The sequence below is a fragment of the Triplophysa rosa genome, linkage group LG2, assembly GCF_024868665.1.
Source record: "Triplophysa rosa linkage group LG2, Trosa_1v2, whole genome shotgun sequence".
Taxonomy (NCBI): domain Eukaryota; kingdom Metazoa; phylum Chordata; class Actinopteri; order Cypriniformes; family Nemacheilidae; genus Triplophysa; species Triplophysa rosa.
This window is the reverse complement of record NC_079891.1, coordinates 54,343-198,521: the sequence shown is the minus strand read 5'-3', so window position 1 is coordinate 198,521 and position 144,179 is coordinate 54,343. Positions and strand designations below refer to the sequence as shown.

At 40.6% G+C, this 144,179-nt stretch overlaps 4 protein-coding genes across 5 annotated transcripts in view; 2 read left to right on the top strand and 2 right to left on the bottom strand.

The window, feature by feature from the left end:
* Positions 1 to 36,641, bottom strand: part of LOC130547484 (nck-associated protein 1-like) — a 37,984-nt gene extending 1,343 nt beyond the window's left edge. Inside the window, exons 1-12 of the mRNA XM_057323451.1 lie at positions 36,463 to 36,641; positions 27,129 to 27,239; positions 26,910 to 27,002; positions 22,219 to 22,275; positions 21,990 to 22,132; positions 14,130 to 14,220; positions 13,776 to 13,913; positions 13,063 to 13,111; positions 3,435 to 3,591; positions 1,261 to 1,317; positions 1,067 to 1,163; positions 797 to 906 (exon numbers count right to left, since the gene is read on the bottom strand). Of these exons, the coding sequence (XP_057179434.1) occupies positions 797 to 906; positions 1,067 to 1,163; positions 1,261 to 1,317; positions 3,435 to 3,591; positions 13,063 to 13,111; positions 13,776 to 13,913; positions 14,130 to 14,220; positions 21,990 to 22,132; positions 22,219 to 22,275; positions 26,910 to 27,002; positions 27,129 to 27,239; positions 36,463 to 36,552 (1,193 nt within the window). The 5' untranslated portion in view covers positions 36,553 to 36,641. The remainder of the gene's footprint in view (positions 1 to 796; positions 907 to 1,066; positions 1,164 to 1,260; positions 1,318 to 3,434; positions 3,592 to 13,062; positions 13,112 to 13,775; positions 13,914 to 14,129; positions 14,221 to 21,989; positions 22,133 to 22,218; positions 22,276 to 26,909; positions 27,003 to 27,128; positions 27,240 to 36,462) is intronic.
* A 2,122-nt stretch (positions 36,642 to 38,763) lies between these two features.
* Positions 38,764 to 91,135, bottom strand: si:ch1073-456m8.1 (uncharacterized). 2 transcript variants are annotated; one of them, XM_057352280.1, is made up of 6 exons: positions 90,883 to 91,135; positions 71,412 to 71,492; positions 67,262 to 67,297; positions 57,805 to 57,966; positions 57,453 to 57,536; positions 38,764 to 40,831 (listed from the first exon to the last, which is right to left on the bottom strand). In XM_057352280.1, the coding sequence occupies exons 1-6, from the start codon at positions 90,979 to 90,981 to the stop codon at positions 40,277 to 40,279; spliced, it is 1,017 nt and encodes a 338-aa protein (XP_057208263.1). In that variant the 5' UTR covers positions 90,982 to 91,135; the 3' UTR covers positions 38,764 to 40,276. The 2 variants fall into 2 exon arrangements, with proteins under 2 accessions (XP_057208263.1, XP_057208272.1); XM_057352289.1 differs by lacking the exon at positions 67,262 to 67,297.
* On the top strand, positions 82,955 to 84,220 carry LOC130565516 (E3 SUMO-protein ligase ZBED1-like). Its single transcript, XM_057352300.1, has 2 exons — positions 82,955 to 83,029; positions 83,448 to 84,220. The coding sequence occupies exons 1-2, from the start codon at positions 82,957 to 82,959 to the stop codon at positions 84,074 to 84,076; spliced, it is 702 nt and encodes a 233-aa protein (XP_057208283.1). The 5' UTR covers positions 82,955 to 82,956; the 3' UTR covers positions 84,077 to 84,220.
* Positions 91,136 to 93,949: 2,814 nt separating the features above from the next.
* On the top strand, positions 93,950 to 118,271 carry mettl1 (methyltransferase 1, tRNA methylguanosine). The gene is made up of 6 exons (XM_057326620.1): positions 93,950 to 94,118; positions 94,198 to 94,325; positions 102,982 to 103,166; positions 107,589 to 107,702; positions 114,659 to 114,760; positions 117,744 to 118,271. The coding sequence occupies exons 1-6, from the start codon at positions 94,036 to 94,038 to the stop codon at positions 117,864 to 117,866; spliced, it is 735 nt and encodes a 244-aa protein (XP_057182603.1). The 5' UTR covers positions 93,950 to 94,035; the 3' UTR covers positions 117,867 to 118,271.
* The last annotated feature ends 25,908 nt before the right edge of the window (positions 118,272 to 144,179 follow it).

Sequence of the window (144,179 nt, the reverse complement as noted above, 5' to 3'; positions counted from 1 at the left end):
GTTTAAGTATAAAATTAACCCCCTGGTTTAATGTTTTTTTTTTTCTATCAGTCTTTTCAATTTTATGTTGTTTTTCTTGTTTTTGGTTTTCTTGTACAGCTGCTTTGATGGAATGCAAATTGTAAAAGCACTATAAAAAGTAAAATTGAATTGAATTAATGCGCTCCTCTGTTAAAATAATAACAATGATCCACACCGTCTGATCAACATGACTGCTAAGCCATCATCTTGGATCCCCCCACTTTGTTGTATTCTTATTACATGTTCAGGAAATGTATGCAGCAATTCTGTAAAAAAAACTTTGGGTCCAATAAAAGTACAAAATTTGCTTGCCCTCTTTTTATTATGATTAAGACATGTAATGCTTAAAGTTACAAAATTGAATTGCTGTTTCAAATCACTTGGTAGTGTATCGTATTGAACTGCCGTGAACTTTAAAAAAAAATCTGAATCAAAATCAAATTGAATCATTCTGATTTTGCAAGAAACATCTTTGAATCTAAATGAAAAGCTATTATTTAAATCAATTTAGCAAATACTAAAGATTCACGCCTCTAGTTTTCACATATTATAAAGACTAATACAGGGTTCCTCAAATCTTACCCTGGAGCCCTGCAGTGTTTAGCTCCAACCTGAGCAATCGATCAATCAAAGTCTGCAGGATCACTATAGAAAATCCCATGTGAGTGAGTTTGATCGGGGTTTGAGCTACACTCTGCAGGGCACTGGCCCTCCAGGACCGGGTTTGAGGAACCCTGGACTAATACATGACTTTTCTCCATAAGTGATAACTTACGAGTCTGCATAATCCTCAGGCGTCTTGGTCTTGGTGATATTCTCAGCGTGACGCACAAGCCAGAGTACTTCATCACGGGAGAACGACAGAGCCATGAACACAAATAAAGCCTTCAGGAGACACAACACTATTTAATTCATCACAGTTGTAAATTTACAATGAATGACATTTGGATTAATTTGCAAATATTTTCTACTCTCCTACTCCTAAATTTCTTGAAACTCCTAAATGGCAAAGAAAAAAAACGAAGTTGAGTAGAATGCTAGAAACCTTGGGACCAAGCAGTGCTGGTTCATCCTCCAAAACCTTTGTAAGTTCTTTCAAGGCATTTCTCAGGAAGTTTCTTTTCTCTCTTCGAAATGCCCCACTGAAACAACACAATGAGAGGGTGTGCTTTATGATCCAGCAGGGAGAGCATTGTGTAGGTCTTGAAAGCTTGTAACCCTCACAATCAAGGTGCTTACCAGTTAGCAATAACAATCTCTTTGCATTCTTTGATGTCTGCAACCCGCTTGTTGTATCTAAGAATATGAAAGTTGAACTGTTTACAATAATTGAGATGTTGTAACATATATAAATGAGATGAGAAGGCTGGGTCTATATGCGAATAAAACTTTTAATGATTTCAAATGTAGACATGATCCCTGAAGATGTAGACTACTCAAGGGGAAACGGGGAACACCTGGACACAATTAGAGCGAGGACACTACATTAACAGAACTACAAATGCTGTGTCTCGATCAGTTCCCGAGGAATCAGTATATCATGTACACAGGTTTGGGCACCGGTAAGCAAGGGCGTGTTTACCATTTTGGGGGCCCTAAGCAAAATCAAGACCTGAGGCCCCCCACACATTGCCTAACATTTTTGTTTGAATTGCACAGCAGTATGGAGTACATGGAATTAATGAGACATACAAATATAAACTGGACTTATTTTACGTTGAACCACATAACAGCGCAAAATTCTCTACAGTTTGTTATAAGAATAAACCTTCTTGGTTTTGGGATGAAAAAGTGTCCTTTGTTTTATTCAGAGTAATACAGAATGCTTTTAGCTACAGTATAAGAAAGTAAAAGGTGCAAGATTCTTCTTTTCATAGCATTGTTTTGCTATATTTGTAAAATGAGTATTAGATTTCTTTTCTTTTGCTTTCTTTCGTTTTTGAGCACCGCTTTGATACGTGCGCTTCATTGTGTATATCTGAGTGTCTAAATCAAGCGTCAAATGATTTTACCGCTCGTAGCCACTAGGGCCCCCCCCCAAGCTTGCGGGGCCCTACACATTTGCGTGGTGGTTAACAAGGCTACTGCTGGTAAGGACCCCGGCTCACTTCACATTGGGAGACCGTTCACTCATTTTCCTGTGACATGACTGCTTAAGCGCATTGTGATACTTCACAGCTGGTATTAATAAACAACCGGCAAAACCCACATCTCTCTGACTTTATTTTTTATATACTGGTTGAAGTACATATGAGAAACACTTTCATTATTATGTTACATATCAGTGCACAAATTTGGTCGATTATTAAATGTAACTGTTAAGTAGATTGTGTTGCCTGCCTGTCTAGCAACGTTTGTTTATACATAACATAAAATGGTAACACTTTAGATTACGGCCCGCAATGTACCGCATAATTAAACAGAATTTACAGCATAACTAATCGTAACAATAATGTACATCTACAGTACATATCTGTAGGCAAAGTTTGGGGAATAAAGAAGTCAGGAAATTCAAAAAAATGTTTATTCTGTAAGTATTTTAAAACTGAAATGATGTGTTCAGTTTTTGCGCAAGCAAAACAGCACGAATGAAGCACGCAGACTGTCTGTCAACTGTAAATTTGACTTTTGACTTTTTTATTTGATTGATTTTAGGATTGTTGGTCACAAATAATTTCTTTCAATTATGAGTTATTTTGATGAGTTTTAATGTGTAAAATGTGTCTTTTGAGACTATAATCAAGTTGTTCAAGAGCGGTTTGATTTGGTGTCACGGTCCCACATTCTTGTTTCTGAATTTCTAGTCGTGTGGCGGGATCGGGGCAGAGCCCTTAGGTTTTATGTGAGAAAACCATAAGTTGTTTGTTTTTACTTCTCATGTGTTTTCTCGTGTCTTGTCATTGGCCCCGCCCCTCTCGTCTCATGTATTGATTTCCTCCTGTGTCTAATGTTCCTCACCTGCCCTGTGTAATTATCCCTCGTTTGTCTTGCCTATTTAATGCCTCATGTTTCATTGTCCTGTGTTCGGTCATTGTGTATGGTGTGTGTTGTATGTGTTGATGTAACCTGGCTTTCCCATGTTCGTGTTCCGGTTTGTATTTTCCCGTCAAGTCTTCATAAGTGTTTGAGTTTAGTTTATGTCAAGTGTTGTTTTAGTTCAGTTTAGTGTCAGTTAGTCTTGTTTATATTCCTGTCTTGTTTTTCCCCCATTGTGGGTTTTTGTTTTGTTTTTATAGTTGTGAAATAAAGTCTTTTGTTATCCTCGCACTAAAAATAGAAGATATGAAAACATAGTTCTACACAGATACACAAAACAAACATATAATATATATACACACATTATAATATTATTTATATATACATATACATATACACATGCAGCATGCTGTAAGTGTGTGATGTGCACGTGTCACCCTTTGAAAGTATCAAAGAAGTCCTCAGAGAGCTTATGTATGTTCAGAACCTCGTCTCTGATCACTGTGATGTACAGGCCATTACGAAGAGCCATCTTCCATAAACTCTGAGAGCCAGGGTTTGTATTTAAACTACTGTGACATAGCAGGAATCCCACTGACGATCGTAAGACAAAAAAAAAACATTACAGACACAGAAATTTCAGCTGTATAAATAACAACAGCAAATATGGAAAATTACTAGGGCTGTCAAACGAATAATCGTGATTAATCACATCCAGAATTAAAGTTTTTGTTTACATAATATATGTCTGTGTATTGTACATTCTCATACATGTAATTCTGTCAGTTCCACTGAAGAGTCCATATGACTGACAGGGAAAGAAACCAATCACGTTTTGTGCCACATCATGTTTAGAGGCATGGAAATGTCTCCGCAGTATCAGACCGGTGGACATTCATGAGCGTGTCAAAAGTTAACAGCAACAACAATGATTATAAGTTTATGCCTTTTAGCTCGCCTACTTTTAAGTATTTAGCGTTTAGTCGATTGTGATGAATTCTCATTGCAACCGTTATAAACACTTCTTAAATCAGACGACTTCGTGTTGTTTCCTGGCAGACTGTTAAAGAACGTGACACGCACGTCTCCCGGAAATCCTGTAAAATTCAGCCGATCAGATGACGATTTTGAATGTGCTGAAGTGTTTCCAAGAAAAGTGTGCCTTTTTTATCCAGATGTTTAGCCAACGGTCTATGAGGCTGAGGCTAGTACACCCTGCAACAATAGCACTAGAGTAGCATGAGCAAATTGTTAATGAGACGAATGGGTGAAACTAGCAGTTTCGGTTAGGGGAAGCATACAACAAATAGCACCGGAGGCCATCTTTGCAACACGCCTCTGGGCAGTTAGGACAGTTATTACGTAATTCAAACATGAGTGAATGGGGAATACTGATATTTCTACAATCGGCGGCTAAAATCCCAATTAAATGACGTATTTAAAAACAACCTTTAAAAATAACGTAAACTGTACCAAAAGGTTTGCTATGATAAAATGGCATGTAAAAACACTCTTTTTCATGTTGCTTTAAACACTACACATGCGCACAGCTTCATTTCAATGGCAGTGACTTGGTAATATTAATATCTTTGCTAGTAGTAAGCAGGCAGGGTAAGCATACACCCTGTCTGTAAAACGTACTGAAAAGATAGCCAGAGCACTGAAGACAGTACAGTGCAACGAATCTTAGAGAACGATCTGCATGCTGTTATCTCTATTGTTTGTGCGCGGTGTGGATCCAAGCGTCCTCCTCATCCTCAGCGAGTATACTACGATCCATCGAGCAACCTTGGTAAGTTGGAATTGCACTTCAAATCCGGTGAGTTATGGCTTCTATTCCTATTATTGTTACTTGCACCTCATGTCATATGTTTAGCTTAGCCTTCTCTGTCAGCTGCGAGGGCTTTATATGCGATAAATGCAGGGAAATAGTTAGGCTGACAGAGAAGATCTTAGAATTAGAGTCTCGCATCCAATCTTTATCTGAGGATAGTAAGAGTTTAACGACGATAGAAAACACTTTGGATGCGAGCAACATTAGCGCACACAGCTCGGTTCCGGTTGAAAATCCTCCGCAGCTGGGAAACTTCGTGACTGTGAGACGGCGTAGTCGCAGGACAAAACATCACTCGACCGTTCCGATTACAGTCTCGAACAGGTTTGCCCCGCTCAGTGACGCACCGACTGAGAAACCTGCTGAAAGTGCCCTAGTTATCGGTGATTCTATTGTTCGGAACGTTAACATAGAGGCACCAGCCACCATAGTCCAATGTTTACCGGGAGCCAGAGCGCCTGACATCAAGTCAAATTTAAATGTGCTGGCTAAGGCTAATCGTAAATTCAGTAAGATTGTCATTCACGTCGGCACAAATGATGTTCGACTCCGTCAATCGGAGATCACAAAAGATAACATTAAAGAGGTGTGTGAGCTCGCAAGCATGATGTCAGACACTGTAATATTCTCTGGCCCCCTCAATGCTTATCGTGGTGATGAGATTTATAGCAGATTATCATCACTAAATGGCTGGTTGTCTGAGTGGTGCCTGCAGAATGATATAGTTTTTATAAATAACTGGAAGAGTTTTGAGGGCAGACCTGACCTGTTGAAACGAGATGGTCTCCATCCCTCCTGGGCTGGGACTTCCATCCTGTCTAGAAATATGGCAAAAAGTCTTAATGCTAATGCTAAAACTTGACTCGCTGGGGCCCAGGTCAGGGAGCAGACAGTATGGCTTAACCAACTGTCTGCTTGCCGTCTCACGTCGCAGAATACACAAAATGTACAACATGTAGTAATCCGTTCTCCCAAACATCACAAAATAGAGACTGTGTCTGTCCCCCGGATTAGCAAACATAAAATAATGCGTAAACCTCTTGAAAGTAATTTAATAAACGTTAAACAAACTAAACATGAACAAAATACAGATAATCAACTGTTACGACTCGGATTGCTAAATATTAGATCTCTCTCTAATAAAGCACTTTTTGTTAACGATATGATAACAGATCATAAAATAGACATGCTCTGTTTGACAGAAACATGGCTAAAACCAGATGATTATATTGCTTTAAATGAATCTGTCCCCCAAGATTATTATTATAAACACGAGCCTCGTCTAAAAGGCAGAGGGGGAGGTGTCGCAGCACTTTACAATAACTCTCTTAGCATTTCCCAGAAGTCGAACTCTAAATATAATTCTTTTGAAGTCATGGTTCTTCATGTTTCAACACCTAATACTAAAGATAAAACACTTTTTAAATTGATTCTAGCTATTGTATATAGGCCTCCAGGGCACCACACAGATTTTATTAAAGAATTTGGTGGGTTCTTATCAGAACTAGTACTGGCCGCAGATAGACTCCTTGTCGTTGGTGACTTTAACATCCACGTAGATAACGTTACAGATGCCTTAGGAATGGCTTTCAAAGACACTCTTAACTCCATGGGCATTAGTCAACATGTGTCAGGACCCACTCACCTTCGTAATCATACTTTAGATTTAATACTGTCTTACGGTATAAATGTGGACGACGTTAAAATCCTTCAGCAGAGTGAAGACATTTCGGATCATTATCTGGTATTATGTTTGCTTCACTGGCCTACGGCTGCAAATAAAACTCATTGTTACAAATATGGTAGAACAATAACTTCAACTACCAAAGATGCGTTTCTCGATAATCTGCCCGAATTGTCTCAAATCATGAGAAATAACGTTGAAGATCTTGACATTACCACTGAAAATTTTAATTCCACCTTCTCGGTAACGCTAGACAAAGTTGCTCCACTACGTTTAAAGAAGATTAAAAATGGCAGCCCCACACCGTGGTATAATGAACACACTCAGGCTCTAAAGAAAGCGGCCCGAAAAATGGAGCGCAACTTTAAGAAAACTAAATTAGAGGTATTTCGTACAGCATGGAAGGATAGTATTCGAAAATACAGGAAAGCCCTAATAACTTCTAGATCCGCCTACTTTTCATCACTAATAGAAGAAAACCAGCACAACCCTAGGTTTTTATTTAACACGGTGGCTAAATTAACAAAAAATAAATCGTCAGTGACTTCTGATCCTGTATATCAGCATAGCAGTGATGAATTTATGAACTACTTCACATATAAAATCCAAGATATTAGAGAAAAAATTATAACAATGCAATCAGAAGTGAAACCCGCTGAACAAACTAACTACAGCGCCCTTAAGGAGAAAATGCAATTATTTTATACCGTAGATCAAGATGAGCTGTCTAAAATTATTAGATCATCTAAATCAACAACATGCATACTAGACCCTATACCTACAAATCTACTGAAAGAGATGCTCCCAGAAATTATAGATCCTCTTCTTGGTATTATTAACTCATCTCTGACATTAGGACATGTGCCTAAAGCATATAAGGTGGCTGTTATAAGGCCCCTTGTCAAAAAACCCCAACTCGACCCTAGAGAACTAAGGAACTACAGGCCTATATCGAATCTACCTTTCATATCTAAAGTTCTGGAAAAAGTAGTTTCAACTCAATTATGCTCCTTCCTCCAAAGGAATGACATCAATGAAGAATTCCAGTCTGGATTTAGAGCATGTCACAGTACAGAGACTGCTTTGATCAGAGTTACAAATGATCTGCTATTGGCGTCTGACCGAGGTTGTATCTCGTTATTGGTGCTGCTAGACCTTAGTGCTGCATTCGATACCATTGACCACAGCACACTCCTACATAGACTCGAAAATTATGTCGGCATTAAGGGAATAGCTTTGAAATGGTTTAAATCTTATTTATCCGACCGTTTTCAATTTGTAGCAATAAACAATGAGGTGTCACGCAAATCGCAAGTCCAGTACGGTGTACCACAGGGCTCAGTCTTAGGGCCTCTGCTCTTCGCATTATACATGCTACCTCTAGGAGATATAATAAAGCGACACGGAGTTAGCTTTCACTGTTATGCTGATGATACTCAACTTTATATTTCCTCGAAGCCTCATGAAACACAGCAGTTCCATCGAATAATGGAATGCATAGTCGATATAAAAAACTGGATGAGTAACAACTTTTTATTACTGAACTCGGACAAAACGGAAGTGTTACTTATTGGACCGAAAACTGCTATAAGTAACAACCAAGAATACTGTTTAACTATTGACGGATGTTCCATAAAACCCTCGTCGTCAGCAAAGAATCTTGGCGTTCTATTCGATAGTAATCTGTCATTTGAGAGCCACGTCGCCAACACCTGTAAAATTGCGTTTTTCCATCTTAAGAATATATCTAAACTACGTCATATGCTGTCAATCTCAGATGCAGAGAAGTTAATTCATGCATTCATGACATCAAGACTAGATTACTGTAATGCACTGTTAGGTGGTTGCCCTGCAGGCTTATTACAAAAACTCCAATTGGTCCAAAACGCGGCAGCTCGAGTTCTTACACGTACAAAAAAGTATGAACATATTAGCCCGGTTCTGTCAACCTTGCACTGGTTACCTATAAAGCATCGCGTTAACTTTAAAATCTTGCTTATTACCTATAAAGCCTTACATGGTTTAGCTCCTCAGTACTTGAATGAACTCCTTTTGTATTACAGTCCTTCACGTGCATTACGCTCTCAGGCGTCCTGTCAGTTGGTAATACCTAGAATTTCAAAATCAAGTGCAGGTGGTAGATCCTTTTCCTATCTAGCGCCTAAACTTTGGAATAGTCTTCCCTGCACTGTCCGGGAGGCAGACACACTCTGTCAGTTTAAATCTAGACTAAAGACGCATCTTTTTAATCTTGCATACACTACTCTTCCATAATATAAATCTTCAGAGGGTTTAGGCTGCATTAGTTAGATCAACCGGAACCAAAAACACAACTGATGTACTTGTTGCATCAAAGAGTACAGAACAGTACTCTACTCTCAGCCAGTCTTGTCTCATTGTTCCAAGGTTACCACAGCGAGCAGGATGCAGTTCATGGCCTGACCTGATGGTAGAGCGGAGAATGGGAAGTGGGGACCTGACAAGAGCTGAGATGATAGAGCTGGATAAAGAAGGACGCGGTCTCTTGACATGTCTTCACCACAAAATTTCAAATGCTATTAGATTATTAATGATAATCTTAAACTATAATTTATTTTATTATTAAGTTTATTTATTTTATTTAGCCTTGTTGTGCAAGTTCTCTGGAGCTTGTGCAGAGGCAGCAGCTTTTGCCAGAGGGGAACTGGAATCCCCTGGTTGGGCCTGGGTTCTCCTGAGGTTTTTTTTCTCGATTAGAGTTTTGGGTTCCTCGCCACCGTTTGCATACTGTTTTTGCACTATCTGCCTGACCGGGGGGGCTGCTTTAGAATCTTAAAGTTTTACTTAATTAATATTGCATATAGGAATTTATTATCTGTTATATTTGACCTGTGCTTCTCTCTCCTTTATCCTAAATGTGTGCTCTCACTGAGCGTGTGTGTGTGTGCGTACTTGTCTGTGTACGTACGTGTGTGTGTGTGTGTGTGTGTGTGTGTGTGTGTGTGTGTGTGTGTTTGTGTGTGTGTGTGTGTGTGTGTGTGTGTGTGTGTGTGTGTCTGTGTGTTGGTGTGTGTGCGTGTTGTGTGTGTGGAGTGTTTTGTGTGTGGGTGTGTCTGTCTTCTGTGTTTTCAACCTTTTCTTGTTTTTGCAGGTACAACTTTGATTGTTTTGCTTGTAGTCAATGTGTCTCATGTACAGCTGCTTTGTAACAATGAAAATTGTAAAAGCGCTATATAAATAAAGTTGAGTTGAGTAAAGTTGAGTTGAGAGCGCTCTACCTTAAGTGCAGTCTTAACTGAAAAGATGCAGGAAAATCATGATAAAATGCTGAAATACATCTTCCTTTAGTTTCAGGCTGCCTATTGCTTCTGGTTGCAATAATAATAATAAACACAAATTTAGCCACCTACCCCTCCATCAGCTCTCACTATCATCATCATACAATTGAAGGAGTTATCTACTATGCTTGCAGCAGGATCACATGATTTACCTGATACACACATTTGAATCTGTATTGCTCACCACATTCATAAACTCAGCAGAGAACTTCCCTCTGTGTTACACCTCATATATTGAATGTATATGGCGTGGGAAAGTTATGTTATTTAATTTAGGTGGGAACAACACGCAATACCCTTACAAAAATTACTTGTGGTATTTCTGTGGAAACAAAAAAAATTACCACACAACATCTGATTATGACAGGATTACCACAGCACCTTCTGTTGTACAGTATCAAGAATTTACTATAAGATGCAGTTAACTATGTCATTACCGTTTCCATGGTAACTAATTGGCATGCTTTTGTGTTTGAAGTGCCTGTCACAGTCTGGCCTGCAACTATTTTATATATAAGATAACGCGATAGAAATTATTATTGAGAATATTATATTATTTTATAAATTATTATTATATTATATTATAAATATTATTTCCGGTGCATAGGAACTTTTGCGGCACTTTGCGACAGGTTACACACACGCAAGGCAGTGGACAGCCATTTCGTTTTACGACAAACAACATGGCTTCAAGCAAGAAAGCACATTTTTGGTCCGAACGGGAAACAAGAAAGATGCCAACAATTCTAGTATATAAATGAAACACCAAACACTGTATGTGGTACCATGGCGAAGACCAACTGTTTGTTGATACATGAAATTATGGAGGGAACGGCGAACAGCGTCGCTTAGGGATGTAATGACGGATGCCATTAATCCAACTATGTAGTGTAACATGTAAAACCAGAACATGAAAGGTATATTCTTAAAGTAACTCATGTAAACACCTTAATCGTAATATTAGCTTATAAGGCAAGTAATTAGATTACTGACATTTCATTTACTCATCAATCGGACTATGCTGAGATGTATATTAGAAGGATACAGATCGTGCATTAAGCTTTGTGGTACTTATATTAAATATCAGCTCCGAAATTCGCATCAAGTCATGTGTTTGCAAAGCAATTTTCACAATACATAACGTTATCTGTGTACTGTTTTAAATGTCTAAAAGTGTTAAACAGTGTTATTATCAGAGGAATCACATACAATTACACAGTTCTTGTCTTTGGAACTCATTGGATTTGGTGATGCATGGCTTTGACTTTTTATAACACCGTATTAAAATGACAATACATTTTGAGACAACTATTTGATTATCAATTTTGTTTTTTTATGTTCTAGATCTTGCCCTGAATACATGATTCCTGAAAAAGTCAGTTCTCAACAGATGAGATAAAGGGTCAAGCCTGTTGTGAGACTTTAATTTTGTGTTTATATTTTTCATTTTAACTCATTTCACTGTGTCAACCCTATAGTTTGTAGGGAATAATGAGTTATACCGTAATGGTTTTTTACATTGTAAATATATTTGTGTAATATTGTGTGTCTTATTTGAATGCTGTTTTTATTAAAGCTCCTGCATATTTCAATGCATAAATGTACCCTACTTGTTAACTTCATATTTTAAGCTTAACCTGACTTGTATGCTTAGTAATACCACAAAGTATCACAAAAATATTGCACAATGTACAACAGAAATTCCTGTGGTAAATTCTGCAGGAATATGACAGTAATACCAAAAGAATATTACAGGAATATTACATACTGTACAACAGAAATCTTGTGGTAAAGCGTCCCAAAAAAACAGAATACCACACAAGCTTTGTGTGGTACTTTTGATGTTTTATCTCTTGGAATACCACAGGATATTTTTGTAAGGGTGTATACTAAATACATAAAACTCTTTGTTCACTCTTGGAAATGGCGTTATAATATGCATTCTCCGGTGAGCTTAGTACGGTCAGCTCACTGCCGCTTGCTTAACAGAACAGACGCCGAGAGAAAAGCACCCATGCTGGCAAGCGAGATCAAACACTCGCGCACAGCAAGTTAGTAGTGATAGAGGAGGTAAAGCTAAAGATTATCCAACAACTATCCATATGATTTGCAATAGCGCGTTGCACATCCGAACAACTAGTGAGCATATTGAGCGAAGTAGTTCATAAATGAGGCCTTAAAACCCATACTGCTTACACCTGGATGAGCGGCAATAGCATGTTGCATATACGTCCAAACGACTTGCGAGCTGCATAGACCAATGAATCGTGGATGGCGATGACAAGTATTGAGTGTGGCACAATAAGGAGCAGAGAAGGCAACTTAAATAGGATGCAGTCAAGTATGTGATGTATGATGATTGGTTAACGTTGATTAGCTGCACCTGAAGTGATCGGCTGATGCAAGCTAGACTCACGTGACCTGCCAGAACTGACGCTATGCTTGATATACAGCTGAGGAAAAAATTAAGAGACCATTTCAGGGACCGTATTTCTGCTTTTAAAATTTACTATTTATAGGTATGCGTTTAGGTAAAATGATCATGTTTCTTTAATTCTGTGTACTAACACGATTTCTCACAAATTTCAAATAAAAATATTGTTTCCATTTGCATTTATTTGCAGAAAATGAAAACTGAAACAGGTCACATAACAGAAAAGATGCTGTGTATTTTTTCAGACCTCAAATACTGCAAAGAAAACAAGTTCAGATTCACTTTTAAGCAACAACAGTACAATATTTCTACATGGATGTTGGATGACTTTGTCACTCCTGCAGTTTGATTTTATTGAAATTCAACAAACACCGGACTAGACCACAATACATCTAGAAATACTGATTTGAAATGAAAAGTTGGAATGGTCTCTTAATATTATTCTGCGGCTGTATATATACAGTACACGTCTATATATTTAGGAAATATTTACATTTACTGTATTTATTATATTTACCAATCATTTAAATTATATATTTTTTCTTCTTAAATATATATGTGAATGTTTATGTACATATGTATGTGAATATGTTTATAAATACAAAATTATTATGCACACTACACAGACATATATTATGTAAACCCAAACAAAAAGTTATTGAAGCTTGCCAAAGTGTTGTCCACGTCAGAAACAAATGCTATTTCATCGATGCATTTGTTTATTCTAAGCAGACAAGACTTTTCTGCCGTGGAAAGACAAAACAGTATACGTCCAGGGTCAATCACAGATACTCACTGAGGATCCAGCGTTCCATCACCTCCATGGATAAATACTCACACGCCATCTGTAAACAATGAAAGCCATTTTTTTTGCCCAGAGAGCCAGTGATACTGAATTAATTTTCACAGATGACAAAATATGTACGGTATCATTTCAAACAACATTCAAGTCATATTGTTTCACCTTGTCTTTATCACACAAATGATCATAGAGCAGTTGCAGGTTTCAACACATTGCTGTCTTCGTGGGAGTTATTAAAAAGTTTTACATTTCCGCAAGTTCACAAATTGTGTAACGAAGGTCTTATTAATCGGTTTAAGATAAAAACAGAAGCGGTGATCATGAAACTTTAAAAGGACATGGCCAATTTTCATTCAGAGCAACTGCTTATGATATCATTTCAGTGAATGACAATGTTTATGTTTAATTTACGTATGTCTCTCGTCGCTTTGAGCAGCTGGAAGTAATAAAGCATGCTTCTATGTTTATTATATGCATTTCACTACAGTAGTAGGCCTACTTGCACAATAACTTTCTTATTGCCGAGAGACCTCTACTTGGTAGCTTGTTTGTGTTGATATATAATTTGAGCCCAGTTGAATAAAAAATTTGGTATTTTGGGCTTCCATTTGAATGCGTGCCCCAGTCTCATCAATAAAGTAAAAGAATCTAAGATGAGCAGTTTATTTCGAGATTGCCCTCTGTTCAGAAGCGGAGGCGGTACGTACGGTTTCACAGCATACAGGGTTGAGCATGGCTGCAGGAGAAGCCAGCAGTGACAAAAGCTGAGCACTACGGCACTGTTCAGCGGACAGATTCCTCCGCGGATACACCAGATGCAGTGACAGAAGAGCCTCTGTCACGGACTGATCAGCAAACAGAAATAATTATGGGTGTGCTCCAGGTCTTTATTGAATTACCTATTTTAGAACTTGTGTATGTGGATGCAACAAATGAAAGGATAAGGAATAATAATTTTGTTACCAATGTTAACAAATAGCTGCAGTTTGACTTAAATCACATTCTGGGACACACCCAGATAATGCCCACATTCACAAACACATCTGTAACACAAATCTCACCTTGGTGTGGGGACCAAACTCCTCTGAAAGTTTTCTCCAGGGATGATCGTACTCTAAGAACATCTGTCCGAGTCGAGGGTATGCAGGGTCACTGCATAGATCAGAATCAGAATCAAGAAGAGCTTTATTGCCAAGTGTGCTTGCACACACAAGGAATTTTCTTTGGTGTTGGAAGCTTCTAGTACAGACATTCAACACAATGAAAATACAAATATAATAAGATTTACAGTCTAAAAGATTCTAAAATATGCATATATAAAATAAAGACTATTTTACAGAAAATGGGGGATAATAACATATAAGAGACATTGTACAGGGTAGTATATAGTAGAATATACATATTAACAGATTGTATGTACACTTGTGCAAATGGATAATGTAGTAAGTAGAGGTAGTGTTATATACATATACAACCTCACTAGCTGCTGCCTGTTCGACAGGAAGTTAATAATCCACTGACAGGTAGAGGTTGGCACAGAGAGCTGGGTAAGCTTGGGCAGTAGGAGGTCTGGGATTATGGTGTTGAAGGCCGAGCTGAAGTCTACAAACAGGATCCTGACGTAAGTCCCTGGTCTGTCTAGGTGTTGTAGGATGTAATGCAGTCCCATGTTTACTGCATCGTCCACAGACCTGTTTGCTCGGTAAGCAAACTGGAGGTGATCAAGAAGTGGTCTGGTGATGTCCTTCAGGTGGGCCAGTACAAGTCTCTCAAATGACTTCATGACCACAGATGATAAAGCAACAGGCCTGTAGTCATTAAATCCAGAGATTTTGGGTCTCTTCTGTACATGGATGATCGTGGAACGTTTGAAGCATGAAGGGACTTCACACTGCTTTAAAGATCTGTTAAAAATATGAGTGAAGATGGGCGACAGCTGCTCTGCACAGACTTTCAGGCAGGAGGGTGAGACATTGTCTGGGCCTGGTGCTTTTCTGATCTTTTGTTTGCGGAAAAGCTGGCACACATCCTCTTCACAGATCTTAAGTGCAGGTTGAGTGTCAAGAGGAGGTGTTAATGGTATATCAGAGATAGGGTCAGGGCGGGTGTGAAGGGTGAGACTCTGCATTTCAAAACGACAATAGAAGTCGTTCAGGTCGTCAGCCAGTCGTTGATTACCCATAGACTGAGGGGATGATGGCTTGTAGTTGGTAATGTCTTTCAGGCCTTTCCACACTGATGCAGGGTCGTTGGCTGAAAACTGGTTCTTCAGCTTTTCAGAGTAGCTTCTCTTAGCTGCTCTTATCTCCTTTGTCAGTGTGTTTTTGGCCTGATTATACAAGACTTTGTCCCCACTTCTGTAAGCATCTTCTTTGGCCTGACGAAGCTGTCTCAGTTTCATTGTAAACCATGGTTTGTCATTGTTGTATTTAAGCGAGTCCTGGTGGGAATACACATGTCCTCACAGAAGCTGATGTAGGATGTCACTGTGTCAGTTAACTCATCCAGATCAGTGGCTGCAGCTTCAAAGACACTCCAATCCGTGCAGTCGAAACAGGCTTGTAAGGCCCGCTCTGTTTCGCTGCTCCATCTCTTTGCTGTTCTTGCTACAGGCTTGGCAGATTTAAGCTTCTGTCTGTAGGTCGGAAGAAGATGAACCAGGCAATGATCAGAGAGACCCAGAGCTGCTCTGGGAACAGAGTGGTATGCATCCCGTATTGTGGTGTAACAGTGATACAGAATGTTGCTGTCTCTGGTGGGGCATGTGATATGCTGCCTGTATTTTGGCAGCTCACGGGAGAGGTTTGCTCTGTTAAAGTCCCCAATAATAATAATAAGAGAATCCGGGTGTTGCTGCTCCGTGTCAGTGATGTAATCCGCCAGCTGTTGCAGCGCCGCGCTCGCACAAGCATGTGGAGGAATGTAAACATTCACGAGAATAAACGAGGAAAACTCGCGTGAGTCAGGGTTCTGGTAGAGGAGAGCACACCACGGAGGTAGATAAGAAAAAGGAGTTTATTTCAAAAACAGGAATATCCAAAAACAGGTAAGTATTTCAAAAACAGGATATCCAAAAACAGGTAAGTATTTCAAAAACAGGAATATCCAAAAACAGGTAAGTATTTCAAAAACAGGAATATCCAAAAACAGGTAAGTATTTCAAAAACAGGATATCCAAAAACAGGTAAGTATTTCAAAAACAGGAATATCCAAAAACAGGTAAGTATTTCAAAAACAGGAATATCCAAAAACAGGTAAGTATTTCAAAAACAGGATATCCAAAAACAGGTAAGTATTTCAAAAACAGGAATATCCAAAAACAGGTAAGTATTTCAAAAACAGGAATATCCAAAAACAGGTAAGTATTTCAAAAACAGGATATCCAAAAACAGGTAAGTATTTCAAAAACAGGATATCCAAAAACAGGTAAGTATTCAAAAACAGGAATATCCAAAAACAGGTAAGTATTTCAAAAACAGGTAAGTATACTTATCGGGGTAAAGAATTGCAGTGAAGACAACAAGACTGAACAGGGAAGAACAAAAAGGTGCAAACTTAAATAGAATCCTGATGATGTGATGCAGGTGTGGACTAATCAAAAATGGTGGATGTGCTGTGCATGCTGGGAAACTGAGTTCAGAACTCCGGGGAGAGGGAACGGGTGAAGCGAGCTGGCGGTGACGACATGGGGGGCGTGGCCGGTGGTGCTGAAACCGTTACAGTACCCCCTCCTCCATGGTCCGCTCCAGCGGACCTACCAGGGTGACGGGGTCGACCTCGAAGTCGAGGACCCGGACGTTCAGGATGGGTTTGGTGGAACTCTCGTAGGAGTGCTTGGTCTACAATGTCAATCCGTGGTACCCAGGATTGTTCTTCAGGTCCGTAGCCCTCCCAGTTGATTAGGTACTCGAGGTGACCTCCCCGTCTCCTGGAGTCCATGATCTCCTCTACCCTGAAGATCTGTTGGGCGGCGTCCAGAGGTGGTGGAGGAGGAGGCAGATCTGTTGTTACAGCAGGGTCTGTAGAGGAAACAGAAACAGGAGTAATAAAGGGTTTGAGAAGGGAAACGTGAAAGGAGGGGGAGATTCGGTAGTGTTTGGGCAGCTGGAGGCGGAAGGTGACGGGATTTATCTGTCGAGTGATGAGGAATGGTCCGATGTATTTGGGACTCAGCTTCCGGCAGGGTTGTCGCAGGCGTAAGTCCCTTGTGGACAACCAGACCCGTTGCCCTGGAGCATACTGGGGGTTTGGGGATCTTCGGGCGTCCGCATGGAGCTTCTGCCTGCGGATAGCCTGCTGGAGGTGGTGGTGAGCTGAGTCCCAGACCCTCTCGCTCTCCCGAAACCAGTGATCGACAGCTGGCACCGATGAGGGTTCTCCAGACCAGGGGAACAGGGGAGGTTGATATCCTAGGATACACTGAAACGGGGTGAGACTGGTTGAGGTCTGTCGAATGGAGTTTTGGGCGTACTCCGCCCAGGGTAGGAAACGGTGCCAGCTGTGTTGGTGAGTATGGCAGTATGATCTCAGGTACCTCCCGATGTCCTGTATCTTCCGCTCAGCCTGGCCGTTCGCCTGAGGGTGATATCCGGAGGTCAAGCTCACCGAGATGTTCAGTATTCCGAAGAAGGCCTTCCAGACCCGGGAGATGAATTGGGGACCCCTGTCTGACACAACGTCTTCAGGAAGCCCGTAATTGCGAAACACATGGGTAAACAGGGCCTCAGCCGTCTCTAGTGCAGTGGGGAGCTGAGTGAGGGGAATCAACTTGCATGCTTTGGAGAACCTATCCACTGCCACCAGGATACATGTGAATGTGTCAGACAGGGGCAGGTCAGTGATAAAGTCCACTGCGAGGTGAGACCACGGTCGTTGGGGTATGGGCAATGGGAGTAGTTTTCCCTCCGGCAGGCGACGTGGTGTCTTTGCAATGGCACAGACTGAACATCCTTTGACGAATCGGGCGAAGTCCTGAGTAATCCCAGGCCACCAGTATCGGGCGGAGATGAGCGAGAGGGTGCGCTGTCTGCCTGGGTGTCCTGATCCTGGAACAGAATGAGCAGAGTCCACGAGGGTAGTGCGGAGCTCGGATGGCACAAAGATCCTACCCTCGGGACCTCCCTGCGGAGTAGGGTGTTGGAGTTCAGCGATGTCCCGGTCGAGGGCCCACTGGATGGGGCAGACGAACAGGGCTGGAGGAAGCACTGGTTCATGTTCGGTTAAATCTGGGGTGACGTAGTGTTGTCTGGAGATAGCATCAGCTTTGCCATTTTTCGAGCCAGGTCGGTAAGTCACTTTGAAGTCGAACCGGGAGAAGAAGAGTGCCCAACGGGCCTGACGAGAATTCAGCCTCCGGGCCTCTTTGAGGTACTCCAGGTTACGGTGATCGGTGATCACGGTGAAGGGATAGTTCGCGCCCTCCAGCCAGTGTCGCCATTCTTCCAGAGCCAGTTTGATGGTTAGGAGCTCTTTATTCCCGATGTCTTAGTTTAACTCCGCCGGGGATAGCTTGCGGGAGAAGTAGGCACACGGATGGAGTCTAGGAGGCTTCCCCTGCCGCTGAGAGAGCACCGCTCCTACCCCGGTCGAAGAGGCATCCACTTCCATGAGAAAAGGCAGGTCTGGGTCGGGTAGAAGTAGGGTAGGAGCAGTACAGAAGGCTTGCTTCATCTGGTCAAATGCTTTGAGTGCTTCGGGATTCCAGGACTGGGATCTCGAGCCTTTTCCAGTCATGGCGGTGAGGGGTGCTGCAATAGAGCTGAATCCAGCGATGAAGCGCCGGTAGAAATTAGCAAATCCTAAAAACCGCTGCATCTCCCTCACCGTATGGGGTTGTGACCAGTTCTGGACCGCCTCCACCTTCCCCTGATCCATGGTAACTTGGTTGAAAGAGATGATATAACCCAGAAATTGTATGGTGGATTGGTGAAACTGGCATTTCTCGAGTTTCAGGTATAGTTTATGTTGGCGTAGGCGTTGGAGGACGATGGAGACATGGGTAACGTGAGCGGGTCGAGAGCGGGAGTAAATAAGTATATCGTCGAGGTAAATTATAACAAATTTCCCCAGCAGGTCCCGGAAGATCTCATTCATAAAGCTCTGGAACACTGCTGGGGCGTTCACCAAGCCGAAGGGCATGACCTTATATTCGTAATGACCGTTGGGAGTCACAAAGGCCGTTTTCCATTCGTCACCTGGGCGAATCCGAATCAGGTTGTAGGCGCTTCTTAGATCCAGCTTGGTGAACAATGTGGCATGGCGTAACTGTTCCAGGGCGGCAGGTATCAGGGGAAGAGGATAGGCGAAGCGCTTGGTGTGACGATTGAGAACCCGATAGTCTATGCAGGGACGAAGACCTCCTCCATCCTTTTTCCCTACGAAGAAGAAGCTTGACGCGGCAGGGGAGACAGACGGTCGGATGAAACCTTGTTGTAATGCCTCCTCGATATACTCCTCCATGGCCTTCTGCTCCGGGATGGACAAGGAATAGATCTTTCCTTTGGGCATTGTAGCCCCCAGGCAGCAGCTCAATGGCGCAGTCCCATGGCCGGTGAGGAGGCAGCTCCGTAGCCCTCAGCTTGGAGAAGACGTCCTGGAACGACCGATAATCTATGGGAACCTCCCCGGAGTTGAGGACCTCAGGACTCTCGACGGTAGTGGCTAGGATGGGTAGTACCGGTTTTAGGAAAGTTTCCTCCTTGATCGGGACCCTGGTGTTGGCGGGGCGACCCGCCCATCCGGATATGATGCCAGTGCGCCAGTCCACGATAGGTTGACGTTCCATCAGCCAGGGTCGTCCCAGAACGATATCGGAGGTGGACCCCTCCAGTACCAGAAGGAGATCTTCTCCGTATGCCTGGGAGAGATGTGAAGGGTGATGGGTGGGGAATGGTGTGTGATCCGACCTCGGCCCAGCGGTTTTCCTAGGATGTCTTGCACAAACATGGTCCTCCCGTTCCTTAGGAGCGGGAAGCCCAACTGAGTAAGAAGATTCAGAGAAATGAAGTTCCCGGCGGCTCCAGAGTCAATCAGGGCGTGGACTGGAACAGAGAAGTTAGGTGCAATAATGACCACTTGGGTAAGAGCAAGGTGAGGTAAGGAGGCCGGTGTATGAATAGAACGGACGGGGCAGACGGCTAGGCGATGACCTGACCCTCCACAGTACAGACAAAGGTTAAGGTTCCGCCTCCGTGTACGTTCCTCAGGACATAGTTGAAAACGATCCACATCCATGGGTTCTGGGTCTGAAGGAGTTCGGGAAGCAGAGGTCGTAACCCGTGGAGGAAATGTACCGGGTGATGACGGCGAACAGGCTGACAGACGTTGGGCGATACTAATGGATCGTTGTATGAGAGCCTCCAGACCGACCGAGTCATCGTAGATGGCCATGTGTAATCGGATCGAGTTCTGTAGCCCTTGGCGGTAGACCGAGACAAGCGCCGGCTCATTCCATCCACTGGTCGCCGCAAGGGTGCTGAATTGGAGGGCATAATCTGCCACTGAAAGGCGTCCTTGTCGAAGCCTCAGCAGTAGATCGTGCACCGAAAGGTAATCCATTGCTTGGCCAAAGACCCCTTTAAAGTGCTCAAGAAAAGACTTCAGATTAGTGGTAAATGGTCCTCCGGCCTGCCAAATCCCGTATGCCCAGTTCAGGGCCTTACCGCTCAGGAGGGAGATGATGAAGGCTACCTTGTATTTGTCCGTGGAGAATTGACCGGGGTGCAACTGTATGTAGAGCTCACATTGGAGACAGAACCCGCTACACTCCTCCACGGAGCCAGTATATCGGTTGTGTAGGGCCATGGGACTAGACGCCGATGGTGGGTTAGACGGAAGGAGTGCAGGTGCGGGTTGGTTCCGGAGTAGGGTGACCAGTTCAGAGAGGGGATCAGAGGGAGCTGGAGGTGAAGGACCGGGAGAAGTCTGTGGTGTGGTCATGGTGTGCGGTTCAGTCTACTGTCAGGGTTCTGGTAGACGGAGAGCACACCACAGAGGTAGATAAGAAAAAGGAGTTTATTTCAAAAACAGGAATATCCAAAAACAGGTAAGTATTTCAAAAACAGGTAAGTATACTTATCGGGGTAAAGAATTGCAGTGAAGACAACAAGACTGAACAGGGAAGAACAAAAAGGTGCAAACTTAAATAGAATCCTGATGATGTGATGCAGGTGTGGACTAATCAAACAGCGTGGTGAATAAAAAGGTTTGCAGTTGATAGAGAACGCTTCTAAGTACGAAAAGCACATCTTCTTCAGTGTTGTTATATCTCTGCACCAACCTTCGTTTATATAAAAACATAATCCACAACCACGTGTCTTCCCTGTTGACTCGGCAATGCGATTCGCTCTGAACAGCTGAAAACCTGGCAGATGTAACGCGCTGTCCGGTATGGTGTCATTGAGCCATGTTTCTGTGAAACACAGCGCAGCGGAGTTGGAAAAATCTTTGTTTGTCCTGGTGAGTAAGAGTATTTCGTCCGTTTTGTTGGTAAGGGAGCTGACATTCGCCAGGTGTATACTCGGCAGCGGGGTCCTAAATCCGCATCGTCGGAGTCTGACGAGCGCACCCACTCGCTTTCCCCGCTTGCGTCTTTTAGAGCATTTGTATAGAGCTGCCGCTCGTCCGAGTAAAATGTCCAGTAAGACGTCTGAATTTTCAAAATTAGGAAAAAGATTGACAGAAGGGCAATGCTTAATGTTAAGCAATTCGTCCCTGGTAAAAGTGATTAAAGAAGAGTAGCTTAAAACAGGAAAAACAAACAAAAAAAGACATAAGTACTAGAGCACTCCAAACCGAGGCAGCCATCCGCGGCACCATCTTGGATATATGGCACCGATACACACACACTCAACTTTAACCTTCTTAAATGAAACATATTTCACCACAATCTCAAATTTTCTGACAAAACGTGGCCACGTTACCTGTTTCCATTGGACATCTCGTATGCACAGTTGTACATTCCCACAAGGGCTTTTTTGTCATCAATGCGGGACAACATGAATATGACCGATGCGTAGGTGATGATAAGATCCAGGTAGTTCTTGGTGAGGTCAAAATTGACAGTCTGAAATGATTTGTGAAGAATGATTTAAGTGTGTAAAATGTCTCTGCACATTTTCTTTCCTATCTTGTTTTTAATCATTTACTTACTATGTTGAAAAAGCACTGGCAGGCATCTATTGTGTTGAGCAATTCATAAACGTGATCCTAGGCAAAAACAGAAACACACAGAGAATAAATATGAAGTACACATTAGCTTGTTCGGTCAGATGTTCAGCAAATGATGGCCATAACTCCAGCCTGCGATAATTATGGCTTGCACCACTTCAATAGAGACTGATCTGACCTGAACCTCCGCCTCATCACCACACGTCACACAACAATGATGGATAGATAATGATACAGTACCTGTCAAAAGGAAACACTTGACAAAAATGTTTCTAAAAATCTTTTAATCTCAAGGTGTATGCTTAAATGTTTGAAAACAAAAATTGTGCCAACTGGGGCTGTCAAGCAATAAAAGTTTTAATCTAATTATTTACATCATGTGCCGATTAATTAATCTCATTAATGTTAATAACACATCGAATCTGGCTGAGAATTGACCCCCAAAAGATCATTTAAAGCCATTATTACAAAGTAACGCTGTCTGTTGCTCAAAGACAAGCAACAGTTACCCTGAGGCTTTATAGGTGTCACAGTTCTGTTATGTTTCGGTTTAGTTATATGTTCCCACGAAAAATAAAAAACCTGTTTTGTTCTACTCCTTCGTCAAATGCTTTTTGTATGTTGCATACATGTGACAGAATACCGGACAGAGACAAGAATTTTTTTGCTGTGTTTTTCCTTTGTTGGTTTTGTTTCGTTCCTCTCCCGGGATGGATCTGCCAGCAGTCCAGCTCCTCTGCCTGGAGCAGAGAGACCGTCCGCTGGAAATCCACATGCAGGACTTTTTACATCTGGTGTGCCTTACACATTTCACCGACTGTTCGCTCTGTTTTTACTACACCAGCCTGAGCGAGCAGTCGAAGGCATGCCTGCCAGCAGACGTTCCCCGAGAGGACTTTGCTGCATTCGTGGAGTGGGTGCTGGTGAATAACGACTCAACATTCACCATCTGCCCTGCCGAGGACATCGCCAGCCCCACTCCCGAACCAGAGACTAGCCAACCATCACCCTGTTGCACGGAGCGGAACCATCACTGCAGACAGAGAGCCTGAGCCTGCCGCGACACGAGAGCCAGCACGTAAACCAGCGACTGAGCTGATCATCGTCTTGGAGCCCAAGCCTCAGCAGACGTCTGACCAGGTGTGTGAGCCGGCAACACTGTGCGTTTCCATGGGAGTCCTCATGGAGATCGAGGGCTTAGAGGGATGCCCTGCCCAGGGATGCCCTTAGAGGGAAGCCCTGTGGGCAGTGTGGCCTGCCCACACTGCCGCCACTGAGGGTGAGCTGCAGCCGGCCTCTCAGATCTCCTTCATCTCCGTTGGTCCCGCCCAGCTCTCCTTCATCTCCACTGGTCCCACCTAGCACCTCATCTCCAGCCTCAGAGAAGGTCCCGTCCAGCCTCCTCTGTCTCTGCCAGCCACTGCATCAGCCCTGGGTCCGCTGGCACCTGAAGACACCTCAGCTCACCCACAGCATGCCAATGACGGTGGTTGGAAAAGCTTCAGGATCTCCAGCTGCCAGCTACCTATGGGTTGGATAATCCCGTGTCTCCGCCTCAAGCCTCCGAGATCCGGACTCCATCTCGGCCCTTCGACCCATCGGCTCCACCTTGGCCCGTATCCCTCCAGCTTCACCAGGCTCCCTTGACAAATAATTTGAACTGTGGTCATTCGGAGTCCCCGGGCCTGTTCCGGGGTCTTTGTATGATAGGCTCCTATGAACATAATGGGATATAGTGCAGGTGTCAGAGGCTCCTGTACGGCCCACGGAAGCCCCCAGGCCAACTAAACTTAACAGAAAGTTGCGTGATGTGGCCCTCAATGACATCCCAAGAGGGCTAAGTCGAGATACAAGAATATATATATATATTTTTTCATACATCTCTCTTCATCGCATAGATCTCTATGGGGCCATGTGCCTGCAAAGGCCTCGTGCAGCAGTTGCTTTCCATAGGGATATCGGTCTCGGGAAGCATCTAGAGCCGCAGAACTCGAGATCCCGATTCGGGTGCCCCCGGCGGTCAACCGTGTTGAATTTCGAGTCTCTGTGACCTTTTGACCCCTGTTTTCTAGAGTGTACATTCGCCACCTATTTGTAGGCTGCCGGTGTCTTTTTGGGCAAACTGAGTAGTCAATGAGGTCCGAGGGTCATGGAACTCTAGAACCCGACCCAGGGGCCCATGACGAGACATATACGTCAATTTTGGGTTGATCGGACCTTTCTGTACCAGTGTCCAACACTAGCTTATGAAAATGAATGGGATAGGTTATGTAGGGTTGTAAAAAAATAACATGAATGTATGGCTGTGTCACAACCCCTACTTTCTTCTCAAAAGGCACCATTTTCCCTTCTAAAGATCACAGGGTTGCTGATAATGTGATCAACCACTATTGCCCGAAGTACAGTGGGGGTTAAAGGTGGTCTGTTGATTGGTCAGTTTGAATGTGTCATGTTAGGTTTAGTCACATGGTCAAGGAAAGGACTGGTGCTAAAGAGGTTTGAAGTTTGGTAGCACATGCCAGACAGTTGTAGCACAAGTATAAAACGTCTGTTGTGATCATTAAAAAATATGTGCAAAAAAAGTTAACGTACAGCCCTGAAATACAAGTGGCATAAAGTCATAATCCTGTTTTCCTCGTATGTGTTGATTTCTAGCCGTCTGTTCTGTGTTGAGCAAGTGGTTTGAATCCTGACAGCCTTGCTCTAGTCTTGGATCTTGAGCTCAGTGTCAGGAACTAAAACTCACGCTCTGTGTCTGTTGTGCTTTATGTGGTGTTTTTAATATGCTTTATGATTAAACTTGTGCAAATTCATCACTCAAAAACCATTGCTGAGTATTTTCTCCATAAAACTGCAGTTTTCCGGTGTTCGGGTCTGTGGGACCTGTTTTCATTTTTATCAAAAGAAAAATGATACAATTAATTATTTTTTCAAATTCAAACTAATTGGCCTGAACATATATCAGGACAAATTTTCAATGACCGCACACTGAACACCCCCCTACACATTTATTTTACACACAGGATGTTCTGGTCCACTAGACCCAGGGCTTATAAAATAGTGGAAACTGTAGGTCTGGGCCTCCTTTTAGTATGTTTGTTTGTGTTTTTGTGTGCGTGTGTGTGTGTGTGTGTGTGTGTGTGTGTGTGTGTGTGTGTGTGTGTGTGTGTGTGTGTGTGTGTGAGAGAGAGAGAGTGTGTGTGAGTGTGAGTTTTCTGTTTCTGCCCCTGCGTGGAGCACTTCAGTTCATAAATGTGATCTAACAAAGGTACAGGGCAAATATTAACCATATATGCTGTTTACACACAGGATGTTCTGGTCCACTAGACCCAGGGCTTATAAAATAGTGGAAACTGTAGGTCTGGGCCTCCTTTTAGTATGTTTGTTTGTGTTTGTGTGTGTGTGTGTGTGTGTGTGTGTGTGTGTGTGTGTGTGTGTGTGTGTGTGTGTGTGTGTGTGTGTGTGAGAGAGAGAGAGAGAGTGTGTGTAAGTGTGAGTTTTCTGTTTCTGCCCCTGCGTGGAGCACTTCAGTTCATAAATGTGATCTAACAAAGGTACAGGGCAAATATTAACCATATATGCTGTTGTAACGTCTGCTCTATCTTCGTCAACCACGCCCCTCGCACCAGAGCCACCTCCCCGCTACACTCGATCACAATCACCGGACTTTTAAACCCAGGACTACATTTCCCATCATGCACTGCACCCCTCTGACATCGTTGATCACCCCGCACCTGTTGCTCATTACACTCCACCTGAACCCCATCCCATGGACTCTATTTTAACCCAGTGTTTAGTCATGTTCAGTGTCCAGTCTTGTTGTATGTTTCTCTTTAAATTACTTGTGGGCCCTTTTGGTTTCTATACTCCGTGGATGTATTTTGGATTATTTTCAATGGATATTCCAATTCTACCTGAGCACTTGTCAGCCTTACCTGGACTCATTAATAAAACTACTTGCTCAATCCTTATTCCAGTGTGGTATCGTTCCTCCTCTTCTCTGACGAGGGTGTTACATTTAGACTGCTTGTAATTGGGATGAAGTAAACATCTTTTAATTATTTTGACAAAGTGTTTGATTGTCTTGATTTAAAAATCTGCAGCGGGTCCACTAGACCCACAATCACTGGCTGAGTAACAAAAATATGAGCACCACGCAAGGGTTAAAAACCTCCCGCGTTTTCTATGTCACAAGTATCGAACCAATTACTTCAACACATTTGGCCGATCAGACAGTCTGGGCCGTAGATGTGTATGGATAACAGTCACAGCACTGCTCCTGTAGCCGTTTATGCAATGCGAGCACACACTTGAGAACTATTTAGCAAATTACTGCCATGGATGTGCATGAAACAGAACCCAAATGCAGACAGCTCTTTACAAAAATACACTATTTACAAGGGACAAAACACAACTCAAAATCCCTCGAGGGGGAAAAACAGGAACAATATACATGAAAAAATAAACCTGGACTAAAACTTAATTTAGGAGACAGACGAGGGGTAACAGGACAAGATGATGAGGAAGACAAACATTTTTTTTGAAAGAGAGAGAGAGAGATTTCAACTAAAAAAAGGATGCAGTGCTGATTGAATTGGATCACACAGTAATGTTGCAGCACACAAGATTGAGTCACAGGCACGTGTTTTAATAATTGTAGTGTGTTTTCTCACCCTGAACTCCATGACATCTATGAAAGACTCATAGTAACTCTGAAGGCCCTCCAATACGGCTGACTTCTGTTTCTGAATGCTGCTTATATGTTGCTAAAGAAACATTTGGCAAAGGAATGAGACATTTTATTCAGCATTTAAACATCAAAGCTTCACTTTATGACAGCTACTGGAAGTCTGCAACGAACAATGAATCGTTTTTTATCTATGAATACTCACATTGGCTCCTCTGATGTCTATATTGGGGAACTTTCTGTTGATGTATTTGACTGCAGACTCCATGGTCTTGTCAGTAAGGTGGGAGGGTCTTCGCTTCGGTTCCGTACAAATCTGTAACAAATTAAAAGATATTGACTCAACAATCTTACACACTGTCCAGCAAACATGAGATGTCTGCCAGATGAGGTCCATATTGTGTGTAAATAATAATTCAATTGAAATGTTGTCAATGTAAGTGAGTGTGCGCAGTAGCATCATCCATGATTTATAGCCTCATCATTGCTTGCAATACATGTGCTATTCTTGACTGAAAAGTGTTAGACTGTATTTACACTACGCTTGCCACCAGAGCTGATCTATGGAGGACCAGAAGAGTCACGGGAAAATTGAAGCATTTCATTGTTTAATAGCTAGTTGTACAATAAAAATAGTCCTTAATACATTTGTTTACTCATTCATTAATTAACTGAAAAATAAATAGACTACATTACAAAGTAATTAGGGCCCGAGCACGAAAGTGGGGAAGAATTTTTTTGTTTGTTTTTTCAAGGTTTCAGGGCAATTTAGGGGCCTTAACATGCTCGAAAACTCTTGAAAATTGGCACAAGCGTCAGAGTCGTCTGCCATTAGGACCGGCACACGGTGTGGAATGGGGGCTCTGCAAAAAAATCTTTGTGCATAGATCACGCACACATACAAAACTTGGTACGTAAATAGTTCTCATCAACCCGAACAACTTTCGCGCAGACACCCATATATGGAGCGATTTTAGTCTCATTAATTATTCACGCGTAAATCAAGATACACACATGCGTAAACAGTTTCACATGAACAAAACCTAATTTACGTGCACAAAGTATACATATACATTTACAAAAAGCAATTCACGTGCGTAAAACAAAACTATTTTCTCATAAAGTACGTTTCGCAAACATACGACTGTGCACAAATATTTCGAAAGTTTAAAATGTACACGTTTATCGTGTTATGTGAATGTGCAAATCGTCACTCACATGTGAATTGGCTTGGATGTGTGTGTGTGTGTTTTGAGACTCTCCTGGCAGCGCAACCCCTCCCACGTGGGTTGTCTTACTCTTTAGCCAATCAGATTCAACCTTACCATTCAACCAATCATAAACGCGGAGAGCACAGGACTCAAGGAAAGCGGCTCTGCACACTTTTTGCGCAGCTACAAATCTATGCGCCCATACAAAACAATGTTTCCAAGAACTAGTTATTTATTGTCCTTGTTCATTTAAAACATACATTGTATGGACATACAAACATGAACACATCTCATCTATCAGGCACAGTTTGTTACCCAGACGGATTTTAGCAGTTCAGTGGAAGTGACTGCTGGTTGTGTAGTTTTTAAGTGGTCATGTTCACTCACTATTTCATACTTTTCTCCTACAAAATAAATTAATAAAAACAGATTTATTGCGTGGCTGTATTATGTTTTAATACAGCATCACAGCTCAGAGAGTAGATTAGCGAAGCTGTACAAACGAGCCTTTAGTGCTAACATTAGAGCTCCTTGAGTTCTGTGCTCTCCACGATTATGATTGGTTGAATGGTAAGGTTGAATCTGATTGGCTAAAGAGTACGACAACCCACATGGGAGGGGTTGCACTGCCAGGAGAGTCTCAAAAAACACAATGTTAGTTTTACCCACAGTTACCAAACTTGGTACATACAGTAGATTGATATTGTCACAATCACCAGCCGGAGTACCCTTATGCTCCACAGGAGTGCATTCTCCTCATCACCCGGACTGCCATTTCACACTACATTTCCATTGTTGGACTCATTATGTTGATCACGATCACCTGTGTCTTGTTAACCTGTTTCACTCTGTTTTTATACCCTGTTGTCACATTCAGACTGTGTCTCGTTTCCGAAGGCTGCGTCCTCCGGAGGTCTCATTTGAAGCCTGCTACGTCATCGAGGCTGTCACTCCGTAGGCACCCTTCTAATGCGACCTACTTTCACGAGAATTCGGAGGACACATGAGGTGTACCCTTATTTGCTGGAGATAACCCACAATTCTTTGCGTCGGCAAACGTCTGTTTAATAAACGTGTGTTGAATAAATGGCAGCAGCTGCACATTCAATCAAATATGTGGTGTTTAAATGTGAACAGTTTACAATTTGTGTCACGTTTTTTTTTATTTTAGCAGGCATATGTAGTAAATAGGTTTACAAGTGTTTAGTGATTTTTAAACGTTTTAAAACAGTATGGTTTTTAAAACAGTATGGTTTTTACATTTGTTTAACTCTTTTGGCATTGTTTAGGGTAGAAAGTAACCAACTTTTTACCTCTTAAAATCATGTAGAAATCATTTAAATTAATTTGATAGGTGTGCCAGTGCAACGTGTTGTCATAGCAATGTGGTACTTCCTGTTTCCTTTTCTGCCAGTATGTCCTACGAAGGACGTCTCGTTTAATTCTAAGTTGAGAATCCTCCGTATACCGCATCCTTTAGAGGATAATACCTCTGGAGGACACAAGGACGCAGCCTTACGAAACGAGACACAGCTTCAGTCATGTGTTACCTCTGCATTTCTGAGCATTTCCCTGTTGGATTATTTGTGTTTTTTATTGGACTGTACCTATATGCCTGTTTGCTGCCTGCCCTGACCCTTGCCTGTACTGTTTTGGATTATTAAAGCTGCGTGTAGATCCTCAACCCTTTCGTGTCTCGGAGCAGTTCGTAAAAGATATCACCAAACCAAACAACTTTAAAAATTACAGTCATTAGCTCTGCCCAACAGGAAGTCGACCATTTTGGATTTAAGGTGGATTTTTTGACAATTGCATGTGGTGAACTTTTAAATACTCCTCCTAGGGGATTTATCAGATTGTCACCAAATTTAGTGAACATGAAGTCAAGACATTAAGGATACTAAATTGCGAACAGATTAGTTGCTGGATGAGTAGCAACTTTTTATTGTTGAACTCGGTCAAAACAGAAGTTTTACTTATTGGACCGAAAACCGCCATACGTAACAATCAAGAATACTGCTTAACTATTGATGGATGCTCAACAAGACCCTTGTTGTCAGCTAGGAATCTGGGTATTTTATACGATAGTAATCTGTCATTTGAAATAGGGTTGGACCGATAGCGAGGCCATCATCCATCGCCGATGGCTGACTGACATGACGATGTTGAGCTGGTATCGTGATTCCAACAAATGTTTCACTTTCGTCACGTGACGCTCGCTGCTCTGTGCTGCGATCACATTGTAAACAAATACAAACAAGGCTAAGGGGCATATAAGCTCGCACTGTACAGATCATACTAGCCTGACTTTATAACTGTGGACTTCGCGCTGTATAAAGAGGATGCAGTTTGCGCAGACCCGCCTGATTTAAAGGGATACCTCACCCAAAAATGAAAATTCTGTCATCATTTACTCACCTTCTAGTTGTTCCAAATCTGTATAAATGTCTTTGTTCTGATGAACATAGAGAAAGATACTTGGAAGAATGCTTTTAACATTTTCTCTCTCGAAAATATCTCGAAACTAGACTGGACTATTGTAACTCTTTGTATGTCGACGTTCCTCAAAGCACTCTATCTCGGCTTCAGAAGGTTCAAAATGCGGCAGCCAGATTGTTGACAGGAACAAAATTATATTATGCAGCTGCTGCTGACCAACTTTATGGAGATGCAGATTTCATTTTCCAACAGGACTTTGCACCTGCACACAGTGCCAAAGCTACCAGTAACTGGTTTAAGGACCATGGTATCCCTGTTCTTAATTGGCCAGCAAACTCGCCTGACCTTAACCCCATAGAAAATCTATGGGGTATTGTGAAGAGGAAGATGCGATATGCCAGACCCAACAATGCAGAAGAGCTGAAGGCCACTATCAGAGCAACCTGGGCTCTCATAACACCTGAGCAGTGCCACAGACTGATCGACTCCATGCCACGCCGCATTGCTGCAGTAATTCAGGCAAAAGGAGCCCCAACTAAGTATTGAGTGCTGTACATGCTCATACTTTTCATGTTCATACTTTTCAGTTGGCCAAGATTTCTAAAAATCCTTTCTTTGTATTGGTCTTAAGTAATATTCTAATTTTCTGAGATACTGAATTTGGGATTTTCATTAGTTGTCGGTTATAATCATCAAATTAAAAGAAATAAACATTTCAAATATATCAGTCTGTGTGTAATGAGTGAATATAATATACAAGTTTCACTTTTTGAATGGAATTAGTGAAATAAATCAACTTTTTGATGATATTCTAATTATATGACCAGCACCTGTATATCATATATCTAAATTATATTACTCCTGTTCAAATTCAGAGTTGATTTTAAGATCCTTATTTTTGTATACAAGGCATTGTAAAAGTAAGACCTGGAATATATCTGTGATCTTATCCAGCCATATACAACCTCGTTGTCTTAACGACAAAGGTCGCAGTCTACCCCTTTCTATCAGGGCCTCTCCATCGCTCTGTGTTTTTAAATCAAATTTAACGACTCATTTTTACACTCTTGCATTTGAGTGATGCTGTGTACGATACTTTTGATGTACCTGTATGTTTTGTGTATATGTACCTATTTTGACTTTATATTTTATTTTTTATTTTTTCAATTTTGATCTCTGTTGCTTTTTATCTAACCTTTTATTGTAAAGCACTTTGGATCAATGATGGCTGTCTTAAAGTTGTGCTCTACAAATAAATTGACTTGACTTGACTTGATTTTACCCCCCGTTGACTACCATAGTAGGGAAAAATACAATGGTAGTCAAAAGTGCCCCAGAACTGTTTGCTTTCCAACATTCTCCAAAATGTCTTCTTTTGTGTTCAACAGAACAAAACAATTATAAAGTAGTTTTTCCTACTATGGTAGTCAATGGGGGGGGGGGAATCGGTCCCATTTTCACAACTCTTTGCATTCATTTAAGATTTTATTTAACACTTTAAAGCCTGTGCTTATGAAAATGCTAGACAAAACGGACTTTCTGGCATAATCTTGTGTGGTTTTGTTCATTCAAGCACGAATGAGAACTTGATAGCCGTGACAATATACACCAGACTGGACCGCTGCCCCGTTGCATTTTGTCGCGTCCCACAGCTAGAAGCTGTCCATCTACAATGAACACGTCAAAGCAACTGTTTCACATCACGCTTAAGTGGTTTAAAAGCCTTACATGAATAAGAGCGTGATTACTGTATATAGTGTAACGCTAGACAAAGGATGACAAAATAAACGGATGCTGCGTTAAATGTTTTTAACTCGTTAATCTGAAAAAAAAGTATTGCATGCGTTAATGTTGACATCCCTATTTTAAATGTAACATTTTGCGTGAATTATTACTACCCCATATAGGAATTATAGTCTGCATAATATGTTACCTGTGTGTGCTTTCCTGTGGTGTCTACCAAATGCATTAATGTTGCTCTTCTTTTATAGTGTGTGTGTGTGTGTGTGTGTGTGTCTGTGTGTGTCCTTGTTTTTATATCCCGGTGGGGAACTAAACCTGAATGCACACCAACACATGGGGACTCGTGTCACCGTGGGGGCCAAAATTGAGGTTTACAAATCGTACTGAACAATATATTTTTTAATAAAAATGCAAAAAGTTTTCTATGATCTTTAGGTTTAGGGGATAAGATATACAGTTTGTACAGTATAAAATCATTACGCCTATGGACTGTCCCCACGGAGATAATAAGCCAGACATTTTTTTGATATCTCCAACTGTGTTGCTGTGGCGAGGCAATAAATGAATGGTGAAATCTGCAAAACAGGAAGTGTCTCATATCTACTGCATACATCGAGTGATTTCGATCAAACTTCAGCTGTATATTAAGTCATCATGCCTGATCACATTGATGTGGGTATAGTGTCTCCTGGTCATAGCGCCACCAACTGGCAACATGAAATGTGTCACTCACAAAAGTAAGTTAAAATTGAGTGTTTAGCCCCTCAAAATTTTGATTATTTTCGGAGAAGAAGAAACCGAGCAGAAACAATAAGGTTCTACACCTCGGTGTTTGGGCCCTAACAAGGGTTCAGTGCAGGAGAGATTGACAGCGTGATGCAATCATTTCTCTGACACAGGAGCTGACTGGCCATCTGGAGCAGCGGAAGTTACTAACACCTTATTAAAACCTGTATTTGTAGTTCAATTTTTAAATGCACTGTTTATTTCTATTTTTAAATTGCATTTTCAAATACATTTTGAAAGTCTAACATTTATTTAGAAATTTCAATTTAGCAAAATGTTGTACTTATGTTTTTTGCTGTCTTTTTAATTTTAACTATTTATTGATGTATTAAAATTTCATTTATAAGTTATTTTCATAATCACACTTTTTATTGCCCATTGAAATAATAAATGACTTAGTTTTAAAAACAAATGTATTAATGACTATTTTTATTGTGCAGTTGGTTATTAAACAATGAAATGCTTTATCACTTTTCACGTGACCCTTCTGGGCCTCCATACTGATCGTTCAAATAATAGAGAATGTACTTTTATTGACTAAAACACAGCTACAAATCTTTTATCTTTGTTGGATGACTGGACTGTTAAGTGTATTAACTTTATCTGTAGGCTACAGCACAACAAAGTAGGATATAGCAATAAAAACAACAATAAACACAATTAAAACGAAACAAAACATACCCGTTTTAGCCACATGAACCCCAAAATCAAGAAAAACAAAGTGGACAGGCAAATTTCGTGAATCCAATCACGGCTTCACATCTGAAATGCCCCTGTTGTGAGTTGGCACCACGTAGAGGACAGAACAAAACTTTGTTGGAGCTGTAATGTGCCGCAGACGTGTGCAGTGTAAACAAGCGGTTCATCGAGCTTAAATGTATAGTTCACCTTTCCAGGGCGAGTAAATGATGACAGAATTTTTATTTTGAAGGTGAACCGCTCCTTTAATGAACACACCCACTAATGGACACAATGGACTTTTGTGTATGACTACATGGTACTTTTTTACATTTTTCATTCTTTTCTTTATCCAGCTGCTGAAATAAAATGGGCCAAAGATGCAACCAAGGAGATGATCAAACTTTGGAGCCTATTAAGCATGCATCAGTGAAAAAGGGACACAACGAATGACATGCTGGAGGATTGTTGTGTGATATTTGTTCATTGTTATCCACAGTAGCCTATTTTTAGCTTTTGTTGTCATCATTTTGAAACAAAGAGTTGCTGGTTAAGCCCACCCATGTGTCTACACTCTAAACAACGTTAGGTTATTCTGGTAACCCTATAGTTGGGTTAGAGATATTGGGTCGTTTTGTTGGGTTATTTCTGACGTTCATTGGGTCATTTCTGTAACAACCAGCTGGGTTCAAATTGAGCTCCGTGAGCGGTTATTTTAAAGTTCAACAGTGGGCCGGCGTCACTGCTGACAGACGAGAGCTAAGTTAATATTAATAATACTTTTAATTCAATAAAAAGTGTGCATATATATACTGTACATGTTTGTGTGCCGTGTTTTTTTTCATAGCAAAACAATGTTTTTATAATCTGCATGACTGTCGACGCCGACACTTGCTTTTTATAACTATCCTATTTCAAACGTAGATAAAAATAATTGTTTGGACGCCCCCTCGCTTTGTTTTTCTTTGTACGAAACATTTAGGTAAGTCATAAACGTTTGTGGCACCGGAATTCAAATGACGAGTGTGTTCATTTTATTTTGTTACATTTATTACCTTTATCATACCTTTAAAGCAAATAGCAGAAAATACATTATTTTGGCGTTCATTGACCACAAAACAGGAGGGGGCTTGCCTCAGACGCAGTTTCGTTTTCTAGACTTGCAGCAATAGCCGTGACAAGCTTTCAATATATTTATCTATCTTTTAGAGATTATATGCGAAGGAAATCTTCAGAAGTGGGAGCCTGAAGCCTTAACTGACAAATTTGCAGGTAAGAAATTAATGTCTGAAACTTCCTGTTAGTACAGTCGTGTGAAAAAGGACCAACAGTGTTTCATTTTTTATATTTAAACAAATACGTAATGAAACGTGTACATAATAATACATGAATATAATCTATCATATGACACATGAAATGAACACTGTGTACTCATGTTTACAATTAAAGTCAATAGGAAACGTGTGACCCCTACAGGTCATCAGGCTAAAATGTAAAGAATTTGTGGTATCAACATGTGCTTGTACTTTTTTCCACATGACTGTACATCATTTTGACAATACCGTTTTAATGATAAATAATTATTGTAATAATAAAAATAATAGTGTGTATGTGTGTATATTTACAAAAGAGAATATCTGTTTATAGGTTGGAACAAACATCATTCAGTATCAGGAGCAATGGAAGACTTTCATGTTCTGCAGCTTGGGGCATAAAACCGGTTCCTCTTAAGCCTTCGTTATTGTGGGAAGAATGATGCTGGAGGAAGACCGTCTTTTACAAGCAGTTGATACGTGTTGTATATTTACATTTTAGAGTATGCCAAGCCTGGTGGTGCTGTAACTTTTTATAATTGTATAAGCTAGACTAGCCTCTGTTTTGTTTATTTATTTGATTCTTGTAAATTGATACTTATCTGCTAGAAACATTATGATCAAAGGAAGTACATTAATAAAACAACTGCAACCAATCTTATTGTATTGGAAATAAAGAATTATAAAGGTATTTCTATGTTGTGCATTGTTTGTTTATACTGCAATCAAATAATAATAAATAGGATGGCCAAAAATAATAAACAACAAATATAACAATAATAAGAAAACAATAAATAACATGTTGGCAAAAATAACCCAACAAATTAGTTATTTCATAACCCAACTGATTGGGTAAAACTTGCACGCAACATATTGGTTGTAAATAACCCAACAAGGGGTCGGTGCTATAGTAACCCATCTATGGGTTATATTTAACCCAACTGTTTTTAGTGAGTATGAATGACCATTCTGAAATGTAGCTAGTGTAAATGTTAGATGTAAAGTTCAGCAACACAGTACTTATTCCACTCCAAATGGCAAAACTGCTTTACCGTTGTGTCAATATTTAGAAGTGATTTTGTGTGTCTGTTTGATCCTGCAACATAATGTTGTGAAGCATATCTTTTAAATTAAAGAGGAAATAAAGAGTTGTGGTTGGCTGCTTCGGTTCATTTCCTGTATGCACTTCCTCTTTCTCTTCACAGTTGAGACAAAAACTCCTTTAAACAATCCAAGCAATAAAATAACTTTTAAAACAAACACAGCATTCTACAATTTTCTATGATGTAAAACACATACACATTTCAGTCTTGCCTAAAGTGTATTCATGATCTTATGAATGCTGCAACAAAAGACGTTTTCCTCTCACCTTCTTGATATGGTTCATCCTGACTAGAACTCCTTGACCCCTGTCATTGAGTATAACAAGTTTCTCAGCCAGTTTCAACTGGTAGGCCATGATTCTTGTTGAAATGTTCTCAGCCCCAGTGAAAGGTTTTATTCCTCTGGTCTTCAGAGATCAAGGAGAAGTGAAATGAACATTGACACACATTCCGTAGAGAGGGTGGAGTCTGTCACCAGAAGAGTTTCCGCTCTTCACACTTAAGCATCCCGTAGTGAAAAAATAGTCTAAGCACACTTTATTGTTGGGTACTTCAGTAGAACTGGATATTTTCTTGCCGCACTATAAATTGGTCTACTATGTTAGATTGGAACGACTAACTTTGCTCTATATGCACTTTAGCTGTCCAAACTTAAACAAGTAAATTAAATACATCTTTATTTGGTGCTAAAGTGGAACTATTCCAAGTATACTTTAGTACACTTTAAAGATACAATCTTTAAATATATATTTACATTTTGTAATACAGAACTGACTCCATTTAAACTTCAAATGCGTTTTGGTGACATTACAACTACACCGGGTGTAGACTGATTTCACATAGCCACCATGTTTAAATCGAAAGTGAGAGTCTGGATGGGAAAACAGAAAGCAAGGATAAACAACAACGCTTTGGACCACCAACCTGATGCTTCTTATGTTATTTATGATCTAAGATGTCAAATGTTGACATCCCAAATTGTTGCACTTTTTGTGGTAATGATAAGGAAATGTTAACACATTTATTTTTTATTTAATCTAAAGTTAATGCACACCCCGAGGTGGTAATGCAGCCACGACGTGAAACGGAGCATTAACTTTCGAATAATTGAATGGACCGGAGTCAATTATTCCGCGTATACCGCGGTTACCACGCCCGCAGGACATTGTTCAAATGTTTCATTTCAATGTTTGTCATGTTATCGTCTTTATAATGCTGCTGATGGTAGGACTACTTTCTTGCGCATCTCATTTCCGTCAGAGTGAATGGACTCAGAAGCTTGAGCCACGTGGTGTGTAGAGAGAGAGCGAGAGATCACGCGCACACCCGCGTGTTTGCAGTAATGTGACAGAAAAGCCAGTGATAATACATTATTTATTCCTCGTATTGTTTCTATCTTCAGCAGTAAAAAAAAATCATGCAAACTTTTGAAAGAGTAGGTCTATCAAAATATATTTGTCAGTTATAAGCAGCATGAAGAGGAAAACGGTCATTCATCAGTGTTTATTAATGCATTTTGTTTTTCTATTTAGTCATTGTATTTATTCGATTTCAGTATGTATTTCTTGTTTTTGACATGTTTTGTTTATTGAAACGAAACTGTACACGTTTCCATTAACAGTCAAGTTTGACATTATAAACGTCAGATCAAGAGCTGCTGTGTGAGGTGATGGCCTGGAACACCTTCATAGGTGAAAGTTAATGCATACCCATAGAATGTTTGTCAACCAATCAGATTGAAGCATTCAACAGCTCCGTGGTATAAAAAATAAATAACAGACCACAGGACAGACAATACCCACATCACACACTTGTTTTTTTTTATTTTGAAACCGGGTAAATTTTACAGCATTAAAAAATAAAATACCTCAGACAAAGTTACACACCTTTCAAAGTCAAATAGGCTATTTAGAGCTACGCATATAAGAAGATCAAATGACCAAACATGTATAGAAGCATTTATAAAAGTTTGACAACTAAAAGCCTTTTCATGTCTGTCTACAACCGTGTTCCTCAAACAGTGGGCCGTAGCGGTATTTCAGGGGGAATGTTGTGTAGGCTAAAGCAATATTTGTGATGATGTGTAAGATTGAACGGACTATGTAGCTTTGTTACACACTTTGATGTCATTTGCAAATAGTATGCAGTGTTATGGATGACAACTCCTACAGTATATACATTTATTGAATCCAGAATATAATCTTTTATATTTTTCAATTGCTGTGGGAACTATAGTATTCTGTAGTGTTAACAATAGTAAGTTGATCTGAACTGTAGTACGCTTTTGGCTAGTTTACTACACAGCGTACAATGTACACTAGTATTGTTTGTGTGGGGTTGTGCTTAATTCACTCGAAACCCTTTAAAAACGGGCTGTAAAACCTGAGACTTTACTTTCTTTTACCAGAAAAGAATATGGGGCCTTGAAGCTTTAGACACTTCTTCGGGGAGCCTTTCCTATCACAGACACACGTGTTATTGTCACATGATATAGGGGCATGTATATTCAGTGATATAAAAACACATTATAAAACACCATACAGCACAATAAAGTATTCAGTCCCATTCACGGACAACACAAAATGATTTTTTTATTCAATGTAATTGTGAAACTTCAATGTAATATAGAGGTTAGAGAGGGTATGCACGTGTCATCACCGCACACGACACGTCACGTCACGTGAAGTCAAGGGAGTCGCAGCCAATGAGTGGTAGAAAGACCGAATGTCGCAGTGTTTATCTTTATCTGTACTCCATTTAGAACGGGAAAAGGTTGTTGTGCGATTGATTGTACAAACAGATTGAGCACAAAACCAAAGGGAAGAAAAAAAGCAAATGAATCGCTGCAATTTGCTGAAACCAAACGAATAGTGAAACGTGGATGTTTGCTTGCCATTTCATATCAGAATCAGCTCAAGTAAGTTGTTTTTGTTGAGCCATACCATAATAGCGTTACCTACCTACTTTCAACAGCTTTATATGTTGTGTAAATGTAAATGTATTTGTTTTAACATTCTAAGCAGATGGATTCCATACAAACTGAAAGATGACCAAATTGTCAGCACAGTAAACATTTAGAAGAGTGATGTAAATCTTGTAAGGTTTGTTAAACCACCAAACGTGTTTGCTCGAGTAGAAAAAGTTACTTAACTTTTAGGCTTTGCTTTGTGTATTTCCCCAAGCATTGAAATCAGATACAAAATAAATATCAGGAAACGCAATTCTGCGCAATATTTCAGTGTACAAATACACCTGGTTCCTATGTAAGTGTCAAGTCTAACTGCTAAACACACAAAAAATTGTGTGTTTTAGTCACGGTTTCTTTGTTTATCCTATTGAAAGCAGCCATTTTGCTAAATGTTTTGCCACTCAAGGGGGCGTTCCGGCGTGTTCACGTGGGAAAGTAACGTCAATGCATAGCCTCTTTACAAGCAGGAAACTGAATGAAACTAAACTGTCCACATGGCAGAAAAAAAGACATCAGATAGAAAGCATTGCTGTGTTGACAAGTGCTGAGTACTGCTGGCAAGAACAAAACCAGTTCTTCTCCATCTTTTTCAACATGCTTTTACCAAGCAACAAAAGAGAGCAAACTCATTAAATAAGCAGACTTGATGTAAGCTGAACAAGATAGGGACAGTATTTGCCCTTCTTGGCAGTTTATGTAATAGTTCCCATTGACATGCTCCTAATATCGCTTTTGATTTATTTGGTGCAATCAGAGAAAAAGTGTGGTCAACTAGAAGTCATTTCCTTTTCCATACAGACCCACTTGTCTGTAAACCACATCCTTGTGAAAACTTGATTGCCTTGACAGCTCATTTATCATATCACAATAATAAGGATAAACATACATCCAATAAAAAGTAACTACCGCTAGAAATTAGTAGCAGAAAAAGTGCAGATCCCGTATTTTGCTGACTGATGAATTGTTAGATTGTGCTAAGGCTTTTTCAGCCGTGGTGACTTGAATTTTAGCTCCAGTGTTATACTTCAACAGTCTGAATACAACTAGGTTTTTAGAACTATGTTGTATTGGCAGCATTTTTATAAAGGACTAAATGGTAGACAAAAAAGCTCTTAAGAGAGAGCACAAGAATCCGCATTTCTAGAGCTATCAGACTCATTGCCACCCATATAATTGTCACCTTCCAGTAGAACTCCATCGGGGGTGGAAGGTGTCGGTGAGAACTCTGATGGAGCGTCCTCATATCCACTACTTTCATCATTGTCATCTCTATCATGAGCTTCACACTTCTGATTAAAATGTACCGTTGGGTCGATCACTTTTTCCAGCTGTAAGGTCGAGCTTCTATTCAGATTTAGAGGAGAGCTTTCAGTGTCTGAGATCAGTGATGCTTCCTGGTCCACTGATGTTCCGTCTGGAGCATCCTGAAGCCAGATGGGTCCAGCATGTCTGGCCTGAAACAGCTCAGTATGTCCACTCTTGAAGCCCAAAGCTGCTTTCGAGGAAGTTTCTGTAGCGGCTGGACAATACGCAACAGTGCTCATCCCCTCACTGGATATATCTCCATCTACAGATGTTCCTGAGAAGACAGCAGATATATCGACGACTCCTTGTGTTTGGTCTCCCACCAGGTCATTGACTGGAAAGACAGAAACGGAATTTCTTTCCTGCAGAGGACACAAAAACAAACATGTCTTTATTCAACCCTTAACCCTTTATTCCTCATCTGAGGGTCATCAACAGGGGCAGAGCAAGTGTTCTTTTCAAAAGCCCCAAATCTTTGTTCACTGTTAAAAAACATTATTTTCAGGTAATAGTCTGTATTTTTACAGAATTTTATCTTTTTTTCATTATATGATGAAATACCTGTTGTTTTAAATATACTTGCTCGTCGTTTATAAATCTCTAAATGTTTTGATCCCTACTTATCTCTGTGAGTTACTGACTGAGTATCGACCTACCAGATCCCATCGGTCTTCCAACCAGGATCTAGTTTACCCCTAAGTGGAGGCTTAAGTTCAGGGGTGATCGTGCTTTTTGTATTGCTGCCCCCAGACTTGCCCCATGCCTTGCCACTATCCATTAGACAAGCTTGTTCTCTGAAGAACGCCTACAGAAGAAGGCCAGAAACATTGCTGCAGATCCCACCCACCCGGGCCATGGACTGTTTGACCCCCTGCCCTCAGGGCGGAAGTATAGGACTATAAAAGCACATACAAACAGACTGAGAAACAGCTTCTTTCCAAGAGCTGTGTCCTCTACCCTTTGCATTTACAACCTCAAGCTAATGACATAACCTGTACTTTATTTTTGTTGTAAATGTTGGTTGTAAATTATTGTTGGTCGATGTAAGCTGTTGTAGTTTGTAACTAAGACTCACTAGACAGAATTTCGTTGTACTATGTACAATGACAATAAAGTAAATTGATTGATTGATTGATATGTTTAAGTGTGGCTGATGGGATATTTGTATGATTTTATATTTTTCTTGTTTGTGCTTTTACTGGAAAGCACATTGGTCAACAAGTTGTAGTTAATTGTGCTATATAAATAAAATGGTTATTGTCATTGTCATTTAAAGTTCCACTATTACATTTATTTTGGTAATACATAAATTTTCTGTTATTACATTTTTTTCTGTATTTTTTACAGAGTAATAAGTAATTTTACATAAAATCTTTTTCTGTAAAAGTAAAAAAAAATCAAGTAAGCCAAAGGGTCACATTACAATTTAAGATCATATCACGCAGACTGCATATTTCCACCTACGTAATATTAACCGTCTTCGTTCTTCTCTCTCAACCAACAATACAGCAGTTCTTGTTCACGCACTAGTCACCTCACGTACAGACTATTGTAATGGCCTTCCACTGGTGTTCCCTCCAAATTTCTATATAAGCTCCAGTTGGTTCAGAATTCCTCAGCTCGTGTTCTTTCTAGAACACCTTCTACTGTGCACATTCCTCCAGTTCTCCAGCAATGCACTGGCTTCCAGTAAAGTATCGAGTCGATTATAAGATTCTGTTACTTACAAGGCACTCCATAATCTTGCACCCCAATAACTTACTGAACTTCTTCACGTATACACCCCTTCACGTGCTCTCAGATCTTCAATTACTCTTGTGGTACCTCGGATTCGACTTACTACCATGGGTGCGAGATCTTTTGCTATGCTGCCCCCCGCCTATGGAACTTCATTCCCTTACACTGCGTTCCAAATTATTATGCAATTGATATCTTTCTCTGGTTTTCCTAATTTGTCGATGCAAATGACAGTCAGTATAATTTTCAAGTAATCAACAGTTAGGGTACATTTGGAATTTTATTGAACAAACCTCCCACTGACAACAGTATTTATTTAAAAAATGAAAAACTCAAAATGCACTGTTCCAAATTATTATGCACAACAGAGTTTGAAAACATTTCATAGGTTGTAAAAAACTGAAAATGGTCATTTGTTGAATTTGCAGCATTAGGAGGTCATATTTACTGAAATCAAAAGCTATTTCAATCAAAAACATCCTAACAGGGCAAGTTACATGTTAACATAGGACCCCTTCTTTGATATCACCTTCACAATTCTTGCATCCATTGAACTTGTGAGTTTTTGGATAGTTTCTGATTGAATTTCTTTGCAGGATGTCAGAATAGCCTCCCAGAGCTGCTGTTTTGATGCTAACTGCCTCCCACCATCATAGATCTTTCGCTTGAGGATGCTCCAAAGGTTCTCAATAGGGTTGAGGTCAGGGGAGGATGGTGGCCACACCATGAGTTTCTCTCCTTTTATGCCCATAGCAGCCAATGACACAGAGGTATTCTTTGCAGCATGAGATGGTGCATTGTCATGCATGAAGATGATTTTGCTACGGAAGGCATGGTTCTTCTTTTTGTACCATGGAAGAAAGTGCTCAGTCAGAAACTCTACATACCTTGCAGAGTTCATTTTCACACCTTCAGGAACCCTAAAGGGGCCCACCAGCTGTCTCCCCATGATTCCAGCCCAAAACATGACTCCGCCACCTCCATGCTGACGTCGCAGCCTTGTTGGGACATGGTGGCCATCCACCAACCATCCACTACTCCATCCATCTGGACCATCCAGGGTTGCACGGCACTCATCAGTAAACAAGACTGTTTGAAAATTAGTCTTCATGTATGTGTGGGCCCACTGCAACCGTTTCTGCTTGTGAGCATTGGTTAGGGGTGGCCGAATAGTAGGTTTATGCACAACTGCAAGCATCTGGAGGATCCTACACCTTGAGGTTTTCGGGACTCCCGAGGCACCAGCAGCTTCAAATACCTGTTTGCTGCTTTGCAATGGCATTTTTGCAGCTGCTCTCTTAATCCGATGAATTTGTCTGGAAGAAACCTTCCTCATTCTGCCTTTATCTGCACGAAACGTTCTGTGCTCTGAATCAGCCACAAATCTCTTCACAGTACGATGATCTCGCTTAAGTTTTCGTGAAATATCTAATGTTTTCATACCTTGTCCAAGACATTGCACTATTTGACGCTTTTCGGCAGCAGACAGATCCTTTTTCTTTCCCATATTGCTTGAAACCTGTGGCCTGCTTAATAATGTGGAACGTCCTTCTTAAGTAGTTTTCCTTTAATTGGGCTCACCTGGCAAACTACTTATCACAGGTGTCTGAGATTGATTTCAGTGATCCAAAGAGCACTGAGACACAATACCATCCATAAGTTTAATTGAACAATATAAAATTAAATGTTTACGACACTTAAATCCAATTTGCATAATAATTTGGAACGCAGTGTAGATATCCGAAGCAGCGATTGCTAGCAGACTTTTAAAACATGTCTTAAGACATATCTTTTTACTCAGGCTTTTTTTATAATATGCTCTACTGAGTCTTTACTGCATTTTATCTGTATATGCTGAGTGTTTGTTGTGTTTTTTGTCTTACGCAGTGCTTTGTACTTTTATTTTATTCTTTGCCTGTTTGTGAGGTGACCTTGGGTGTTGTGATAAGCGCCATTAAATAAAATTCATCATTATTATTATTATTATTAAGCATTTTTGGGGGTTAAAGTAAGGTTTTTAGGGTCAAACAATAGTATTTGTACATACTAGTGTTGTCAAAAGTCCCGGTACTTCGGGTCCAAGTCGTTACCTAAAAATAAAAAAGTTGGCGGTACCTAATTTTCATAAGACCCTGTACCACCGCCGTCCCGGGTCAACCGGGTACTGATGCTCTGTCTGACAGGTTGTCAGTCGGAAACTTTTTATAGACTCAATAAGACGTGATGAGCGGATAAGCGCGGCTCCGATCCACAAGAGATGCGCACAGAAATACTTCAGATTAAAGTCATATCACGAAGAAAAACAGAGTTTCAGAGGAAGCATCCGGATTTAAGTTAACAAGTTCAAGCGGTAAGTTTCAAATTCTGTTCGCATTTGCATTATGAATGTTGTAGCATATGTTAAGTTAAAGGTTATCGCGTCCTGGCCTCGCTTCCTCCTCCCACGGCTCTCGTCACGCCTCCCTCTTCACAGTTACGTTTAAATAAATGTCCCTGTTTGCGAGTTAATTTGTTAGCTCCAATACTAATCCAGTCAAGTGTCCTTATTAACCATTTAATGCTTTTATAACTGTAATGGGGTCAAATAAATGGGAGGACAGGATGGGGTTTACAGTACCTATTTTATTTAGGCCTATCTGAAATCTATGGATATAAATGGATAGATTAACTCGTTTAAATTTGGCTTTTTAAACCTAATAAATAAAAATCTATCTGTTGCATTTATTATTTTAATATACAGTTACCTTAATGTAAGTAATCTTGTGTAAATGCAGTATAAAAACTGAGGTTTGTTCTAATATTGCATATGCATGTTTGTTCAGTCAGTTGCCTTACTGAAGTTTATTCTATTTGTCTTATACAGCAGCAGACTGAGGAGGATCAGCATGAAAGACCCCAGTGAGCACACAACAGTTTCAGCAACAATTAACTTGTATACTTCATGTATACAAAATGGCATTGCTTTCTATACATTTATATTAACAATGAGCTTTATTAATAAAATTGTGTTTCAATTAGCATGTACTGGTGTTTTGCTTGGTACCGATATTGGTACCGAGAACCGTGGAATTTAACTGGTATTGGTACCGACTACTGAAATTTTGGTACTGTGACAACACTACTGTAGAGTAAGAAGTTCTTTGAGATAGGTGGGGGCATATCCATGAATGCACTGATACGTGAGGAGGGAAACCTTGTACTCAATCCGGGCGGTAACAGGAAGCCAATGCAGAGACAGAAGAACTGGCGTGATATGTTCACATTTACGCACTCTCATTAGGATCCAAGCGGCACTATTCTGTATATACTGAATTTTCTGGATGCCTCTGCTAGGAATCCCAATGAGAAGTGAGTTACAATAGTCCAATCTGGAGCTGACAAAAGCGTGGACGAGCTTCTCAGCATCATGCAGAGTAAGTGTAGAGCAGAGTCTGGCTATATTGCTAAAGAAACCAAAAACCATAAAACTGACAAAGCGGTAGAAATTTCCATATGCTTGTCATCTCTAAATGAACATGTTAATGTTTCTATGCATTTAAAATGTCTTAACTGTTTCCCTGGAGTGAGTTTTTAACCACAATTTCTCAGTTCCTTTTTAAAACAAGATACATTTGCAGATGTACAAACATACTGTAGGCTAAAATATCTAATCATAAAATTTCATTTATATTCGTAGTAGGCTACCGAACATTGATTTTATTTATCGTTTACTTACATGTGCTTTGGAAGGATTAACTGTTTTTACCATGGTAAGTCGCAGTAACGACCTTGCTTCATTGATATGTAGAGATTATTTTGCGTTTATGAATTGTACATTATTATGCTTGTGTCTGTGACTTAAAATAAATACATCAGTGCTTACGACATTGTTTGAGTAGCCGTTTTGTGAATATTATACCCGCATCCACCGCGCCCGTCTCTGTTTACCGTTAATTCTGATATATGAATCCATATATTATCACTTCTAAAGTTCGGTGTTAGCAGTTTCTAAACATTTATTTAATTATTGTTTGCCTGCAGACGGTCTGGTGGGTCTTGGTAGTTTTGTCATGGTTTTACCATGGTAAAACCGCATCGGATGTGCTTGTGCTTCATTGGCACGAGACATTACTCTGCCTTTATAAACTGTACATTTTTTTTTGTGCCGTTTGTAAAATAAAATATACACAACATGTGCTTTAAAACACTTTAGTGGGTATTTAGGTGAACACTTGTGCAGTGTGCGCATGTCAGCAGATTATATCGGATTTGAAGCTTGTCATGTAAACTCACGTATTAATCAGATCACTTAATTTACCTTTCATGTAAACACTACATTCAGATTGCACAATCTGATTAAATTCATTCCGATGTGTCCATGTAAACGCAGCTAGTGATGTTAACCCAGCAAACACAGTACGTTCTGACAATATCGCCAGTTCGTCTTCATTTGGTCACCGTGACATTACTTTGTGACCACGTTCTGAGGACGTCTTGGCAAGTTAATTAATTATAGTTAATTAATAGTTAATTAATCAAGCACGTCAAGCATTAATTCCATGGAGAACGTTGTAGCAACGTGGTATACTGGTCTTCAGATGACCTTGACGCTGGTCATTTGATTAATGAATCTGGTCATTTCTATTTATTATGTTATTATATGGAAAATATATGATCAGAGTAAAATCTGTCGAGATGAATGCTACAAATCTGACTTCTCACAGCTATTAAACTGGAGTTTAATTAGATACCACAATTAAAACTGCACAATAACTAAAAACGCAATTATGAGCAGCAGGCTGTGTGTGTTTTTTGTTAACGTTACTGTAACCTTTGCTGCTCAGCTTTCAGATCATTGTCTCTGTGGAACATATGCTGTAATGTGTGAATGTAGTACAAAGTATTATTATTATTATTTCAGATTGTGTGGAAAGACTGGAGATCCACAGCAGGTGAGCATGGCAATCCAGGTGTGTAAAGAGTAAACCTTTTCAAAATCTGAAATCAGCATGGACACGTCTTCTGATGACATAATTGCACTGGAAGTGGCAAAAAAACATTTTCATTTTAAATATTGTATATCCATTTTATCATTGTGATGCAACTGAGCAAGGTTTGGTTTTGCAACAGTAAGGCCTCCATTGTTTCAGATTCCACCCATCTATTGTTAAATGTAGTTTTCTCTTCTACATAATACAACAAATTACTTCATAATGTAATAGCCCAGTATATTAAACCCTGTGCCCAAAAAAGGCAATCAATAGAAGCCTGAACTTTTCTAGTTCCCTGCTCCAGCTATCTGGTAATGCCAGGAAAGCCTCTCCTAAAGTACTGCATGGATATACTGTATTTTTTCAAATGATAAATATTGGTTCGCACTAGTGTTGTCACGATACTGGAATTTCTAACTTCGATTCAATACCTAAAAAAATATCGATATTCGATACCATTTTCGATACCACGGGGAATAAACTGCCATAGCAAAAAGGCCCTAATAAGCAATAGCAATATAGGCCTTTTTAAATTTTATTTGAAGTTAAATTGAACAAGACTATATAATGAGGTATATATTTTTATATTATTTATTAATTGTTAATCTAATGTTAATTTTACGAATACATTTACTATTTAAAATCAAAGTTGTATTTGTCAGTATTAATGGACCAGACCCTGTTGAAAAAACCAGCCTATGCTGGTTTTGTATGTTTTGCTGCTGGTTTGCTGGTTTGTGCTGGTTTAAACTGTTCGTGTGCTGGTTTAAGATGGTCATATGCTGATTTAAGATGGTTCTTAGCTGGTTTAAGATCAAACCAGCATCGATCAAAACATACCTTACCCAGCATATACTGGATTTTTCAACAGGGGAGCTTACATAAATAGTTGTATTTTTTAACTAACATTTAAAAGAGATTAATAAATACTTGAACAAATGTATTGCTCATTCATTGTTCGTTAATGTTAGTTAATAGCCTACATTTTTATTTGGCTAAATTGGCTTTTATTCACATAGGCCCATACTGTAATCATTGATCAGCGCACATATAGACAGAAACACAAACTTTAAATGCAAGAACTGTTGCAGAGACTCCGCACTGGACATCTTTCTAAAATTAACAACAAGCGAATGAGACGAGTGGATGAAATCATTGAACAGCGCACACACATAGAGCGCTATGGTAAACACTGGAGTGTAAACATGTATCACACGCGAGAACTGTTGGGGAGACTTTACTCGCACCAGCATTATTTCAAACATCAAATTAACCGGAGCGAACGAGACGAGTGGATGAAATCATTGATGAGCGCACATAAAGACAGAAACGCGTGCATTAAACATGAGAACTGTTGCGGAGACTCTGTACTAACATAAACAACATACGTATAACCAGGGCGAATAAAACGAGTGGATAAAATTATTGATCAGCGCACATACATGGATCGCTATGGTAAACACGGGAAGCGTAACGAGCGTGCACCACGCCAGATGTGTTACTGAGACTGGCCATCTTTTCTAACATAAACACGATTTAACTGCCACAAACGAGTCAAGTCTGTGAGAGGAGGCAGGGCTCTGTTGTTATGCGTTCACGTGCAGTGTGTGTTAACTCACTGTCGGAAAAGAGAAAGAGAGCGGGAACAAGCAGCTGATATCGATACGTGGGACATGGGTATTGGAACCGTTTCAGATTTTTCAGTATCGATATTTTTGACAACACTAGTTCGCACGACACAATGCTTGCAGACAGGGAAATTATACTGGTGTCAATATGTAATCAGTCTTTTATTTATTTATTATTATTTTGTACTTTGCCAATGCAAAATGGCCACCACACCAAAAATCCTGCCCACCACGACTACAGTGACGCACTTTGACTTTTCCATTAATTCCTTATTTGTCCGGCCATTGTTGCCAAATTTGCAACTCTTTCACTAGGAAATTAGATAATTCCCACTTCAAATAATTTATGGAACGGTGCTCTTTTAATGTTAAAATATACTTGTAATGTTTCAATGCTACTAAATCATTTGTAACAATAATGTTACTAAATAATTTTAACCTTGGCAAAATCCAGACGTTACTTCCACATTTGTGCTTCCGATGTGTCTTGAACGCAGTATAAAACTACGTGATGATGTCACGAATATGTTAATTAGCGTTTGACGTCATCAAGTGCCACAGTTTCGTGAAATCGTAGCGGAAACACTGCCTAGTAAAAACTTCATCAGACAAATTTTCTCCCACAGAACAACATCCAGTCTAGTGAGCAGAGCAGCTTCTAAATCATCTGCACTCATTTTGCTGAATCTGTCTTTTGACAATTATCCACCAAATTGTTCTGTCAAGCCACATACAGTGAGGAAAATAATTATTTGATCCCCTGCTGATTTTGTAAGTTTTCCTGCTTACAAAGAAATGAAGGGTCTATAATTTTTATGGTAGGTTTATTTTAACTGATAGAGACAAAATGTTATATAAAGGTTATAAATTGATTTGCATTTCAGTCAGTGAAATAAGTATTTGATCCCCTAGCAACTAGCAAGAATTCTGAGATTCTTGATTGGTTATGTGCCTATATGGACCACAGATTAGTCCTGTCACTTTAAGAAGTACTCCTAAATCTGCTTGTTATGTATATAAAAGATGCCTGCCAACCGAATCTGTATCTTCCATTTCAACCTCTCCACCACCATGCTCAAGACCAAATAGGTTTTAAAAGATGTCAGCGACAAGATTGGAGACCTGCACAAACCCTCAGTAGGCTACAGACAGAAGCTTGGTGAGGACTCAACTGTTGGTGCCATTATTTGGAAATAGAAGAAATACAAAATAACTATCAATTGCCCTTGTTCTGGAGCTCCCTGCAAGATTTCTCCAATGGAGTAAAGATGATCATGAGAAAGGTTAAAGGTCAGCCCAGAACTACACGGAAGAAGCGTGTTCGTGATTTTAAGACAGTTGGGACCACAGTTAGCAAGCAAACCATTGGTAACACGCTATGCCACAATAGATTGAAATCCTGAAGCACCCGCAAGGTCCTCCTGCACAAGAAGGCCCGCCTGGCTCATCTGAAGTTTGACAATGAACATCAACATGATTCAGAAAAGGCTTTGGAGAAAGTGCTGTGAGACCAAATTGACTCCTGTGTTTGGGGGGAGAGAAATGCTGACTATGACCCCAAGAACACCATCCCTACAGAGAAGCACAGTGTTGGAAACATTATGCTTTAGGGCTTTTTATCTCTGCTACGGGTACAGGATGACTTCACCGCATTGAGGGTCTGAGGGACGGGCCAGTGTACCATAAAATCTTGGACGAGAACCTCCTCCCCTTAACTAGATCACTGAAGATGGGTCGTGGATGTGCCTTTAACATGACAAAGATCCAACACATATTGCCAAGACAACCAAAGAGTAGCTTAAGGAGAAGCACATTAAATGTCCTAGCCAGTCTCTAGACCCTAGTCCTATAGAACATCTGTGAAGGAGGTGAAAACGACAGCCAAGAACCCTTAAAGATTGACAGAGGAGTGGACTAAATGTATCCTGACACATGTGCAAACCTGGCGACCAACTATCAGAAATGTCTGAGCTCTGTGCTTGCCAACAAGAGTTTCTCCACCAAGTACAAAGTTATGTTTTGCTCAGGGATCAAATACTTATTTCACTGACTGAAATGCAAATCAATTTATAACCTTTATATAACATTTCCCCCCCTGATTTTATTAAATATTCTGTCTCTATCAGTTAAAATAAACCCACCATAAAAATGATAGACCCTCAATTTCTCTGTAAGAAGGCAAACTTACAAAATCAGCAGGGGATCAAATCATTATTTCACTCACTGTATCTCAGGAACTGCACTCCAGTGGTTCAAGTTCTCCCTCACAGGTAGGTCCTTTAGAGTGTTGTGGAGGGGTCCAGGTGGCAACATCTAGCTACTGGGAGGTGGTTCAGTGCTTGGACACTTCTCCTCTCTATGTACATATCACTGCTATCCTGATGACATGTGTCTTTACCTCTCATTCCAGCCGGATGCTCTGATGGTTGCTGCACACATCTCATCCTGCTGGATGATGACTGACCTTCAACTCAACCTTGCCAAGACAGAACTGCTAATGTTTTCATCCAAACCCAACCTTGGTGCTATAATTGACACACATACATTTCACAGACCACGTTGCATTGCCCAATCCTGCAGATTTGCAGATTTTTTTGCGTTCTCTGTATTTTCTATGCGGCGGAGGTCCGGACCACACTTAAAAAAAAAAGATTTAATCAATTGAGCCCAGTCGAATATGTATATAATAAGTTAACATCTAATGTTTTATTGGGCCATTTATTTTATATTCTGATAGTCACAGTATGTATAAAACAGAAAGGCCTTGTAACTGAGCAAATGTGTTGTAGGGTAATGGTAGGGGAAACACTGCATTTTCTTACATTTTCAGAAATTGTACGCATTTAACTATGCTCGTTTCTGTACTGTCCAACAAACATTTTAAAGTATGAAAATCTAAATGTACATTTACAGATTTTTGTAATATGCACTACATTTTGAAACAATAATTCTTGGTTATTGAAGCTAATAATATCTGCATTTTAACAGAAATTGAAGAGTAGGAGGTAGTTTCATAAAATAAGTACCTTTTAATTTACAAAGATTAGTAGAAGAATTTGAGTTTTTTTTCTGTAAAAAGGATCAATCCTGTAAATATACAAACATTTGGTTTTGAATTTGTGCACTTATTGCATTTTTTATTAATTATTTCTTAGTTACTGTACATGGAAACACTATACTTTAAAAGCAAATTACTGCCGACGGACAGAGCAGTTTTATAAAATAATTCATTAAAACCCTACATTTATAAGTTTTTCCATGGTTTAAAAAAATGAATCAACAGTACTATACGTAAGGGATTATCCATGACTAGCTGTGCATTAAGTAAGGGATAATGTACAAGCAGCTGGTTGTTATGGCAGAAATAATCCCCGACAGTGTGAATGTGAAGCAGAGGGTCTTGTGTCACACTGAAGGGGCTTATTTCGCTTTAACAGCTGGCTGCTTCCACATTATCCCGCTTATTACACGGCTACTTGCCACATGAGAAAAAAACGGGACATAAAATGTGAATTTGAAATATTTTATTAGGTGGCTAATTCCAGCGTTATGGATGTGACAATTGCAGTCAAAACTTGAAGTTTAAATTCCCAGAAAATTAATTTGTTACCAATATATTGAACCATCTGTTTATATTTTTCTACAGCCCTAACAATAGAGTGCAGACATCAGAAAAAAATCAGTATATGCAAGAGTTTTCTGTTTAAAAAAAAGGAAAAAATAATGCGTTATGGACGTGACAAAAAAAGACACACGTTTTTGGGACAGCAAGCTTTGTTGAAATTCTGTGAATTAAAATGCACAAACCAAAAGCAATAACACGCAACAAATGGAGAAGGGATGGCTCTTTATATAACATGAAATATTGATTTTGTTTTAATAAATGTGTTTGCATTCAAGGAAAAATAAGAAATAAGGAAAAAACAATGTTACGCCCGTGACATATCTCCATTACTGTCGTGACAGCTCTGAAACCGGCACTTACCCGACTATGGAAAATCATGAACAAATGCTTTACAACCACAATCAGAGACTTCAAATGGATATCGGATGTTGTCCTCCGAGATATCAGTAGATTCGGCTGCAAAATTCATCAACTTCATACAAAACAGCCACACTTCAAATTATATGGTTTCACATATTATTAATGTGTAACCAGCGTCTGCGTTCAAGGAGACCGTGACGGAGTGGCGGCGTTTGCGTGGATAATCTCGCGTTCATTGTACTTTCAAAGATCTGCTATAGAGGCGCGCGAATATGCTCGCCTTTTTAAAGATGCGCATGCGGCGCGTTTAGAGCGCGAATATGCTCGCTTTCTGTGTAGGCCCTACTTTTAAAGATGCGCATGCGGCGCGTTTAGAGCGTGAATATCCTCGCTTTCTGTGTACTTTTAAAGATGCGCATGTGGCGTGTTTAGAGCGTGAATATGCTCGCTTTCTGTGTACTTTTAAAGATGCGCATGTGGCGTGTTTGGAGTGCGGATATTGCGTTCAGTGACTGAGCACTGAGACGCGACATTAAGCGGGTTTCCATCACTCTGGTTTTATTCGCATTTTGAAGTTTCGCATCAGAAACGAGTGATGGAAATGGCAAATTTCGAATTAAAAACCCTTAATTCGCAAAAAAGTTTTTACGCTCGCTTGAGGTGGTTTTTCTTTTTTGCTAAAAAGGGTTAATGCGAATAATGGGAGATGGAAACGCATTTTCCGAATAAATTCCTCCAAAAAGTCACGTAATTGCACTAAGAGACGGCGTAACCTGACTAACTAGAGTAGCCTAATGATCTTGTTACACAGCATCAGAAATGTTGTTACGGTCATTCTTAAATGCCTGAGCAAAGTCGTCAAAGTATTTCTGTAATTGCCTCTTAGAACTATCACGACTGTGTTTCCCAAACAGCAGGCATCCACAAAAGCACCGCATTTAATGTGTTTCGTAATCGTCTGCTTGCGCAAGTATTATGAAAATTATTATATTCAGTGACTTCTCTTACTTTTCTTACTGATATTTAGTGGCAGTTTATTAGGAAGTGACGGTTGACTAGTTGGATGGAAACGGTGCTTATTCGCAAATGTTTTATGCATGCGATATTCCAATTTTGCGCATTAACTAAATTCGCAATTTTGGATGGAAACCCGGCTAGTGTCTCTCAGGACACGGGCAAGAAAGCGAGGGAAAATGCATCAACTAGAGAGGCTTGCCTTTTAAGGTAGGACGTAAACAATCAGATGAACGCTATTCGAATGCTGCAAGCACAATAACAGTGTGGCGATCTGTATATCCCTATGATATCGACGTTCTCATAATTTGTTATTAATTGTGTTAGTAACTTATAAAATGTTATAGGACAAAATAATTTGTAGGCTACAAATATTATGATATTTAAAACAGATCACAACATGTCATCTGCGTCTGTGATACATGATTCACTATTACGTGCTTAAAACTGTCACGCCCGTAACGAATTATTATGGTTGTTCAGAGCAAATAAGTGAGATGAATTGTTGTTTAAAATCATCAACATACATATTTGGCTTTGTATATTAAGTTTCAAGTTATTTGTATTTGTAATTATTATATGACATAAACTTAAACTTTAAAACGTTATGGACGTGACACAGCAGTGAGGCTTTGTGACATCCTAATTATAGCCATTATAAATTCACAAGGCAGTAATAGTAAGACAGAGTGAGTGTATTAATTTTTCAGACATGCCTTCATCTTTCTGCAAAATGCCTTTTTTAAACATAAAGTACAAAAAGGGGAGCCTTTGATCCCTCTTCAGAAAGCATGAAAAATGGTTGGTGGAAAATGTAATTTTGGCATTGTTGTATACCTGATGTGGGTGGGAAATCAAGGCAATTTTCTTAAAATGTTTATTGACGTACATTAATACAATATAAAGCAGGCCTAAATGGACAAATTAAAAATGATTTTGTTCTTTTAGTAGAAACTTTATTTTTTCATGGTAAGGTTGACATTTTCATGGAATTGCTCAGGTCATTTTTACCGAATGCAGACCTTCCGCGAGGAAAAGCCATTTAGTTTCGGTTTTAAAGAAACGACGTTCAAACGTCACGAACAGGCAAAAACTGGTTTAATCATTTGTAAATATAATGTCATATATGTTATTAAAAGACATATTTATCATTACTTTTTGTGTAATATTAAACTGCCCCTCTCAAAATGATTTGCAGTATCCGGGTTACAGGGTGTTATTAGTTTTGAGCGGTTGTTATTTGAAAAGAACAACCCTTAGAATGTCGCAACTGGCCAATCAGAATCAAGCATTCAAATGAGCCGTGTAATAAACGGTTTTATACCATAGTCTGTTTGAATACTCATTCCGATTGGCTGGAAGGTGTGCATTAAAACCGTTTAATGCATGGGTAGTTCCAGTCAGCTTGATCAAAGTTTGAAATGAACTAAGGAAAATAACTGTCATTTTCACCTGTCTGATGAAAAATTACACTTCGCGACGGGTGGTTCTTGGCCTTCACGTTGCACATAAAAATACTTTAATGAATGGCTAGCCGTGGATTATCCCTTTCTTAGAGCACTTTTCCACCATCGTGCCGAATTGTTCTTGTTGCTTGTTGAGATCAGAATCGTGAATCGCATCGCATCGTGAGCTGAGTGAATCGTTACATCCTTATTCAGAACAGTTTGTTATCGTGCCGTGTCGAACCAGGCTCACGTGGAAACATAACTGTAACCGTTTCAGACTTAGAACCGTTCGGCGCGATGGTGGAAAAGCGCTCTTAGGGTGCGTTTACACTTGGCATTAACATGCAATCTCGGTGATCCGAACAAGCAGATCGGATCTTCAGACAATCAGGACACAGCGCGTTTACACTTGTCAACAAGTGGCTTCCACATCTGGATAACTGATCGGATCTCTATAGTTTCCCGCCCATTATTTTAATAAGCCTGCAATTTAAAAATAGCCCCGGTGCGAGGAGATTTCACACAACACGTATAACGGGGAGGATGAGCATGTTACAGATTTGATACACAGCCATGTTGAACTCGAGGCAGCGGTGGGAAGTAAACCTCGGTTAAAACAATTAATGATCTTATATGTGAAAGTATAAGCAGAGGACGTTTGTAAAATGACACAAGCTTTTGTACTTGAGCTGTGCCGGTTTCACTCGTGCGCGCACACACACACAGACTCTAACGGTGTTTTTAAACACATCATTTGTTTATTCATGTCACAGACACATAAAATAATCACATAAGTAGGCCGAAGTTCCTATGATCAAAAGCGACCACTTACATCGTTCTCGTCTATTTGGGTTGGTTCGGCTTAAAGTGACAGCGCGTCGTTTCTTTGGTCTGCGCCCTAAATAGCGTGTTTACTGACATCAGCTATTAGCAACACTATACAATCTTGTTTCTGTGTGTAAATGATATACGGTGTATTCAGAGCTCCGTTTCAAGCTGCCCGTATGCCGCTTAATCTGTTTTCCGGGGACGGTACTTTCGAGTCAGATCCGTGGGCGTGGCTTGTTGGTTTTGACTAAATCTTTGGTGTTTCAAGTCTTACGAAACCTTTACCCTAACCCTAACCTTACTCTAACCATCTAAACTACCTATGATTGTTAAAATTGATGAAAAAACACGTTAGGGTGATGACGTCAGACTCGAAACACCAAGGATTTAGTGAGAGCCGTACGAGACACAAGCGGCAGAAGCCCCCGGGGAACCGGAGAGTTGATTACGCCGTATAGGCTACAGTAAATACACACACGTATGTTAGAAACAATCTGGTATAGTGTTGCCATTTGTGTCTGTGACATGAAAATAAACAAATGATGCGTTTTAAGATGGCGCTGTGTGTGCGCGAGTCAACGCCATTCATGGCAGTCACAAATACAGTGATGATACAGCTGAAGTGGTCAAGTAAAACATTTCTGTGTGATTTGATATAAATCCTCTGTAGGTTAAAGTATCCATGATAATTTCGTGGGAAAATGAACAACTATGCAACGTTCGGGAGCAAGAGTAAACTTTCCGCTGCATTTGTCAGCTGCTCCGCAGTCTGACAGGTTTCGGACAGACGAGAGAATAATGATAGCGGGCGGGGTTTTCTGTGAAATTGTACCGGTAAATGTAGATAAACTGTCTGGATTGCGTTTACATTACACTGAGATCCGATCACAATGCGTCCTCGACTACCTCTGGATCAGGACATGCTGATCGGATGACATTCCGATCAGAAGCGCGTTTACACTTGTCTTTTCAATGTGTATGTGGACAACATCCAGATACAGGTCGCATGTTAATGCCAAGTGTAAACGCACCCTTAGTGTACACCTTCCAGCCAACAAGAATGGAGCATTCAAACAGACCATGGTATAATTTCATTTAAACCATTTTGACTGTAAACTGCATTCTGTATTTTTACAGTTAGTGTATGTAATTTTGTGAAATAGTTATTTTCTGTAATTTAACAGAATCCATCTGGAAACTCTGCTGCCAGACTTTTTACTTTTTTTTACAGTGTACGCTAGGTGACAGCATATGCAGCTTACAGTTGGTACTATGCCACACCAGTAAAACAAAAAAAGCACAAAGAGAGGTCAACTCGTAGACATAAGAAATACTGCTGTTCATTCGGTTCATGTCTAAAAGTCCTCTCTCACCTCTTTTAACACTTCCATCTCCTGCATTAATGAGGCCACCATGTCTTCCAGCTTCCTCCGAGCATCCCGCTCGCGCTCCAATTCCTGCACACAATGAAAAGCACAGTCAATGCACAAGAGGTCAAGTAAAAATGGTTCAATCTATCGTAGATGTTCATTCCATATAATTGGAACACTACTAAATAAGTTATTGAACAATTTAAATGCACTCAAAAACTAACTAAAAAGCTGACTGTCTCCATGAAGCCTCTAGAAGTCTGAAATGCACACAATATGTGCCATATGCATTTGTTAGCAGAATTGCTCAAATGCTGATAACGCAGAGAAAGTGATGTCATTACAAACATAATACCATCGTGACTGCACGAGCCTCTCTCTGGGCTTCAGAAAGCATCTCCTCTGCGCCCTCGAGAGCATCCTGAAGACAGTCCACCTGAAACAAACGAGCCTCCTGCTGAAGCTCAAGAGCTCGCATCTCCTGTAAACAGAGCTCATAGTCTGCTCGCTGCTCCACCTGAACACAAAAACACACAACCTCAGTTCTTCACCAGCACTGTAAAAACCTTTCGTGGCATCGACACAAACTCCATTTCATCTGCAAGATCAACATAGTTTACTGCTACATGCTGTATGGTCTTCTCAATATTGTGTGTAAAACATGGGGGTTACGACATCAGACCAAAGCGTAGTTCTTCTAGTTCAAGCATAGCAGCTAACAAGTTTACTGCCTATGGATTACCAGTGATATGTTTTATTGACATATTAAAATGATCATTATAGACAGCTCCAGGTCTATTATAGGCTGCGTTAAAGGGGTCATATGGCGCGAACACGTGTTTTTCTGTGTGTTTGGTGTGTTATAAGTTGCCCATGCATGTATTAGACATGTAAAATTGCAAAAATGAAAGTGTTGGAACAAAAGATGCACTCTAACTAAAAGTGAATGCTCACCCAGACCTGCCTGAAACGCCTCATGTAACCACACCCCCACAAATCTACGTCAGTTCCTGGTATGATTTGACAAGGACCGCCCAAATGCATAGCGCAAGTAAGGTGGGCGTACCTGTCAGTACAATTGAAGAGGAACCTGATGTTCCAAATATGGTAAGAGACGTTACATTTCCGTCACACGCTTGCAGTATTCCACCAATCACTATGCACTGGTTAACTGGCCAATCATAGCACACCTCGCTTTTCAGAGCCATGAGGTTTGTTAAAAATCCGCGTGTTTCAGAGAGGGGGGCAAAGAGGAGATACAAATGCACGGTGTGTGGAAAATACAGCGTTTTTGAACCTTAAATCTTGTATACACATTGCATTACATCTTAAACAAACAAGAATGTTCGTTTTAGCCATGTCATATGACCCCTTTAAACTTCAACATCTCATGCACACATGCTTTTGTTTTGACACTGACAAAGATTTTTTTGTTCACCTAAGACTATTTACATTCAATTCCTTTGACACTTTCCTTGCATCTCACGATCAAACCGTGTGTTTTTCAAGGCATACTAAATTGCTTGTTGCAGAATGAATACTTCCCTGATAGCACACATACGTCCAGCATTACATCTGCAAAACATCGTTTTTTGAAAGTTTGCTCATCTGCATTACATCTCCGAGACGTCTGCTGTCAGATGTCATATAGATATCTAGTAGATGTCTGTAAGATGTTTAAGATTTAGAATGGATGGAAAACTACTCTTTCTAAGATGTTTAGTAGGGATGCTCCGATAACACTTTTTCCTTTCTAGATCCCATTCCGATACCTGAATTCTGAGTATCGCTCGATACTGATCCCGATCTGGTACTAGCACTGTTTTTTTCTGATCAATGTAGAATTACATATCATTTATTGCCAGATGTTGATAGTACTTAAGTATTTTTACTTATACATTTTCAAATATCTGCACTTTATTAGTGTTTTTACTCTAGAAAAAATTTACTTCACTACATTATAAACCATATATCATACTTTTTAATTCGCTACATTTCATAAATTAATTTTAATGCTCGAGTACATTCAAATCTACATATTTTTACTTTTAAATGTAGAAAGGTAGTGGATTTTAATGTCCGTAAGTACTGTATTAAAGGTAAAAAAAACATAAACATGAATTTAGGAAATGTACTGGAGTAAAAGTAGACCTACATTTTTTTCATTTATCCTTTATTTTCACAGGAACGTCCCATTGAGATCAAAATAAATTTCTTCTGCCAGGGAGGCCTGGCTAAGATATGTGCTTGATAATGTAGTGAGGTCATTTTTTCCAAGATAAAAACAGGTCTGTACTAAAAACAATTACAGATACTTGAAAAATGTACTTGAGTAAAAGTAAAACTACTATCCATTTCTGTTTATTGCACAAAACTATCACCATATAAAAGTCTCAAGTGCAGAGAGGCACAAAAGTGCTCACGCACATCCTGGACACAGAATAATGCGCTTGTGGCAAGGGAGGCGTGGTTCAGCGAAGTCTGCAGCGGGAGAGAGAGTGAGGAGACGAGCGGTGAGTGAGTGGCGCTCGCACAAATAATGAACACCTGTGCCTTGTTCCAGTAACTGGCGTGGAGAGGCTTAAAAGCAGCAAGGCAGAGACAGTCGGGGAGAGAGACCGGAGCTGACGGCTGGTTACGAGGGACTCTGGGCGAGTGAGCTGAGAACTTGGAGCGAGAGGCTCTGGCCAAGAAAGACTGTTCATCCACGGAAGTGGGAGTGTTTTGATTTATGCGCGTACAGCGCTTGTGTAAATTATTAGTAATAAAAGTTCATAGTCGTCAGCTCTACCCTGATTCCAGCCTCTTCCTTCCTGTTCCCATGAAATCTTGTTACACTGGTGCCGAAACCCGGGATGGAAGGAAGTAGGAGCGCCGCGACCGGGGGTTCTGGTCCGTCCGGTTCGCCGTTTGCAGAGGTGATTTCGTCACTCGCGGTCCTCCATCAGGAACAACATAGAGCGTTGCTGCAGCTCCGGGAGGACCAGGATGTACATTTCCAGGCGGTCCTCCTGGCTCAGCAAGAGGACCGCGAGTCGTTCCGGAGCTGGGTGCACCGGGAGGTTCGGACGGGGCCTCGCGCCGAACTGGTCCTCCAGAAAATGGGCCCACCCACAGGATGATCCCGAGGCCTTCCTCGGACTCTTTGAGTGGGTAGTGGTCACGAGGGGTTGGCCGGAGGATCAGTGGGCCCTACACCTCATACCGCTTCTTTCTGGAGAGGCCTAGGTGGCGGCGCAGCAGTTACCCCCGGAGAATCTCCTGGTGTACGCTGAGCTGAAGAAGGCCATCTTGCACCTGCTAGCTCAGCAGCTCTGGGACTCCTGCCGCAAATGGCTGATGGCCGGAGGAAGCGACGTCGCGAGCATCGTGGATAAGGTGGTACTGGAGCAGTTCACGACATGTCTGCCCCGGAGAACAGTGGCCTGGGTCCAGTGCCACCGTCCGACGTCGCTGGACTCGGCCATCCAGCTGGCGGAAGACCACCTGGTTGCGTGCCCTGGAATCGGGGAAATTTTACCAGCGGTCTCTCTCCCCACGCCCGCAGCCTGACCGATACCAGCACCACGGTCTCGCCCACCGATCCCGCCGAGGGGAGGACCCCGGGGACGCGGAGCCTACGGGACCGGACCGACCGATGGAGGGGGAAGCTTGGCCGGTAGGTCCGCCGGGCTGGAGTCGACCAGCCACCCCTACGCCATGCCCTACAACCCGCCTGCCTCGCCCTCCCCACGCCAGTTAGCGGGTCCACTCCCTGCCATCGGGGTGTCGGGAAAGCCTGGGCCGGCTTGTTGACGCTGCGGGGACCCGGACCATTTCCTAGATCGATGCCCGGTGATGGATGTGGGTACCATGATCCAGGTCCCCGACGAGCTGCCCCTGGTCCGGCTGGCCTGTACCAAATATCCCTGAGTATTGGGGGGGTACATACCAGGCTTTGGTGAATTCAGGTTGCAACCAAACCTCCATCCACCAAAGCCTGGTTCGTCTCGGGGCATGGGGTAAAAGCCGTGAGGTTAAGGTGCGGTGTGTTCACGGGGATGTGGTGAAATACCCTTTGTTGAGGCTGCCCATTAAATTTATGGGGAAAAAGCATAGTGTAGAGGTGGCGGTTAATCCTCACCTCAGGCATCCGCTAATTTTGGGGACGAATTGGCCGCTTTTTCCTAAATTACTGAGGTTATTGTGTGCGGATGCCTCTTGGCAAACGAAGCACGGTAGGGGAGGCTGTGTGCATGTGGGTAGTGGGGTGCCGGGTCCGTCGGAGCCGAACTCCGGGGAGGCGCGCGAGATTGAGAGGTTGGTACTCTCAGATCGCGATGACTTTCCCCTCGAGCATGCTCAGGATGCGACGCTGAAAAGGGCATTTGAGCAGGTTGCATCCATCGACGGACAGCCGGTTCAGCCCACACGTGCCCTCTCCTACCCGTATTTTGCTATAAGAAAGAATCGGTTATATCGAGTGACCCAAGACACTCAGACAAAGGAAGATATAACCCAGTTGTTGATTCCGAAAAGCCGTCGGGAAATGCTTTTCCAGGCGGCTCATAGTAACCCAATGGCATGTCACTTAGGGCAGGGTAATACACTGAGTCACCTCATGGCCCGATTCTTTTGGCCGGGCATTCATGACAACGTGTGCAGGTGGTGCGCGTCTTGCCGCGAATGTCAGTTGGTAAACCCACCGGCCACCCCAAAAGCGCCTTTGCGCCCTCTTCCGTTAATGCAGGTCCCCTTCGAGAGAATTTGTATGGACCTCATCGGGCCATTAGAGCAATCTGCACAGGGATATCGCTTTGCATTGGTCCTGGTGGTCTATGCAACGCGATATCCCGAAGCAGTGCCACTCCGCAGCATTTCTGCGAATAGTGTTGCGGACGCCCTGTTACGGATCATCTCCCGGGTGGGGATCCCTGCGAGATCCTTACCGATCAAGGCACGGCGTTCATGTCATGTACGTTACGCGAACTGTACGAATTACTGGACATTAAATCGATTCGCACCAGCGTCTTCCACCCACAGACCGACGGACTAGTGGAACGATTTAATCGCACGTTGAAAACCATGATTCGTAAGTTCGTCCACGAGGACGCCAAGAATTGGGATAAATGGTTAGAGCCCCTCTTATTATTCGCAGTACGAGAGGTCCCCCAAGCCTCCACAGGGTTTTCCCCCTTTGAGCTCCTCTATGGGCGTCAGCCCCGTGGGGTGCTGGACGTCCTGAAGGAGAACTGGGAGGACGGGCGTTCCTCAAGTAAGAATGAAATTCAATATGTCCTGGACCTGAGAGCAAAACTCCAGACACTGGGGCGACTGTCGCTGGAGAATTTTCTACAGGCCCAGGACAAACAAAGCCGTCTGTATAATCTGGATTCTAACTGAGAAAATTCACTCCGGGAGAGAAGGTGCTTGTATTGCTCCCGACATCTAACTCTAAATTACTTGCGAAGTGGCAAGGACCCTTTGAGGTCACACGGCAAGTCGGGGTCCTAGACTATGAGGTTATTCGGACGGATAGGGAGGGCACACGTCAGATTTACCACCTCAACCTCCTTAAAAAATGGAGCGAGGACGAGGCAGTGATGCTGGCGATGGTGGTATCCGCAGAGGAGGATCTCGGGCCAGAAGCGAATGTTATACCGCATTCCATTGCTCTGGCCCCGGGGGGAGACCACCTCTCACCCTCGCAGCTCACTGACCTGGCCCGCCTACAGGCGGAGTTTGCCGATGTGTTTTCTCCCTGTCCAGGCCGAACGAATCTCATACGGCACCATGTCGAAACCGAACCGGGGGTAGTGGTGCGTAGTAGAGCCTACCGTTTACCTGAACACAAAAAAAGGTTGTTCAGGCAGAATTAGAGGCCATGTTAGATTTGGGGGTAATAGAAGAGTCCAACAGTGACTGGGCGAGCCCGATAGTTTTGGTTCCCAAAACAGACGGCTCGGTTAGGTTCTGCGTGGACTACCGCAGCAATTGCGGCCTGCCCGAGGCCTAAGACCAAAAATGAGGTGAGACAGTTCCTGGGGTTGGCGGGATATTATAGACGGTTTGTGCCTAAATATTCGGAGCTCACCAACCCGCTGACTGATCTCACTAAAAAGGAAGTACCAGATACGGTCCAGTGGACGGAGCGGTGCCAGCAGGCCTTCACCAAATTGAAGGCTGCCCTGTGTGGCGGGACACTCTTACATTCCCCTAACTTTTCTCTCCCTTTTATCCTGCAGACCGACGCGTCGGACAGAGGGCTGGGCGCAGTACTGTCCCAGCTGGTGGAGGGTGAGGAACGGCCGGTGCTGTACCTGAGCCGCAAGCTCTCGAAGAGGGAAGCTAGGTACAGCACCATAGAGAAGGAGTGTTTGACCATCCGGTGGGCTGTTCTCACCCTCAGATACTACCTGCTGGGGTGGGAATTCACCCTCTGTTCGGACCACACTCCCCTCCAATGGCTCCACCGCATGAAAGACACCAATGCCTGGATCACCCTTTGGTATCTTGCTTTACAGCCTTTTAAATTCAAGGTGGTCCACAGGCCGGGTGCACAGATGGCTGTGGCCGACTTCCTCTACCGGCAAGGGGGGGGAGGACTGCAGGCCGGATGGCTCCCCGGCCTGAGTCGGGCGGTGGGGGTATGTGGCAAGGGGGGCGTGGTTCAGCGAAGTCTGCAGCAGGAGAGAGAGTGAGGAGACTAGCGGTGAGTGAGTGGCACTCGCACAAATAATGAATACCTGTGCCTTGTTCCAGTAACTGGCGTGGAGAGGCTTAAAAGCAGCAAGGCAGAGACAGTCGGGGAGAGAGACCGGAGCTGACGGCTGGTTACGAGGGACTCTGGGCGAGTGAGCTGAGAACTTGGAGTGAGAGGCTCTGGCCAAGAAAGACTGTTCATCCATGGAAGTGGGAGTGTTTTGATTTATGCGCGTACAGCGCTTGTGTAAATTATTAGTAATAAAAGTTCATAGTCGTCAGCTCTACCCTGATTCCAGCCTCTTCCTTCCTGTTTCCTTGAAATCTTGTTACAGCGCTTAATGCATGCGCTTCTATGTTCTTTACAGTTATGCGCATCACAGACACAGAGTGATGCGCTGAAAGCACCTTCTCTTTCTGAACTTGCGGAGATCTTTGCTCCCCATGTTCATAACATTAAGAACACAAAGACCACCGCACCAGCGGAGGTCAGAGTTTCCATTAACTTAATTATGCTAACTTTTAATTGGTTTGTTTCTCACATATAGCTATCGAATGAAATAAGAAAGACTTGGAATATAGTGCATGAAAACTTTTAAGGTGGTTTCATAATAGTTAGTCCCTTTTGAAGCTTTATAACATCTGCGGCTAACGTAAAGGATCGGAATTGGTTTGGTCCCGTCAGTTCGATACCGATCCAGCAAAAAGGTTTGTATCGACCCTGATCCAAAATATCGGATTGTCCCTAATGTTTAGCAGATGTTTTTACACAGCAGGGCCCGTATTCATGAAAAATCGTAGTGCAAAGAGTTGCTCCTAGTGACAAAATTCTAAGAAATGTGGGCATTTCCCCTTAAAATTACAGAAAATATCCTAGTAAAGAAAAAAGTAATTCATAAAGCATCTTAACCCTTAAAAGAGCTCTTAAGGTCCAAAATTTAAAAAGTAGCGAGGAGGACTTTAAAGAGACTTAAGAGTTTCTTTAGCAGCAGAGAAAATGGACGAAACACGAAAAGTGAGAAGAAATGTGTTGCAATGCATGACAATTTCCATATTACTTTTAAGGTTTATCAGGTTTTTTTATTGTTTTTGTGTGTGTTCAACTTTGGTTTATCTTGGTTTTCTTGTATATCTGCTTTGAGGCAATGCAAATTGTAAATGCGCTATAACATTAAATGACATTGAATTGAATGACAGTGAGTTAATAAGACACCAACAGATCCTATTAGAGACACGCTAACATCTCCAAGACAGTGCAGAAATGCCATAGCGGCAGAAATAGAAGAAATCACTACATCAACATATTTAGCAACTGGAGAAATGCAGCTCTGCAGCAGAGATGATTTGGTTCTGTCACACCTTCTATGGGGATCACACAAACAATTACAGAACTTACAGAAATGTATTGTGTCACTCTTCATTTTCTATCAAATACGTTGACATTAACAGCACGATAAATAAAAAATAAAGACTATATGTGTGTGTGCGTGAGTACGGTAAAACAGAAATAAATTACATGTGCTATTTCAAACTAATGACCCTATACTTAAAAGCGCTCTTTCTCCTTGGCCAACCAACCAATCACAGTCTTCAAAAGACATATCAACGGAGTCAGCCCCGCCTCCTAACTAAGATAAAATTATTTTCCTTGCTCGGAGTTGTTCTCAGATTGGTCCTGAATCACTTTTAAGCTAAGACTCCTACGTAGAAGTTTTTAAGCTAAATTAAGAGCTTTCTTAGGACGTTTTCACACATAAGGGTTTGTTTCGGAACCTGGTGCGTTTTCTCTCTTGATTCGGTTCGTTTAGGCATATGTGAACACGGCAATCGCGCTAGGATCCGCCCCCAAACAATCGCTCTGAGACCGCCTGAACAAGGTGGTCTCGGCCCGATTGCAAAAGAACTCTGGAGTGGTTCGCTAGACGTGTGAAAGCCATCTGACCCAACGGACCAACGAACCAGACTGTATCACAATGTATGATGGGTAATTACGTAAAGTTGTTACGCAAAAGAGATTGTTTTGCTAATGGCTCCCTGTAACAATGTTCAAAGTAAGGAAGGAGGCAGGAACCGGCGAACGTTAAACCAAACTTTTAATAAAATAAACAAACAACAAAACGAAGGTAAACACAAACATAATAAAACATAACATAAAATCCAGGCCTGGTTCTCTCTCGTCCTTCACTGCTGTCGCTCCTCCTTTTATGCTCCCCGAGCTCCGCCATGAGAGATGCGAGACCAGTGTCACACGCAGTTCCCTCACGACCCTCGGCCCGCTCTGCCTGTCGCACTCCCAAAATGAACCGTGGGCTCACTTGGAGCAGGGAAGAAGTGAAGTGTTTGATTGAAATTTGGTCAGAAGAAACACATTGCCGAACAGCTCTCCAGAACTCACAAAAACACAGAAATGTATTAAGTGTTTAGCAAGCGCTTAAAACAAATGGGATTTAATTGGTCGGTTGAACACTGCCGCGCGAAGGCAAAGAAACTCCGTAACAGCAGTAACCAAACAAGCCACAAAAAATGCCACGTAGCTGCTGTCTGTCCATCCTGACGGATGACACCTTTGAGCGGAAACCCAGAAAATAAACAGATGCACTCTGACCAATCGAAGGAGAGTTTACTCGCACGTGACTTTTATTAACAAAGTTTGGTCCGTTTGGAAATATTCACTTGTGAATGCGAACCGAACTAAAATAAATTGCAATATTGTAGCGATTTAACCCCCGGTTTCGGAACAAAGCAATCGATCCACATGTGTGAAAATGCCCTTAGAGGATTCTTAGAAGCTTTAAGAATACGGGCCCAGATGTTTTCCAGAGCTTTAGCAGACATCTTACAGATGTACCTGTGCTATCTGGGTTATTTAACTGATTCATAATGACAAGAAATCAGGAGTCAGTATCAGCTCCAAAAATCCTGACTGGATTAATTCTAGCGATGAGATCGAGTGGTTTCTGTGTATCCCATCAGATGATTCACCAGCCACACCTCTCCATGACATGATTCATGAAAATCCTCATCGGCTCCACACCTAGACCACGAACACTTTAAAGGCTTTCAACTCATTCCTTGTAACAGTGTATGGTGTAAATATGGTAAATGAATAAATAATCTGATAAAAAACGTACCATTTCTACTTTTTCAATAAGAAGATCCTCTTCACCCTAAAAATAGAGTGTTCAATAAATAGTCATTAAAAATAAAAACACATCTTAAACTTTTTTTTTTTTTACTTCTGCAAATGAGACATATCACTTGTGCAGTAATGTATAGGGATGTAACGATTCACTCAGCTCACGATGCAATGCGATTCACGATTCTGATCTCACAATGCGATTTATTCACGATTTACTCACGATCTATTTTTACAAACTTCCCTTGCATTATTTCTTAAATGCTTCACTTTTCTTTGTATAGTAAAATTATGTTTTATTTCATATAACAAAAACTAAACTGCAATTTTAAAACAAATTAATAATAGAAAAGGTCTCTTTAATATAAACAAACTAATACTGTCTTTCAGACATGTTCACAAGTCTCGGAGGTCCAAGTACAATTCAAGTCTCAAGTCATTGAGGTCGAGTCTATGTCAAGTCTCAAGTCTTTAAAGTGGAGTCCAAGTCAAGTCTTAAGTCTCTGAGGTGGAGTCCAAGTCACATCTCAAGTCTCTGTTCTATTTTTAGCAATAGTTTTCTCAGTTATTGTAATTCACAGTGTATGAAGTGAAATCAGTTTTGAATTATTAATTAACTCTACAGAATGTCTTGGGTATTCAAACCAGTGCTTCGAACCAGTGCTGATGCTGGTGTGATATCCTGTGTTTTCTTCTTTTGACTAAGTCTTTGCGCCACATTTACCGGTGCAAAATCAAAATACATTTTATGCACAAGAATGATGTACTAATATGAACCATTTTGCTGTAATCTAGGCTAAATTAAGTAATGTAATGAATTGCATGATGTGTAATTAAATGTTCCAAACAAAAATGTAACTGTTGTTACATCATTTACTTGACCTTAGAATGAAATTAAACCAGGTCATTACCTTTATTATTCAGAAAAGCTCAGTAACTACTGGATATGCATTGTTGCAACACAGAGAATATTAGACCATGAACACATGTACTAGTTCATTCAATCTCATTTGACTTAAATGACTCGTTCAGTACAGTGTATTCATTAAGTACATTCAACCAATGAAACTCTCTGACAGGGCTCACACTGAAGCGCTATTGGCTTATGGCATCATGCCTCTTTGAAGAACAGAGCTGCACTCTTTGCTTGAGACTGAATGAGAAATATGTTTCAAAAAGACATATTACAGAAACTGTCTTACATTTCATCAATCATTTTTCAATCAATTCATACTTGCTTTGATATTTAGCATGTCATTCAATCTTTTAATATACAATACGACTTACTTCATCACTTCTTTTGGCTTAACTGTTACTTTATGTTGTATTTCACGTTATGCAGCAGCTGGCATTAGCGGATAAGTTAACATTGGCATATAAAATGTTCATGCTTGCCTTTGTAATGAGTTTCAGGGTGACTCGCCTGCAGTCGCGCTTCAAGTTTGTGGTGCTTTACTGGCGATTGTGAAGGAAAATAAGACGCTGTTAACCGCGTGGAGACGCAGAATACACGCGTCAGTGCTTCCTCTTCACCCAGAGACTTCTCTCTACCGCTTATATGAGATAAGCAGCACATGCACGCAAGCTGATGTCCGCCAAGAATATTTTTGTCTCGTTTTTATAAATTAACGAAAATGTCCGTTTTTTTTATACTGTTTTCGGTATCACGCATTCATTTTTATTTTGTTATCGTCTCGTTTTCGTCAGTGAAAACTTAACAGTGCTTATTACCTATAAAGCCCTGCATGGTTTAGCTCCTCAGTACTTGAATGAACTCCTTTTGTATTACAGTCCTTCACGTGCATTACGCTCTCAGGCGTCCTGTCAGTTGGTAATACCTAGAATTTCAAAATCAAGTGCAGGTGGTAGATCCTTTTCCTATCTAGCGCCTAAACTTTGGAATAGTCTTCCCTGCACTGTCCGGGAGGCAGACACACTCTGTCAGTTTAAATCTAGACTAAAGACGCATCTTTTTAATCTTGCATACACTACTCTTCCATAATATAAATCTTCAGAGGGTTTAGGCTGCATTAGTTAGATCAACCGGAACCAAAAACACAACTGATGTACTTGTTGCATCAAAGAGTACAGAACAGTACTCTACTCTCAGCCAGTCTTGTCTCATTGTTCCAAGGTTACCACAGCGAGCAGGATGCAGTTCATGGCCTGACCTGATGGTAGAGCGGAGAATGGGAAGTGGGGACCTGACAAGAGCTGAGATGATAGAGCTGGATAAAGAAGGACGCGGTCTCTTGACATGTCTTCACCACAAAATTTCAAATGCTATTAGATTATTAATGATAATCTTAAACTATAATTTATTTTATTATTAAGTTTATTTATTTTATTTAGCCTTGTTGTGCAAGTTCTCTGGAGCTTGTGCAGAGGCAGCAGCTTTTGCCAGAGGGGAACTGGAATCCCCTGGTTGGGCCTGGGTTCTCCTGAGGTTTTTTTTCTCGATTAGAGTTTTGGGTTCCTCGCCACCGTTTGCATACTGTTTTTGCACTATCTGCCTGACCGGGGGGGCTGCTTTAGAATTTTAAAGTTTTACTTAATTAATATTGCATATAGGAATTTATAGTCTGTTATATTTGACCTGTGCTTCTCTCTCCTTTATCCTAAATGTGTGCTCTCACTGAGCGTGTGTGTGTGTGCGTACTTGTCTGTGTACGTACGGTGTGTGTGTGTGTGTGTGTTGTGTGTGTGTGCGTGCGCATCCGTGTGTGTGTGTGTGTCTCTATGTCTATGTGTGTTAGTACGTGTGCATATTGTGTGTGTGGAGTGTTTTGTATGTGGGTATGTCTGTCTTCTGTGTTTTCAACCTTTTCTTGTTTTTGCAGGTACAACTTTAATTATTTTGCTTATAGTCAATATGTCTCATGTACAGCTGCTTTGTAACAATGAAAATTGTAAAAGCGCTTTATAAATAAAGTTGAGTTGAAGTTGAGTTGAGTGAAAACATGTCGTTAACGAATATTTTCGTTATAGTTTTCGTCAACGAAATTAATACTGATGTAAACTATTTAAAGTTAATCATCCATTATAATATCTGCTGCACTTAAATGGTCTGGACAGAAGCTACTAAAGTAAGACTTGGCTACATTTTGTCGTTTATATAACTATACGATGAACACGCGTCCTCCAGATGCGTCGCGCGTGTACATAATAATGCTGACTTTGTGTGTTTAGAGATGAATCGTTGTGACATTTGCTGCAGAACATAATGGATTGGGAATTAATAGACAAATGTGTTATATGATGCTGTCATGTGGGGAAGTAAAGGAAGAATGTGAATGAAATGTTCTACCAAAATGACTTGCGTTTTTTACGAGTCTCATGAGTCACGAGTCCAAGTCAAGTCTCGAGTCAGCTGTCCACGAGTCCAAGTCAAGTCGCAAGTCTCTGTTTATGCGACTTAAGTCGCGGACTCGAGTTTCCATCTCTGCTGTCTGTGCTTTTCTTGGATTTTTTTGCATTTAAGAAATATCAGCATGCCCACGTTTAGGTTTGCAGTGAAAATAGCGGCCCCTGCTGTTCAAAAAATTATTGCGATTCAGTTCACACTTCAACCGATTTGAATTCTCATCTAGGGATGTAACGATTCACTCAGCTCACGATGCGATGCGATTCACGATTCTGATCTCACGATGCGATTTATTCACGATTTACTCACGATTTATTTTTAAAAAATGAGTTGAAACAAATTAGAAATGAACAACTTCCCTTGCATTATTTCTTAAATGCTTACGTTTCTTTGCATAATAAAATAATGTTTTATTTCAAATAACAAAAGTAAACTGCGATTTTATAACAAATTAATAATAGAAAAAGTCTCTTTAATATAAACAAACTAATACTGTCTGTGCTTTTCTTGGATTTTTTTGCATTTAAGAAATATCAGCATCCACGTTTAGGTTTGCAGTGAAAATAGCGGCCCTTGCTGTTCAAAGAATGTATTGCGATTCAGTTCAAGCCTCAACCGAATTGAATCGTCACTCATTATAACCGATTTTCAACCGGCTCACGGTGAATCGTTACATCCCTAATTGTCACACATTATAATCGATTTTCAACCGGCTCACGATGAATCGTTACATCCCTAGTAATGTACTTCTGTAACTCAAATAAAGCATCAGCATACTTACAAGGCTTTCTTTTCTTTGTCCTCGTTTTAATGATCCACATCTGCTGTCATTGCGTGACAGGTACCTGTTTGTTTCTTCTGCCTGCATGACAACAATCAAAAATGATATTATTTATCACAAATATAAAACAATAAAGCAATCTTAGGCTGTATTGAAAGAACCACTTGAGGGCTGAGGACTGTTCACACCATTGACAAAAGTAAAAGATTAACAACTATATATATTTAAAACAATTCAGAATTTAAGAGAATAGCAAAATACAGACAACTAGTATAACAACAAAGATACAGAGGAACAACATCATTGGTTTTACTTTCAGAATGTTGTTTTTTCTAAATCATTCCTGTTTGGCTCTTATGCTGGGTTCACAACAAACACAAATTAAGCGATTTCCTTTGAGCGAGTAAATTACATACAAAGACACTCCCCATTGTGTGTCATTATCGTGTCACTCAAGAATATAATGAACTAATCATGAGCGCAATATGTAGAGCGAGGAACGCGATGCTTCGTGTTTGGTGTGAACGCACATTTACACTTTCACGTTGACCTGAATGCATAGAAACTGATACTGAGAATCAGCTCTGTCAACAGTGGCATGCTCTCACAACTCCTCTTGTCTTTGAAGAATTTTGTATAGTCAAAATTTTGTTTACTTTGTGTGTTTCTTTTATTTCTTTAAAGCGGCCATTTCCCGTGACGCCAATTTTCAACCTTTAGTTAGTGTGTAATGTTGCTGTTAGACAGTGTTGTAATGTAACGAAGTACAAATACTTCGTTACTGTACTTAAGTAGAATTTTCACATATCTGTACTTTACTTCGTTATTTATACTTCACTTTTACTCCACTACATTTCCTAAATAAAATGTGTACTTTTACTCCTATACATTTCTCCTAACCATCTTCGTTACTCGTTACTACAAATTAAAGAATTTTCAGAAGAAATTTGAGTTGGTGACGTAATGCCTGTTTGTTGTCATGTCAACCGCCAAGCACGAAGAAGAAGAAGTTCTGCTTGTCTGGGCATGTCACATTATTGATGCCATCATGTAAGCACCTGCTGCAGGCTCTGCTGCTAATGTTACCACTCCGGTAGCAGATGACGAGCATCTCGACTTGACGAACTTGGTGAACTCCGTGGTGGTGACGAAGATAACGTTACACACCCGTGGCCGTAATTGCAAGAAATATTTTCGTACATTGGAGTGAAAAATTCTTCCTACCGGATTAAGTGCGGGTTTCCATCACTCTGGTTTTATTCGCATTTTGAAGTTTCGCATCAGAAATGAGTGATGGAAACACCAAATTAATTAGCACTTAATTCGCAAAAGTTTTTACGCTCGCTTGAGGTGGTTTTTCATTTTTGCGAAAAAGGGTTAATGCGAATAATGGGAGATGGAAACGCATTTGCTGAATAAATTCCTCCAAAAAGTCACGTAACTGCACTATGAGATGGCTGGTGTAACCTGACTAACCAGAGTAATGATCTTGTGACACAGCATCAGAAATGTTGTGATGGTCATTCTTAAACGCCTGAGCAAAGTCGTCAAGTATTTCTGTAATTGCCTCTTAGAACTGTCACGACTGTTTCCCGAACAGCAGGCATCCACAAAAGCCCCGCATTTATTGAGTTTCCTAATCGTCTGCTTGCGCAAGTATTATTATATATGAAAACTATTATATTCAGTGGCTTCTCTTACTTTTCTTACTGATATTTAGTGCCAGTAGGTTGACTAGTTGGATGAAAACGGTGCTTATTCGCAAATGTTTTATGCGATATTCCAATTTTGCGCATAAGCTAAATTCGCAACTTTGGATGGAAACCTGGTATGCCTACCGAGAGTCACTGAAATATTGGCATTAAAAAACTCCCCGTCACAAAATATTTAACAACACCAATGATTTTCCCTCCGAATTAATTCAACACATAATACTGAAATGGTTAATAACGGTTTCTGGTATAGCCTAAGTGGCGGCCGAATATTTCCTAGGTAAATTAGTGTTACACCGGTGGAGGGATTTTTTTAGACCACATTAGGCTAATTAATGGCAGGTTACAGAGGAGCCTTCAGGATTACTCACATCTTCAAAAGCACCGTGCATTTTGTTGAACTTGAGATTTGCTTTGATTTAATTACCTCAAAATTCTAACCGTTCACTTTTTTTAAAATACCTTTACTTTTACTTTTACTTTTAGTACTTAAGTACATTTTATATCAGACAATTACTTTTGATACTTAAGTATACTAAATGTCAGGTACTTTAAGACTTTTACTCAAGTAATATTTTAAAGGGTGACTTTAACTTCTACCAAAGTCATTTTTGTAAGAACTTTCAAGTACTTTAACAAGACTGCTGTTAGAGCATAAATAATACTGCAAAATGATAAAGCTCAAAGTTCAGTGCCAAGCGAGAATTGTCTTTAACAGAATTCGCTTTTCAAGGACTACAGGAACGGCTGGAATCGGACTACAGCCCTCTACTTCCGGGTACATGATGTCACATTCGAGTGCTTTTAATAACCTCCGCCCAAAGGAAACCCATAAAAGGGGCGAGGCTTCCTTAGAGAAGAGGAAGAGCCGCTGGAGTAGTGTTTGGTTATCAGAGATTGTAAACATTTGACTGAGCTACGCGCTAAACTACTTTCACTTTCATCACAGTCCTACAGCTGGTAATAAGAATTCAGCTACACACATTCTAAGATAACAACTAGGGATGTAACGATTCACCGTGAGCCGGTTGAAAATCGGTTATAATGAGTGACGATTCAATTCGGTTGAGGCTTGAACTGAATCGCAATACATTCTTTGAACAGCAGGGGCCGCTATTTTCACTGCAAACCTAAACGTGGATGCTGATATTTCTTAAATGCAAAAAAATCCAAGAAAAGCACAGACAGTATTAGTTTGTTTATATTAAAGAGACTTTTTCTATTATTAATTTGTTATAAAATCGCAGTTTACTTTTGTTATTTGAAATAAAACATTATTTTATTATGCAAAGAAACGTAAAGCATTTAAGAAATAATGCAAGGGAAGTTGTTCATTTCTAATTTGTTTCAACTCATTTTTTAAAAATAAATCGTGAATAAATCGCATCGTGAGATCAGAATCGTGAATCGCATCGCATCGTGAGCTGAGTGAATCGTTACATCCCTATAACCAACGGTTAAATAACAGCTTCCATGACTTTAACATCGACTGTGAAAGCTGTTCTTTGTAATACACTGATATTGTGTGTGTGTGTCTCTAAAACACTTCTAAGAAACGTGCTTTGAAGTCCTGCTTGCAAATGTCTCTTGGTCAATCTGCTTGTTTTATTATCCAACTTAGGTCCAATATAAAAAGGCAAAACTAACGCTTCTAACTGCTAGACACTGCAAACTTCGATGTCACTCTCCATATTTATTGTGTTTTGACAGCGCGGCTAGTTGCACAAGATGGCGCCGGTGAGCTTTTGGGACGGCAGAGTAGTTTCCAGTCGTATAACACTGTTTGGGAAAAGGAGGATTTTTGGCCGGCAAATAGGGGTGTTTTTTTTTTAGATTTAAAAAGTAATATATAAGCGATATAATAGATCCTCTTTGCATTGCTGAGCACTTCGTTGAGCCAAAACAACTCTATAGTGTTATACGAAATTATGATTAATCTAATATATTACTAATATTATATCATATTATTTTGAGGGGAAAATGACATTTAACATATTATGTTGTATATATGCTGGTATTTGGTGAGGAGACTAACACATGACAGTTGTTTCCTCTCTTTCTCCCGTGCTCCGCCCACTCCCCAACCCTTCTTCTAACAGTAACCATGCCCATTTAAATCTAGATCTGTCTGTGCGTGCAGCGCCACAAACAGTCGAACACATCTTATGTTTACATTCACGAGGCATGAGACCATTGACTGCTGTTGCGACTCATGCTAATTTTCACTTTCAGATTTTTCAATCTGAAAGTGGTCTATTGAGCATGACCGGCATTTGCAGGCATTTTGTCCATGGTGGCGAGTGCGGCCACACTATAGCTCCGCATCTGAGCTCTGGCCTCCCATCGCTGTGTCAAGGGTTGCCAGATTTGCGTAACAAAAACGAAGCCGGAACACTGCAGCACTGCAGACATGGCAACACTGCTTATGTCTGACTAGCGACTGTTTCTGCGCAAGCATGAGCGATCATGTCTACACTACTTTAATTCAGAATTTCACTTCTGCAGTTTAAAAAATGTTCATATAAATCAATGATTAGACTGAAAAGTAACTTGAGTATTGATATGTAAATTTATAAAGTAACTGCGTTACATTACTCGTTACTTAAAAAAGAAATCTGAATACGTAACGCACGTTACTTGTAACGCGTTATCCCCTACACTGGATACATGTATCGATATTTTTACACAGTCCTACAAATTAGATGTGTGGCCACTTGAGTGACAAGTGGTTTCAGCAACCAGGCGCCTCAGCTCAAGCCTCTTTGCACATTTTCGATTATCCGGGAGTGACGCGCTGCTAAGATGGCGACAGCCGGCTCAGCCCACTTTTAGATTCAAAACAGCTCATCAGAAACGTACGGGTGACGTTACGGACACTACGACTATGTCCATATTTTATATGTTCTTTTTTTATACAGTTAGACCCTGCTCTGGAGAAGGACCTACTGTTGTTTCACCATATATGGATTTCCTGAACTAAAATTATGTTCGTTCCTGCGGAGATAATCCACCAAAATATTAATCTCTTAATACTTAAATAGAGGTCTAAACATGTAAAAATTGCACATTGGTTAAAGTTTTCAGAGAGCTTTCAGAACCGGCACCAGACACATAAACACCCATATCTCGCTGTGTAATCATCTGATTGATTTAAAATTACAGAAGGTATGGAATAACAAAAACATCGATTGTTTAAAACATCAAGTAGGATAATACATATTTTTTTCTTTTTATAATTTAAGCTTAAAGATGGTAGTGTGCTTAAAAGGTAGGGGTGTAACGATACACTAATTTGCCGATTCAATACTATCCCGATACTTGTGTGCCGATTCAATATATAATGCAATTATATATTAGTATATATTATTTATTAACTATTGCGATTATATAACTATTGCGAGTCGATATTACCATTTATTGTGATTTTTGTTTGCTTATTAAAGACTAGGAAAATACTTGATCATACCATTGTAGAGACTGTATATTATGAGTCATATTAACAAAAACAATGCATCACATCTTTCTGAACTTTTATTTCAGGAGCATACACATACACAGTGTATATTTTAAAGTACCTTGAACCATAAAACCTTCAAGGACCAAAACCCTGAACTCAGTGTATGGCAGAGTTTGCATACCGTTTTAGTCATATCTAGCGCTGGTTTTCCCGGTAAAGTGTAAAATCCAAAGTGTTTCCACACTTGGGATTTGAAACGTGAAGGTGCCGAATTAATTTTCGAGCTTTGATCCGCTGACTCGGCCATGATTTTGGCATCCTCGCGCCATCTTAAAATGGATACGACGTCATCTAATACAGATACAAACATATGCTTTACGCCCTCTGTTGGAATAAAAGTGGTAACTCCACCACCTCTTAGGAAAAGTAAAATAAAAAATAAATCGATTCTGAGATAAACCAATCAATTTTTAAATCGTTTTAAAAAGAATTGCGATAGTTGAATCGATTTTTCCCGACACCCCTATTAAAGGGTAGGTGAGCTTAATAGGGATGTTCACCAGTATTTCCCCTACCATTACCTTAGGAGGGGCACCACGCCCCCCTTGAAGGTCAAGTTAATTAAATGTTTTATGTAGCGTTAGATCACAAGAGAAGTAATTTAAGGTTACCTTTCCTATATAACATGTCTATACCTTGTTCTCGTATTAAACAATCTAAATAGCATTATGGTATTTATCTTATTTACATGGCGGCATGTAATTTCTGTTTCTACGTGGTCGCGCCTTTACAATACGCCCTTTTCACATGACGTCACGCATCTTCTGTTCTGCCGCGAAGCAGTGTATCGTTACTTCCGCTAGCACTCCAGTTCATAAGGTGGCGGTAATGCACCTATAAGCTGGTTTGTCAACCGCCAGTAAAACTCAAGAAGTTACTTCCGCTAGCGCCTCAGAATGGAGTTTACCAAGTCCCTTGCACATCTGCCACAAATACGGCTAGATGATGTACAACGTCTTGCAGACAAATTTTCGCTAACGACAAGATCAAAGCTAGAGAAAGGATACAAATTCTTCGTTGAACAGTACCTGTTTGATTATGAAGTTAAGTGTTTTGTTTTCTTTTTGTGTTAGCGAAGGTGCTAGGATAAGTACTTGAATACGTGTTCTGTGTGTGCGCGCCCGCTTCGGGTTGCAGAGGAGAATTGTACACAGGTAAGCACACTTTCACCAGTGGACAGACAACGCGTGTGGGAAAATATGTCGCGTCAACCCCTTCGCTAAGCCCCGCCCTCCTTAGTTACTGTTGCTACGCCTGTCAAGCTTTCACGCCTGGCAAGTGTATTACAGTGTGTATGCACCGGTGTCAGACATTCCCAAGGAGATAATTAGTCATTTTTGGCGAACATGTGAAATATCTGAGAGAGCAAGACAAAAGGGGCTGCAGTGTGCATTCGAGGGATATATCCACGACATAATATGCAACCGATTAGAAAATAATTTAATCAAAATTGATGCTAAAGCCTATGAATGATAACATTCTCCCACTTATATTTTAGTAGCGCGCCAGGCTACTGCTCACTAGGGATGTAACGATTCACTCAGCTCACGATGCGATGCGAGTCACGATTCTGATCTCACGATGCGATTTATTCACGATTTACTCACGATTTATTTTTACAAGATGAGTTGAAACAAATTAGAAATGAACAACTTCCCTTGCTTTATTTCTTAAATGCTTCACGTTTCTTTGTATAATAAAATAATGTTTTATTTCAAATAACAAAACTAAACTGCAATTTTATAACAAATTATTAATAGAAAAAGTGTCTTTAATATAAACAAACTAATACTGTCTGTGCTTTTCTTGGATTTTTTTGCATTTAAGAAATATCAGCATGTCCACGTTTAGATTTGCAGTGAAAATAGCGGCTCCTGCTGTTCAAAAAATGTATTGCGATTCAGTTAACACCTCAACCCATTTGAATCGTCACTCATTATAACCGATTTTCAACCGGCTCACGGTGAATCGTTACATCCCTACTGCTCACACATTGTGGGTCTAATCTACGCCTGGGACCTGGCAAGAGCCAGAGATGCTGAGCTGAGCCATACATCATCAACAACACAAACAAATTTCCGTCTTGCCTTTAATCATCTTATTTTACGTTCAAATATATGCATTATGAACAAAGACCCGTCATTATTTCCAAGCAATGATGTGCTAAGTCAGCTAGCTAGCTAACATCAGCGTGCTCTTACCTTAGAGCAAACATAGGTGTTTTTGTTAATCCTGTCGACCTTTAGTGGGACATTCTAAAACGCTTAACTTACCTAAACAGCGATAAAGGAAAACCAAGTTTCTGTCAATTTTTACTTCTAATAAACACATGCTGCTGTCAAAGGAACGAGCTCTTGGTCCGCGGATAAAGTGAATATCACGTTAAGCGTTCTCACCATAGAAGTCCATTATAAGAGAAAACAGCTTAACATGGCTTAGACAAATTTCTGTCATTTTAGTTGTAATTAATACTTCAAAAGCCACCGTGCATTGTGTTAAAAAGTGCAGTAGGGGCTAGGGCTGTCACGATTATGAAATTTGACTGACAATTAATTGTCTAATAAATCATTGCGATTATGGCGATTAATTGTCTGTTTTAGGGCTTTGGCGATTATGACGATTAATTGTCTGTTTTTGAGCTCTGACATTTAATTCTCATTCATTTTTGATTCAGCGATTGAAATGACCATATTGTTCTGAATATAAAGACTATGTTTTTTTTCTTGGAAATACATCGGAAAAAATTGGGTCATCATATATTTAAGGTTTAGGCTTTTACCTGTCAATAATACAACCACCAAATACTTGTAAATGAAGTAAATTGATCAGGAGTGAAATGAAGCCACCATTAAAATACTATCAGTCATAGAAAAGCTTCTAGTCTGTTTTTTTCTCACTTGCAAGACTACAATAAAATTTTACTAGTGTGTTAATGAAATTTTGGTAGACTGGTTTTCACACTGAGATTTGCTTAAATAATATTAAATTGTACTGCAGGTAATTTGTATATGTTTTAGTTTTTTTTTAAGTGATTGTGTTGTGGTGGTACATTTTACAAGTATTACCATGCTTTAGTAACAATATATACACTAAAATATGCAATATGCAGATGCACTACAGCGCCCCCTAGTGTCTTCTATAGAGATGTGCGATAATTGCGATGATCCGAAATCATCGCGATGACGTCAAACAATCGCGATGAGACGATTATTTAATAATCGTGACAGCCCTAGTAGGGGCCTCTTTATGCCCTGTCTGAAACCAATATTAAAAAATGAGGCTGAAAGGCAATAAAGTTGCTAACTCCTGGCTTCAGTGTTGTTACATCGAGCTGAATAGCCTGTGGAGCAAACTAGAACAAAACAGCACAAATGTTTCTAAAAGCTCTGATAAAAAGGGACAGAAATATAAATGAGATGATACAGTGCGTTGTTTAGGTACGTTACGCCACGTTAAGCTGTTTCCTTATAATGGACTTCTATGGGGGAGAAAACGCTTAACGTGATATTCACTTTATCCGCGGAACAAGAGCTCGTTCTTTTGACAGCAGCAAGTGTTTAATACAAGGAAGGTTTGACAGAAATTTGGTTTTCCTTGATCGCTGTTTAGGTACGTTAAGCTACATTAAGCGTTTTTCACGTTAAGCATTTTAGAATGTCCCACATTTAGTTGTGAATGAGGCCTTCCACACTGCTTGATCCACATCCGACATTTCTCCCCTTGGGTTTTAGGTTTCGGGAATGGAAAAAATTCCACCACCCCTTCTAGGGCTGTCACGATTATTAAATAATCGTCTCATCGCGATTGTTTGACCTCATCGCGATGATTTCGGATCATCGCAATTATCGCACATCTCTATAGAAGACACTAGGGGGAGCTGTAGTGCAATCTGCATATTGCATATTTTAGTGTATATATTGTTACTAAAGCATGGTAATACTTGTAAATGTACCACCACAACACAATCACTTAAAAAAAACTAAAACATATACAAATTACCTGCAGTACAATTTAATATTATTTAAGCAAATCTCAGTGTGAAAACCAGTCTACCAAAATTTCATTAACACACAAGTAAAATTTTACTGTAGTCTTGCAAGTGAGAAAAAAACAGACTAGAAGCTTTTCTATGACTGATAGTATTTTAATGGTGGCTTCAATTCACACCTGATCAATTTACTTCAATTTACAAGTATTTGGCGGTTGTATTATTGACAGGTAAAAGCCTAAACCTTAAATATATGATGACCCAATTTTTTCCGATGTATTTCCAAGAAAAAAACATAGTCTTGTATTCAGAACAATATGGTCGTTTCAATCGCTGAATCAAAAATGAATGAGAATTAAATGTCAAAGCTCAAAAACAGACAATTAATCGTCATAATCGCCAAAGCCCTAAAACAGACAATTAATCGCCATAATCGCAATGATTTATTAGACAATTAATCGTCAATCAAATTTCATAATCGTGACAGCCCTAACCCTTCCAAACTTTTAGGATTCTGGCTATCAGATTTACACAATCCATATGCACACGATTCGGATGTTTCAGCTCCCCGCCTAGTTACGGTTGCTAAACCACGATTGGCCTGTGGCGGATTTCGGGCGTGGCTAGGAAGGGTCAATTGCAGTTTTAAACGCTCCCAGGGTGGTGAAAATACGCATGCCCTGCCTCTGATTAGCAACAGTCCAGCTACCACCGGATGACAGGTTTTCACCCAGCTTATCCTTCCTTCCATCCGGAGCACAAGACATAATGAACCATTAAAAAAAAATCTTTCTGTGGTTTCAATTGAGCAGCGTGTACATACATTTATGTTGATTATATTTTGCCTGCTATATCCTCTAATATCTTTATTTAGCGCCAAATGCGCTTCATTTGAACCCTTTCCGCTCCGTGAGCGCTGCTTCTCCGCCAAAGACACGTCGCATATAAAGACCTGCAGACACCAAGAGCAGGTAATAAATGGACACTTTTTCTGTAACGCTAAGTAAACTAAAATGCAGCAGTAATAAGTATTTTTAGCTGTCAGTCAGTTTACTGTTTGCTATATAGGTTTGTGACAGATTATAAAACATAACGTCTTGTATCTACATACAGCATTTATGATTAGAGGTGCACCGATTGACCAGCCAGAGACCAAATCGGCGGTTTTTCGTATGATCGGCCCGACCGGTGACCGCGTCAGTCTCACGCCTCGCGATTCCAAGCGGATCTTCCTGTTGCCGGGGGCAAGACCCCCCCCCACCCTTCACAAGCCGGTAACGGTTAGGCTGACGGAATTATCGTTTGTAAATCGAAATCGCGATTTGAAAGGATGCGATTTTCTAATCGCAAGGCATGCGATTATTTCGATTAAGACCATCAAATACAAATATAGTAATAACACGCATACACGTAGTCGTTGAAAGTTTGGTACTGCGCATTTTACGCTTGACACAGAGTTTAACCAGTAGGGGGCATTTTAACACTGCGCCGCTGATATGCAACGAACGTCATTTGGAAAAGATGAGCGCCATCGGGAGCAGCAGTTCAACTTCACAACAAAGTGTGTCTGCAGAAGAGCCTGTAGACGACTTGGTACCTAAAAAAAAAAGCACCGCATACGTCTGGAATCATTTTGGATTTCGACGTTCCGATACACTTCAGAGGCAAGTACTGTGTAAAACATGCCGAACGTCTGTGTCGACCTCGCGAGGCAACATGACCAACCTATATCAACACCTGCGAAAGTACCACAGACAACTGTATGATGAATGCATGTGCACAAAGTCCAATGATGAACAAACTTTGTTGCAACCACCGCGATCGAAGCAAACTTCAATTACTCAAGCGTTAGAAAGTGGTACATCTTATGACAAGTCTTCACGAAGGTACAACGAAATATCTGACGCTATAACAAGATACCTGGCTAAAGATATGGTACCTATTAACGCTATCACAAAAGACGGATTCAGTAATCTTATCCTAACGCTCGATAAAAGATATTGCATTCCCTCTCGTGTGTTTTTTACTCAATCCATACAAAAACTGTATGATACGACTCGGAAGAAGGTTGAAGCTGAGCTGAAAGAGGTGGGATATTACGCGACGACGACTGACATGTGGTCCAGTAGGACCACTGAACCATATCAAAGTCTCACTGTGCATTTCATAAGTGAGGATTTTGAATTAAAGAGTCTTTGTTTACAAACGTCGTACTTCCCCATTGATCATACGGGAGAGAACATTGCTTCTGCTTTAAAAGATGCTTTGGCTGCCTGGGGTCTGAAAGAAGAAGGCCAATCGTGCATCACTACTGACTACGCGGCTAACATGATAAGGGCTTTGGAAATAAATGGATGGACAAGACTTCAGTGCTTTGGTCACAGACTCCATCTTGCTATCGGTAAGTGTTCATACATTCTATAATCATAAATTATCCATATACAATGCATAATCGCACAGTGTCATTTATTTTTTAAAAGCAATATAATATATTGGAAACATTTGTGAAACAAAAAATACTTAATGTTGGGTATTTAATAAAAATGATAAGACATTCTGCAGCATAGGTTGAGCTTTGTTAAAATTAACATTTACTGCATATATATTTACTGCATGTTTAACATTTTATGTTAGTTTCAATTTTCAAATAAATGTATTATGAACAAATGTGAATTATGTGTATAAGTTAACATTAACTTAAAAATCAATACTATTGTTCATTGTTTCATTGTAGGTTCATTTCTATCTTAGATATGAACTAATGTTAAGATAATTGCATTTTAATTGCATGCTAATATTTTATAATGCTTTATTTTCAGAAAATGCACTGAAAGATGACAGGGTTCAGCGAGCAGTAGGCGTTTGCAAGAAGCTGGTCAGTCAATTCTCCTACAGCTGGAAAAAAAGAATGGCATTGGCTGCAGCCCAAAAAGAGTTGAATCTACCTGAGCACTCATTGATTACGGAGTGCCCAACGAGATGGGGGACAAAAGAAAAAATGATTGCAGGGGTTCTGGAGCAGTGTAAAGCTTTGAATCATGTGCTGTCTGCAGACAAGAAAACAAGGCATCTTACACTGACATGGCAAGACATAGAGGTGTTAGAATCCATCCACAAAGCTCTGCATCCACTTCAGGAGTTTACAGATGTGCTTTCTGGAGAGGAATATGTTAGTGTCTCCTATCTTAAGCCTGTCCTTCACCTTTTGAGGACAAAGACTCTCGCTGAAGATCAGGATGACACTGATCTCACAAGGGCAATCAAAGACAGAGTCCTTCAATACCTCAAGGAAAAATATGATGACTCAGCCACTCAAGAACTTCTGGATGTTACATCATTCTTAGATCCTCTCTTTAAAATGAACTATATCAGTCAAGATAACATACCAGCCATAAAAGAAAGAATGATGACAGAAATGGAAGCTGCTGCAAGAAAGGTAAGAAAATGACACTTTTATGAATAAATTTGTTGAGCAATAATTTCTGTTTTGAAAATGTTAAAACCTAAGTAACTTGCTCATCCTGTTTTTGAATGTTACAGGAGAAAAGATCACGTCTCACAGAGTCACATGACTTAGCAGCATCCTCATCTGTGAAAGTAAATACACTTGGAAGCTATTTCAAGATTTCCTCTGTGTCTTCAGAAGAAGTTGAACCTCCTCATTTTCATCATGTGGTGGAAGCAGTGCTGAACAGCTACTTAACTGCACCAGCAATTGATGGAGAAGAGAATCCCCTGGGCTGGTGGAAACAGCACCAGGTTAACTTTCCCAGGTTGAGCAGGTTGGCTTGTCGATACCTGTGTGTTCCCGCCACTAGCACACCGTCAGAAAGACTCTTCAGTGCAGCAGGCAATATAGTAACAAACATGTCAACGAGCACGCCTCAAACCAGAGAGAGTGGATATGCTGCTGTTTTTGTCAAAAAATCTTTAAACATTACCCTGAACAATGTGAAAATGTAACACAATGAAATGTGAAGGTTTTCTTCTGCTTTTTGACCTTAAAATTGGTAATGTAGTTTGCACTTTAAATGAGAAAAACTTCATTGTTTCAATCTTAATGTTGGTTATGGTAAGTGTTTTACTTATGTAGAATTATTTAAACTGTGTTTAGGCTCTTAAAAGTTTAAGATTTAATTTTGTATTTGTTAATTTAACTTTGTTCAAAAGTTATTTTTGTTATTTTCTTAATTTGTCATGATGTTTACAAAAACTTTTGCTAGCATCGACCTTAATGTAGGTTATGGTCAGTGTTTTACTGAATTGTTTAAAAATACTTCATTAAAAATACTGTAGTTATTTTCCTGATTTGTCAAGATGTCTGCATTATGACAACATTTTTCTAAATTGAAACAGTGTTAAGGTGTTTTAAATAAACAGTGGCACAGTGTTAGAGTAGTTTGTAACTATTCTTGGTCTTTCTTTGATGCTGTTAAAACCTCCACAACAAATCTGTAGCTCGTTTTTTTAATAATAGTAAATCTCATTTTAAATCGCAAATCGCAATTTTGTTGAGAAAAACTGCAATTAGATTTTTTCTGCAAATCGTGCAGCCCTAGCCGTAGGTACACTCAAAACCGCAAGTAAACATGTAAACGTGCGCGCGCACAGCCTGTTTTTCACGGCTCGTTTATACTCGCATGTGTGTCCACTGGACCGCGAGTCTCTGCTGACTGACGCGCATCTCTCATATCCGCTGACTGCACGCGCGTGCACATGCATCATGTACTGTACAGCCAAAAAGGGGCACTGTAGTTCATCTCTCGCTGCTCCGCATACATGCGGTATGTATGTTAACAGTGATGCTATTAGCATCATGCTAAACTCTGACACATGCTAAACTCATGTTGAAATCGTTCACTCTGTGTAAAACAAACGTAAATTCCATTCAACCTGATTCCTTGTCTTACGTTAAAACTGTGGTCATTTCACCTAGGTAAAATGACATTCAACACGACTTCTACTTGTTTTTAAATATCCAAAATATAAAAAAATGAATAAATCAACCAATATATGTGATATATATCTGATTGAGTTCTTTACTAACACAAAAAACTGCAAATACATATACATCTTTAGAGTTGAATTCACTCATAAGATTTTTAACTTTTTTATTGAAGTTGCAGCAAAAATCAACCCACTTCTTTTAATACTACAGGCACAAGATAAAGACAATTTATTTTACATTTCAGAAAAAATGAAATAAAGAAATGTTAGTTTCATAAACGGAAACAGACGAGAATAAAGTTGAAGTATTTTATTGTTATCTTAGTAGTGTTGTCAAAAATATCGATATTTCGATACATATCGATACTGAAAAATCTGAAACGGTTCCAATACGCATGTCCCACGTATCGGTATCAGCTGCGCGTTCCCGCTCACTCTCTTTTTTCCGACAGTGAGTTAACACACACTGCACGTGAACGCTGTCAACAGAGCCCCACATCCTCTCACAGACTTGACTCGTTTGCGGCAGTTAAAAAGTGTTAATGTTAGAAAAGATGGCCGGTGCAGAGTCTCAGTAACACATCTGGCGCTTGGTGAACACTCGTTTACGTTTCCCATGTTTACCATCGCGCTCTATGTATGTGCGCTGATCATTAATTTCATCCACTCGTTTTATTCGCCCTGGTTATATGTTGTTTATGTTTTTACAGAGTCTCCGCAACAGTTCTCATGTTTAATGCACGCGTTTCTGTCTTTATGTGCGCTCATCAATGATTTCATCCACTAGTCTCGTTCGCTCTGGTTAAGTTGATGTTTGAAATGATGCTGGTGTGGGTAAAGTCTCTGCAACAGTTCTCGCATGTGATACACGTTTGCGCTTCCGTGTTTACCATAGCGCTCTATGTATGTGCGCTGTTCAATGATTTCATCCACTCGTCACATTTGCTCCGGTTAAACGTTGTTAATGTTAGACAGATGGTCAGTGAGGAGTCTCTGCAACAGTTCTTGCATTAAAAGTTTGCGTTTCTGTCTATATGTGCGCTGATCAATGTTTAAATGTGAATAAAAGCCAAATTAAAAATTTGTAATCATATAAATGTAGGCTATTAACTAACATTAACGAACAAAGAATGAGCAATACATTTGTTCAAGTTTTTTTAATCTCTTTTAAATGTTAGTTAAAAATACAACTATTTATGTAAGCTCTGGTCCATTAATACTGATAAATACAACTTTGATTTTAAATAATAAATGTATTAGTAAAATGAACATTAGATTAACAATTAATAAATAATGTAAAAATATACCTCATTGTCTAATCTTGTTCAAATAAAATGTAAATATTTAGTGACTTATTGTTATGGAAGTTTTTTCCCGTGGTATCGAAAATGGTATCGAATATCGATATTTTTTTAGGTATTGTATCGAAGTTAGAAATTCCAGTATCGTGACAACACTATATCTTAGACTTTTATGAGATGAGTACAAAAATGAAAAAGGTAAATTAAGTGATGTTTAGTTATACTTTATTATTTGTACTTCTTTTTAGTCACAGAGTTCTTCAATTTAAGAGTTGTTTGGGAAAGAGAAGATTCTGTAATTTAATGCAGCTTGGAGAACTGCATTTAGGGAAATTTGGGGAAATTGTAATGTTCAATCATTTATTCAATGAAAATAAAAAAAATGTGTATTGAAGAAAAGTTTATATGGTTTTATATACAGTATACTGTCAATTATAGTTTGTGGATAGAAAATCAGAATTGGCAAAAATCGGAATCGGCAGGTTTCATCTGTAATAAAATCGGAAATCAGAATCGGCAACGAAAATTGCAATCGGTGCATCTCTATTTATGATATTAATAGCGTAAATAATCAGCATGTTAAGAGCATTTCATTGTGAATCATGTTTTAATTGGAAAGAATATTTAGAATCTGTTCTAGTATGAATGGCATGGAAAGGCTGTTAGTAACTTTGTAAGTACTCCTGCTCATGATATATTTATTTCAGTTGTTACAGTTTGTTGTCAGAAGTTTTTTAAATATTAAAATAGACCACTGGGACTTCACTTCAGCACCAGAGCCTACAACACATTTTCTCTGTTACCAGACCTTCTATGTTTCATACAGACTGTGGCTATATAGAATATAAAGTAAATGGCCTGATAAAACATTAAATTGATTGATTTAACCTTATTTATAAAAAAAGTATTATCCGGACCTCCGCCGCAAAAAATATAGAGATCGCAGCCCCCCCCCCCCAAAGCCATAAACCTAGGGGAAACACTGTTCATCCTACAAAAATCTTGCTTGTTTTTTATTTGCGTTATTACTTTGCGTGTTCTCAGCAATGATAAAGACACGGTTTGAAGGCGAAGCAATTTAGGGAGGGGATGTTTCTTTTGCATATCGCACAATGAATCTGGGGAGAGTCTTCAAATTGGGACAAGCCTTACCAGCCTTCAGTTGCGCTGCTGTGATGCAATCGGTCCTGGGACACAGCTAATGCAGTTCTTCAAAAACAATACAACCAAATGGTTGCCAAGCAACACACACATGCAGTGGCGCAGTACTGCTGAAGTATGGCCGTTTCTCAATTCCAAGAACACAAAGAACAGACTTCTTGTGGATGGTTTTCGTGGAGACCGGTCCTGCGAGGCAACCTTGACAGAACGAACTCGAATGGGCGTGCCGCGATGACTTCTGAGACTTGAAGAGGTTCGGTATCAAGAACACATCGGAGTACTTTCAAGCATTCTCTACTTGTGCTCTTGAGTATTCGAACCGGACTTTGACAGTTGATGATGACGTAGAGCGAAAACACGTGGACGCAAGATTGCTGAAGAACGCATATTGAGAAACAGCTAATGTTTCTGTATACAACACGCTTTTAACGCAATTAACACTGATATCACACATATATCTGGCAGACATCTATTTGATGTCCTCATTTACATCTGAAAGATGTATTTTTTTAATTGCTCATCTGCAATACGTTTGCTGTCAGGTGTCATTTAGACATCTAGAAGATGTCTGTCTGTAAGATGTTTATGATTTAGAATGGATATAAAACTGAGATTTTCTGAGATGTTTAGTAGTTGTTTTTACACAGCAGATGTTTTCCAGATCTCCAGATATTTAGCATTTTACAGACGTACCTGTGCTATCTGGGAACCAATCAGAATAAAGGACTAGAAGTTAAATAAACTTGCTCATATGGAAAGAACTGAGCAGCAGTCATCGTAATAACTTTTATTCTTGAAGACTATGGGATTACTTTTGTGTCAATAAAAATGAAAGCAAACTTTAAAAAAACGAACAAAAATATACAATGAGAAAGAAAAAAAAAACACTTTGATAATGAAAACAATAAACTCAATCGCAGGATTGTGACACGATTTTCAAATAAACTGCTATTTCTCTTATCAATTTTCTAAATTTTGTTTTTGTAAATAATAGTTTTGAATTCGCTGCTAGATTTTTCATTTGCGCATTCCGAGTTTTCGTTCATGCTTCTCAAGTTTTCGTTCGCCTTTCGGGATTTATGGCCACTTTACTCTCATTGGTTAGTGAGATTTGGATTGACAGCTCCCTGACCAGGAAGTCAATACTGAAGAACTGATACTGAAGGATTAGAGAGCAATCTGCTTGCGGTTTTCTGTATTGTATTGTTTTAGTGTTTGTACTCAAATAACTTTTATTTTGTTAGTATATTAGCATGGTTGCCAACTTTCACGCATTTAAAAGTGGGACATGCTTCCAGGCTCTATCACGCCGTAACAACAAGCTAACGTCGAGTAATTATAGCATCGATAGCCATATTCACATGCAACTTTACGTGGGTTTAGAGGCCGTCAAGACAGCAGTCTACAATTTATAATTACAATGACATCAGGAAAACTACATGCCTAGTGAGTTTTGAGGAGATATACAATAAAGTGTTATGCTTCCAGATCATATTTATAATTTATAGATTATAATCGTGGTGGCATTTCATGTATTGTTTCTATCTTTAAATGTTTGTTTATATTTCAAGAAGTCTCTCTTCTTTTTTTTGTAATTTTTATGTAACCGAGATAATAAAATCTCTAAAAGCTTTAATCTCTGTGCAGCAATGTTTTCATTTAGCATGTTAATTTCTCACAACCCAATAATATGTAACGTGTCTTTATTGGATGTTATAATGCAAGTTGTTCGTTCCTTTTTAAGAACATAATCTTAATAGTCCATAAAATAATACCTGACAAAAACATAAAGCACACAATGAACGAGCTAGGTAAAGACAGAGTTGCTACTGTACAGGAATAAAACTTTTAGCTATTTTCTTTATTACCTGAATTACATTCATTTACCTGAGGGTGAGGAGGACGATGATGAGAAAGACGCTTGAATCCACACCACGCATGACTTACCTACTTCAAATACCAGTTACTAATATACTAACTAAATCAGAAAGTAGTTTTAAGTACAAACAATAAAGATAACAGCATGCAGATCGTTCTCTAAAATTCGTTGCACTGTACTGCCTTCAGTATCGACTTCCTTGTCAGGGAGCTATCAATCAACAACTCACTAGCCAATCAGCGTAAAGCGGCCTTAAATCCCGCCTACAAGTGAGATTTGTGCCAGAAAGGCGAACGAAAACTTGAGAAGCGTAAATGAAAACTCGAAAAGCGCAAATGAAAAATCTAGTTAAAATTGTTAAGAAAAATAGCAGTTTATTTGATGATTTTCAAATAAACTGCTATTTTTCTTAACATTCTTGCAATTTAGTTTATTGTTCTCTATCAAAGTGTTTTTTTTTCTTTCTCATTTTATATATATGTATATTTAAGTTTGCGTTCATTTTTATTGACACAAAAGTAATCCCATAGAAGACTACAGATCAAAATCAGGCGGTTTAATTGCCTGTGGAAAGAGATATACTGGCAACATTTCATTAAACTTCCGTCAAACTTTTAATGTATTTAATAGCGTCAATAACATTCATGGGGAGATGTGTCATTATAAGGGCCAAGGGTGTGTCTTTAACACCTCGCCTTTTTTCACGATTAAGTTACACAACGACCTACAAAATGGATTCAAGTGAATGTTCGTTTAGTGTATTCGAGTAACATAAAACGTTTTGTCTTAATACGAAGCACAGATGTCAGGTGGATGAGACCGTAATACAGACGTTACATAATATTGTTACCATTATCATTATTTTTGTATTTAATAATAAACCCTCTAAACGAAGATCGTGACATTCGTCTTTTGTCAAATCACGCGTCATGTAAACATATTTATCGCAAACGTTATTCTCTTTACCTCTCTAATAATGTGTCGAAGAGACTCGTCTTCGCTCATTCCTCGAGACAGCGTCCGTTTCCGTAGCGAAGCCGCTTTCTCCGAGTTTCCCGAATGCATTGCTCCACACGATGAACACTTTCAGCTACAAATATTCAACAGAAAGCCACAGGGAATCCCGTTTCTTCGAGCTGTTTCCGCAATATTCCGGTACAAGAACAGAGTATGGCGTAATAGGCAACATTTGACACGCAGATTCCTGACCGGGCGAATCAAAAAGCGTGTTCGATGACGCTCTTGAATCGCTCTCGCGGTATAGTGACGTCATAGGCTTATACGTCTGCGCAACTCCGCATTATTTCAATGGCATCTGCTCGGCTAGCGCTGATTTCTAAACTGACTGATTAATCATGCAATATAAGACCTGCAAAAATGTTCAGGCTCCATTGAAAGTCCTCACGTTTCTTTTCAAATTAAGTTTGCAACCCTGATAGCAAAAAACATCTGGCAGACATCTATTTGATATTTATATCTGCAATACGCATTTTTTGATAGTTTGCTCATCTGCCATTCGTCTGCTGTCCGTTGTCATATAGACACCCAAGAAGTTTATCATTTAGAATGTATGAAAACTGCTCTTTCTAAGATGTTTATAAGTTGTTTTTACACAGCAGATGTTTTCCAGATCTTTCGCAGACATCTTACAGACGTGCTTGTACTGGTTGGAAGGAGTCCTTTCCCAGTACTTCCACCAAGTTGCTTATTTGCATGTATGTAAAAGCACCCTTAAAAATAATACTAGCTAACATGCAAGTCAGATTTTACCAACTGAATCTTAACCAATACACACATGCACACTTATACTTGACAGGACTCCAACATCCATATCATAGCATTTGATCTGTGAACTTCATCTCTTGTCCACTTTAGCTGTGATATGTTTAAAATGTTGTCGCATAATTTTTGCATTTATTTAATTTGGCTGTTATATTGTTTCTGGTGACCTCCTCATTTAAAGTTCCTCAGATCAGACCTTTTTTTCTGAGCCTGCTTCTTATTATATCACATCAATCAAGACTGGACTACTGAAATGCCCTACTGGCTGTTGATGCAAACCTGATAACACATTATTTACCTTGAGCATTTTGTTTTTCATTGCATTTTTGTAGTTAAATATTTTTATAATAAATATATAAAACATATAGGCCTACGTGCAGACATTGCATATACTGTTATCCAAAGCGACTTCAAAAAGTGAGGAAAACAACTTCATTTTGTACCATATACACCTCATATTTTGATGGTTTAATTGAACCTGGGGGGAATTTAAAGGTGGGGTGGTTGATTTGGAAAGGTGCCAATTTTAGCCTGCTAGCACTGGAATTATAATCCCACCCTCAATGCGATTCGCCTTCCAAATACACGCCTTCTCCAAACACATGAATGTATTTCGTAAATCCACGTAACGAATGACAAACTAAATCCATTAAATTCTTCTGGAAGCATGTACATACCTGTTCAAAAGAAAGAGAGAAACCATGCTATGGTCTTTCAGACCCTTTGCCTGCCGGAGCTGTCTTCACTGAACCGTTAATTCCATATTTTTCTCTTTCATGATCCAGACATTTTTCCGTCACTGCTTTTTCAAAAACTGACTTTCGTTTTGTAGATTTACTTGTTGTCGGTTCCGCAGGAAAGTTTGATCGTTGCTGATTGTCCTCCATTCTCTCTACATTGACACAGCGGACGTGAGCGCGCTGATGACGTATGATGTCTGCGTGAACAGGGTGCGCGGTGGTATGCAAAATACATTGGCTGAAAATGTACACATGACCAGTCACAGCGTTCGGCCAGAACGTTTTGATTGGGTGAACGTTTTTTGGTCCTACGCCTTTCACAGACGATATATAATTATAAAAATATTATTTGACCACTATACTTCTTGATTGCTATCAGGATGTAAAGAGATTTCCAACCAACATGACAAAAAATGTTTCTGCACAGGATCACCCACCCTGCCTTTAAAGCCAACATTGTACATCAGGGGTCTTCAACTACTTTTCTTTGAGGGCCAGATTCCAAAAGTGTAAATAGGATGCGGGCCAGTTTTTTTTACCATATTCTCATTTCTTCTGTTATTTATTGCGTTTTGTTCCTTTTATACTGTTTTTGTTGCTGTTACTTATAGGCCATGATTAAAACATGCACACAAGTATTGCATCCAGTATTTGTGCCTTTTCATGATATTAAATTAAAAGGGATATTGTCTGTTAAATTGTCATTTATATTCCTTAATGCATTACTTTACCCAAAAATTACTACTAATTTACACACCCAGTCCTCCAATACATCGAGATGTGGGTGGCATTGATTTTTCAAGAAGATATTTCTGAAGATATTTGGTTGAATTAATTAAAGTTAAATCGATGAAAGTAAAAAATGCAAATATATTCAAAACAAAAGTAATCCCTGCCCCTTGTGACGTTAAATTAGCGTCTTATAAAGCGAATCAATTGATCTGTGTAAGAAACTGAACGCTATTATCACATCTTCGGGTGAAATTCCTATCGCATTCATGTGCCCCACGCACTTATAGGGCAGAGCCTTTGTATAGTGCGAGTTCTGTTGAAACAGCTGTTTTTCGTAAATATAGCCGTTATACATAATGAATTCAGTAATAAAAACAACACCGTTTCCCCATATCTGAGACAACCGTTCACGTGGTGTACCCATCCTACAGTTAGCCTACTTTCAAGGGCACAAAACGCGTTTTAGCACGCGACCTATCGCGTGCGCAAACCGATTGCCTGTGGCTGTGCAATGCATTGCTGATTATAATGTTGTAAATAACATTAAGTTTCTTGAACTGACCTATCAAATCGCTTTATAAGACGTAAAACAAGTCTCTCCACTTATTTGAAATGTTAAGGGGGGCCAGGAAAAGATGTTTGGCGGGCCGCCCGCCAGTTGACTAGCCCTGTTGTACACCTTCACCTTTTGCATTTGTTTACTGAAGATCCGGAGCTCGAGTTTTTCTCCAGCAGATGGCAGTCACGCACCAGTTTTGTGTAAAGACGAGTACAGAAGAAGAGACTTATCTGTCTGTCACGAGGAGCAGAAGAGTGAGAAGTCACACCGATTACTGAGGAAAATTTCATCTTTAAAGTGAGCACAATGAGTGTGTATAATATGCCACAGAAGCGCTATTACAGACAGAGAGCTCACTCAAACCCGATGGCTGATCACACCTTCCAGTAGTAAGACTCGTGACATATTGAAGTGATATTGTTGAATTATTCGTGTCGTTTGTGTGATGGGCGTTCTGGAATGTTTTAGTCCAGTTTGTCCGGAGGAGATGGACTGGTCTCAGGTTTATCCAGCACACTTCAGTCAGCTGGGGGACACTGAAGTTCAAGCGCAGGTGGAGTTCGCGGACATCGGCTGCGGATACGGCGGACTGTTAGGTATGAATGACGACGATTATTTCTGCTTTAGTTAATCCACACAAAATGCGCAAAAGCATGTATTAAACGATAATAAAACCAGCACGAATACATCAATACTTCACTTCCAAGTATAGAAACTATAGAACAAGCACATTATAGTAGTAATTTAAGTGTAAATAATAGTCGAGGTAACAATTTGTTAATGATTTTCTTAACAGTTCGTTAAAGGGGTGGTGCAACGGTGTGTCATGCATTCTGACTTCTTTACAATAGCTGCGTTTACATGGACCGATGTAATCCGATTAAAAATCCAATCCGAATGAAACCACTCCATATAAAAACGTCAATCAGATTAAAAATGCTCAAGCCTATTTAAATTTCAGTCGGATTGTAAGGGATGGTTTATGCCGTTTGTAATCCGCTTGATAGGACATGTAAACACTTGATCATATTAAAAACCGAAGTAGGAAGTTGTGCGCATGTGCAAAGACGACGTTGGCTGGTATGCTAAAGAAACCATAAATCTGACAAAACGGTACACATTTCCATATGCTTGTCATCTCTAAATGAACATATTAATGTTTCTATGCATTTAAAATGTCTTAACTGTTTCCCTGGAGTGAGTTTTAACCGCAATTTCTCAGTTCCTTTTTAAAACACGATACATTTGCAGACGTACAAACATACTGTAGTCTAAAATATCTAATCATAAAATTTCATCATTAGGCTACCGAACATTGATTTTATTTATCGTTTACTTACATTGGAAGGATTAACTGTTTTTACCATGTTAAGTTGCTGTAACAACATTGCTTGATTGATATGTAGACATTATTTTGAGTTTATGAATTATACAATATTATGCTGGTGTCTGTGACATAAAACATTGATTGAGTAGCTGTTTTGTGAATATTATAATGATACCCGCATCCACCGCGCCCGTCTCTGTTTAACGTTAATGCTGATATATGAGTCTGCATATCATCACTTCTAAAGTTCGGTATTAGCTGTTGTTGTTAAACATTTATTTGAACTGAATTATTGGTTGCCTGCAGACGCTCTGGTGGGTCTTGGTAGTTTTGTCATGGTTTTACCATGGTAAAACCGCATCGGATGTGCTTGTGCTTCATTGGCACGAGACATTACTCTGCCTTTATAAAATTATTTAATTATATAAAATATTTTTGTGCCGTTTGTAAAATAAAATATACACAACATGTGCTTTAAAACACTTTAGTGGGTATTTAGGTGAACACTTGTGCAGTGTGCGCATGTCAGCAGATTATATCGGATTTGAAGCTTGTCATGTAAACACGCACATCAATCAGATTACTTAATTTACCTTTCATGTAAACACTACATTCAGATTGCACAATCTGATTAAATTCAATCCGATGTGTCCATGTAAACGCAGCTAATGTTAAACGTGCTGTTTTCTCATGCTTAACAAGGTCAACTTGTCAAAAAAACGAGTTGGGCGTATTATGTAGTATTTCTGTGCTCGATACACTCCCCCAGCGATCGTACAGGTTTCGGAAAGTTTTTTCGAACATATACAACTGTTTCGTAACAATTCTTCTTAGTCCCTTATTGGACAATTCTCCCAGAAAAGCACGTGGGGCCCACGTGGAAGCAAGAAGAGCAGGAGCATGCGCAGACGTCACTTTCACTTGTGTGCAGCAGAGCCATTGATAGAGTCGCGTCAACTTTGTTGACTCCGATGGAACCATTTTTTCACAGCAATGGAGGCTCTCAATAGCCACCTCACGATCGACTGCCGGCTACACAAACATAACTCAAACTTACCCAAAGTCCAGGCCTGGTCCTCTCTCGTCGTGCCTTCCTGTCGCTCCTCCTCTTATGCTTCCGGAGCTCCTCCGTGAGAGATGCGAGACCGGTGTAACGCAGAGCTGACACTCATTATCACTCGCGCCACTGGTCTCGCTTTGTTCTCTCACGGCTCTCGTCCAGCCTCCCTCATCACATACCCCCATTGCCCCTCACAGGCCAGGGGGTACCCACAAGACTGTGCTATTCCCCCCCGGGGGGCCAGTCTCGGCGGCCCCAGCACCTGGGGGTATGGACAGACGAGACGAGAGAAAAGGAGACGGAAGCACACGGCGCAACAGCGACGAGAGAGGGGAGAGAGGAAAACAGAAAAAAAAATCTGGTCCGGTTCAACGACACACTGTCGCTTGTTCCTCAGCCAGCCAAGAGGCTCTTTCTCGCGGTGCCATGTGGTGGTACTGGACACTCGGTGGACGGCTCGATCCTCCTCCGCCCCCTGGTGGCTGGCCATGGCTCCTCCGGCTGAGGGCAGCCGGCAGCGAGTCTCCCGTCTCCTGCTCCTCCCCTTCACGCAGATGGCAGCAGGCTCCGGCCAATGGCGAGGACTCCTCCGCTCCCTTCCGGACGGCCGCCACCCCACCTTGGCCCAGGAGCACGGCAGCGAGCTCTCCATTCCAGCTGATGCATACTTGCTCCAGCACCACCACCTCGGGCAGCCTCTCGCGGACTTCCCTCGTCCACGCTGCCAGAACTCCGCAGCACCGCAATCCCCCTCAGCGGCGAGGGCTCTCCGACAGCATGTCTCCCCTTCCTCCTGGGTTTTGACACCAATGTAGCAATGTTCATATTAAAGGAGGAAGGAGGCGGGAACCGACAAACTTTAAACAAACTTTTAATCAAATAAACACCCAACAAAACAAAAGTAAAAGGGCCGGCAGCCACCTCACGGTCGACTGCCGGCTACACAAACATAACTCAAACTTAACCAATGTCCAGGCCTGGTCCTCTCTCGTCGTGCCTTCCTGTCGCTCCTCCTCTTATGCTTCCGGAGCTCCTCCGTGAGAAATGCGAGAATGGTGTAACGCACAGCTGACACTCATTATCACTCGCGCCACCGGCTCACTTCCTCACTTCGTTCTCTCACGGCTCTTGTCCCGCCTCCGTCATCACATAAACATTTATTGAAGACACGTCTCTTCAAATCAGTGCACTTGATTGGGAAAGATTAAGTGTTTATTGCAGAGTACAAGGTAGCAGTTTCATTATAATTCATATTAATAATACATTGCTCAAAACTTTTAACTTAAAACTGTTCTGAAGCATGTGTTTTGGTTATGTTTGTTGGCAGACACTGCTATTAGTCAAATGGTCATAATCTAAGTGAAAACAAAAATAAAAAAATCGCTCATATTACAAAGCCTGCTGCTCATAACTGCATTTAAATTCTCCACGCTATGGCCATCCTGCAGGTCCATCATGCCAAGGCGTTGAGAGAGTTCCATGAGGGTAAGACCGACCCAGCGCTTATGCAGGAACTCCGCACCGTCACCGACTTCGCTCTACGGGCGAACAAGGTGACCGCGCAGGCCCTGGGTCGGGCGATGTCCACACTTTTGGTCAAGGAGAGACACCTCTGGCTGAACCTTGCACAGATGAGTAATGTCTCGACGGACCCATTTCGCAAGGGGGGGGCTGTTTGGTGATACTGTCGAGCCGCAGTTCTCGACAGTAAAGAAGCAGACAGAGGATATCAAGCATATCCTCCCCCGCCGCGATTCGGCCGCCCTCTGGCCGTCGAGATCCCATGCACAGTCTGCTTCCCAGCAGCCCTGGTCCTCTTCGACGCCTTCCGGTTTCGGCGCCCCCCACACAGGCGCCCCCCCGGAAGAAGACATCAAAGAGGAGACCACCACCCCATCAGCAGCCGTGGCGGAAGCCGAAGCGGCCCTCATTGGAAGACCCCAGGGAGATCGAGAATACCTTCGGGCCCGACCCCAGCCATTCCACCGCTGGTTGGTCGATCCGGGACGGTTCCTGCCCTGTCCCAAAAGCCCGCTTCTAAGAGTTTTTCTCTCTCTCTGGGTGTTTATCACAGTCGCTCTCACCCTCTACACGACGGTGTTCGGCAACTCGATGTTGCGTCACGGCGAGACCCAATGTCGAGGATAATCAGCAGCCTAAGCACTCTCAATCGACGGTGCTTTGTGCCACATATCGTCTGGGTATTATCACAGCCGCTCTCACCCTCTACACGACGGTGTTCGGCAACTCGACGTTGCGTCACGGCGAGACCCAATGTCGAGGATAATCAGCAGCCTAAGCACTCTCAATCGACGGTGCGTTGTGCTACATCATCGTCTGGGTATTATCACAGCCGCTCTCACCCTCTACACGACGGTGTTCGGCAACTCAACATTGAGGCGAGACCTAATGTTGAGGATAATCATCAGCCTAAGCACTCTCAATCGATGGTGCGTTGTGCTTCATCATCGCCAGGCAGGTAAAACAGCAGAGCCGATCTCCTCTCCGGGGGCCCCCCACGATGACTGGCTCTTTTGACACACTCGCGAGATCTGTTATGTACACACTGGGACCTAGTGCTTCGGCACCTAGATTGATTAGGACCACAGGTCAACCGAGAAAAGAGCAAGCTCTCCCCTGTGCAGCGCGTCCTCTTTCTTTGTATGGAACTCAACTCTGTCTCCATTACAGCGCGACTGACTACAGAGTGCGCTCAGTCAGTGTTGAACTGCTTGGAATATTTCAAGCATTCAGCGGTCCCCCTGAAACAAATTCAGAGGCTCCTGGGTACATGGCATTCTCGGCGGGGGTGATACCCCCCGGGTTGATGCACATGAGACCGTTGCAACACTGGCTACAGAGTCGAGTTCCCTGGAGAGCGTGGCACACCGGCAGCAGGCGGATAATGATTACGCCTCTCTGCTGACGCACCCTAACCCCTTGGTCTTCATTGACCTTTCTACGGATGGGGGTCCCTCTCGAGCAGGTCACGAGGTGCGCCGTGGTGACGACAGACGCCTTCCTGCAGGGTTGGGGTGCCGTGTGCAACGGGCACGCAGTGTCGGGGTGATGGACGGGCCCCCACCTATGCAGGCATATCAAATGCCTAGAGTTGTTGGATGTGCTACCCGCACTGAAGGGTCTACAACCTCTCGTGCAGGACAAGCACATGCTGGTCCGGTCGGACAGCACAACTGCCGTAGCGTATATAAACCGCCAGGGTGGCGTTCGCTCACGGCAGCTGACACGACTAGCCCGACGCCGCCTCTTGTGGAGTCCGCAGGTGAGCAGATCCCTGCGAGCCACACATACCCCAGGCGACCTGAACCAGACAGCCGATGCACTCTCTCTTCAGTTGACGCCTCGCGGAGAGTGGCGACTCCACCCCCGCGCAGTCCAGCTCATTGGGTGCAGTTCGGGCGGGCTCAGGTAGACCTGTTTGCCTCCCTGGACACCACCCATTGCCTGCTAGGGTACTTCTCATCCGAAGCACCCCTTGGCACGGATGCTCTAGCGCACAGCTGGCCGGGGGACAAGCGGAAGTACTCCTTCCCCCTCCCAGTGAGCCTCATTGCACAGACCCTGTGCAAGGTCAGGGAAGAGGAGCATCAAGTGTACTAGTTGCGCCATACTGGCCCAACCGGACTTGGTTCTCGGAGCTAATGCTCTTGACGACAGCTCCCCCTGGCCGATTCCCCTGACGAAGGACCTGCAGGGGAAGGGCACGTTATGGCATCCCAGGCCAGACCTCTGGAACCTCCATGTCTGGCCCCTGGACGGGACGAAGAGATCCTGAGTGGCCTACCCCCTGCGGTGGTTAAGACCATCAGCTAGGGCCCTGGCCACTAGGCGGCTATACGCCTGTAAGTGGTGCCTCTTCTCATCCTGGTGCTCTTCTCAAAGAGAAGACCCGCGGAGTTGCTCGTTCGGGAACGTGCTGTCCCTCTAGAGACTGGAGAGTATTCTCTCCCCTTCCACACTGAACGTGTATGTAGCCGCTATTGCCGCTCATCACTACCCAGTTGGTGGTAAGTCTCTAGGACAGTACAACCTGATTGGTGCACTGGATCATTTATGCCGTCACTACGGCGTACCTGTCCTAAGATCGCCCGCGCCCACTGGGTGAGAGCTCTCTCCACACGGAGTATAGCCTCCTCGTGGGCACTGACTCGAGGCACCTCTCTGGCAGACATCTGCAGAGCTGCGGGTTGGGCAACACCCATCACCTTCGCGAGGTCCTACAACCTCCGCTTAAAACTGGTATCAGCTCGAGTCTTGCAGGGCATCCAGCAAGACCAGCGGCCGTTAAGGTGTACGCCTATGACAGTACCTTCCCCTCTTTCTTCTAGGGGGGTCAGCGTACTAAACTAGCCTCCCTTCTTCCCCCACTGGGTGAAGAACAGGCACTCCATCCATCACTAATCATGCACCTCCTGCCGTCGGGCTGGGCAGAGCAGCCCTGCCCCTTAGGCCGGGTACCAACTGAGTTATCCACAACATGGCTCTAACCGGACCTAGTGCTACTGGACGTTGTAACCCCCCAGCAGGGCGGTTCCGTCTGCTGTATCCTCATGATTGAAGGATACCCGTGACCTTCCCTAGGTGGACCTCCACCTTGCGGTTAACTCCTTCAGTCCGCACTTTCCTCCCATGAGTTCTCCCCTAACGGTGAGACCATGTTGGTATCTCCACTAAACTCCTCCCTGCGGTAGGAAGTGGTCTCTGTAGCGCATCCCCCATTTGAGGAAGTAGCGCGTACCCAGTGTCCTTACGGTACCGGGTGGCTTCTCGCTGTTAGTGAAACAAGGCCGCCGCCTGTGAGGCCGGAGGCAGGGGCCTTCCCACCTTTCAATAAAAGCTCTGGGACCCCCTACCTACCCACTGGTATGTTACAATTTCGCGGTAGCGCTCACGGCTGACACGCCCAGGCCAATCACCATCGCTTTGCTAGAGATTGTGACAGGGCACAGTGTTGTGGCGTTTTCCATAGGAACCCCATCTGTCGGCTCGACACAACATCGAGAGACCGAAAGAAAGGGAACGTCTTGGTTACGGATGTAACCTCAGTTCCCTGATGGAGGGATTGAGACGTTGTGTCCTTCTTGCCACAACACGTGCTGCCCACTGCAGCAGTCGTGAGAGGTCTCAGGCTCCTCAGAACAAAGGTGAATGAATGAGGCACGCCGTCTCCCTTTTATACCCGGATATCCGGGGGCGTAGTCTGGCATGCAATTTTCATTCGCCAATTTTCATTGGCCTTTTCTAAGAAGTCGGAAGCGATTGGTTCTCAGGGACGAACCCCATCTGTCGGCTCGACACAACGTCTCGTTCCCTCCATCAGGGAACTGAGGTTACATCCGTAACCAAGACGTTATATTTAGCTTTTAGCCTTTTTCTATTTTATGGGACAGTAGAAAGCCTGACAGGAAAGTAGACGCTCTTGTGCTCATATGCGTTTAAACAGCCGCAAAAGACCACCTACGGACATAATGCGCAAACGAGGGGAGACAACAAGTCAGGATTTAAACTTTGGCTGAAGACTTAAAAGTTTGGTTTAATGATGAAACATACCAAGCAAGCGGAATGTTTCCTCTCCATTTCAGATTTCTAACTCACACTTAGTGTTCAGCGTGTCTCGCGGCTGTTAGAGCAGAAAAAAAAACCTGCTTCTCTCTGTATGTTTAAAAGATCGACCAAAACGCATCTTAATACCAAGTATAAACAGAGTCCGACCCACAGACACATTTAAGCAGGAAAGTTAGCCAGAAGTTTGGTCTTTTAACAAGTCATGGCTGCAGAGTGCGAGTTGCTCCGTGTCGCGCAGCCTCAGAGGGAGAGAAATTCTCCTGTACAGAAACAGTATTGATAACGTCAGAGTTTATCTAGCTATACAATGCAGACAACTGTAATAATTTTGCCGCTGGACTCGTCACCAGGTTTTGGTACCCGTTGCATACATGTGGCCTAAACTATGTAGTTGAAGGCTCGCTAACAATAGAGGTCCAAAAAGTTACTAGCATTCTCAAGTAGCATCATATTTAATCAATGAAATATACAAGAACGAAGTATAAAAATAATTTAAATCTTACAATTTTCTTGTGAACTTATCAGGTAGTTAAAATGTTAGCAGGCAGAGGGACATCACAGTGTTATGCCGCAAGAGGCAGCGTCGCGTGTTCCACAACAACGCTTAGCTGCTCACAGATGCACCTGCCTGTTAATCGGCCTAGTTTGCAGCACAGTCGGTCGATGCTGATCAATTAAAAAATCCCCAAAATCGTGCTCCCTGAACAGTGTTCACTGCTCTCTACTCCCTGCACACAGGAAATCGGCTAAAAAAGTTTACTTAAGAACAAGAATTTGCGCAGCACGACTGCCTGCAGCGTCCTCGCTCAGACAAAACTTACTACGGAAGTTTGAAGGGTTATTTAGCCGTAATCTTGAGATTTGCGTAGTCACGCTTCGTGCCCTTTGGATGAAAGATATACGCCCATTTCGAACTGGAATTATGGCAGAATATCTAGTGATGTTTACTTTGCAGGGCTCTTAAGGGGCGTATTGAACAAACCTCCGAAGCGGTAAGAAAAGCATACAAAATATGCAGAGTCATTCGGTGTTAAAATCACTTATTTTGGAAATTTTCGGGGCTTTTTTGACAAGAGTCTGAGGCGGCACGAAATTTCCGCCTCTAATGTTTCAATGCAGGAAAAACCCTGGATTGTGAGTACATTTAATTAAAAAATATATGAGGGGTTATTAAAGACTTGCTTCCAGATCAAAGAAATAGGGCATGGATTTCACAGTTTGACTGTTGAAAGATTTGACTATGAATAATTCAGTGATGTTCGTGTGATTTCTCCCATAGTTGAGTTATCGCGGCTCTTTCCGAAGCAACTGATTTTGGGTTTGGAGATTCGAGTGAAAGTGTCCGATTATGTGCAGGATCGTATTTGCTCACTTCGTGCTGCTGAGCCGGGCAGTTATCAGAACATCGCCTGCCTCAGGAGTAATGCCATGAAGTATCTTCCCAATTTCTTTACCAAGGGACAGGTGAGTGTTTTCAATCGATTGGTGTTCATTCACGCCTGTGGAATTTGTGAAACAGACAGGTTTCACACATACTCATGACCAAAACACTGCATGAGGGTTTAAAGTAGACTAAATTTAAAGGGCTCATAACATGGCATGCTTTTCTCCAATGAAGAACACTTGTAAAGTCCCAGGTTAAAAACACAAGTTATTAAAGATTGAGTTTCTGCCAATCTCATTGTAGCGGGTTCGCTATGGTAAGGAAGGAAGAGGACGAGGTTGGCGGGACTGACACGAACTTTATTGCTTTGCCACACGAGAAATCAAAAGTCCATTCATACAACATATAAATCCACGGCTTTTCCTTCAGCCTGGTTCGAGAAGATAATAATCCAGCAAAGTCCTTCTTTCTCTACTGAGAGGTTTGTGGTCGTGGCAGTCCGTGTTCAGTCCGTCTCTCTCTCCTCGTTGTGCATCTCTTGGGTCTCCCCGCCCTCACTGGAATGAGACACAGGTGTTGGTTGTTTGCATTTACTCCACTCACTTACCGCTCGTCTCCTGGCTCTTTCTCCTGCCACAGACCTCACTAAACCACGCCCCCCTCGAGTATTTAGTTTGATCAAATTTATAAAAGAGAGATACAGCTGTACGATTATTTCCGGAAGAACACGAGCAGCTGGAGGCGGGTCTAGTGGGGAGAGTGGGATGGAACTACAGCACGAGCACACAACACATCATCACATTAATCCCTTTGTGTTTTGTACATTATGCACGTACATGCCGATTGCCAACAAAACACAGACGTATGACTTAGTTTAACTTACCGCGTGCAGTTCATGTCCGGCATCTTTTAGCACTTTAAATTGTTTCCAAAGGTAGCGCTAGTCTTTTTTTTTTTAAAGCCAGCAGATGATCTGCCGTTTTTTTCCCTCACTCGGTGCCAGCGCTTTCCGTTTTTTCCACACTCCTCTTTAACTTGTGCGCCTCTAATGCCCTTCACTAAATGTACCTCTCAGACATTACTTATGAGTATGGCCGCACGGGATAAGTGCCTGTAGATCTCCGCAGAAAGCTCAGGAGAATTACATCACAACGTGAGTGCATTACTATATGCTGTTAGCTGTGATGGATTTTGAGGACAAACAATGTGATATTTGAGACGTTTAAAACGAAACTAACCGCCGAGGAGTTCTGGAAACATAATAATTGATCTGTCTATTACTTGAGACAGCGCTGGATCAACAACAAGCGGCTGCTCTTATGAGGTTTTATTTGAAGTCATTTATATAGCGCTTTTCACAATTTTTCATTGTTGCAAAGCAGCTTTACACACATCGTAATTAAAAAAGGGAAAACAGGGTTTTTCCTGGCTCAAAATGAGCTGGAGGTGGTGCCATCCTGATCTTGTACACACACGTAGGCCTACCATACCTTTTAGTGGCTTAACCAAAGTGACTTCGAGTTTGACATATTAAAAGTTCTAATAAAATTAGATAAAAATTACAATTATTAAGTTATATAAAACATTACTTTTATTCAACCAAACAGAAATGTTTTTTTTATCAAATAAAGCTTTTTTTCTTTTCAGCCCACAATAGCCAACTGAATTAAGCACTCTTTCTAAATGAGCAAAGCTCATTTACATCTTGCATTCTCTGTGGTTCACTTTAAATGATTCAAGGATCTCTTATATTCGCCAGTGACTGAAAAGTTCAATAGTTTAAATGAATCTGTTTAAATGAGTCATTCGTGTGCGAGTCATTCTGAATGCAATGTACGTTCATACTGGCGAACTCGCTGTGTACAGTATACGCTGATTCAACGATCCAACTAAAGATATTACAATGATGTACGTCATGTTATTTAAGAAATTTAAAAAAAATTAAATGTACTTAAATGCAAAACAAACAGCCGCGAAACACAGCCAGCTCTTGTTCTTTTTAGCGCATCAGAATGCTGATTACGAAACAGCGCCTCTACTGTGGCGTAATGCCGCAAGTTGCTGCAGTTACAAATGACAGTTTGTTAAATGCACTCAGCATTTCTTCTGAAGACACGCTACATAGTTTTGGCGAGAGTCTGAGGCGGCACGACATTTGACGGAGGTGGCTGCCTCCAATTTCTCTATGTAGGAAAAACCCTGATTAACTCACAGAGCGTGCAGACGCGCGACTAGGTGTAAATGCCCTCCGAAACGTTTTCGAGACAGATTAAAATCCGATCACGCAAGTCACTTGACGAAACTGGACACGTGTAATTGATCTAATTGTTGAGGCACATTTGTCAGGGCTTTACTCCTCCAAACGAGTGCCACTGGCAGCCTTGCTCAAGCTCAAGTTCTTTGTTTTAAATGTAACTGATTTATAAAGCTCACAATGCGCTGTGACATTCTCTGTCTTCCCGGCGTGTCTACGGCTCAGCAAAGCTAATAGCGGAGCTACTGCAAGGGAATTTCGGTGCTAGCTATCAATTTATCCTTTACATAAACTTATCTCATGGATGCGTAGCATCGGCTGCCCGTGCGCTTTGGAAAGGAGAAGAAAACGGCGCGACCCGTGGTTTCCCTGCCTTCTTTTAGAGGTGACGTAAAAATAAGAAATATGAATAAGTAAAAAAGAATGTTTGTATTTTGGGTGGTATAGCAGATCGGATTTATATATGGTTAGCTAAGACTGGCCGGTGGAAAGCAAATGTGACGCGCTTCCCTAGGCGTTATCTCTACATTCCCGGGACATCATGCCATCTGAAAGGGTATAAACAAGCTCCAGACTGTCACCACAACACGTAAACATGTTACTTTATTAAATAAAAACTCCAAGCTTTGGATTAAGGTAGACCTGCTATTTTTATTTGATGAAAAAAACTTTCTGACGGAAATAAACTTTGCCGGTTCTTCTGTGTTTTGATTTTGTCATAATTTGTTAATTATTTCAGTTTTTTTCTTGCCTGTTTATTTTATGCTTTGAATTTATATTATTTTAGTTTTTCTCCATTGTCCAAAACGCTGTTGTGATCTCTTCGTTATGCTGCAGTTTGCATGTTAAAATAAAACTGAAAAAATGTTTGTATTTTTAACGTGTCACAGACCCTCGTCAACTGTAGCTGTGTCTCATTTCGAAGTCTGCGTCCTCTGAATGTCGCATGCGAAGGCGTATGCGGTGGACAAACGCGACCTCCGGAGGACGCAGCCTTCGAAATGAGACGCAGCATGTATTTTTTTATTCCAATTTATTATTAAAATCTTATCGGTTAACGGTTAATGTTTGGATAACGAGTGTCGGTTCTCAGTTACGGAAATTAACCGAAATGAGCATCCCTAATTTGGATGAATGATATTGACTTCGAGCAATAGTTTACTTTCTCTCGTTTGAAAGGTTGCGGTGGGAAGTAACAAGGTTGCCAACTGCACTGAACTTACACTCTGATAGAATGTTAATTTTAGTCACACCATGAGCATTTTCTAGCCACGTAAGCTTCTGTTTTTGTCCAAAAATCCAGCTTGTCATAGATAAATACGTAATTGCCCTGCCCCTGAATACTATCGTGTATCTGCAATCCACAGGCTGGTGATAGATCGACCTGACTATAGAGAATATCGCCCAACACTAGCTTCTTACCACATTTGGAACATCAGGTTCCTCTTCAATTGTACTGACAGGTACGCCCTCCTTACGCATACATTTGGGCGGTCTTAGTCAAATCATACCACCAACTGATGTAGATTTGTGGGGGTGTGGTTACACGAGGTGTTTCAGGCAGGTCTGGGCGAGCATTTGCTTTTAGATAGAATGCATCTTTTGTTCAACACTTTCATTTTTGCAACTTTGAACACACCAAAGACACAGATAAACACGTATTTGTGCCATATGACCCCTTTAAAAAGGGAGTTCTGGCAAATGACGGAAGTGAACCGCTATTAATGGCATATTATTTGATCAAAATGTGTTTTTGTATATACAGTGGTATGTGCATGTGTTTATAAATACAAAATTATTTTGACATGTTATGTAAACACAAACTTTTATTCTGGATGCCATTAATCGCGATGAATTGTCTGACAGCCCTTGTGTGAACACATACTGTAGCTTTCAGAATCTATTTCAGAATCATCCGATTATATTTTTCAGTAATCATGAATGCTTAACTCTATAATTCATGGTAGCTGGCAAAAAAATGTAATGTCCTTTTATTACACTTAACAAAGATACCACAAAGATAAGTGGAATCATTACATCATACAGTCTGATGGTTTTATTACTAAATAGGATTCTGATTCTGTTTGGGCCTTTTTATAATGTATGACCTTTCTCTTGATTCATTCAATAACGTTTGCTTTCCAGCATATAGGGACTGAAAACTACAAACTACAGACTACAAGTTGCATGCCATCCAACCATCTTACAGTTAAACAATTGACTGTGTTTGTGTTGTTGTTTTTTGCAGCTGAGTAAGATGTTCTTTCTCTTTCCGGATCCACACTTTAAGAAAACCAAACACAAGTGGCGGATCATTAGCCATACATTACTGGCTGAGTATGCCTACACACTGAGAGTTGGGGTAAGAACACGTTCCCTTTACCTAGCCACATTACGCTTTAAGTCTGGCACATTCCAGTAGTTTAAATCCTGGAGCTCTGACCTCTAAAGAACCTTTACCTGCTTCCGTCTGTACAGCTGTCTGTGTTTGTGTTGTGTTGTGTGTTGTGTTTCTATGCAGTTTGTCTGTGAGAGTGTATGGAAGTCTGTCTCAGATCTCTGTCCAGGGCCGTGCACAGGGGCAGGGGCGTAGCAGCCATTTTAAAAGTGGGGGGGGCAGTTGTCAGGTGATGCGACCCTCAAAGACAATTGTGACAAACAATTATGCACAAAGTGCATGTTCATATAATACATTCTATATAGAATACCAATTGCTGTTTTAAAGCACCCTAGTGGCAATTTTGGGAACATGCTATGATAGCAAATAGCTACCATAGTAAACACTATTGTAACACCAATTCTCTAACAAATCTCACCTGTATACCTTCTGGAGAGGTCGAGTTACTGTCCTCGGTGACATGACAGCTTGCCTTTCCTACAGACCAGTTAAAGTTGAGAACATTGCGGTAATGTGTACTAAATATTAGGGGTGTAACTGTTCAAATTACTCACGGTTCGGTTTGTGTCACGGTTTTAGGGTCACGGTTCGGTTTGTGCTACGTTCAGGGAAAAGGGACTACTGACAAATAAAAATAAGAACAAATAATCAAGCTACAAGTAACAGCACCAATAAAACAACAGAGCAAAGCTGAAAAGAAAATAAGATACTGCATATATACCTTTATTAAAGTAATCAAATAAAACATAACATTGCATGTGTACAAATGAAATAAAGATGAATCATAATTGAAGTTACAGAAGCTATTGAGTCACAAGCAGTGAGTGATTTCCTTGACTATTAACAGACCGCAGGAATATGCTGCTATCGCTTTAAGAGGAATGAAACCCATCCAGTACACTGATACTGTACACATGCGTTGTTTTTCATCCATTCACTTAAGACATAACCTACTCTGTTTGGTAAGATACTGGACAGGAGGGGCATGTTGACCTACTTTGTGTGTGAATCTGTCCGTTTAAGCGCATCAAAGACAACTCAATATTTGCGCCATGTCTGAGACTTTCCTTATGCACGCTTCGGATCTTCTCACAGCGCGCAAGTGAGTTTTCTTCTGCATCATCTTGCACTTAAATGTTTAAATTGGCAAGGCTTGAATGAGTTTAGTTTAAATAGCAAAATGTGCTGTTCAGGTCTCACCTGCACTCGCGCACTCACAACACCCGGGTGATGAAAGCATAAATGACTGCTCATATTACAGCATACGTCAATCCTATTGAAATTTGTCTACGTTATTTGATTTGTTGTAGGTATTAAATGTGTATCCATCGACAAACATACATTAGCTGAACTTTGTCAGTCTGTTTTACGCATTATAATTTCTAACGAACCATATTATAAATGCGTCGTCAGATTTAAGATGAGCCTTGGACCGCATGCCGAACCGTTGGTGGAGCACCGTACAGTTCAATTTTTTACCGAGAACCGTTACACCCCTACTAAATATTATAAAGTATGATAATATATGATAAGTATTCAGCACAAAACAACTTTTTTTATTGGGAAAGGATAATTCCACTCCGCACGTGAGCAGCACGATGCAACAAAAGACAACAGAACCCAATAATCACTTATGCATTTAATCGTTTAGCAGACGCTTTCATCCAAAGCGACCTACAAGTAGAAGAGAATAATGACACACACTGGATCCGGCTGGATGTGACGTGTCACATGCCTCGTTTTCAACAGGTTCTATTGTCTTTAGTTGCGTTGCATGTAGAGCTGCAACAACTATTCAATAAAACTAGTTGTAAAATTGGTGTTCCAATAGTGTTTACTATGGTAGCTATTTGCTATCATAGCATGTTCTCAAAATTGCCACTAGGGTGCTTTTAAACACCAATTGGTATTCTATACCATAGAAATCCTCTAATCCAGGGCTATTCAATTAGTTTGTCATGGGGGCCAGTTCATGAAAAGCATCCCAAATGAGGGGCCAGAGAGATATGGCTTGCAATACGAGGGATGACACAACAACAATAAGAAATCAGTTTTATTTTTTCCCAAATTCCATTTTTTCTGTTTAAATTTTTCTGGATTCTGTGTTTTCCGTCCTTTACTATACAATACATTTGCCCACATGAAAAAAATACTTCAGTATACTACAGTATTCACTTATAAACTATATTAAAAAACCTGCAGTAGATACGTTGAACCATACAGGGAAAAATAAATAGAAATAAAATTGTTTTTGTTTTTTAGTCTACTTAAATGTTAGTAGTATTTTTTTATAATAAGTTCTAATTTTGTATAATTTTACTAGCACATTTACTTTAGTTTACTAGGGCTTTAGTTTACTAAAGTAAATAATATACTCAGTGGTTGAACTATAAAAAAAATCAAGAGGGATGGTGTGGTGGGTGTTATATAACTTGTTCAAGTTAACCAGACTTTTATTTTGACGGGTCACCGCAAAGGGTGTTTGGTTTGACAGTTGCTTTTCTCACATGAAACAGTGAAACAGGTCATGTGCATGCATTCTCTTAAAGCTCCACGAGCACACGCAAAACAATTGCAGATTACATATTTACACACCATCTGAACATTTCTAAAGTTAGTCAAGCACAATTTGAATTGCTGTTCGGTGCTACTTTTTTAAATTGAAATTTTTAAAGTTTTAAAAGAGTCAGTTTTAAAGTCAGACGTGTCTCTCCGTGCAGCGCGAGGTGCGCAGTTTTAAAGTCAGACGTGTCTCTCCGTGCAGCGCGATGTGCGCAGTTTTAAAGTCAGACGTGTCTCTCCGTGCAGCCTGAGCTGCGCAGTTTTAAAGTCAGACGTGTCTCTCCGTGCAGTGCGAGGTGCGCAGTTTTAAAGTCAGACGTGTTTTGCATGCATCTCTTCAAGCCACACAGTTTTAAAGTTTAAAGGGGAGAGGTGTTTTAAATGACAAAATTAAAGATTATATTAGTAAAACCAAATTTGTGGCTAAATACTCTGATTTGGGGGTTTATTTGGTTCAGAGTAAAATACAGGTAAAACAACTGTAAAAATGAATACGGAAAATTCCTTCATATTAATACAGTATATTGACAGCAGTTTGAAGTTATGGCTGCACTCAGTGACTTTGATTGGAGGTAGCTGGGTGGATGTTGTAGGGAGTGGGGGGGCTTGTTGGTTGTGGTTCGGGGCGTTTCATTTGTTGGTCTTGTTTTGTGGTCGATGTCGGACAACAGAGGAATAAAGTTAATTATGCCATTACTACTTTTCCCTGGTTGTTCCTCTGTTGTCTGTTGTTGATCACGGAATGGGACCGGGTTGGACCTGCACGGTTTCGGCGGGTGGGGCATCCTGGGTCGCGGCTCGTGGGCTCTCCCTGTTCTTCGTGGACGTTGCTCGGTGGCTTGGTCGGGGTCACTGAGTGCAGCTATGACACGTCAGAGGAGATCTGGCCCTCCCGGCTGAGCCTGGTTTCTCCCGAGGTTTTTTTTCTCCATTATTCATCATTGGAGTTTGGGTTCCTCGCCACAGCAGAGCAGTGCAGTGTTGGCTTGCTCACCGGGAGACTGCATTTATTTATTCATTTATTTATTAGATATTATTTATTATAATGATCTTGCTTGGTCTATAAACACCATGCACTGTGCTGTGTTTTACCTTTCTGTGTTTTTCTTATTTGCTCCTGTAAAGCTGCTTTGGAACAATGCACATTGTGAAAAGCGCTATATAAATAAAATTGAATTGAATTGTGTCCTATTTTTACAGATTTTTTTAATAGTGTAGAGAGGAGTCACATCCCTGATAAAAACTTTCTCTTGTTACACCGCTAAAGATCCGTATATTCCACTCTGTATTTTGCATTTAAGGCTCGCTCCTCACAGCACGTGTCCGCTCGAAAGACGAAAGATCCTTCCATCGACAGGTTGATCACTATGCAGTAGAGTCTTAAACTACTTTTCTTTGAGGGCCAGATTCCAAAAGTATAAATAGGATGCAGGCCAGTTTTTTCCCATATTCTAATTTCTTCTGTTAGTTTGTATTTCCGTTATTTATTGCATTTTGGTTCCTTTTATACTGTTTTTGTTGCTGTTACTTACAGGTCATATATTAAAACATGCACACAAATATTGCATCCAGTATATACCTTTTCATGATATTTAATTAAAAGGGATATTGTCTTTTTAATTGTATTTTATATTCCCTAATATGCTGAGTGAACTCACCTCCAGTCCCCCAGTACTTCCAAGATGTGGGTGGTATTGTTTTTTTTTCAAGACGATATTAAAAAAAGTCAAAAACGCTTATACATTCAGCACAAAAGTAATCCCTGCACCTTGACGTTAAACTGGCGTCTAATAAAGCGAATCAATCGGTCTGTGCAAGAAACTGAATGCTATTATCGCATCTTCGGGTGAATGCCAATCGCATTCAAGCGCCCCACGCACTTATAAGGGCAGATCCTTTGAAGTGCAAGTTCTGGAGGGAGATGAACAGCTGTTTTCGTAAATGCTGCTGTTTAAATCATACATAATGAATGCAGTAATAAAAACAACATCGTTTATTCCTGATCTGAGACAACAGTTCACGTGGTGTAGTACTCTTCCTGCAGCTACTTTCAAGGGCACAAGACGAGTTTTGGAACGCGACCTATCACGTGCGCAAACCGACTGCCTGTGGCTGTGGATCGGCGATTATAACATTGCAAATAACGTTTCTTGGACAGACGATCAATTCGCTTTATATCAATCAATATACGTCAGTCGTTATGAGCTGCGGGAATTCGTATTGAATGTAAGCAGCGTTTTGCTGACTTTCAAAGGCGCGTGGCGTTTCAGGATGTGCATTTCTTAAAAGCACACCGTTGTTTCGGTGTCTCTCCACTTATTTGACATGTTAAGGCTTAAGTTTTTTTTTGGAAGTCTGCCTAATTTAACTCTAGAAAACAAATCTTATCACACCACATTAGCTGTTGGTGTTACACTTTCTATGCCCTTACAAAAAACATGAAGTGTTATGTTTTGCAGACAACTCTAAATAAAAACAGGTGTAATATAGAGTTTATTTCTAATATTTCCCGTACTGTGACTGTAAGCGGTTCTTGTAAATAATGACTGCAATATGCAAACACGGGTAAATCCATGTGAAAAAAAATAAAAACATTCTGCTTACTAATAAAAAAAGTTAAACAAGGTTTTGACGGAATGCGCAATGTGATGAAAAATCTGCGACAATCACTACATTTTGCAAGTTGCTGCAGATTTTGCGGAATTTGTTTGATTGTGCATTAAATTCTGCAGGGACTGACTATTAAATCCACAGAGGTCTGGGCTATGACCTTGTCAGTTTCATGGAAAACAATTATCTCATCATAGTGTGTAAATGGCTTTGTGAGCTGCATTAGGCTCGATTCACATTTTGCGTCTAAAACTGCACGCAAAACGCGAGACGCGCTGCTTTCTCCTTTTTTACAAAGCGCTCCTGCAGTTGCGCACGCAGAGCATCTGCCGTTGCTAAGCAACCATGGGCCACGATAGCCGTTGAGACGAGGAGGTATAAACAAAGGATATTTGGATTATATGCACTGAAAATACCTTGCAATAACTCTGCTACTAGATTTAGTTATGCTGTGATCATCTGTGTCTCCATTTTCATTGAGCTTGTCTATATTGGCTGGTTAGTTCTTGTCACATGACCTGCGGTGCGCTTGCGGCTTTCTGAAAAGTTGTGATTTTTTTCATCTCGATGCGGTGCCGATGCGCCTGAAAAAAAGAGCGCGTCGCCCCCTATTTCCGCACGTCTACATTTAAAATAATGAATATGTGTGCGGAAAAGACGCGAAATGTGAATCCGGCCTTAAGCAGTCTGTGTTATTATTCTGAATAAATATAGTGATTTGGGAAATAAAATGTAGAATTTGTTTTTATTTGAATGTTATAAAAATTGGATTAGAAGTAATTAAACGATTTGCTACTGTATGTAATGGAGGAGTGCCCTATTTTCTCGCTATTTGAGCACCTGCCATCTAAAATGTCTGTGCACAGCCCTGTCTCTGTCTGATCTGTCTGTCATGACCAGTGTGGTTGTCTGTGTTCAAACGTCTGTCTCAGATCTCTGTCTGATTTGTGTGAGAGAAGGTGTTTGTGCTGCACTGAGGGAGGTCGAGTAGAATGGAATAATGTCAGATGTGTGAATATGGCTTATTAAGACTGCACATTCAGCAGTAATGCGAAGCCACAATCTTGCGTGGTGTAACCGCTGGGGAAACTTCTGGAAAGACCCAGAATGAGTGAAGATACGGAGCACAATAAAGAGACAGTTAAATGAGGAATTAGACTAGATCAACATGGATATTCCACAACAATGGCAATGAAAAACATTCAAGCAGATTTTTGGCATCCCTTTTTGCACACATTTTCTTGGTCAAATAATCTCAGAATGGAGAGATTAAGATATGTTGCATATCACATTCAGTTACTCTACTGCGGGCTGCTGGAGCCCTTGGTTACTTCCAAGAATTGTTTCTTCCACTGAGCCTATCTGAACTGTCTAAAGAGTAAAGCCAATGACACTGGTGATAAGACTGAATGTTTGCTGTGCAACTATTTCAGTTCCCTCCACTGCAGTTCAAAGTTTTCCAAGCAAGATCAGCACATTGATTTGCATGTCAAATGTCTCCGTTTAAATTGTGCTGGATCAGTAGTTAAAGTGCTTCAGTCGTGATGAAAGACTGATTTATTACAATTCTGTCATTATTTACTCACCGGTGTCAAACACATGTGACTTCATATTAAATAAGACACCGACCTGTATACCTCCAGTTCTCTGTGCCTAAAACTTTTCAAGTGGCGATTCTTTCAAAAAGAAGTTTGTCATTTATGTTCATGGAGTGAATTTGAGTGGTTGTTGTGTTTGTTCTTTTGCAGGGTTTGGTGTACACAAACACTGATGTTGAGGAGGTACATGAATGGATTGTGAAACACTTTAATGATCATCCTCTCTTCAGCAGAGTGTCTGAAGTTGAGCTGGTATGTTTCATCATGTCCAGCTGTTTGCCTTGTGTCTCGGAGTTAGTTTAGTGTAGATAATAGTGCTAGATATAGATGGTAATACTTCATAATTAATAGTAATTATAACTAGGGCTGTAAACGCTGTCATCCAAATGACTTAAAAGGCTGATATTTTGGAAAATTGACTTTTAAATGTTGTTTGACATAACTGTGTGTCAGGAGTGCATGTACAGAACCACCCTAGAACGATAAAAATCCACCCATTCCTTTTTTAAAATCCCCAATAAACCTCAACAGTCCTCTTGAACGAGCTGTTGGCATTCTCTCAGCAAACTGACATCACATTGATTAAGCCCTGCCCATGAACTCTGCTGTATTAGCATAGGCTCCGCCCTCATCGAGTTGAACACTGTCCACCATTGTTTCCACACTGGAGTACCTATAGGCTTTGTCCAAATACGCCAACTTGCGGTCTTGGCCACTTCTGAGTGCGTGCACACGACAGGAAGTAAGAGCACTAGTCTCTCCCATCCCATGTCTTCAAAACGCCAAAGTGCAGTGCCCTTAACGCACACTAAACCCAACTATCTTGAATACCACTTCGGAGTCTCCCATCATGCATCATGTTCTGGGTATGAACATGAGACTTTTTGCCTGGGTCTCGCAATATATTGCTTTCCAGTATAAGTTATGCTACTTTTTTATATCTTTATTTATTCTATGCTTGGCCAACATGTGTTTTTCTTTGTTTTGTTTTTTTGGGTACAGCTGCTTTGATACAATACAAATAAAGTGCTAAAAAAATCAATCTGACTTGACTTGACTATATAATTAGATATTACATATAATGTTGTAGTAAAACGTAAAGTGTAACACATTTTATTTTATCTCCAGAGATAGGTTATATATTTTGTGAAACATAATTTCACATAATTTGAAACACCACATTAATTACATGTTTGCACATGTGTGTCCCATTGGGTTAGAAATACTACAAGCTCATTTGGGATCTTCAGGGCCAACTAGAACACTTGGGCCAAAAACAGAAATTACATCATGCAAGTAGCAAAGACTGCAAGTGTGAGTATTTGGACAAAGCCATAGGGTGCTTTCACACTTTGTTCGATTTCATGGTGTGAACCCTAGTTCGATTGCTCCCCCTGCTGGACTGCGTTCATATCAGTTTATTTGGGTTCGAACCACGGTACTTTTGCATCATCAAGCCAGCAGCTGTTTACCCTGTCGTACAACAGGTATCAACGTCGCAGGAGCCCTGAGTGCATATACATTACATTTATGCATTTGGCAGACGCTTTTATCCAAAGCGACTTGCATTGTATTGCACTATTCATTCTTTGTTTCCGAGTATGTGCAATCCCTGGGATCGAACCCATGACCTTGCATGGCATTACCAGCGCCACACTCTAACCAAATTCGTAGTGGTGTCAGAAACCTGAGTGAACTACTTCATTCCCTACATTCATTCACTCTTTTTACCTACATTGCACTCTGATTTTGAGTGTACATCGCTCACTCACTATTTCCCATGATACAATGTGAATCAACCGCCTGATTAGAATCAACTGGAGGCGAGTGACTGTTAAAGCCCCACTGAAATCAAAAGCAAAAGTTTTAGCCATCAAAATGTTAGCCTTAAAAGCATGCATCCTTACGCGATGACAAAATTTCCATTTAGAAGATAGAAGCATTCAAAACTTACTGTCTGGCACGTGCGCAAAAAAGAATTCCATGACATCACTCTACACTTCAGGCTTTCATCAAAGTTCTTGTCCAATCAAATCCGGAAAAGTCCCGCCTGGTATTGACAGTAGTGCTTTATTTAAAAAATATTAAATAATTTTATTAAATGTGATAAATAAACATGATATTATATAAACGTGACAAACAGATGTTTTGTTCTCATTATAAACTAATAGCCTACAATAAACGTGAAAAAAATGCTTTATAACTAACATGGTTTCTAGCGAGCCAAGGCTTTTGTCATCGTGTATTATCATCATTCAGGTAGAATGTCCATGACTGTTCGCCGCAGGCTATATACGTCATTGTCCTAAATTGTTCACTAATTTTCATTCACTGCTTCCCCATATCGTGGACTATTTAGCATTCGCTATATAGGGAATAGTAAATGAGTGAACAAGCGAGTGAATTCAGATGCTGCTCTTCGCTTTTTGCCAAAAAGGGGGCGGAGACCAGCAGCTCACTTTCATTTTAAGAGATACACAGCAAAACAGCATCTTTCCTGACAGGCAAAAATGGACATTTAGGGCATAGTGTAATAAAACATCTAAAACTTCACAAACACACCCTGTGGACTGCTAAGATTTATATTACATGTTGTTAAAGGGCTATAATTGGTGCCCTTTAACGCACAAGACACTCTACACTTCTTATAATTGCACTTTCTTTATCGCTGATTGTACATGTAAAAACGTAATGAAAGTATTTTAAAGGGACAGTTCAGCGAACTACGAAAATTCATGTCATTCCGTAACAACTTCCTTCATCTTTCGAACACAAATTAAGATATTTTTGAAGGAAGTCTGAGAGCTTTCTGGCCCCCCATAGACAGCGATGAATCTTACCCTTTCAATGTCTCCAGAGCACATGCACAAGAGTGCCACCACACATGCGTTCACAATGCATGCATCGTGGTGCTCTCGAGAATGTCCATTAGAGACTGACACAGATGAAAGGAAATTGTTGAATGAAGTTATGCTCGTCACTTCATAAAATGAAGCCACTAGGACTATTTTCTTCATGTCTTCAAATGCTACAGAGGTCTTACGGTTCTGGAAAGACAAGAGAATTTTCATTCTTGGGTGAACTATGGGTTTAACATTGACAGATGACACAATCTTGACCTACAGTACATTAAAACAGCCAGCCACTGTACTGTGATGAAGCAGTATGTCTGCTGACAGTTGTATATTGAAGAGCATGATGCACATGGACCTGGTTAACTTTGCTCTCATTTCAGGCTGATGATATCATTATAAGTCATCTTGGAACATGCACAGAAGAAGGAAAGAAGGTTCAGAGGAATGGAGGCAAGAACTATTTAGCTGTTTTCCGCAGAGTGGAGGTTAAAACTGTCCCTTAAACGCTGGTTTTAGTCTATGTTCCAGTCACACTCTAAACGCAGTGGAAGTGGACAGAAGCAAGCCTGTTAATACACTTGAGTGTTTTATCAATTCTTTTTCAGTTTCTGCATGAATAGTACATTTTACTGTATATGAATGAACATTTGTTCGGTACAGTTTTGGCATGTTCAAGTAACCAGAACAGAATGTGTTTTTATTTTATTCTGAATGTGTTTATTCAATAGTTGCTGAAAAAATCTTTCAGGCAACACATGCAAATACCACACTACCCCGTTATACCATTTATAAGATATGGATATGTAAAGAATAAAGGTCATATTAACAAATACAGCCACATCACTTCCCTGATAGCACACATTCATCTGTCTATTTTATGTCTGCATTAAAGGTGTCATGAATTAAGACATCAATTTTAACCCGAGCTTTTGTTATATGAGAGGGAATCGTATTCAAGTGTCAGAACTGAAAATGCCCTTGTTACTGAAATTACAACTGTTATTGACACCAGGCCCAGCGAACACCAGGTCCTGGAATGCACCTATTCAACCTAGGTTGAACACGCCTCCACAGAAGAATATCAACGACTACTTCTCTAGTCCCGCCCACTGGTTCACGCATGACAGAACTGAAGTGACACAAGATAGAGCGAGCAAGCAATTAACATACCTTTAAAGATCACAAAATATTGTGCAGTCAGTGCCTGGTTGTGGAAGAACACAGTCGCTGCATAACCTTCCTTCAGATTCCGGCATTAGTAATGCGTGGTTGAAGTTTATTTTTAAAGACGTTCCAGCTCACATGGGGAAAACGTTACCGTGGATTCCTTTGTGAACAAGGCAGATGTAGACGCTGGATTTGCAGACTAAAATTAAAAAGCAGTGCTGTGCCGTCAATATCGGATCCGATAGGAATGGTGCAGCAATCTTATGTGAGTAAAACATATTTGTACTATGCGCCACTATTGCTTTCTTAGAGATCGCTTGATATGCCCTGATAGTATTACCTGGGGACCTCTAGTCATTTGTAATAATTGTAATCGGCATCTCTGTGATTTGGCAGGCTCATATATAATTTTTCAAGATTTTATCCACCGTTTGCGAATAATGGAGGCTGTTTGAAGTGTTTTGGTATTATTTTGGGTGCTGGGTGATATCCATAAGTTACCGGGAGTCTCCCGTTTGTTTATTTATCATGGAAATTCTCGTAACATTTGAGACCCGCGATCGCGGTGATCTTCTGTCTGGTTTGCAATCACGGGTCTCAAATGCTGACATGTACGGTCATATATCATTAAACGCCATACAACTATATGCTATACAAACGATACGCAAAGCCTTGCCATCACATCCGGGAAATAAGTCAGTAAATTTGAGTAAAATCACAGGCTTCATTTATCCCGTGCGAATGTGTCACATGAAATACAGATGTGGGGAGGTCATTTATAAATCACACGAGGTCCCCAGATAATACTAATCCCGTGCAAATAGGGCGAATGTGTACGGTACGTCTCTAACCAAATTCACAGAAGACTCCAACTAAGACTACTATGCAAACTGCTATCCAATCATAGCAGTGGGCGTTTACTTCCAAGTCTTCAATGCGGCACTCCCATTAAAACCGAGTGTTTGTCGAGCCGGCCTGAAAACCCAGGTAGAAAATAGCCTATTACTTTTTGATGTTTTTGAATGTAAAAACCATGCGAACGTCATAAGTAGACCACATACAACAGTATAAAACAATAAACAAGGCCAGTTCATGACACCTTTAACATCTGCAGACATTGTTTGCTCATCTGCTGACAGCAAACGTCAATTGAGATGTATAGATGTCATGTAGACATGTAGAAGATGTCTGTAAGATGTTTGATTTAGAATGTACAGCGCCCTCCACTATTATTGGCACCCTTGATAAATATGAGCAAAGAAGGCTGTAAAAATAAATCTACATCGTTTCTCCAACAAAAATTCCAACATTTCCTTGAAGTAAAACAATTTGAAGTAGGTAGTTTATCATATTGTAAAAAATAAAATCCATACATGTTGGCCACAATCCCTTAATTTATTAGAAAAACAGTTCCGAGTGTTTTCTTTTCAGTCTGATGAGGTTTGAGAATTCATTGAGAGTCATCCGAGTCCATTCCTCCATAAAGAATTTCTCCAGATCCTTCAAATGTTAGTGCTCTCTTATCTTCAGTTCATTCCACTCATTTTGTATAGTGTTAAGATCAGGGACTGGGATGGCTATGGCAGGATCTTGATTTTGTGTTCAGTGGTCCATTTTTGTTGATTTTGATGTTTATTTTGAACCAGTGCTGATGAAAGATCTAACCACGACCCATTATAATATTTCTATAAGAGAAAGTCAAGTTTTGATTTTTATATCTGTTTGTATTTGATGTAATGCATGATGGCATGTATCTGATCAAGATGTCTAGGGGCCTGTTTCAGAAAGGAAGTTAGACTCTGGGTTTTCCATTTCAGAATGTGAGGCATGTCAAACCCGAGAAAGCGGGGTAACTCAAGCCCGTTTCTAAAGGAGAGGTAACTTATACTCAGTAACCATAGTAACTTACTCTGTGAATCTAACCTGGTCGGGAGCAGGTTTTCTTTGGTAAACCCAGAGTTTCTTTCCATCTCCTCCCCCTTTTAAAGCGCAAGTGGTGTACCTCATTGAGTCATTCATTAATACAGTCATTCATGGCACACATTTTGATCACACAGAGACCATCTCAGTGACTCTTATGTCATATGTGCAAGGCAATGGCATTTTATTTATATAGCACTATTAATTTCAACCAGAGGTTGACCAATGTGCTTTAACGTCAAAAGAGATTAAAAAAAAAAAGCATAAGAAGAATAATGCAGTAAATATAAAGAATACACAGATAATAATTAACTATAATAGAAATGTGTGAAAAAAATATATATATAACAATTAACTTAAAAAAGCCTTATCAAAGAGATAGGTCTTCAGCCTAGTCTTAAAGGAAGACACAGATAGAGCCTTTTTTATTGTAATGGGCAGTGCATTCCAAAGTTGAGGGGCAACAAAAGAGAAGGCTCGGAAACCCCTGCGCTTTCGATTCATCTTGGGTCATAGACAGAGTCAGATCGTTAGAAGACCGAAGAGATCTACAAGCCTTTCTCTCAACCAGTAGATCAGAAATGTAAGAGGGACCCAGACCATTTAGCGATTTAAAAACAATAAGCTACATTTTAAAATCTACTCTACACTGTAAAAATAAAAGGTGCCTCAAATATCCTGTTGTGTACTCAAAGAACCTTAAACCTTATTTTAAGTGCTTCAAAGCTCCTTTTCTCATAATAGGGTTATTGGTGGAACCATTTATAGTCTTTGTGGTTCTTCCAGGAGCCTAGGAGATTCTTGAATAACCCCACATTCAGTTGTGAAGTTCTGGAGTCACCTTTTCACTACACTGGGACCTCAAAGTGCTTTGCGGGTTATTGAAGGAACTCACATTCTAAAAAATGGTTCTTGTAAGATCTGTAAACTTGTAAGTGGTTCCTGGAGAATCTCTCTTGTACACGACAGTATCTAGAGGAACCCCCCAAAATTCTGCATGAAATGGGGATTTTTAGACTGATAATTTTGATGCTTTATAAGAATAGGCCAAAGTTTGGTTTGTGGTCCCTGCTATGTGAACACACATTTTAAAATCATGCACATGATTAGAAAAGGCTAAATGTTATTTTGAAAAATTTCAGCAAGCTTTTAATTCTTTTATATTTATTAATATTGATATTATATTAATTGGAGACAAAACTATCATTCAATAACTATTCATTCCATAAGATCCTAAATCACTGAAATCTTTTGAAAATGTAATGTTGTTGTGTTTTTCATTCGAACAAACTGCAGCTGCTCTGTGTGTTTATTGTGCAGTCTCGCGCTCCACAGTACTGTGGCGCTGTTGGCCCAATGTCTCAGAGTCAATGCATGTGGCGCTTTCGTTAGTAATATGTGTGTTTAACTTTTTCCAGCTCTGCGCAGACCGATCACCTTATGACAAAACGCATACGGCATTAGAATAGCATTTCTAAAGCATACAGGGCAGTCAGTTCACAAATAGCTCTCACTGTGCTTTGATGTCTCATACGCCGTTCCGTCTGCGATCAAACATCTGACTGGCACGCACGAGGTGTACGAGTTTTCACCGGTGTCTTCTCGCGCCACAGGCGGGAATTCAAAACAACGGATGGCAACAACCTCTCGACTGTCCCATTGGAGGTAAGTAAAGTAAAAATATATAAATAACTGAAATATATTAACTATATACTATTTATACAAATGTGTACTCAGTACTCTGACACGTCTAATTGTATGGCCGTTTTTGGCTGTTTAAACCGTTTACTTATTTTATACAGTGTAGACAGCGCTTGTTTTAGCCGAGATGCTAACGAATATAAGTTAATGATGAAGCTTGTGGGGCTAACGTTAAATTGGTGTTAAATGACAAACAATGACTTTTAGCCACTTTTAGCTATTATGTTCACTTTTAGTGAATGTATAGCTCTTTTTTTTCTTGTTGTTTGTGTTGAATGGTTTCCCCACCCATGTTACATAAATTGCCTGTAATTAAATATTTTTATCATATTCGTTCTGTTTTTATCCTTTTTCCTCAGAATTTTCAGTATTTTCCAGTTGAGTAGACAAAAAAGTAAGTATTATATTTATTATGATATTTTTATTGTTATGTTATTTGTTATATTTGCACATGTAAAAACACTCACTGACTAGGGTTGTCACGGTACCATAAACTAGTGATGGGTCGTTCTTGAACACGTTCATTTTGAACGAATCTTTAATGTGACTCGGGAAGAACGAGTCGTCGTAGGGAGTGATTCGTTCAGCCGGCATGCGCATTGCGCAACATTCTATGGGTCCTGTACTGGAATTCAAGAAGAACGAACGATTCAAACCCGAAGACTCGAGAGGTGAACTAATCAATTCTCTTTCCGGCTCGACTCATTGGTTTAGCTTACGACGCTGTCACGTGATGAACGAAGATCAAACCCGAAGACTCGAGAGGTGAACTAATCAATTCTCTTTCCGGCTCAGACTGCATTGGTTTAGCTTACGACGCTGTCACGTGATGAACGAACGATTCAAACCCGAAGACTCGAGAGGTGAACTAATCAATTCTCTTTCCGGCTCGACTGCATTGGTTTAGCTTACGACGCTGTCACGTGATGAACGAACGATTCAAACCCGAAGACTCGAGAGGTGAACTAATCAATTCTCTTTCCGGCTCGACTGCATTGGTTTAGCTTACGACGCTGTCACGTGATGAACGAACGATTCAAACCCGAAGACTCGAGAGGTGAACTAATCAATTCTCTTTCCGGCTCGACTGCATTGGTTTAGCTTACGACGCTGTCACGTGATGAACGAAGAGTCAAACCCGAGGACTTGTCAGATAAGAGGTGTGGTGAGCTAATCATAGACTAAAGACCCAGGTAAACAATGAATTAATCTTTTCTGTTTCTTATAGCATTATAGTTTTGTATTGTTTGTAATGTGATCAACGTTTGCATAATGAACGAAATGAACGATATGACTCGAAAAAAGATTCGTTCATTTTGCTGAACGAGACTCAAAGATCCGAGTCAGTAAAATGATCCGAACTTCCCATCACTACATAAACATGCTCATCCCGATACAATACCAGCTGAAGTATCTCGATCCAAGTAGTATCACGATGCTGTGCACATATAATTAACAAACTTACAAAAAACACAGATTAGATAAACATTTACTATTACTGTATTATACGCCTAGAAAGGTTATTAACTGTAAATTTAATTGTACATACTTTCACATAGTCAATTGGATACTGTATTATACTTATAATATTTTATGTAAACTCGAAGAAACACATAGTATCTATCGAGTTTAATACGTAGTACTTACATTGTAGTAAATCAAACTAGAATACGGTAGTGTTAAGTACATAACGTAGATCATTTTTCACGTCACCAAAAAGTAAAAAGTGCCTCAAATATCCTGTTGTGTACTCAAAGAACCTTAAACTGTTATTTTAGTGCTCCAAAGCCTCTTTCTAATCTAAAAAGGGTTATGGTGGAACCATCTATAGTCTTTGGTTCTTCCAGGAACCTAGAAAGTTCTTGAATAACCCCATATTCAGTGTGAGATTCGTAGATCACCTTTTCACTACACTGGGACCTCAAAGTGCTTTGCGGGTTATTGAAGGAACTCAAATTCTAAAAAATGGTTCTTGTAAGATCTGTAAACTTGTAAGTGGTTCCTGGAGAATCTCTCTTGTACAAGACAGTATCTAGAGGAACCCCAAAATTCTGCATGAAATGGGATTTTTAGGCTGATCATTTTGATGCTTTTATAGAATAAGAATAGCCAAAGTTTGGTTTTTGGCCCTGCTAAGTGAACACACATTTTAAAATCATGCACATGATTAGAAAAGGCTAAATGTTATTTTGAAAAAATTCAGCAAGCTTTTTATTTTTTATATTTTTATATTTGATATTATATTAATTGGAGAAAAACTATCATTTAATAACATTTTTATTCTATAATAGATCCTAATCACTGAAATCTTTTGAAAATGTAAAGTTGTTGTGTTTCCATCCAAACAAACTGCAGCTGCTCTGTGTGTTTATTGTGCAGTCTCGCCCTCCACAGTACTGTGGCGCTGTTGGCCCAATGTCGCAGCGTCAATGCATGTGGCGCTTTCGTTAGATGTGTGTTTAACTTTTTCCAGCTCTGCGCAGACCGATCACCTTATGACAAAACGCATACGGCATTAGAATAGCATTTCTAAAGCATACAGGGCAGTCAGTTCACAAATAGCTCTCACTGTGCTTTGATGTCATACGCCGTTCCGTCTGCGATCAAACATCTGACTGGCACGCACGAGGTGTACGAGTTTTCACCGGTGTCCTCTCGCGCCACAGGCGGGAATTCAAAATAACGGATGGCAACAACCTCTCGACTGTCCCATTGGAGGTAAGTAAAGTAAAAATATATAAATAACTGAAATATATTAACTATATACTATTTATACAAATGTGTACTCTGACACGTCTAATTGTATGGCCGTTTTTGGCTGTTTAAACCGTTTACTTATTTTATACAGTGTAGACAGCGCTTGTTTTAGCCGAGATGCTAACGAATATAAGTTAATGATGAAGCTTGTGGGGCTAACGTTAAATTGGTGTTAAATGACAAACAATGACTTTTAGCCACTTTTAGCTATTATGTTCACTTTTAGTGAATGTATAGCTCTTTTTTTTCTTGTTGTTTGTGTTGAATGGTTTCCCCACCCATGTTACATAAATTGCCTGTAATTAAATATTTTTATCATATTCCGTTCTGTTTTTATCCTTTTTCCTCAGAATTTTCAGTATTTTCCAGTTGAGTAGACAAAAAAAGTAAGTATTATATTTATTATGATATTTTTATTGTTATGTTATTTGTTATATTTGCACATGTAAAAACACTCACTGACTAGGGTTGTCACGGTACCATATGTCTTACGATACTATACCAGCTGAAGTATCTCGATACCAAGTAGTATCACGATGCTGTGCCATATAATTCAAATCTATACACAAAAACACAGATTTAGATTGAACATTTTGTATTTACTATAGTAAACTGTATTATACTTTGCACTAGAATATGTTGTTGTATTAACTGTAGTAATTTGATAAATTGTAGCAAATACATTAACATTTAGTCATTTGTAAATACTGTAGTATACTTAAATATTTACTATGATAAGACTCAAAAACACTAGTATCTATGAGTTTTAGTAGTTTACTGTAGTAAATACTAAAGTACACTAGATCATTTTTCACCGTAACAGTAAAAAGAAAAAGTGCCTCAAATATCCTGTTGTGTACTCAAAGAACCTTAAACTGTATTTTAAGTGCTCCAAAGCTCTTTTTCTCAATAAAAGGGTTATGGTGGAACCATCTATAGTCTTTGTGGTTCTTCCAGGAACCTAGAAGATTCTTGAATAACCCCATATTCAGTTGTGAAGTTCTGGAGTCACCTTTTCACTACACTGGGACCTCAAAGTGCTTTGCGGGTTATTGAAGGAACTCAAATTCTAAAAAATGTTTTGTAAGATCTGTAAACTTGTAAGTGGTTCCTGGAGAATCTCTCTTGTACAAGACAGTATCTAGAGGAACCCCCCAAAATTCTGCATGAAATAGGGATTTTTAGTGTCTGATCATTTTGATGTTTTATGAGAATAAGAATAGTCCAAAGTTTGGTTTTTGGCCCCTGCTAAGTGAACACACATTTTAAAATCATGCACATGATTAGAAAAGGCTAAATGTTATTTAGAAAAAATTCAGCAAGCTTTTTGATTATTTTATATTTCTTACTATTTGTATTATATAATTAATTATATTAATATATTATAAATAAACATTTTTATCTATATAGATCCTAAGTCACTGAAATCTTTTGAAAATGTAAAGTTGTTGTGCTTTCCATCCAAACAAACTGCAGCTGCTCTGTGTGTTTATTGTGCAGTCTCGCCCTCCACAGTACTGTGGCGCTGTTGGCCCAATGTCGCAGCGTCAAGCATGTGCATGTGGCGCTTTCGTTAGTATGTGTGTTTAACTTTTTCCAGCTCTGCGCAGACCGATCACCTTATGACAAAACGCAAACGGACTTAGAATAACATCTCTAAAGCATACAGAGCAGTCAGTTCACAAATAGCTCTCACTGTGCTTTGATGTCGCCGATCCGTCTGCGATCAAACATCAGTGGCACGAGTGTTCACCGGTGTTGTTCCGCTCGCGCGACAGGCGGGAATTCAAAATAACGGATCGCAACAACCTCTCGACTGTCCCATTGGATGTAAGTAAAGTCAAAATATATAAATAACTTAAATATACTAACTATATACTATTTATATAAATGTATACTCTGACACGTCTAATTGTATGGCCGCTTTTGGCTGTTTAAACCATTTATTTACACAGTGTAGGCAGCGCATGTTTTAGCCGAGATGCTAACGAATATAAGTTAAGATGAAGCTTGTTGGCTAACGTTAAATGGGTAACGTAGTGTTAAATGACAAACAATGACTTTTAGCCACTTTTAGCTATTATGTTCACTTTTAGTGAATGTATAGCTCTTTTTAACTTATTGATGTTTGTGTTGAATGGTTTTCCCACCCATGTTACATAAATTGTCCTTAATTAAATATTTTTATCATTCAGTTCTGTTTTTATCCTTTTAACTCAGAATTTTCAGTATTTTCAGTTGAGCAGCAAAAAATGTAAGTATTATATTTATTATGATATTTTCATTATTATGTTATTAAAGCAATAAGCCCCAAGAAGCAGTGGGTTACAGTGCATTTTATAACAGCTAAGGGCGTTGTGGCACGACGAAGCGGAGTGCCTAAAACCCCGTAGCTGTTATAAAATGCACTGTAACCCACTGCTTCGCGGGGCTTATTGCTTTTATAAAACGGTTATTCCATATGCTTAGCAAGGTTTCATAAAATAAAGTAAATAAAATGATATTTAGGCTATGTGGTGCGGTCAGCCGTTATATATTGAGGTATTTTATAACGGCTTAGAACTCCGCTCAGCCAATCAGAATCAAGGACCAGAACTGACCGTTTTATAAGTTATATTTGCAATGTAAAATACTCATTGACAATGGAAAATCTGAATAAAGTGGATTATTACAGTTGTTCTATAAATAGCCTATTGTACTCCTTAACCATAGACCAAAACAGTGACTTCCAGGCATTGTAATATTTTGTTTATTGTTACATTTGTAAACCAATTTGTGATGTGCTAAATGATTAAATGTAATGTTTTATGAGACGTTATCTAAATCCCTCTTTTTGGTCTCCATGTCTTATTCCCAGGGGCACACCAAGGCCAACAGACCCAGCCCACCCTGATGCTCATCCTTGCACTGCTGGGACACCTAAGGCCAACAGGCGCAGCTCCTGTTCTCTTTTTGCCATAAATACATATCTACTTTAGCAATGCAATCCAGCGCTGCCTACACCGGTGAAATAAATGTTTAAACAGCCAAAAGCGGCCATACAATTAGACGTGTCAGAGTATACATTTATATAAATAGTATATAGTTAGTATATTTAAGTTATTTATATATTTTGACTTTACTTACATCCAATGGGACAGTCGAGAGGTTGTTGCGATCCGTTATTTTGAATTCCCGCCTGTCGCGCGAGCGGAACAACACCGGTGAACACTCGTGCCACTGATGTTTGATCGCAGACGGATCGGCGACATCAAAGCACAGTGAGAGCTATTTGTGAACTGACTGCTCTGTATGCTTTAGAGATGTTATTCTAAGTCCGCATGCTTTTTGTCATAAGGTGATCGGTCTGCGCAGAGCTGGAAAAAGTTAAACACACATACTAACGAAAGCGCCACATGGCACATGCCTTGACGCTGCGACATTGGGCCAACAGCGCCACAGTACTGTGGAGGGCGAGACTGCACAATAAACACACAGAGCAGCTGCAGTTTGTTTGGATGGAAAACACAACAACGTTTACATTTTCAAAAGATTTCAGTGACTTAGGATCTACTTATAGAATAAAAATGTTTATTTATAATATATTAATATAATTAATTATATAATACAAATAGTAAGAAATATAAAATAATCAAAAAGCTTGCTGAAATTTTTCAAAATAACATTTAGCCTTTTCTAATCATGTGCATGATTTTAAAATGTGTGTTCACTTAGCAGGGGCCAAAAAACAAACTTTGGACTATTCTTATTCTCATAAACATCAAAATGATCAGACACTAAAAATCCCTATTTCATGTAGAATTTTTTGGGGTTCCTCTAGATACTGTCTTGTACAAGAGAGATTCTCCAGGAACCACTTACAAGTTTACAGATCATACAAGAACCATTTTTTAGAATTTGAGTTCCTTCAATAACCCGCAAAGCACTTTGAGGTCCCAGTGTAGTGAAAAGGTGACTCCCGACCTTCACAACTGAATATGGGGTTATTCAAGAATCTTCTAGGACCCTGGAAGAACCACAAAGACTATAGATGGTTCCACCATAACCCTTTTATTGAGAAAAAGAGCTTTGGAGCACTTAAAATACAGTTTAAGGTTCTTGGAGTACACAACAGGATATTTGAGGCACTTTTTCTTTTTACTGTGTACTGTAAGCTTGATGTGGAATTGTGACTAAATAAAAAGTAACAGATTACGTCTTTATTAACTTAAAGGCGGGGTGTCCGATTTCTCTTAGCCATTGTTGACGTTCAAATCACCAAAACAGACACACCCCTAGCCCTATCTTTCGCTTTCGTCAGCGCTCGGCTGGACTAATGTCGGTCCTGTGCATTGTGCACCTTACTGCTGATTGGCTACAAGGTTGTACTCGCCCGACTTTGTCTAAACAAGCGTAATTCGGAAATTAGACCCCTGCCTTTAATTTAAATAAACGAATATTCATTTTTTTATGAGTTCAAATATTGGAATATGAAATTATTGAAAAATGCCCATCCCTAGTAGAAATCAGATAATATGTCATTTTTAGGGAGGCACCGTTATGTACATTTTGGTTGATAACGATAACTGATAATGATACTTTTTTGACATCGGAAGCCGATAACCGATATATGGCCGATAAACGGTATCTAAATATTAAAATAAAATTAAGACTGATAAGGTAAAAAGTGCACATCGGCTTTAATTTTTATTATAAAATCCACTGCAGAAAACAAGGTAACCTTTAGTTCTCTTTTTTCCCCTAAAAATCATGTACCAAGCCTACTTTACACTGTTAACGATTCTTTAACCTTCAAACTTTTCTGGTATATTTTTCTTTAATAAACAAATGATAGCTGTTCTTCCAGAGCAACCCAGAAAAATGTTCTTAATAGCCATGTGTAACAGGTGTCAAGACAGAATGCATCCAGACAGCAGTCTGATTCAAACAATGTGCTTTTGTTTCTATAATTTACACATTCATAAATACTGTATCTACAAACCCGATTCCAAAAAAGTTGGGACACTGTACAAATTGTGAATAAAAACAGAATGCAATGATGTGGAAGTTTCAAATTTCAATATTTTATTCAGAATACAACATAGATGACATATCAAATGTTTAAACTGAGAGAATGTATCATTTTAAGGGAAAAATAAGTTGATTTTAAATTTCATGGCATCAACACATCTCAAAAAAGTTGGGACAAGGCCATGTTTACCACTGTGTGGCATCCCCTCTTCTTTTTATAACAGTCTGCAAACGTCTGGGGACTGAGGAGACAAGTTGCTCAAGTTTAGGAATAGGAATGTTGTCCCATTCTTGTCTAATACAGGCTTCTAGTTGCTCGACTGTCTTAGGTCTTCTTTGTCGCATCTTCCTCTTTATGATGCGCCAAATGTTTTCTATGGGTGAAAGATCTGGACTGCAGGCTGGCCATTTCAGTACCCGGATCCTTCTTCTACGCAGCCATGATGTTGTAATTGATGCAGTATGTGGTCTGGCATTGTCATGTTGGAAAATGCAAGGTCTTCCCTGAAAGAGACGACGTCTGGATGGGAGCATATGTTGTTCTAGAACTTGGATATACCTTTCAGCATTGATGGTGCCTTTCCAGATGTGTAAGCTGCCCATGCCACACGCACTCATGCAACCCCATACCATCAGAGATGCAGGCTTCTGAACTGAGCGCTGATAACAACTTGGGTTGTCCTTGTCCTCTTTAGTCCGGATGACATGGCGTCCCAGTTTTCCAAAAAGAACTTCAAATTTTGATTCGTCTGACCACAGAACAGTTTTCCACTTTGCCACAGTCCATTTTAAATGAGCCTTGGCCCAGAGAAAACGCCTGCGCTTCTGGATCATGTTTAGATATGGCTTCTTTTTTGACCTATAGAGTTTTAGCCGGCAACGGCGAATGGCACGGTGGATTGTGTTCACCGACAATGTTTTCTGGAAGTATTCCTGAGCCCATGTTGTGATTTCCATTACAGTAGCATTCCTGTATGTGATGCAGTGCCGTCTAAGGGCCCGAAGATCACGGGCATCCAGTATGGTTTTCCGGCCTTGACCCTTACGCACAGAGATTGTTCCAGATTCTCTGAATCTTTGGATGATATTATGCACTGTAGATGATGATAACTTCAAACTCTTTGCAATTTTTCTCTGAGAAACTCCTTTCTGATATTGCTCCACTATTTTTCGCCGCAGCATTGGGGGAATTGGTGATCCTCTGCCCATCTTGACTTCTGAGAGACACTGCCACTCTGAGAGGCTCTTTTTATACCCAATCATGTTGCCAATTGACCTAATATGTTGCAAATTGGTCCTCCAGCTGTTCCTTATATGTACATTTAACTTTTCCGGCCTCTTATTGCTACCTGTCCCAACTTTTTTGGAATGTGTATGAAATCCAAAATGAGCCAATATTTGGCATGACATTTCAAAATGTCTCACTTTCAACATTTGATATGTTATCTATATTCTATTGTGAATAAAATATAAGTTTATGAGATTCGTAAATTATTGCATTCCTTTTTTATTCACAATTTGTACAGTGTCCCAACTTTTTTGGAATCGGGTTTGTACATAATATACCTACATCAACAATGTTTTGCTAATAGCAGTAAGTGAATGATCACGACAGTAAGACAGTACTGTACTGTATTTTAACTGTGAGCAGCGTGCAGCTCAAGAAGTTTAACCAGAGGAAATTATTTATGATTTATCTGCTATAATATATCGGCCTACATTCTAATATCGGCCGATACGATAACATAAAAAATATAGCTGTAATCAGCGACACGGGGCCAAGCCCCCGAAGGCACATAGCCAGAGCAGCACAGAGCAACAAGAGCAAAAACCAGCAAATATAGACCGTACGTGAGAAACAAATAGGTTCAGAAGAGAAGGTGAGAATGAAATCAAAATGTAAACAAATCAAAGAGAATGAAATGCAATTGTAGACTTTACATTTAAACACATCACTCGGGCTTCGAACCCGTGACCTCTTGTACCAGAGGCATGCGGTTTATCTGGCTGTGACACTCAGTTGACTTGCTTGTTAAAATAGTTACATCCAGTCAGAATAGTTTAATACGAGAAAGATACAATGTCACATGTCAACTTTGAAGAGGTATTTCTGGAAAAATTGCCCAACAATTTTTTTTAAATTCGGCCAATTCTGTGTAGCTCGGTCACACAAAGCTTTCAAGAGTTATAAGAAATGTCATGAATGCTAGGTGGCGCTGTCTTGAAACTTCATGGGTACGTCCGGGACAAAAACTCAATGACGCTTACCAAATTTGCTGCCGATATATCATCCGATTCAAAAGATATGACCATTTATGACAAATTTCTTGACAATCTTGCTTTGCTTTAATTATTGCACTTTATTTAGCATAACGGCCATTTTTGCACAAAAGAGATGTTACATAAATGCCTAATATGCAGTTTATGCAGCTCTAATAAATAGACACATACTCACTCAAGCCAGGTCTCCATTATCCTTCAAAATGCGCAAATTGAAATAGCGCATTGAAAATACACCCAATGGAAACACGTCAATTTCGCAAAAACTCCCATGTATCGCAAAAAAGTTCTCACGCTCATATGAGGTGTTTTTTCAGGCAATACGTTAAAAGCATATTTCGCAAAACTGCAATGGAAACACTTTGTGTTGTATTTACAAGTCACGTGGCGTAGTCACATGACCATTCGCGGTATGTTTTGGCAGAACATTTGGAAAGATAGGATGTAAGGAATTCACATTAAGTAATATCTTATGTGATGGCCCAAATGCAGGAAACGAGTGAGTGCAGTATGGAGATTTAAAATCAAATCAAATCACTTTTTGTCACGATCGTGGTGAAAGAACCCAAATGCAGGCAGGCAGTAAGGGGTTAACAACACAAGACTTTAATATAAATACAAAAACGTAAAACAAAAACCCACGGTGGGGAAAACAAGACACGATAACAGGGGAAATGATATAACAGGTAAACAGGAACATAAACTGACTAAACTAAACTAACAACGACTAAGCACAACACTAGACCAAAAACAATAAACTAACACTAACTAGACTCACTGAAAGATCACATACAGGAACACGAGCATTGAACACGACCTGGACAGCACAAGGCATAAAGCACACACACACGCAATATACGAGCACAGGACAAAGAAACATGAGGGTATATAAAGGGAAGACAAATGAGGGATAACGACATGGGGCAGGTGTGGGTAATTAAACACTCAGGGGAAGATAACAAGGAAACTAGAGGAGTGGGGCCAATGACAAGACACTGGAGAGAACGTATATTATTGTCAAAAGGACAATAATATGTTTCTCTCCACACATGTCCGGCTGGACAGGGCTTGACGCCGGCTGGAAGGCCGGCTGGACAGGGCTTGACGCCGGCTGGAAGGCCGGCTGGACAGGGCTTGACGCCGGCTGGAAGGCCGGCTGGACAGGGCTTGACGCCGGCTGGAAGGCCGGCTGGACAGGGCTTGACGCCGGCTGCTGTACCGGCTGGGGCGCCGGACTGGACATCGGACTTGACATCGGACTTGACATCGGACTGGGCGCCGGCTGCACCGGTCTGGACGCCGGCCAGACCACCGGACTGGACGCCGGCTGGATCACCGGACTGGACGCAGGACTGGACACAAGACTGGACGTCGGCTGGATGCCGACTGGATTACCGGACTGGACTCCGGCTGCTACACCGGCAGGGAGGGAAGTCCGCGCTGCCCGCCGCTGCCTCTTTTTCCTCAGCCGAGCCACCCACCTGGAGGTCGGCTGAAGGAAAGAGGCAAAGGGCGCGGCTGGCTCAGGCTGGGACTCCTCAGACGTGGAGCCCCAGGACTCACGTCTCTCCCGCTTCCCGCCGAGGCTAGCTGGCGGCGGAGAGGGCGGTGTGGCGACGCCCACAACCCCGATCCGCAAGGGACCGTCCTCAGGGATAGCCGCCAACCCTGTGAGAGGCTCCGCCATGGACATTCCCCTGGGCTCCTCACGATTCATCGCGAGTTCGACCTGGTCCGCGAAACCCAGGTGTCTCCACCGGCGCATCTCAGCTGGCTCGAAGGGTTCATCGAGGCAGCTGTTGAAGATTACCTTCAACTCTGCCTCGGTGAACCCCGAGTAGCGCGCGGTGGACAGGAAGTCCATGGCGAAGTCCTTCACAGGGGTCCCCCTCTGGCGGAAGCCGAACAAGGCGTGAGCCTGGCGGCTCCTGTACGCCTCATCCGACTCCATGCCTGCTGGGTTCGGTGTTGGCTCGTATATTCTGTGACGTCGCCACGTGTGCCGTGGCGAATGAAAAGCTTGGGAGCGTGCCCCAGACAGTGCAGAACACAACTGACACATTTAACAAATAACATACACGTTTACAATACACATAAATATTCAATAAAACAATAATATACAAAAATATACAACATAATCCACAATGCACAGAGTGGTTGTAGATTTAATGGTTGGTAAATAGCTGTCCCTCAGTGGGCTTGTGCATGATGGGATACTGCGTAACCGTCTTCCTGAGGGCAGCAGAGAGAACAGTCCATGGCTTGGGTGGCTGGAGTCCCTGATGATTCTATGGGCTTTCCTTATGCACCGCCTGGCGTAGATGTCCTGGAGGGAGGGAAGCTCACCTCCTACAGTGTGGCGGGCAGTTCGCACTAGCCTTTGTAGATCTCTTCTATTTCTGCTGATGCTGTTTCCATAGCAGGCAGTGATGCAGCCCGACAGGACGCTTTTCCATAGTGCAGGTGTAGAATGAGTGGAGGATGTGGGGACTCAGGCGCCTGAGGAAAAAGAGGAGGTGTTGTGCCTTCTTCAGCACTGCATCTGTGTGAGCAGCCCTTCAAATCCATGTGAGGATTTATTAGGAACAGTGAGGTAATATGAAAATATATAAGGACATATAGACATTTCTCTTCATTCTTTTCTTCACAGTAGGTGGCACTATGCACTAAAGTTTGTTTGCAACCTGACATAAAACGTACAAAGAAGTAAGGCCAGAATGATTTATCGCGAGAAGAATCAAAATAAACTTTAATCGCATAACAACATCATTTAATTGAAACGCAGTCATTCCGCAATATTGTTTTAATCGACATTTAGAAAACATCACTTATAATTTGAGCAAATCTTTAATGGAAACCTGGCTGGAGTCACGTAGCATAATCCCTCAATTCCTGTCCCAATAGAGGCATAACTTTCCATGATTTAAGTAAAACAGCCACGAATGAATGCATGTTGGAAATAAAAGAGCTGAATTGAATTGTCTCTGTTGTCTATGCTCATCATTCATATTGCTGTTCACTCACCGGGTTGATGTTCAACTTTTAACAGGATGATCTTGTTTGAAAATATGATTACTATATAACCATTATTTAGCAAATAAACATCTAAACAAATACAGCTTTGTGGAAATTAATTATTCATTATCTCCGTGAGCAATCACAGTTTGAGTTTAGAGTAAATGCATAAACAAACCACGATTTGTCGGCAGCCATTTTATAATCTAGCTCGACAAATTAATAATAATTCTGACATAACATACCAGTTGAGAAATGCAATGAAAGCTGCTTTGTTTGTGACTTTCCTGACGATGTATTATTCCTGCTAATATTATTCAGTGAATTCATATCATCCAGCAAATAATTCTTCAGTGTTTTTAGCCTATTAAACAGCACATACTGTATAGTTTTTGGCTATATTAGTGTTTCTGCTGATGATTTATTGTAGAGGATTTCACCCAGCCCCAAAAATAAATCACCGACTCCGAGCTTTTTGGTGGATCACATCTGCAGTTTATTTAAACAGAAGACACGGGACACAAACACACATCCTCAGATCAATGGTCTGTCAGCTGACTCTCTAGTCACCGGCTGAACTCAGAGAGAGAGTTCTTAAATACTGCAAAACCCAAGTTTGCATAAGAATCTTATTTTCCAGTGTTGCATTAACCATAATTCACAAAAAAACATATTTAACAAAAAATTAAATGACAACCATACAATTAACCCAATATATGCTAATATATGATAATGTTTATAAAATATCTCTGTGTCATGTGATCGTATAGTGGTTTTCTGGTAACATACCTGCAGTTTATTTAAACAGAAGACACGGGACACACACACACATCCTCAGATCAATGGTCTGTTAGCTAAGGAATGTATGAGACAAAACAAATAAATCCCCATCCTCCATTAACACAATACTGCAAGTTCATAAATTCGGAGTCACCGTTAAGGCTAATTAGACACAATATCAGGGTAAAATAAAAATTGCACGCACCCATTTCACATTAAACATGACAAATAACATTTTCAAAGATACAATCCACCGATATTAAGTATATTGAACCGATAACAACATTATAAACTCGCGCTCTAAATTTGCGCGCAGGCCGCCATAACAACCAAACACGTTTAGGCCACACGTTCATAAAACTCTGTGACTACGCTATATTATTAACAAGGAATCATGTATTTGAACACAATCTCTCTTTTCAACATATTCGTAATCAATATTGACTCATATATCCCCTATATATAACATATCTTCGACATAGTTACAGAGCAATGCAGAACCGTACCTGACTCTCTCTAGTCACCGGCTGAACTGAGAGAGAGAGTAGAGCGCAATGGCGCACTTCAGTGACATCACTTACATGTAAATATAACTTCTTTTTAGAAAACGCACAACTTTCCTTGTACCATATAAAGAAAATAACCGTCTGCATGAAATTTATATAAAAAAACATAAAATTCAGAAATTAATTAATTTCCTAAAACACTTTCAAAATAAAAGACACAAAGATTTGCTGAAAGAAAACACACATCATTACATTATAAATAAAAACACTATAACAGCAAATACATGTTTGTTCCTCATGTCAGTTATGGGCACATAAACATGCAAATAATTAAATAAATAAAAAACAATATAGGTCGATCACTGTTATGCAGTTTTTGATACCGAAATTCTTGTTGTGGACAAGAAACAACGTTGCGCTATACGCCATACGTTTTGTCTTTTACAATGTGTGTGATGTCATCGAGAAAAGCAGAACTAGCGAGCGACTTCCACAAACGAGCGTAAAACAAACACTGAAGCAGCACAATATCATTGTTTTAATTTTTTAAGGAAAGAAAAGAAAACATACAGCTTCACAACATAAAATGTTTTTGTTTCATTTTGCCAATAAGCTGTGCATGGAAGAGCATCTGTGCTCCTGTTGGCTGTGACACAACCTGTCGTGCATGACAAAGATAAAAAAATAAACGTGCTAGTCTTTTTGTCAGGGCGTTGTGAAGTCTGTTGTTGTACAGCAATAGCTAATAGAAGACTTAAGGCTATGGTCTTAAACTTTTGATCAGCTGATGAACAGCCTGTTTGAGTTTAAATGAAGTTTTCAATAAATTGATTACTCTCTGTTTTTTGTCTCTTGTTCCTGTTTCTTGTTTTGGCATTTGGAAGCAGCACTTACAACCTGGTTACAATCCACCAGCGAGAAATGCAAATACTTGTAATGTTTTCCCCGGTCTAAAGATTCAGGAGTGTAGTTGTATTATTAAAAATACATTAGAATTGGAGGACGAGGTGTGTCTAATCATGAGGCAAGTAAAGATTCTCAGCTCTGCTATTCATTTGTGATTGTCTATGGCGGTCATTAAGTGGTACTTGGAACAACTAATTTTATTAAATGTGGTACTTCATCTGGAAAGTTTGAGAACTGCTGTCATACATCATTGCAAAGCTCAGCTTTGAAAAGAATTTAGGGAGGTTTGAAAAAAAATGTGACAACACAAGCAAAGCTTACTGAGTCAAGAGTATTATTTTGGGTTACCAGTAGAAGAACCGTTCCTTGACTCAGTTTAAATAGGACAAAGTTACTGACCCATTCAACAAATTGATTTAATTTTATAAAATTAATATACAATAAAATTCAACAAATCAAATTGTTTTTTACAATACAATTATTATACAATAAAATATTAATATAAATTAATAACATAAATAATATAATATAAATAGGTATATTAGCCACTAGCCAGACCAACACAAAACAGATGTTAACTTCAGGCCAGGCGTGTGTCTGATGAAACTGTCTATAAATAGACAGTACTTTTGGCCACAACTGTAGATTATATCCTGTGTTTAACAGGAGAATGTCTGAACACGGTTTTTATTTTTCACATCTTTTTTAGACAACTGGCATCAATGTCAGACAGGTTTGTTCAATAGTTTGTCTGCTCTTCTTAGGTTCTTAGGTAAATGGAAAACCTACTTAGAGGTTTCTACTACCATAGTAGAAAATATTTAAATGGTAGTTTAAAGGTGCCCCAGAACTGTTTGCTTTCCTAAATTCTTCAAAATATCTTTTGTGTTCAACAGAACAAAAAATATACAATAATCTTTGCTACTATGGTAGTCAAAGGTGCCCCAGAACTGTCAGTTTCCAACATTCTTCCAAATATCATTCTTTGTGTTCAACTGAACAATTCAATTTATACAGATTTGGAACAACTTGAGGGTGAGTAAATCTTGACAAAATTTTCATTTTTCCCTTTAACACCAAAAGGGTTGCTGTATTTATTTTATTCATGGCTACAAAATATGTTATAGTTCCTTTTATCTTAAACATACAGTACATGTGACAGGTATTACCCAGATAGCACAATCCATCTGGTTTACGTCTATTTGACGTCTGCATTTACATCTGCAAGACATCTTAAATACATAGTTTGCTCATCTGCAATACGTCTCGGAGACGTCTGAATGTCTGTAATACGTCTGCTAAAGATCTGGAGATCTGCTGCTTAAAAACATCTGCTAAACATCTTAGAAAGAGCTGTTGTACATCCATTCTAAATCATAACATTACATTACAGACATCTTCTAGATGTCTATATGACGTCTGACAGCAGACATCTCCGAGACGTATTGCAGATGAGCAAACGATGTATTGTAGATGTCTTGCAGATGTAAATGCAGACGTAAACCAGATGTATGTGTGCTATCAGGGCATGTTGTTGATTATTTCAGCCACTTCCAATTACAATATTAAAACTGTTATTGTTATGGTAAGTTTGCAGAAAATGACTGAAACATGAAAGTTTATGGTTGCTAATTTTACCAGCTAACCATGTTTCTAACCCATGTTTTTGTGGAATAAATGTGAATGTTTATTGTAACAAGACTTCAACGGGACAGGAAGGAAGAGGCTGGAATCAGGGTCGAGCTGACGACTAAGAACTTTTATTTATACAAAATAACACACACGCTGTACGCGCCTACTCAAAACACTTGCCACTTCTGTGGCCGAACAGTCTTTCTAGTGGTCAAAGCCTCCCGCTTTACTTCCTCTGGTCGCTCGTGCAGAGCCACTCGCCACCAGCCGTCAGCTCCGGTCTCTCTCCCCGACTGTCTCTGCCTCGCTGCTTTTAAGCCTCTCCACGCCAGTTACTGGAACAAGGCACAGGTGTTCATTATTTGTCTGAGCTCCACTCACTCACCGCTCGTCTCCTCGCTCTCTCTCCTGCTGCAGACTTCGCTGAACCACGCCCACCTTGCCACATTTATTTAAATTCATTGTAACAATAACATTAAAGGGAAGGTGAAATACTGCATCATGCATTCTAACTTCTTTACACTGTTAAACGTGCTGGATTCTCATGCTAAAATGAGCATAGTGATAAAAAACGAGTTGGACGTATAACGTAGTGTTACTATAACAAATACACTCCCTCAGCTTTCGTATAAGTTTCAGAAAGTTCTTTTTCTAAACATGGTTCTTCATTAAGTAACAGAGGTCCTTATTATAGGCAATTTCTCCATGAACACTCACACACACACACATCAGAACAAGAGCGCGAGGAAGAGCACGCCCATCAATGTGCTTTGTTCGGGTTACGGAAGTTCAGCTGTACAAGTGTGTGTGTTTGTTTCAATATTGATGGATGTTATATAAATGGTGGATATAACTGCACATTTTCTGAGGGGTATGCGAGATCAGTTTTGGCACCCCCATCCGCCACACCAATATAGAAAACACACACAACAAATAAAAAAAATCCTTAGACAAGTTGTATATCACCTTTGGAGTCATTCTAGTTATATTTTACATCATGTGAAGGTGGCCATCAGATTTGCATCTATAACAGAAGCATAAAGGTTTCCTTTTACAGAAACACTTTTCCAACTGCTTCACAGTGTAACAGATACACAATTCTGAAGTGATATATAACAATCTGAAAACTAATAAAACAATGGAGTAAAAAGTAGTAAAAGTACATCAAGTTTATGTTCAGACACACACAATAAATTAGGGCTGCAACCAACGATTATTTTGATAATCGAATAAGCGGACGATTGTTTTTTTGATTAATTAGATAACAGGCTAAACTATTTTTAATTTGATCTTTTGCTTATAACAACTTAATAAAACCCCAAATAAGCCTTTTTATTGTATTCTTTGAAAAGTGAGTTTCACTTACAGTACATAATCTAGAATTTTACAATAAAGGTCCAGTCAGTGAAATCTAGCGGCAAGGTTACGAATTGCAACCAACCGCTCACTCCACCCCTCCCATTCCAAACACTAGGACAGCTGATAGAACATGGCGAATTACATGCGAGGGGACCCGCGGTGCATGTAGATAGAAATAGCTCATTCTAAGGTCATAAAAACATAACGCTTCATTCTGTAAGCTCTTTATACACCTCTGAAGACATAGTTATGTATATTATATTGATTTTCTGTCAAAAGATCCTCCAAAAAATGACACACCGAACCTTTAATACCTTTAACAAAAAAAGCTTGTCCAGTTTTAAACAAAATCAAACTTCTTTAAATATCCCAAATATAAGAAACAATCGAGTGGTGAGGAAATGTTCCCAGTGAATAATAAACTTATTTTGACCTTCAATTTTAGACATTTATAAAACATTTAGACATTTTATATTTCAACAAAAAGTATAATTAACATTATTTATTATTATCAGAATCGGACGAATAAGACGTATCACATGACATACTCGCGTTGTATAACACAAATAAACAAAAGTTTTTCCCACTTACTTTAAAACGAATGATTAGTTTGTGGTTCATTAACATTTAATAAAAACACAACAATAAAATAGCCTATCTTAAACATACATTTACTGAAACTTTATAATTAAACTTTTATCGAAAAGCTAAATAAGATGGATAACATACATTATAACACAAATAAATAAAATATCTTTGGATTCTCCTCTTACTTTAAAACATCTTTAGTTTGTGAATTTTATTTTATGAAAACACAACATCATTAAAGGACAACAAAGACAAACTCACTTACATTGAACAAAGAAATTATTTTTTATTAAAGGGGTCATATGGCGGAAGTACGTGTTTTTCTGTGTTTTTGGTGTGTTGTAAGTTGCCCATGCATGTATTTTACACGTAAAATTGCACAAATGAAAGTGTGGGAACAAAAGATGCATTCTATCTAAAAGCGAATGCTCAACCAGACTTGCCTGAAACGCCTCGTTTAACCACACCCCGGCGAATCTACGTAACTTCGTAACATGATTTGACTAAGACTGCCCAAATCTACACGTAGTTAAGGTGGGCGTAATTGTAAATCTTATTGTATCGCCTGTCAGTACAATTGCTTTTGGAACCTGACGTTCTGAATATGGTAAGAGTCGTTACATTTCCGTGAAATGCTTGCAGTATTTGACCAATCACTACACACTGGTGAACTGGCCAATCATAGCACACCTCGCTTTTCAGAGCGATGAGCTTTGTAAAGAATCAGCACGTTTCAGAGAGGCGGGGCAAAGAGGAGATACAAACATGCATGGTATGTGGAAAATACAACGTTTTTTAAACTTTAAATGGTGTATACACATTGCGTTACATCTAAAACAAACAATAATATTCGTTTTAGCCGTGCAATATGACTCCTTTAACAAACATTATTTTGCGCTCTTGTCTCTGTCATCCTGTCAATCATTGCGCTGTTTCACTGTCCTCACGCAAGCTCTCGGTGCTGTGCTGCACGCTGTATGGAGAACGTAACGTAACATAACGTAACAGAACATAACTTCATTGATTAGATGTTATGTTTGTTCGGTTGGCAAATATTTGGTGATGGCGCCATCTTTTGGACATACATAGAAGTTTTCTCATTTGTTTACTAATAGTGCTAGATAGCTGTAGTTTATTGTTAAATATATTCTTCTAATCATTTTTGTTAATGTGGCAGAGGGGGCATGGTTCAGCGAAGTCTGCAGCGGGAGAGAGATTGAGGAGACGAGCGGTGAGGCAGGCGCAAATGATAAACACCTGTGTCTTATTCCAGCAAGTGGGGTGGGGAGGCTTAAATACCAGTGAGGCAGCACTGGTTGGGGACTGAGACGTGGCTACGACTGGCAGTGGAATAGCTGAGCGGAAGCAGCGGAGAGAGAACCGTGTGGAACCTACGACAAAGAGACTTACCAGTGATTACTGTGTGTGTGTGTATGCTGAGCGCGCAGAGAGCGCTAGAAAGGACTTGTGACAATAAACTTACCTTCCAGTGGTAGCTAATCCCCGATCCCAGCCTCTTCCTTCCTGTGTTTGTTACGAACTTGTTACAGTGGTGCCGAAACCCGGAGGATATGGAAGGAAGCAGGAGTGCCACGGCCGGTGGGCCGAATCCATCAAGCTCGCCGGTTGTGGAAGTGATTTCATCACTCGCGGTCCTCCACCAAGAACAACATCAGGCCCTTTTGCAGCTGTGGGAGGACCAGGATAGCCGCTTCCAGGCTATCCTCCGGGCCCAGCAAGAGGACCGCGAGGTGTTCTGGAGCTGGATGCACCCGGAGGTTCAGACGGGGGCCCACACCGAGCCGACCCCGCTGACACACCTGTTGCTGCAGAAGATAGGCCCACAGGATGATCCTGATGCGTTCCTGGATCTTTACGAGCGGGCGGCCGAGACCAGTGAATGGCAGAGGGATCAGTGGGCCCTAAGGCTGCTTCCTCTGCTCTCCGGCAAGGCACAGGTGGCGGCACAAGAACTGCCCCCGGAGAATCTCCTGGTGTATGCTGAGCTGAAGAAAGCCATCCTGCAGCAGGTCGGCCGGAGCCCAGAGCAGCATCGCCAGTGATTTCGGTCGCTGGGGTCGGCGGAAACCGGTCGGCCCTACCTGTTGGCTCAGCAGCTCCGGGACTCCTGCCGCAAATGGCTGATGGCTGAGGGAAGCGACGTTGGGACCATCATCGAAGGTGGTACTGGAGCAGTTCACGACATGCTTACCCCGGAAGACAGCGGGTTGGGTCCAGTGCCACCGCCCGATGTCGCTGGACTCAGCCATCCAGCTGGTGGAGGACCACATGGTCGCGTGCCCTGGAGTCGGGGAATCCTTACCGACGACATCTCTGTCTTCACCACCTACCAGACCGACACCAGCTCCTCGGACCCGTCTACCCGTACCGGGAAGAGGCCCTCTGCGCGGACGAGGAGGGTATGGACCCGGACCGATCGAGGGAGGAGGAGCCTTGGCCAGGAGACCCGTCGGAACGGAGATGCCCGTCTTCTCCCACACTCCGGCTGCCTCACCCTTCCCACGCCAGGCAGCGGCCCCACTCCCTGCCACCAGGGCTTTTCCAGGCGGCTCATAATAATCCGATGGCAGGACATTTAGGACAGGGCAATACACTAAGTCGCCTCATCGCCTGATTCTTTTGGCCGGGCATTCACGACAACGTGCGCAGGTGGTGCGCGTGCTTGTCTTGTCGGGAATGTCAGTTGGTAAACCCACCGGCCACTCCAAAAGCGCCCTTGCACCCTCTTCCGTTGATGCAGGTCCCCTTCGAGAGAATGGTATGGACCTCATCGGGCCATTAGAGCGATCTGCACGGGGGTACTGCTTTGCATTAGTCCTAGTGGACTATGCAACACGGTACCCCGAAGCAGTGCCGCTCAACAGCATTTCAGCCAAGAGTGTTGCGGAGGCCCTGTTTCGTATTATCTCCCGGGTGGGGATCCCCCGCGAGATCCTCACAGACCAAGGCACGACGTTCATGTCACGTACGCTACGCGAACTATACGAATGGCTGGGCATTAAATCAATTCGCACCAGCGTCTTCCACGCACAGACGGATGGGCTGGTGGAACGATTTGATCGCACATTGAAAACCATGATTCGTAAGTTCGTCCACAAGGACGCCAAAAATTGGGATAAGTGGTTGGTGCCCCTCTTATTCGCGGTATGAGAGGTCCCCCAAGCCTCCACGGGG

Excerpts from the sequence above, each read along its gene's own strand:
- LOC130565516 (XM_057352300.1), top strand. The coding sequence starts at position 82,957 with ATGATAAGGGCTTTGGAAATAAATGGATGGACAAGACTTCAGTGCTTT. Across the intron at positions 83,030-83,447 it reads CAGACTCCATCTTGCTATCG|AAAATGCACTGAAAGATGAC; the intron begins GTAAGTGTTCAT and ends CTTTATTTTCAG.
- mettl1 (XM_057326620.1), top strand. The coding sequence starts at position 94,036 with ATGAGTGTGTATAATATGCCACAGAAGCGCTATTACAGACAGAGAGCT. Across the intron at positions 94,326-102,981 it reads CGGATACGGCGGACTGTTAG|TTGAGTTATCGCGGCTCTTT; the intron begins GTATGAATGACG and ends TTTCTCCCATAG. Across the intron at positions 107,703-114,658 it reads CCTACACACTGAGAGTTGGG|GGTTTGGTGTACACAAACAC; the intron begins GTAAGAACACGT and ends GTTCTTTTGCAG.
- si:ch1073-456m8.1 (XM_057352280.1), bottom strand. The coding sequence starts at position 90,981 with ATGCATTCGGGAAACTCGGAGAAAGCGGCTTCGCTACGGAAACGGACG. Across the intron at positions 71,493-90,882 it reads TTCGACACATTATTAGAGAG|GCAGAAGAAACAAACAGGTA; the intron begins GTAAAGAGAATA and ends GTTGTCATGCAG. Across the intron at positions 57,537-57,804 it reads AGGCTCGTGCAGTCACGATG|GAATTGGAGCGCGAGCGGGA; the intron begins GTATTATGTTTG and ends CATTGTGTGCAG.